This window comes from Mauremys mutica, chromosome 11 (genome assembly GCF_020497125.1).
Source record: "Mauremys mutica isolate MM-2020 ecotype Southern chromosome 11, ASM2049712v1, whole genome shotgun sequence".
In the NCBI taxonomy this organism is placed as follows: Eukaryota; Metazoa; Chordata; order Testudines; family Geoemydidae; genus Mauremys; species Mauremys mutica.
In genome coordinates, this window is record NC_059082.1 from 27,521,164 (window position 1) to 27,665,342 (window position 144,179).

General features: G+C 42.9%; 1 protein-coding gene across 4 annotated transcripts; it reads left to right on the forward strand.

The window, feature by feature from the left end:
• Window positions 1-12,010: 12,010 nt before the first annotated feature.
• CHRFAM7A (CHRNA7 (exons 5-10) and FAM7A (exons A-E) fusion) lies at window positions 12,011-100,740 on the forward strand. 4 transcript variants are annotated; one of them, XM_044980569.1, is made up of 12 exons: window positions 12,011-12,055; window positions 15,662-15,847; window positions 16,417-16,563; window positions 18,114-18,253; window positions 59,512-59,556; window positions 67,448-67,557; window positions 87,868-87,947; window positions 89,425-89,592; window positions 90,190-90,384; window positions 91,928-92,014; window positions 93,969-94,078; window positions 96,470-100,740. In XM_044980569.1, the coding sequence occupies exons 3-12, from the start codon at window positions 16,509-16,511 to the stop codon at window positions 96,986-96,988; spliced, it is 1,509 nt and encodes a 502-aa protein (XP_044836504.1). In that variant the 5' UTR covers window positions 12,011-12,055; window positions 15,662-15,847; window positions 16,417-16,508; the 3' UTR covers window positions 96,989-100,740. The 4 variants fall into 4 exon arrangements, with proteins under 4 accessions (XP_044836504.1, XP_044836508.1, XP_044836509.1 ...); XM_044980572.1 differs by lacking the exons at window positions 12,011-12,055; window positions 15,662-15,847; window positions 16,417-16,563; window positions 18,114-18,253 and adding exons at window positions 42,429-42,530; window positions 44,698-44,787 and having other exon boundaries at window positions 96,470-100,739; XM_044980573.1 differs by lacking the exons at window positions 12,011-12,055; window positions 15,662-15,847; window positions 16,417-16,563; window positions 18,114-18,253 and adding an exon at window positions 42,099-42,377 and having other exon boundaries at window positions 96,470-100,739.
• Window positions 100,741-144,179: the final 43,439 nt, after the last annotated feature.

Genomic DNA, 144,179 nt, shown 5'->3' on the forward strand with positions numbered 1-144,179 from the left:
TTTTCCCTTCAGGTTCTTAAGACCAGCAACCCAAAAGTCCTTCATGTGCCTGACCCTTCTCTGCACCCCACTCACAGTTGTTGTTCTTGGTCAGTGCAGACCCAGAGTTCAGAGGTGCACCTGCAGAGTTCACCTCCCACCCTGGGTTGGATAAAGAAGTACCTTACTCGCTCATCGCCACTCATGCCAGCTGCCTGCTCACTGCTTTCGCCGGCCACCTGCTCAACATTCTCATTGTGCCTCTCCACCAGCCACCCTGCTAGCCGCTCATCACGCCTCTCCGCCGCTGCCCTGCTGTCTGCCTGCTCACTGTGCTTCTCCACCAGCCGCCCGCTCATCACGCCTCTCAGCCACCGCCCTGCTCTCTGCCTGCTCGCTGTGCCTCTTCGCCAGCCGCCCTGCTGCCCGCTCGCTGTGCCTCTTCGCCTGCTGCCCGCTCGCTGTGCCTCTTCGCCAGCCACCCTGCTGCCCGCCTATCACGCCTCTCCGCCGCCACCCTGCTGTCTACCCGCTCACCATGCCTCTCCACCAGCTGCCCGCTCACCGTGCCTCTCCACCAGCCACCTGTTCATCACGCCTCTCCGCTGCCGCCCTGCTGGCTGCCCGCTCACCATGCCTCTCCACCAGCTGCCCGCTCACCGTGTCTCTGCACCAGCCACCTGCTCACCGTGACTCTCTGCTGCCGCCCTGCTGCCTGCCCGCTCACCGTGCCTCTCCACCAGCCGCCCTGCTGGCTGCCCACTCACCGTGCCTCTCTGCTGCCGCCCTGCTGGCTGCCTGCTCACCGTGCTTCTCCACTAGCTGCCCTGTTGGCCACTCATTGCGCCTCTCCACCGCACCAGCCACTGGTTCACCAGCTGACTGTCAGTCACCTTCTTCTGCCACCTGCCTCCCTGCTGTAACCTCTGTACATCAGTCTCTTACACTGCCCCACCTCAGGTGATTTCAGCTCTCAGTGATTTTTAGCTCTTAGCAGGCAGTGCAGAAACACAGTCCTACCGCAACTGATTTCAGCTCTGATTGGGCTTTTATCATAACAAAGAGGCTCCTAATGAAGCCTATTTAGCACTATTCTTTGAACAGTGGGGAGGAACAAGTTAAACCAGTCTAGGGAGGACCCTTGAGGGCATACAGCTTCCTAGCTGGGGATATCTGTTTCCACCCCTCTTACTTTCACAGGGCTCTGACATTCGAGCCCCTTAGGAGGTTCTTTCAACTGAGGGTGACAGGTTAAGCTGAGTCACCTGGGACAGGTTAAGCACAATCCTGCTTTCCTGTATTCCTATAACAATTACAACATTGGTAATCATATTTCACTACCCCTGCATTCAGTACTAAGGTGATTTGTAACCAACACCAGCCAAAGTTGATCACTTTTTGCTGAATATATAAGCAAAGCAGGAAAACTGTATTTACATAATGTGACAGACCCAGACCAGTGGAGTACAGGAGTCTGGTAGAAGGCAAATATACTGGCTACTGGATGAATAGTTTCCTATTCCTTGAGTGACCAGAGATAGGGCTGCCCTAGAGCAATCCAGAACCTGCTAGAACCAATTAAGACAGGTGAGCTAATTAAGACACCTGGAGCCAATTAAGAACTTACTAGAATCAATTATGGCAGGCTAATCAGGACACCTGGTTTAAAAAGGACCTCCCATCAGTTAGCGAGGGGGCACGCAAAGAGGAGGGAGTGAGAAGGTGCTGCTGGAGGACTGAAGAGTACAAGCGTGATCAGGCTCCAGGAGGAAGATCCTGCAGTGAGGATAAGGAAGGTGCTAGGGGAAGGCCATGGGGAAGTAGCCCAGGGAGTTGTTGCTGTCACGCAGCTGATACAGAGGACATTGTAGACAGCTGCTATCCACAGGGCCCTGGGAGGGAACCCGGTGTAGAGGGTGGGCCCGGGTTCCCTCCATCCCGCCAACTCCTGATCGGACACAGGAGGAGTTGACCTGGTCTGTGAGAAACACCAGAAGAGGAAGTCTAATTTGGAAAGGGATCTGGCCTGTCCCCAACCCACTAGGTGGGACACAGAGACTGCAGTGATTGTTCTCCGTTTCCCCCATGCTGGCCAGTGATGAGGTTAGCTGAGTGAACGGCAGGTTTGAGCCTCTATCAGGAGCGGCCAAACTGAGGGCTGCCGTGAACCTCTGAGGTGAGCAATTCCACCAAAAAGCGCAGGACCCACCAAGCCAGAGGAGGAACTTTGTCACAATAAACACACCCAAGTCACCCCCAACTGCTGAGGAAAAACTTACAATTTCACTAAGTATTAATTTAAGGTCTGATTGTAATATCCTTACTCCTGTTGAGTGCACCTTACTTCACTAGTGGTTCCATTGACTTCAGTGGGACTACTTGTGCAGTGAAATCCCAGTTCAGCAAAGCATTTAGGCACATACATAATTTTAAGTGTCTGCTTGCATCCCTAAAAGTCAGTGACTTAAGTACATAAATGTTTTCAGGAAAAGGGATGCTTTGCTGAATTGAAACCTGAAGTATTACTCATTTTAAGTAAGAGGAATAGGATTAGGCCTATATGTAAATTAGTCTTTTGCATATGGAAAAGAGAGAAGATAGTAGAACAGGGAAAAGTGAAATATTGTTGAACTGTGCAGTAGAACTTTCCTCTTTCTTTCCTGGATCCTAAGATGGGGGTAGGGGATGTGGGAGGAGCAAAAGAGTTCCAGTTTCAGATACACTTGAAGTTTACTGAACCAGCTCATCCAAGAACTAGTGACTACAAAGTACATATACAAGCCTCTCGCTAGCTCAGAAGGTATTAACTCTTGGTACTTGCATTTAATCACTGTGCATACACTGCTACATGTAGTTATTTCTCAGGAATCAATACCTCAGAGCATATCCTGATTTGGTTTTCCTCCGGAATGTTAACAAACAGTATTTACTGCCTGTGAGTCAAAACCTCAGCAACACTTCCTGTAAAGGGAGCCACACATGGCTCTTTTCCCTAGGAAAGGAAATGATAAACTAAAATATGAATAGTTTTATTGGGAGTGGACATATGTTGCCTTATATTTTTTTGCTTTACCATAGTTAGCAGAGCTAGTGTGCACTTTTCTGCTTCATGATTCATGCAATTGACACCTGCCACAGGCAACCTCACACGTTGGCTAGCTCAGTCAAGGTCAAGCACAGCCTGACTATTTTTACTAAGAAGGACCAGGGTAAAGTCAAATCTTTGTCACTTCAACACACGTAGCAATATCAGAAGTTGAGTTGGGAGAGGATCACCTCTTCCTAATACGGTTGGACATTTCTGGAAGGCGCTCGGAGACAGTGATGCTTTCTATTGGCTACATTTGACATTGTTTTTCGAGTGTCAAAGTAAAATCTCACTAATTTAATCCATGTAGAGAAATCTATCCTTCCTTGCAAGAGTAAAAAGAGTGGGCTAAATCTTGCTCTCATCACTCCTACAACCAACAGCAGACGTTGCCTCAATACGTACACGATAGCTGCTTTTTATTTTACTATCTAATTAACTACGTGTGGTCAAAAAGGTGCAAAGAAATGAATGCGTGGGGAGCAAGAATGAGAGACACAAGCTGAATCAACTAACTGGACAGGATAAGAAAGGATTCCATCCACCAGCTGAGACAGAACTGCAGGTGTTGATATCCTCGGTTTTGGCTTTTTGACTAAAACAAACTGCTTAAACACCAATAGTTTACCTCTAACATCAAAGGACCTTTGAATCTACTTTTGAAAATTAAAAATTCCAAATACAGAATTCATTATAAAATACCAGTGGGCCTAGACAGCTTTGATATATGAGCCACAGGTCACCTGACAGTGTTGTTATGATTTAAAACTAAAGTACTTGCATTCATTACCAACAACAGACTGACCACAGGTTAATTTTTTCTACTGCATTTTGTAATATTGTATTTTAATGACTGCCGAACCTGTATTTCTTGTATGTATGTATGTAACATTTTATTGCTGCAGTAGCTCTGGGTTTGGTTTTCCAAGACCAAAACCAGATGTGATTAACCACCAATTCCTGTTTTAATAGTAAACTAAATGTCTGTTTCAAATCAGTAGTTTCATTATGGCCCATCACTACCATGCTGAATTGCAGATACTATCATACTGGAATGCTATGAGCTGGGGGGCCTGATCCTGTTTCCACTGAAGTCAAGGGGAATGTTGCTATATTAGTCAATGGAAACTGGATCAGGCCTATCATGTTTTATATCTGCACTTTTTACTAAGTATCATCTATCCCTGTAACTTTGGAGAAAATTTGCTTTAAAATATGCATATTTTGCATATTAAGTTAATTAGGGGAGTTTTATTTCATTGTCAGGGACCCTAGTTTGAACATACCATGGAAAACACCTCTATCACAAATTTATTATTTTTAGGAAAGAATTTTCTGTCTGAAAACTTAAGGTGACAGGAGAAAACAGCTTGCGAGCTAGAATCCTCTTATAGGTATTTTGACAGCTAAAACATTCTGACAACTAGCTAAAATGTTAAATAGTTAAAAGTGCTTTTGTATTTCAAATGCTCCAAGAGACAGTCTGCTAGTCAAAACTTACTATAACCACTTTTGATACTTAAAAGGCTGTAATTGCTTAGACTCCAGTGGTTGCTTGGATAAACGGAACATGCCAAGATGTTTCACTAGCCACTTTTATAGGTGCAAGTCTGTAAGTGTTTATCAAAGAGACAATCTCATAGCTGCTTTGAGAGTTCCTTTAATGTGACATGCTATTGGGGAATCTCCTTTTCAAAGTTTTCTCCTTTCTGAAGGACCCATGGTCTTTGAAGAGGATGTATTCCCATGACAAAAATGACTCAGGTTTGTTCTTCATTTCTCTAAAGCAATGCTCACAGTTGGTGAGACATCCCTTGAAGAAGTTATCGCCAACATGCTTGGAGACAATCAGCAAGAAAACAGTTGTTTCATTGAGACATAACTGGTATCTATTCTAAAATACTGACGGGGATGAATCCCTTATTCTATCTTCATAGTAACGCCACAACATTTGCTCTTTCTTGTAGTGAGAGCGATTCAGGATGGTGGTAGGAAGGAGATAATTATACATACATCATTTTAAAAGCAGCAGATGATGCACAGTATTTGAGTTAGTTCCAAATGCTTGAAATATCCATCACTTCTGGATTAATTAAAAATATCACACGCAGACTTGCCTGACTTTCTGTCCTTGCATAATTGATGGAAGTTGGAAATGAAACAGAGAACATGGGAGTGAGAGGTTGGGAGGGGAGGCCGTGCAGTGTAACAATGTGTTGCTTACATCCAAGATGGAAAATATCCCTGTAAGTTTTCAAACGCCTGCATCTCAAGACCAAATAGACACCTTTAACATTTAAAACCCTTTGTTTTCATATAATCCTTATGGCAGATGTACTTAATTGAGGAAATTAAACTTAATCATAAAAATGCCACATGGACCAAAAATATGGTGCTCCTTAAGATGTGGAGAAGATCAAAACCAGGGTGCTTTTGTGTTTGCTAAACCTCATCACTCAATGCTTGGCTTTGCAAAACTGGGATATTTCAAATCTGGGTCCTACTTTGTTTGGATTGCCAAAGTTTTAGTGAATTTGGATAAATAGTTCCCGTTTTAACCCACCTTTATGAATGGCTGCCAGTGAAAGGATTGTTTGAAATTTGGTCTTTCTTTGAAAGGATTAGAGTTAAGCTTCATTTTCAGAGGCCTTATTAACATTAGCCTCTGTGCACAAAATTGTCATTTTGGGCAGGAATTCATTTAGCTATTTAAAATGTAGCGGATGGTAAAAGAGGAGACCTTCTAGTGTTTTGCTGCAGCGGGAAAAAAATGTTGATTTTCAGATTCTTATAGATCAGGATCTGTTAGAGCTGCAGGCCTAATATGCAGATTTTGTGTCAAACTTAATTGTCTTTTAAGGCACCAAAATTTATTTGTTAATTGTCTTTTAAGGCACCAGTAAATTAACTGGGGTAAAGAAAAGAATTTTGTCAAGTTTCTAGATTGATACAGTGAAATGGCAAAGTGACAGTGTGATGCTGTGATTGCAGTGTCAGAAGCGATGGCAGTGCCCTGCAACCACAAAATGCCTCACCAGGACATGACACAGGCTGAAATGACAGCACCAAGTAATTACTTCTCTAGAAGTCAAAATGGAAATGTTCCAGGTGTGATATGACAGAAAAATTCAGGACAGCTTTCAACACGGGAAAGCACCTGTGGGGTATTTGTTGGGGAATCTCTGTAACTTACTTGTGTGTCACCCAGTGACTAGGCTCCAGCTGTCAGAAGCAGGGAGACCCACTTTTATTTAATTGGACCTACCATTATAAGAGATACAAAAGTTTATCTCTGACATAATTGTTCGGTGGAGACAATATATATAAATGCCAAAAGGATGAAACTTTAAAAGATATAGTTATGTTGGGATTGACCAGATGGCATTGTTACCCATGATTTTACAAGTTTTTATTCTTAGCATGTGAGCACTGTTAAGTCTTAAGAAATATGGCATTGTTGTTTGATTATGCTTTTTTAAGAAAGTTGTAGCAAACAGCAAAATAATTTACTCTCTGCCTTAATCTCTCTAGCTAGAGTCAATTTTAGGGGGCAGAGTTGCTTTCTGGGAATTAGTTCTGGGTCCGGTGTTTAACATAGAATCATGGAATATCAGGGTTGGAAGGGACCTCTTTATTAACGACCTGGATTTAGGAATAGAGAGCATACTGAACAAATCTGCATATGACTCAAAGCTGGGGGCGGGGGCAGGAGAGGTTGCCAACACTTTGGAAGATAGAGCCTTCTGAATTCTAGCTCTTGATAAATCGTAGAACTGGGCTATAGCCAACAAAATGAAATTCAACAAAGACAAATGTAAGGTGCTACACTAAGGGTGGGGGGAAACAAATGCACAAATACAGAATGGGGGATAACTGGCTTGGCAGCAGCACTGCTGAAAAGGATGTGGGAGTTGTGGTGCATCACAACCTCACCATGAGTCAACAACATGATGCTGTAGCAAAAAAAGCAAATGCAATTATAGGTTGAATTACACAATAGTGTGTCCAATTCTGGTCACTAATGTATAGAAAGGATGTAGAGAAACTGGAAAAGATCCAGAAGCGAGTGACAAAGATGATCAATGGGGTGCAATGCAAGCCATATGAGCAAAAGCTGAAGGAACTGAGTATGTTTTGTTTGGAAAAGAGGAGATTAAGAGGGGACATGATATTGGTCTTCACATACTTGAAAGACTGCCATAAAAAGATGGAGAAAAGTTGTTCTCTCTTGCCACAGAGGGCAGGACAAGAGGCAATAGGTTCAAACTACAGTATAGCAGATTTAGATTAAATCTCAGGAAAATTTTTCTAACTGTAGAACAATAGGACAATGGAACAGACTGCCTAGGGAGGTTGTGGAAGCTCCTTCACTGAAGGTTTTCAAAAGAAGGCTGGATAGCCATCTGACTTGGATGGTTTAGACACAACAAATCCTGCATCTTGGCAGATGGTTAGACTAGATGACCCTTGTGATCCCTTGTAGCCCTATGATTCTCTGACATTGGTGTTGAAGCTGAGATTTCTAAAAGGACAGATTGCCTGTGCACTGTTTGTGTCCACCTCCTTTCAAGAACTGGTGTATATATATTATAGAATCATAGGACTGGAAGACATCTCAAGAGGTCTCCTAGCACTCAAAGCAGAACTGAGTATTAGCTAGACCATCCCTGACAAGTGTTCTAAATGTTGGAAATAAGTTTCACTAAGGAAATACCTAGACTTCAACTCACTGACTTCTTCTCCAGTCGGAACCTGAACTGCAAGGCTCCAAGATCTGCAACTTCTTGGCAAAGGGGTGACAATACATTTATAATGTCAGAGTAGCCCAGAAAGAAAAAGAAAGTCCAAGAAGTACAGTACACAGTTACATTTTCAGAGGGCTGATGCCACTGTTTGAACAAATTAGACTACTGTAAATACAACACCAAGAACATGGAAAGTGCTTGCTAGGACTCACCTTAAAATATGAATATATGGGAAGTAACTAAACAGTTACATAAAATATTTTTATTTGAATAATTAGAAAACTTTAAATATATTCAGGAATGAGTCCTCTTTTGTAGGGCAAGCAACTGAACTGCTCACATATATTGTAATTTATTTTTTTAACTGAAAGGCATACTCTTCTAGCCTATTCTACATCTATTGTATCTGCTCTACACGACTTGCAAAATCAGATCTTCTATGACATTGCAAGTTCTGGGTCACTGCAGTCATACAATAATTAGATCAAAGTCAGAAACCATTACAGTCCCTTTCTAGTTGCATCTAAATCATAGTCACTTTTGCAATGATATAATCTCAGGACTGTCATATCATTTTTCTGTCATGTTAATTGCTTTGCATGTCCTAGGTCTTTGCAAAGAAAAAAAGATCTTCACTCACAGATATGAACCAGTCACTGAACCAGTGCAGCATATTGCAATCACTGCACAATTCTAATAATTTTGCAGTCAACTAGCAAATCACTTTGAATTGTCTTCAATCTTTGTCCCCTGTGCATTGACAACTATTCTAAACTTCCTTATACTGTATATGAAACTAGAAGAGCTCTCAGGTATAAATGAGCTCTGGTTTATGTAACAATTTGTGGGGAGTGGGGTTTCATGTAAGGTTTAGTGCAGGATTTTGAAGGTTTTTTAACTGTAGTTTTCTGTGCTATTTGGGTGGAATTTACCCCTGTGCAGAGGGCCAATAGAGACCTTTGCACCATTAAAATTTCATGTAAGCTCTCAAAATAGTGTTTAAGTGGGATCTATGCAATGTGTAAATGATGTGCTGCACAGGGATCCATTTCTCTTTTTGCATGAGAGAGAGAGAGAGCGAGCGAGAGAAACAGGCCATTTTCAAGTTAGACAAATACATTTGTGCACAGATATTTGATTGCGCCCAATCTTACTCTCCAAATGCAGTTTGAGTCTCAGTAAAATTAGGCAATCACAAACGTGTATGGATACAACTGTATTTTCTAATTTTGAAAAACTGGATCAATATGTTGGAAAAACAAAATAATTTATATTCAGTAGTGTTTTTTTGGTATGTTAATAGTTCTGCATTCTACATGCTACTCAGACGTGGGTGCACAAGATTTTCTACAGATATTTGTTTGCATTTTTAAATGAGTTTTGACCATTGTGACAAGGTGAAGCAGCTCCCTGGGAAGGGCTAAAGGATCCCTGTCTACCACATGGCCAGGATGACATCTGTAAGAAAGAGGAAGTTGGACCTACAGCGTGGACTAGAACTGAGTGGATTTTTCTCATTTGGTCTTGGAGGCAAGGGAAAAACCTTGGGGGACTGAGATAGCACTTGTCAGCAGAGTTGTTTTCTTTTGTGTTATTTATGTCCTTTGTTTACAAATTATAAATGGAGCCCTGAGTCAAAGGCCTTTAAAGGATCTGGATGTGATGTTTGCTTATCTGCCCAGGCTGCTGAAACAGCCCAGCAATGTACAACCATGCTTGCACCCTTTTCTGTTTGCTTCATATGTCTTTTCACTCTCTGTGAATATTCACAATAATATTTTAAACTTGAGCCACTTCCTGTGAGCATTCACATCAGACATCTCATAACAGTTGAACTCCAGCGAGGGAATAGAAATAATACCACAAGATTTATGTGCCCACTCACAGCTAAGTATCAGAGTTCACATTATGGATTTTGAATTTAATAGCAAACTATGGAGTATATAAAATGGATTTAATAACTTCAAATAACAAATGTGAGCTATTCCACAAACAGAAAAATAAGATTTATCAAGGAAATTATTTGTTATGAATTATTCTCTCAGCGCTGATACTCCTGGAGGTTGGGCTTCTATACTAACCATGAAGAACAGACGTTTCTTTTTAACCTTTCCTAATAAACAATTAAGTTGCTTATTTATCCTGCATTTCTACAGGTAATTGTTAGTTAATTTTTACTGCAAGTTTATTCTTTATTAATGTTAATGAGCTCATTGTTGGAAACAGAGCAGATTTTTTATAACAGAGTTTGCTTTTAATTACTAAGAAGGAAAGATATTGAGGACCCAAATGGTTCTAAATAACGTGGTTGTTTTTGTTTTCAACTGGCATGTGTGGTGATGGGATGATTTGAGCACTGCTTTAGCGGGAAACTCAGCCTAGACTGCATAGGGCAAGAGTCACAAAGGGATCTTAGGGGTTGCAACACCTAACGGTGCCCTGTCACTTAGTGGAATTCGTAGCTCTGAGTTAGGTGCCCAGGCACCCCACGCATTGTAGGGATTCACAGAGCCAGCAAGCTGAGCAGGGAACTGCCTGAGTTAGTCAGGAGTGAAATACTGAAAGGGGAGCACTTAGGGCCTCTACAAAAGGCCTTAGGTGCCTCTTTGTTAAGCATTCATGGCTGTGAACCCTCTTCTGGAGTTAAGTGGCGTGCGCCCATATAGCCAGTAGTCCTGTGGGTAGGGCACTCACCTGGGATGTAGGAGATCTACTTTTAAATTTCTTCCTTCTGATTTGCAATAGAGACTTGAAGGTGTTGGAAAATCATAGTGCTAATGAAGCCTTTTTGCATTAGGCCTGAGTGAACCAAAGTTATGCTATGCTTGCCCAAACCGTGTTGGAAAGCTTACAGAACTCATTAGACTGAAGGCCGTGTATCTACCTAAGTCAGCTATTTCGCTTATCAGTTTTGTTTGGCTCCCCAAGTATATGTTGGCTCCCCAAGTGTATGCAGCTGCGTTCACATGTATGCATCCAAAGTATCTAGTACAAAGGGTCAACGGATGTATCTTGTGTCCCCTTCAGAATGACAAATGTATCCTCAACAGCTGTATGTCTCTTGTAGCCCCCACAAAATGATATATGTATCCTGCGTACCCAATTATCCCCTAATAGATACATGTACAGGGTCTATAGGTCAACCAAATGACGTAGACAAACGTAGGCTAAGTTGTTTGTTACCGGCTATAAAGGTAGGCCGCTTTACCTTTGGCCATGAAAGGTGTGTCTCTTTCTCTGGCACTAGCCGAGAGGAACACCCGCTCAGCTGACCGATCAATAAAGGGTGTGGTACTTGTCTTCCTGTCTCCGTGCCTCCTTGGTGTAATTAGGTAAGCTCCGGGGGGAAAACGAGCCCTTTTGGCTAACAAAGGTAAGTCTCCCCATTCCCAGGAGATCACCCAAACTGCTGGGCTGTAATCCTGCACCTTGGTGGGGGTTAGACTAGGTGACCCGTGCCCATGGTGTCCCTCTCAGTGGTTCTGTGAGTCTATAAAGGGCGCGGCATGAGACACTTGATTGCTGCTGTGACAAAGCTGCTCTTAGCTCCTTCCTGTGTGTGCTGACACGGGGTGGGGTGAAGGGACCTTCGGGTGCACCCAGGCCTTGATGTAATTGCCCTGCTCCCCACTTCAGACTGTGGGGAACAGCCTGGGTCTCCCGCGTCCGGCCCCCACTTGCAGGGCAGCCTGAGGCTACTGCCCCGAGTCGCGCAGCGCAGGGGGCCCAGGACCTGCTCTGGACGGCCCGGTGCGCAGGCACGTGGAAAGCTGCAGCGCAGCCTCTGCCCCCGGGCTGCTGAGCCGCTCCCATGGCGGGCCGGGAACGCGCCCTCAGGCGGCTGCGCTGGGCCGATGGGGTCCGGCTACTCCAGCTGCCGCGCGGGTGGGGCAGAGCCGGGGAGTGGGTGGGGGTGGGACGGGGCGCGGCAGGGCGGCCGGCTTGGCGGGCGGGGGTGGCGCCGCTCCGAGACAGGCCAGGGCCCCGCTGACTCGCATTCCGCGGCCAGGTTGCCGAGGCGAGGAAAGGGTCAGCGCGGCGGGATCGTAGCCCGCCAGCAGGGGGCAGCGCTGAGCTGCGGACGCGGCCCCGGAGCGGTGCGCAGGAGGCTCCCTCAGGCGGCCTGTGGCAGAACCAGAGCGGGCGCGGGCAGCCTCTGGAGCCGGGCGCTGCGAGGGCGGATTGCAAAGGGAGGAGAAATGCTACCGAGCTCTGGCTGGAGCGAAGCCGCGGGCAGCCGCAGGTTTGTCCCTGGGTCCCAGCTCCCCAGTGCGGCCGAGATCTGATTCCAGCCCCAAATCAGTCCCAGCCCCAGGCAGCGTATTTAAAAGGAAGCCACTGAGGCGTTACCCTGTCAGAAAAGTAGATTGGGGGGTTGGTCTTGATGACCGGACGCGCCTTGGGTAGTGTGTGAGCTCAAACGAGCACGGCTCTTCCATTGCCTCGGCTTGCATCTCCCTGGCCAGTGTCCCAAAGAGGCTGCAGGAAATACACCACCTTGTACGTGAAAAAGCAGAAATGGTCTGCCCTGCTCAGGCCGTGCACACTGAGCTGTTGCTTTTAGTTCCTGGTCCTGAGTGCAGGCACCTAGGTACCAAGTGACAGGCCCTTTAGAGATAACTAACAGATGATATGATGAGTAACTTAGGTGAGTATCTTAGATAATTAGGGCTTGGGGTAAGTGGCCCTTCAGAGTTCAAAACTAACAGAAAACGGCTGCTTTCTATATTATTTGATGACCACTCCCTGTGTTCTATCACAGATAAGCAAAACGATAGCAAATATCTGCTCAGATGCAGTTACCCAGGACATTAAACTATTGTAGCAAAAGCACCGACTCTGAGGTCAGGGATTTGGACGGAAAGTAGTAACCCACTTGTTGACTTAAAATACTTTTAAAATTGTAAATGGGAAACACAGTCAAATATTTTAAAATACGTTGTTTTTATCATGATTATTTTCCAAATGTTGTATATTAGAACTGCATCAGGATCTTTTCTATTCAGTCATGTGTTTGTCATGAAATCAACCTTGATGTTTTTCAGAAATACAGTGTGACAGCTATTTATGGGGTGGTTAAACTTACCTAAAGCCATTTTAGCAACAAAAATTAATCCGAAATGGATTGTACACTCCAACCAGTCACCAGCTCAGTCACTGACACCTCCCTCCCCCACCCCCGGCTCTGCTGTTTAATTTGCATCTGACATTGCACAGTATAACCCATGTCATAGAGTTCCTGACCACAGAAAGTCTGCATGGAGAAGCATTGTTTTACACTATTAAATCTTGCAGTGTGGTGTTGGAGAGGGGAGTATGCAGCAAGCTAGCACAATCTAGAATGTGGCCAGGGATAGCCAGTGGGAGTGGTGATTCACATGCAATGCCTGCTGGTGGAGATCCAGTGGAGTCTCAACTACAAGGTAGTACACATCATGAGCAAGGGTAGTGCAAACATTGTCACCTTCCCTGAGACTGACTCCTTGGTCTGAAATGCACTGGTATCTGCTCGTGCAGGGAGCTGCAGTTTGTACTTTACTGCCCTAGCAGGATTCAGTCAATCCTTAGGAGTGAAATTCACTGGCTCCCTTAATGTGGCTACAGAAAGGCTCAAGTGCAACTGAAGGACCCTGGCTGTGCTGTGTGGAAGGTGGCTGGGAAGAGAAGAGGCTACGCATGAGACACTCTGCATATTTTACCTACTGTGGGACTGAGGACTTGGCTACGCACACATTGCACCACATATAGTTAGTGATACAGCCCCTCTACTGCACATGTAGTTAAATTAGTATAGTTTTTTCTTATAAGGTAAGGGGAATAAAGTGTAACACTATAGCTACATCCACTGGAGGGATTGTACAGAGTTCATTATTTCAATAGGAATACAAGTCCCTAACTGAAATAATTGAATTGGTACAAAACAGTATGTAGACCAGACCTAAACATCATGGAGGCACTCCTCCACATCAGTATCTGTGTTTGTGTAGGGACTAGGGATGTGTGCTTAAGCTGAGAGAGAGTGAGAGCTTGAGGAGGTAGAGGCAGAATCAGTATATCCGTGAACTTCAGGGATCCACTGTGTATTCTGCTGCTAGGAGAAAAAAATCATCTACATATGCCCAAGCTCCCCCCACTCCCACCCATTTACTTAGGTTCTGCACATGGGCTGTGGATTTCAGGATAAGTGAAAGTTTTTGGCAAAATAGGTACATTAGAAAGCCCTATTAATAAATTTGTATTTTGACTATTTCTAGCCAGTTCCAATCAAAAGTACAGAGTTGTGGCAAATGCACATTTTTTTTCTCCTAAGCACTGATTACTTAAGATTTATGGTTTTAAGGCAGTAGCCTGAATGTTTGCTTCCCTGGAAATTTGTGTTTACTATAAGTTACGGTTTAGTGAACTGTAAAATGCCCCACAGATGCTGATCTACGAATTAGCGATTCGTAAAGCTCTCCAGCAAAATGAAGATGTCTCTTTGCAAATCTGAGCTTCACAGAAGGTTTAAGCAAGGGTGTGTATGGTGGGGGGAGGGGGAGAAAGGTGGCTGTTGACCACTGGCTAATCAGAGTTATGATTACATTTCACTGGTTGATGAAGTGATCCCTGTATGGGGTTTGTGTATAAATGTAGGTTTGTTAAAGTGCTTCGGTATCCTTTGGTTGAAAGACAAGAAAGTATAGAAACACTACTGGGTATAAAGTAATCTGATATTTTAATACACTCCTGATCTTGCTGAGTGGTTTCAATGTCTGTTAAAGTCTATGGATGTGAAGGATGCTGAACATCCAGTATTTGGCACCCAGGAGGACTGAAACCCTTAAGGAAAAACATAAAAATATTAATTGCATGTAAAGACATTTTTTTTTTGGAAGGAAAGGAAACCAGGCCTCAGAAGACTAATATTTTTGTTGCTTCAGTGTAAGAGCAAACAGACCTGAATCTCATTGGGTGAGTCGCATGGCGAGGGTTTGAGGCTGTGGGCTCTGTCCCAGATCATTGGATATGACTGACTTTCTGGTGTCCTTTAAAAAATGTGTTTAGCATAATCAATAAATCAGGGGCCATGGATTTCTCCTGCAACTCTTTTTAAATCATGCGTAACCTCTGGTATTCTAGACACTGGAAGAATAACCATCTCACACCTGAGCTCCCAGCTCTGTGCATCAGCTGGGATCTAAAGATCACAAAATGGTTCATGCATATACAATGTTATTTGATTCCACCTGCCCCCAAAAACAAATGTGACTGGGGTCAGATTCCTGGCTATGGCTGCAGTGCACACAGTGCAAGTCAGGGTTGGGGAGGTGGGCAAAGGTGACTTATAGCTCTCCTCTGCAGTCTTTTATCCTGCTGCAGCTCTGGATAGACCAGTACCCTTCTTTGTCACCTTAGAGCAGCAAGTTCATGTCACAGCCAGTCTGCAATGGCCCCTGGAGCTGAAGGCACTGGTGAGGAGCAGCATGGCATAGGGGATCCCAGCCACACTCTCTTTTTCCTTGCTACCCCAGCAGCCTGGAGTGAGAGAGGCATAAAGCCACCTCTGCACCAGCAGAGGTTATCCTTCCTGGAGCCAGTTAAGTGGGTTTAGGACTAATTCATGCTGGCTGCTGCACCACACTAGGGAATCAGGTGCTATGTTGCTGAAGACCAGGGTGCAGGGGGTTAAGTGAGGTAGGAGTGGGGGCTCATATTCTCAGTTTTCCAATGATTGGACCTTTAATTGCACTTAAAGCTAATCAGGTTCCAATAAGGTGCTCTCACTTGAGGCACCACCAGAATGTATATTCCTGCCTTATAAATAAGTGCAAGTTTGACACAAGTTTTGGTTTTCCCTTATTTGTCCCAGGAGAGGCGCCTCCATACTGCTGAGTCAGCTCCATTTACTAGGAATTGCTGGATTTGTAGCTGTCCCAGCGTCTGGCTGCTGTGCAGAGAGAAGGCTCTCAGTAGGCAGGGGTGAATCAGAGCTCCTGCCTCCCCTGTGCTTCGCACCCCAAAGGAGAAGTCTCCAGCTCAGCTTGGCTGTTAAAACGTGAGCAAGAGTAGGTGGATCCTGCGGTAGTGAAGTGCCCCTCTTGGAGTGAACTGCAGAGACGGGCAGTGGAATGGGGCCAGAGGGGAGTTGTGCCTGAGTGACTGTCACAGGGCTGAGTAGCCATGGAGGGAGGGAAGGGGTGGAGAGAGAGATCCGCTCTTAGCTCACACGCACAGCCCTATAAAGCTAGGGCTGCTCTGTTGAACGGGCTGCATTTCTCCTGCTGCAGCAGCCGCAGCAACTGTCTCTGCCTCCCCTCTGCCCTGCCTGAGGGTCTAGAGGGATTAAGGAAAGTAGGGAAATCCATCACGTGGAGGAGGAGGTGGAGGGAGGGGGGCGGTCATTAGCATTCGTGTGCTGTGCCTGAGCTGGCAGCATCTCAAGGAGAGATCCGGGGCCAGCCCAGGAAGGGAGCTGGCACCAGGAAGAGGAGCTGGAGCCCTGTTCCTGACACCCGGTTCCCCAGGCCCCCTCAGCCTTGTGTGCCCCCAAGCACTCGCCTTCCAGTCTCTGCTCTGCGTCTCTTTCCCTTTCTTTATCTTACTCCAAGTGCCTGGTCTCGGCAGCTGCCTGGCTGATTTGGGGCTCGAGCTGAACTTTGCTTCTGGGTTTGGGGCTCTGCAGCTGCTGCACTTCCCCAGCGAGGCTGGCTCTTGGGATGGGACTCCGGGAGCTGACTGTCTGGCTGGTCGTGGCTATGGGGCTCGTACATGGTGAGTGGACTTCTGTGCTCCTCTTTCCCTTTCTGCTCCTTGTGGCTGTGTATCTTTGCTAAGCCCCTTCTCTCTACAGGGCTCGGGCTGGACTTTACTGTCCTGGTTCTTAGTCAATCAGGTGTAGCCTTGGTGATGAGGCCACTGTGCAGATGCTCTGCAAATGCCCCTAGCCCAACAGGTAGCCATGGGCAATGTTTGGCAAGCTGAGAGGAGGGGATGTATGTGATCCCTAATGTGCTGGCATGTAAGGGGGATGCCCATGTGGGTTAGGAAGAAAGACAATTGCCTTTAAATCCTTTTAAGAGTCTTCTGCAGGACTCTTCTGCAGTGGTGGGTGGACTGATGCCTACCCCCATATTGTCCTCTCTCCCCACATCCTGCTGTTGCATTGGTGCTCAGACCACTGTTCCCTAGCCCAGATCATTGTCTGGGATCAGCCTCAATAGTTTTTACCCCCTTGGCAGGGTAGGGGCTAAAAGATGAGGGGGAGGGGAAACATACCTCTGGCTTGTAGACAGTAAGCTTCTCAGGGTAGGGACCCTGGCTTCCTTTGTGTGGGGAACACAGGGTTGGTGATTAGGAAATAAGCAGGGGGTGTTCAGGGGGATGACAGATGACATTGCTTTGGGATGGGGACAGACACACAGGTCAAACACAAAAAGACTGATTCCTACAGTGATGTGGATTTCCACTTGTACACAGTCCTCTAATTCTCTCCTGTATTCACTCTTCCATACCTCCATCCCAGGGGTATAATTTCTCTCTCACCAAAAGTAAATGACAGAATCACTGCCCTCCCTGGAATGATATGGAGCTTTGAGGTGCACAAAGATGATAAAATTTCCCCAGTGGTGTTATTTAGTATTTGTATTACTGTAACGCCTCGGAATCCTAGTCATGGACCAGGACTCCATTGTGCGAGGTGCTGTTCAAGCAGACTATCCCTGCCCCAGAGAGTTTACAATCCAATGATATGGGTACTTTGGTTGTCCTTGTCCAATTATTCTGTCATTGTCTTGTCCTTTTCAGGTATATCACATTCTTCTGGTTTTCTAGTTACAGCTATGCTACAGCAAGTATCAAATTATGAGCACTGTAGTTCATCCATTTAAAAACTGCTACATCTCACTAGTTCTCATCCCTGATCCAAAGGATGCAAATGTTGACACATTGATCTTAATATTTGGAAATTGCTCTCCCTCGCTAAAGAGGGGAACTGGCCAGAGTGGCAGATTCTGAAAGGTGAGACATATCAATCAGAAGTTCTACCTACTGAGTCAGGGAAGAGAAGAGGTGAGTGGTAGCAGTTTTGGGATAAGAGTTTGCTATGGTAATTAATGGAACAGATGTAATACATGAATTATGGTAGCATTTTTTGGAAGACGGATGTAGAAAATAAAAGGTAATATAATAGCTGATTTGGCTAGTGGGAGCAGATTCTGAGTGGAAAGCATTTCTGAGCATTGCGTTCATTTACATCATGATGCTGGCAGTAGATTCCTAAGTATTTATCAGTTTACTTATTCAAACAATTTACTTGTTCAAAGTGTCCCTGCAAGGAGAGTTCCAGAGGAAGCTCTATAAGGAGTTGCTGAAGAATTACAATCCTCTGGAGAGGCCTGTGGCCAATGATTCCCAGCCGCTCACTGTCTACTTCACTCTTAGCCTCATGCAGATTATGGATGTGGTAAGTCTTTAACATTACAGGATGCTACTTTCTTTAAAAGGCAAAGTATTACTGCACCCAATTGACTTAGCCATGGAAATATGATGGTGATGGGTGGATGGTAGAGCTTCTTTGGGAAAGCACGGGTAAATCAGACAGTCCAAAGCCAAGTTTTGACTGATTCATTTTTTAAAAAATAAATCAAGATTTTAGCTATGTCAAATTTAAGTCTCTTTCTGAGATCTATTCAACCTTCTAGATACTCACAAACCTATCAATTCTCCGAACAGATCGCTTTCAAAGAAAGAGTCAAGGTTTCTTCTTTGCTTTATTCTAATCCTTAATTATACTTTGATCCAATGTGAAAGTGCTGTCTTTTGAAAGAGATGTAAAACAAAGATCCTGATTACAGTGGCTGTTAAAGAACTCATGGCACTTTTTGGTGGTGGGTATCCGGCCAAATCTCACCTTGGATCATTGCATTTTACATTGCTCCTGTATCTTAATTTAGATAAGCTATTCTTCATGTCCTATCCTAAACTTTTATGTAGCTGTGTGCTGTTAATTAGCTGCTATGTTCCACGCCACAACTGGCTGCATATCCATGGTGAATGAAGTGATTCCTGTACAGAGTTTGTTATATTTGCATTTGTGAAATGACAAAACTGCTGGGAAAAATCCCATGAATAGGTAGAATGTACCACATAAGGTCATTGATATGTGATATTGGGGTGGTTATACTTTACTGTTCACCACATCATTCATTTTTATTAGATTTAAAGTAATTTATAAAGAGGTTAGTTATTTAAAAACTAATAGTTAACCTCCAGATGCCATAATGTCTCAGCAGATGTTCAAAGTAAAAAACATAAGGAGCAGCAGAATAAATAAACCGATGGGATTATACATGACAGATAGCTTATTTTTTTATTTCCTTACAAGCTGCCGATTGGCAAAAGCTGGTCATTGTTGATTTACTATCAAAAGGTCAGTACACTGAGAGCTGTGCAGGCTTAAATGTTCATAGTCTCTAGTAAACATCACTTTTAGGGTGCAAGTTTTAGATTTCCAAGATCTAAATGGGAATCATATAGGCATTTCCAGTGTGAGATTTATTGTTCACTGACATGAGTGTAGCTAGTAGTAGGCATATTTTTGTGGTCTGTGCAATTAAAGCCAACAAGTAAACCTATCACTTACTGTATATTCTAGTTGTGGCTGTTGTCATACATGTAATACATGGCACATCAGAACATAACAATGACCATACTGGGTCAGACCAATGGTCCTTCTAGCCCAGTATCCAGTGTCCCAACAGTAGCTGGTGCCAGGTGCTTCAGAAGGAATTAACAGAATAGGGCAATTTATCTAGTGATGCATACTCCTCCAGTCCCAGCTTCTAGTAGTCAAGTTAGGGACAGACAGAGTGTAAGGTTGCATCCCAGACCATCTTGGCTAAGAGCCATTGATGGACCGATTCTCCATGAACTTATCTAATTCTTTTTTTAACCCATTTATACTTTTGGCCTTCACAACATCCCCTGGCAATAAGTTCTGTGGGTTGATGGTGCATCAGCCTGTGGAACTGGTGGGACACTGGATAGGAGGACAGAAATTACAGGCAGCATGTCTCTAGGCGCATCAGGGAGGGAAGGATGGGTGTTTTATGTAGGCTGGAATAGGCAATTTGAAGAGGCACTGGCAGGTTACATTTGCTGCATAATTTAATCACAGACTGTGGCTGCACCTGCATGGGCACATAGTATTGGGAGAGGTCAACTATGATGTGGGTCAGAAGCACAGGCACAGCAGTAGACCATGCTGTAGATGGTACTGCCTTCCCTGTTGGAGGGTATACAGGGCGATGGTATTAGTAGTAACTGTTTGTTATGGTAGTGCCTAAGAACCAACCAAGAATGGGGGCCCATTGTGCTAGGAGCTGTACAAATCCAGACTTACAGACTGTTCCTGCCTCAAAGAGCTTACAGTCTAAATGAACAAGACAAGCACCAGATGGGGAAAGGGGTGTTAAACAGAAGCATAATGAACAATGTGATGACAGCAAACATGTTAGTTCCACATTTTTGGGGGGAGTGGGGTGGGCTTAATTAGGAGGGGATCAACTAAATGGAAAGAAAAATGAAGGAAGAGAGCTCCCTGAGGAAAGAGGGACAGGGCAGGGGACAAGAGGGTAATAGGGGCTGATGTAGATGGAAGCTGAGTTGAAGGGAGTGGGAAGGAGAGAGTTGGAGCAAACAGCCAGTCAGTGCAGGCAGAGGAAGTCCACTCCACTGTAGAAAGTTCCCTGACTGTCCGAAGCCCCCTGCTTTGGCTGCTTCTGCAGCTGTTCCTACCAGCTGGATACTCTGGCTCTCCGTGTGTGCTGTCTGCACCTACTTACTTATTTAGATTTCATCTCTTTGTGCCTTCCTGCCTTGATAGTGCCAGAATTATCAGAAGAGCTCAGCACTCCTTATTGGGGCCTGACTTTCAAAAGAGTTCAGCACTCTGGATGATGAGCACTTGAAAAGTTGGCTGCCACCTCTTCTGGTGTAATATGTAATTATGTACAGTTACAAATGCAAACTTCAACATGGTGCAAAGTACCTTAGCTGAACCCCAAATAGACTTCAAAAAAGCCTTCCACACCATTGATCTCATTTCCAACATGGCCTCTAGCTGCAGAGTTCCTGCTTGAGTATGTGCGTTTCCTTGCAGGAATTCGGACAGTGCAGCACGGTCCCCTCCATATGCTGTGCTTCTTGTACAAATAAGTTTGTATAAAACCTAAGACCAACCAGAGTGTTTCCATATTTTTTTAATTCGAAAAGTAAGTTTTGTTAAAAAAAGAAAAAATCAGTGCCCCTTTGCAGTGCATTTAACCCATTTCAGCATTATGCTGATACCTGAGAAGCTGAAAGTGAAATTGACAGGGAACTGGTCAGCTAGACAATAAGAAAACTGATTAGTCTATATTTGTTTGAGCTGAAATACAGAAAGCAAACAAATAGCATGAAAAGATGAAAGAAGTTTACAAATTATTTATTTTAATAATTAAAGGTGCTGTTATTAACAAAATTAATTACATTTAAGGGCTTAAAAAATATAGACATATGTGATGTAGCCTTACTGAAAGCAATGCAATTACACCTGGAATTAATTTGGACCATATGTGTTAATCTGTGTCTACACTAGAAAGGGTTTGTCAGTATAGCTGTATTGGCAAATCCTCCTAGTAGGGATGTAATTTATATCAACAAAAGAGTTCCTTTACTGCTATACTTATACCAGTTCTCTGAATGAAATAAGCTATCCTGGGAGGCTTTGTCACTGATATAACTGCATATAGGCTGGAGATTTTGCTATGATGATGACGTGCAATATTCCCCCCCCAACACTCCTAACTGACATAGCAATGCAGGCAACACTGTTAAGTGTAGACCGAGCCCAAATGAACACTAACCAGAGTGAAAATAGTTGGATACTCAAATGGCTAAAGGCCAACAGCCAGTGAACTTTACAGAGTTGTCATTTCTTCGGGAGTTGTTGAGTATAATAAAAAATAATAGAAGGAAAAGGCAAATATCCATTTATCGTTAGATTGAAAACTCCTTTCTGTACATTTTTTTTAATTCAAACAACAACAAGCCAGTGATACAGTAGTTATGGTAAAATTGATTGTGTCTCTCCCTTGAAGTGTTGGGATTGACAGGCATGGGGAGAAACCAACTAGGCTTCACAGTATAAAATAAATGAGTATTCTGCATTTTCAACAAGAATCAGATACTGAAGGGAATGATGAGTACTCATCACAACAATTACTTAATGAGCTAGTAACAAAATGTGCCACCAACATATTTCCTGGTGACAGATGCATTTACTTTACTTGACTCACTTAGTGGTAGATTAAGGGTGCATTTCTAGTGCACCAGACTGGACACCACCTCTACAGGAGGCCCTTTAATTTCCCCTGGTGAATAGAATGTGCCAGCCCACAGCCCAGCTTATTCATCTCACTTCTGTTTTCTCCTACACAGGGGAAAGAGGCAGAAAGTACTTCCAGCCCCTCTGCCACAGTGGGGGTTACCGCCTCACAGTTTTTAATGGTCCCTGAAAGACCCAGTGAATGCTTCCCCCTGCCCCCCGAGGGTACTGAGCCTACTGAGTCCTCTTTACTGCTGTGCTTATCACTATAGAGGCTGACATCAGCATTAGGTAGAGAGGAAGCTACTTAGATCTTGTGGTGGTGGTGGATTGAGAGATGGCATGAGACATAATGTGAAAATTCTAATCAATGAATGCAAAATCAGCATAAGTCCCCACTGTAGACATCTCCAGAGAGTCATGGAGAAAAAGTCGGAACATTTAAGATGTTATACTGTTCAAGTACTGTCTTTTATGGTTGTTTTTTTTTCATCTGTAGAGGTTGCAGAAACAACATTAAAAAACCCTTGTCCCATTAAACCCATTCAGATCCCTTTTGCCCTCTCCAACAGGACTGTCTGATACAAGAAAAAATACTTCAAATGAAGTTTAACAGAATTATTGTCTAAAAAAATAAATAATTGGAGGTATACCTATCTCCTAGAAGTGGAAGGGACCTTGAAAGGTCATTGAGTCCAGCCCCCTGCCTTCACTAGCAGGACTAAGTACTGATTTTGCCCTAGATCCCTAAGTGGCCCCCTCAAGGAGGGAACTCACGATGCTGGGTTTAAGCAGGCCAATACTCAAACCACTGAGCTATCCCTCCCCTCCTGAAGTCTATTTGTTTCAAAGCATTTCCTTTTCCACGCTGTACTTGTCTCCTTTTTTTCCAGCTCAAACAGAATGAAGAGTTGAACTCATTTAATTGAATGTTTTTGCTTGTGCTGTTTTCTTTCAAAAATAACATTTTGTGTCTGGGAGCTTGTTGCTTCAAGGCATTAGCGGTCTCCTTCCTTGTTGGTGTAAATATATCCTAATGACATCCATTGATATACTTTTAGGTCCCAGATCAGCAAAGTATTAGAGAAGTGTTTGTTGTCATTGGGACTTAATCTGGTACTTAAGTGCTTTTCTGAATTGGAGATATAATAAGGTTTTGTCAATATTTTCATTTTAAACCGTGAAGTGGGAGCATTTGGAGTCTATGTAAGGGGGCAGGATATCTTGTCTCTGTCCTTTTACATTGGACTGGAATTTTGTATACAAGTTATCCCTGTCCATGCAGACTTTTGTTAACCAGGTGAGACATTTGAAACTTAGGAGTACAAGAATTGCTGTACTGGACCAGACCCTGGCTTATAAAGCTAGATATATGCTTTTTGGTAGGGTCCAGTAATAAGAGCTTCAGTAAAAACTGGGGCGTTTTAGTTTGTGTGTATACTTCATTCTCTTTTGAGACATGGGTTTAAACCCCTTATGTTTTACTTTACATCTAGAGTTTGTACACACTATCTCAATGTAAAACTCAAGAGTTTCTCTTGATTTCACATAAAATTCATGTGCCTCTTATAATTTCCAAGCAAAACCAAATCAACTTAGGTGCTTAAAACTGAGCCAGATTCATAACCTTGGAGAGTCTCTAGACAAAAATGGTCTATGTTTTCGATTCTCTAGCAAAATCCTCAACCAAATGAGCTGTGTAGTTTTTGATTTTAATTGCAACCATTTCACACAAACATAGTATTGCTGTTTGGCACAAACATCAATATTTTGAAAATTTGTTTGATTTTTTCCCCTTTTTTTGATGGATTATTTTCAAGGTCTCGCTTCTTTTGATATGAAAGCAACCATTTTGTGTGGAGTATTTTCATGATTTTTTCCTCACAACTATTAAATAGCCTGTTAACAAGGTACTGTTGAACTGTTCTGATTAACCTGAGAGATGGCTCAAACTTTTGGCAATATTTGCACCAAAGTGAAGTAAACCTCCCCATCTGCCAAATATTTCAGATAAATGTTTCACCCCATTATTTTTCATGTTCTCCTGCTTCTGGTCTATTTCATTTCTACTTGGGACTGAAAGAAAAATGCTGAAATATTATTTGTGAATAGTATCCCATGCAAATGTGTTCTTGTTGGCTTTTCAGTTCAGTTTTGCAGACAAAATATATAAAACGATCCAGACTTCTGGCAGCTTATCTCCGCTGAATTGAAGATTGCTCATCATGCTTTCACATCTGGAAACATGGCTATACAAAGCAAAGGCCCTGGTCATGCAAAGGCTTGCACATGCTAAGTTTTACACACTGTGAGTAACACCATTCATTTCAATAGGGATACACACCATCTTAGTTAAACCTGCATATATTTCTCTGCAAGATCAGGGCCTAAGTTAGATTACAAATCACTTGGATCCAACAAACAAATATCAGTGTGAAATATTATGAAATGTTTAAAAGAAAATCACACTCTTATTCAGAGAGAACAATGAGTTCTGTAAAACCAATCACCCATCAAAGAAAAGAGGAAAGAAACATAAATCTGGAAGAAATTAATAAAATGGAGCTGAATCAACAGGAACATTGAAAATGAATGCTAAGGACATGCATAAGCTGCTTATCAAGTCTCAACAGCTTCTTTCGCAAACAGTAGCTCTGGGAGAAGCTCATCAAATCTGCATTGTTCTTTGTAATTGTTAACATTCATTTGTGGACTTTAGAAAAAGTCTTTCTGAGTCTCTCTGCTCTCTTTCCCGGCTCTGTCTTCCTCTCTCCATCCTGCAGAGAAAATGTGCAACCCTTTAATCTCCTTGAAGACAATTCTAAACTATTATGAGTTTTCCTTGGATTGTAGAAAATTGGAACAGTCCTGGAATATATTTTCCAATAGTTTTAAATGAATTTGGTTCTCTTGAAAGTTACTGGATTGACAGAGACTATGTCTACACTGCAATTAAAAACCTGCAGCTGGCCCATGTCAGCTACTCGGGCTTGTGGGGCTCAGGCTAAGAGCCAAGGAGCTGTTGAATTACAGTGTAGACATGTAGGCTCAGGCTGGAGCCTGGGCTCTAGGAGCCTGTGAGATGGAAGGGCCTATATGTGATTCTTAATTATTTTACTTTCTAATTTACGGCTTAGCTAATAATTTTGCCTCTGTTAGTTTCCTGTTCCCAGCCACTCTTCTCAAGCTATGCTGTCTCTTGAAAGAGGCCTTCAATAAATTCAGGGTATGTCCATACTACCCGCCGGGTCGGCGGGTAGCAATCGACTTCTCGGAGTTCGATATATCGCGTCTCATCTAGACGCGATATATCGAACTCTGAACGCGCTCCCGTCGACTCCGGAACTCCACCACCGCGAACGGCGGTGGCGGAGTCGACGGGGGAGCCGCGGACTTCGATCCCGCGCCGTGAGGACGGGTAAGTAGTTCGAACTAAGGTAGTTCGACTTCAGCTACGCTATTCGCGTAGCTGAAGTTGCGTACCTTAGTTCGACCCCCCCCCAGTGTAGACTAGGCCTTAGTATGCTATAGGATGCACAATGGTGAAGAACAAAGGACTAGTTTAAAGTACTTGCATAAAGAAAAATAAAAGTCACAATGTTTCTTCTTTTGTAAAACTGTTTCTATATTCATTGTACTTTGAATCAGGCCCTTGTCTATGAACATCAGGACTCATGAACTCTCCTCTCAATGTCCAGGAGAGTGGCTATTTTGCAACAGGTAATGTCTGTAGAAAATTGTCTCAGAATAACTGTACCAAGAAGAAAAATATTTTCATTAGTTATCAGCAAAGCAATTCATATATCTAACATTTTTCTTATATCTTTGTAAGGCCATGCTGTTATTACAAATAGAGGGGTCACACGATTTCCTATGTCATAAAAATATTTATTGAATACTTATTATTACAGTAGGGCAAAAGGTCTGCTCTGTTCAGTAGCTTGAGATCATCTGCAGAACTTCCTGTTAACAGGACAATAGGTTCATGATTGACATGACTGTTCAGTTCTTAAAGAAACAGTACTAATGTATATATTAACTATTTTACCTAGAGCAATAAATCCTCATGAGATACAACATCCAGATTTTGAGGGGCCTAGGGAACATCATGTGCATATTCAACCACTGTATTAAACCATAACCGTATCACCATAACACATTAGCTCTTTGAAGCAAGGGCCATCTCTTTATGTGTTGTAAACACAATGGGGCCCTGCCCTCTAGCTGCTACCACAACAGAAATAATAATAATGAACACAATAAACAAGAAAATAAGAGGCGTTCCTAAGATTTTGTGCAGGACTTTAGTCACGTAATCAATAATAATGAGAGTTACCCAATTAAATCTCTTCATTCTACTTTGAAAATGTGGAGCTAATGCATTGTGGGCCAGACTCTGCAACCCCCTTGCATTGAGCAGCACTTACTCACACCACCCAGTCCCAGTGCCTTTATTGGGACTATTGGTGTCCATTCAGCATGAGTAAGGGTTGTAGAATCTGGCCCTAAAAAGTTGGTAGTACCACGATGTTACATTGATGCAATTCACTGATGAGCTCTTTTTTCAAGATAAGTGCCTGCTTTTTAAAATTCTTCAATGTTAATTATTTTGTTTTACTTTTTTTTTGGTGTCCAGTAAACAAAGGCAAATAACACGAATTCGGATATAATGCGGTAAAGCAGCACTTGGGGGCGGGGGGAGGCTGCACACTCTGCTGGATCAAAGCAAGTTCGATATAACGTGGTTTCACCTATGACGTCGTAAGATTTTTTGGCTCCCGAAGACAGCATTATATCGGGGTAGAGGTGTATTAAAGACACTTCCTAGCTTCCTCTAGCCCTTCTAAAACTACAAAATGAAAACTCGCTTCCTGTATTCTCTAACCTAGGATATCAGTATTTGAGGTTCCAAGGAAATCAGGTTATGATTATGATTGGTAAATGAGACTTTCAATGCTCTGAGGGCATTATATTCTTCTGTATATTAAAAAATGAAACAGTGGTTTGTAACCTATCATCTTTCATACGATAGCTCAAAATACATTATCAGTAAATGTAAGTCAAATAATTATATATAACTATATAAATTACAGAAAAGTGGATCAAATTTCTCCAGCACTCATCATAAAGCCATAAAAACATTTTGTGATTAATAATGGGGGTGGTGGAACTCTGTATTATTTTCCAGTAGTATAATTAAAATACTTAGTCTTATCTAATACATATAGTCTCTGTTCAACTCCGATTGTTATATGTAGACAATATTCAGAGACATCATTAGAAAAAAAACTAGAAAAGCGGTCTCAAGGCCTTTTGATTTTAATCACTTAATTCACCTGGTTGCCAATCTCTGGACAAATCATTCTGGCCAATTTTTCTAAATAATAGTTAACAATTTACCAGGAAAGCTTTGTTCTTGCTAGAAAGGTTATTCCAGGCCCCTGGTTGATTGCATTCTCTTGCATTAATGTGGCAGTGCTGATAGAAATTTCACTCAAGTCAGATTGTATAGATGTTCAGCGTATGAAAATTCAAAAGTTCAGAAATTTGAAAGTGCAGAAAGCTTCCTAGTATATATTTAAGAATGAAAGTGAGTTGGTCCATATTTGAAACATAAAACTCCTGGTCAATTCCTGTTAGCCTGAAAATCTGTAAAGCCAACAGTATTCCATAATCTATATTTAATTGTGGCTTATTCCTGCATCTCAGAATTGACACCTAGGTCACCTAAATAAAATGTAAGCTCATTTGTGAAACATATTTTCTTAGAGAAGCAAACTCTTTAAGCTTTGAGAGAGCATTTTCTTGAACTATTAGAAGATCAATCATCCGCTCTGATTTGTAGTTTGGAGTTGGCCATTGGACAGTTGCTGTAGTATCATCTCCTAGCACATTTTCTGGGAATAACTTCAAGAACATTAAACTATAATCATCACAATGGTATCTTTTCCCTCAGTGATACCTTAGGAACCCTGCTGCTGTTAGCAATGGTGTCGGTCCCAAGCCTGGATAAAAGAGGAAGGTGCCGCAAGTGGGTTTGTGACTCACTCGTGTAAAACCTTATTGTGAGAAAACAGTTCAGTTAAATCCAAATTTGAGGATGGTAGGTGCAGTTGGCGCGCAAAACCCAAGCATGACAGATCTCAGTGAAAGCCGAAAGAAAGCTGAGATTGTGAATTATCGAATCCCGATGGCAAAATCTGTAACAAGAGTAGACATATGGAATGGGCCTACTTTGTATAGTATTGGAAAGCTGGCACAAGTTACATGAGAAATTAAAAAATACCCTTTGAACATGCTTGGCATCAGTGAGACAAGATGGACAGGGAGTGGCAAGATGGTGTCTGATGGTTCTGTTGTCTTATACTGAGAAAAAGAAACACACACGACAGGTGTAGGAGCTATGCTGGATAACATCACAGCGAAGACTGCTGGCTTCGGAGTCAGTGACTGACAGATTAATAACAGCCAGGCTATAAACAAGACATGTCAAGTGTACAATAATCCAAGTATATGCACTGACAGATGCAGCAGGCAAGGGTGAAAAAGATACATTCCATGAACAGGTGCCGTCAGTATTGCCTAGCTATGATATCACGTTGATTATAGGCCACTGCAACCCACAAACTGGCAACAACTTTATTGGCTGGGAAGAAGTCATGAGTGGGACAATGGAAGGCATCCAAAGTGATAATGGCAGACAGGTCTGTGGCACAAAGATTAGGAGACAATCTCTTCCAGCACAAGAGTCTTCACTAGCTGACATGGAGATCACCAGACAATGCAGCTGTCAACCAGATATCTCTGGTTTGTATATCTAAGAGATGAGTGTGACGGTTCCCCCCCCGGGTGCCACCTGGAACTGGGGTACCACCGAGCCCTTGCTGTGTCATAGTAGCCATTACTTACAGGCTGGCTAAAATGTTTACAGGAAGGCTGAGATTTTCCACAGATCATTGTCTTTGTTGATGAGCCATTAGCACCATCTAGCTTCATCATTGTTGTACCTGAAAGGCGGGCTGTGGATGTTTTTCCAGAGTAAACACATTTGAATATTCATAACTTCAGCTACAAAAATGATACATGCATACAAATAGGATAATCATATTCTGCAAATCATAACTTTTCCAATGATATCTTACATGATCCATCTTGTATAAAATGCATAATACTTATGCCATAATCATATTATAATTATAATCATACCCCCATGATGAATATGGGGTGTAGTGTCACAATGAGCATCTTCTTTGGGGGATGTCAGAGTCAGCACAGGAGCTGATGTTGGCTCAGATAATTATCTTTTAGCAGCTACATTAGAACTTAAACTCCAAAAGATCACAAAGGTGTACAAAATGTGTGTTTATAGCAATAGAGCAGTTCAGGGATAAAGAAATGGAGATCAGACTTCACGTTTCATTTAGGAACCATTACAGTGTTTTACAGGACCAGGCTGATGAAAGTCTGGAAGAAGGTGGTAGTCAAGACAGCAGAGGGAAGTAGTGGGCTTCCAAAGAGGGTGGAAGAAAGATGGACGGTTTACATCTGGAACATGGGCAGTGATTGACAATTGGAAAGCTCTGAAGGCAAAAAAGGAACAGCGCAAGGCACAGGTAGAAATCTTAGAGGCGTATGAAAGATACAGAGGAAAAGATAAAGAGATGCAGGAAAGATAGAAACAACAACAAGTCCAGTGGCACCTTAAAGACTAACAGGTTTCTTTGGGCATAAGCTTCCATAGGTAAAACTCCTTCAGATGCATGGAGTGAAAGTTACAGATGCAGGCATTATATAAGGACACAAGAAGAGAAGAGAGTACCTCACAAGTGGAGAACCAGTGTTGATAGGGCCAATTCGATCAGGGTGGATGTAGTCCACTCCCAATAATAGAAGAGGAGGTGTCAATTCCAGGAGAGGCAAAGCTGCTTTGTAATGAGCCAGCCACTCCCAGGCCCTATTCAAGCCCAAATTAATGGTGTTAAATTTCAAATGAATTTTAGTTCTGCTGTTTCTCTTTGAAGTCTGTTTCTGAATTTTTTTTGTTCAAGAATAGTTACTTTTAAATCTGTTATAGAATGTCCAGGGAGATTGAAGTGTTCACCTACTGGCTTTTGTATGTTACCATTCCTGATGTCCAATTTGTGTCCATTTATTCATTTACGTAGGGACTGTCTGATTTGGCCAATGTACATGGCAGAGGGGCATTGCTGGCTCATGATAGCATATATAACATTAGTAGACATGCAGGTGAATGAGCCCTTGATGGTGTGGCTGATGTGGTTGGGTCTTCAGATGGTGTTGCTAGAGTAGATATGGGGGCTGAGTAGGCAACGAGGTTTGCTACAGGGATTGGTTGGTGTTTCTGTGGTTTGGTGTGTAGTACTCAAATGGGAAATCTCCTGGAGTTGACAAAATTCAAGCAGAGGCACTAAAGGTGGAAAGTGAACATCTGATTGAGTACCTAACAAAACTCTAACAAAATGCAGGTGAAAGAACAAGTGCCACAAGATTGGAAAGATGATATCATTGTGGCATTGTCAAAAAAGTGATGATCTTATTCGGTGCATGAACTGGAGATATATTATACTGTATCAATCCTGTATAAAGTATTGTCTACTATTATGCTGAACAGAATGAAGAAGGCAGTGGATGAAATGTTATGAGAGGAACAGGTGCACCATGTGGTGAACTGATATTCACCCTTTGACAGATCATTGAAAAAGCTACTCTTTGGCAAAGACTTATCTTAATCAATTTTATCGACTTTAAGAAAGCATTCAGTAGTGTCCACAGAGATCTGCTGTGGGATACAAAACAAGCTGATCAATGTAAGCAGTAGCCTTGGTGATAAAACAGACAACACAAGGCATTTTGGATAGTATAAAATCGATTAGTGGAGATGAGTTACATGAGGTTGACTTTGCTGACAACATTCCTTTTCTAAGTATGATGAAGAATGGAATGACTGCCCTTACATCAGAGGTTGAACAGGAAGCAGCAAAAATTAGACTGAAAGTAAATGCAGAGAAAACTCAAACTATAATAGTAGGAAACTGGAAAACTGATGCAAAGGTGTACATGGATGGAAAAGAAATCGAACAGGTAGAAGAATTCTCCTTCCTGGGGAGTGTGGTGACATTTGAAGGTGGCTGCAGTAAAGATATTCATATTAGATAGGGAAAAGCAAACACAAATTTTGGAAAAATAAACGTCTAGTCAGAGATCTCCATACCCAATTAAAGGTTACATTATACTGTGTGATTGTACTGAGCATGCTACTGTGTGTAGCATAGACTTGGCTGATGATAAGGACTAACAAAAAAGGAGGCTGCCCATCACAGATGGTTGAGGAAGATATTCCACATTTCATGGAAAGGCAAAATAACAAATGTGAGAGTAAGGGAGCTGACAGCAGGACATGTTAGAAAATATCCCAGAAAGAAGGCTTGTGGTTGGGACATGTGCACCATATTGTAGATAGGAAACATGTTAAGTAAACAGTGAATTAGGTACATGAGGGAGGAAAGAGAAAGTGAGGAAGGCCAAAGAAGAATTGACAAGGGAAAGTGACAGAGAGCTTGAGTGATCTTAAATCAGCTGGGAAGAAGTACCACAACTAGCGAGTGACCGTAATCAGTGGAGGAACTGGACTGCCCATTGTGTCAATGGTTCAGGAGGATCTAAGGATGCATTGGGGATTTTTCAGGTGTCCTTTCGGTAGTTTTTATTTTATTTTTTCCTCTGGGAGTTTATCAGTGTTTATTACCACAACAACAAAAACAGGTGCAAATCAGTGCAAAAACCTATTAATAATTTTTCTGGGTAAACATTGGGGTTTATTTGAAAAGTTTTCAGTAGATTAATGCTTCAAATTCTGTTCATCAATACGATTAGCTGCAGAACTCAAAACACAATACCACCTCTGAGTTTAAGAAAACAATATATCTCTGATCCCCAAATACAACTTTTCATTTCAATAAACAGTTTACTGTTTTACACTTAGAACTATTAGCCTATAAATATTTACACTGAATGTGCCACACCATTTGCAGCGCATCCACTCAACTTCATCCTTTTCTCCTGTTTTTGTTTTCTTAAAACTTTCGAATACCTGTACTTTCTTGTGTTCTGAAACGTATTCTGATACAGATTTTCCTCCCATTTTAGTGTATCATATTTAAAGTGTTATCTGCTAACAGCTTGAAATGTGTATGTGGCGAGCGTGAAATTCATCAATATGTTCAGATGCACACGCACTTCAGAGCTTGCATGCGTGCCTGTTTATGTATTAGTCTAGAAGATGCACAGAATAGCCTTACTTCAACAGGCAGCTTTGCAAATACACACAGACTAATGTATAATCGTAATACATATATCTCATGCAATGTATTGTATTTTCATAATAAAACAAGTTATTTTTTATATATTTGAATGATAGAAAAGTAGGGTGAAAATCTGAAAAAAACTGAATAATACTTTTTGTAAAGCCTGTGAATTTTTCAGTAAAAATCAGTTTAAACTGAAAACAAAGGGGTTTAATGTTAGGACTCCATGAACCATGAATGCAGAGCCCCCCATCCTCTGTCAGGAGATGAGGCACAAAGGATGAAATATTGACTCTTGATAGTACTAGGGTATTAGGGCTTGTCTGGGTTTCAAGACCAATAAGTGTAAAAAAAGAATGTATACAGTGTCTTGGATATTACCTCAGTGTGGTGGAAATGATGCATTTTCAGAATTCTAGTTGCACTGTGCATGTTCAGAAGGAAAGCACATAGATGATTCTAATATGTACTATAAATAGCATAATTTGAATTGCTCATATAAATAGAGGCTAATTTCTCATTAAACCCATCAATCTCATAAATAAGGTTTCCTATACTATAATAAATTCATGCAAAACATATGTGTAAATAAGGTTAAGGCTGGGACACACATCTGCAAAATAAAAGACCTTTGCATTGGACATTGTTGGCTTTTGTTAGTTCTTTCACTTTGGGTCTGTGTGCACCCCAAGGAATGCTCGAGACCATAGTAAAGGTGGGTGAAAAGGAAAAAGAGTGAAAATATATCCTGAGTGTGACAGCAAATCAGCAGACCGAATGATTGTGTTAAATAAATAAATAAATAAAATAAAATAAACAACATTTTTTTGTCAAATACTTTGCCTAAATTCTTTCTTTGGTTTTCAGAATTCCAGCACTGTGGTTAGGGACGTGAGGTTAAGGTCAATAATTAAGCTAGGTTTTAGCTGTGCTTTGGCAGTGATTAAAGTAGAATGGAATGAGCCAAGCACAGCTGTCATCTACCAAAAGGGTCTAGGTTGTCTATCTGCTGGAACCTCAGGGAGTGCAAAGCTACCATTGAGTAGTCATCATTTTCAAAAGTGACAAGTGACTTTTTGGGTGCCTCATTTTTCAGTGTCCAACTTGAGGCACTTAAAGGGGCCTCATTTTTCAGAGTCCTGTTCTCAACACTTGCCTCTAGTTGGGTAAACAAAATGGAGCCACTTCAAATTACTAGTTAGCCTCTGAAAATTTAGGCCATGGTGACTGGATAATGCAACATCAACAGTAGGGTATAAATTAGGATAGAATTTGCCTAATCTGGATAAATCTTGCCTAACCAGAGAAATTAAAATATCATAGACATGTAGGGCTGGAAGGGACTTTGAGAAATCATCAAGTCCAGTGCCCTGTGCTGAGGCAGGACCAAGTAAACTTAGACCAGCCTTGGGGTCAGCAGGGGCTTTTCTTGCAGCCATAGCCTCTTGAGTGGTGATTGGGGGAGAGGAGCAAAACAGCGGCCACTCCTCTAGGGCTGCCAAGAGGGATTGGTCCCTGCCCTCCTCTGGAGCCACAAATACCAGAGAAGGAGACAGCCGGTGTGTTCCCCACCTTCCCAGGGGCAGTAGGGCTCAGGCTTCTGGCCTCAGTCCTGGGGTAACGGGCGACAGGCTCCAGCTGCACGGCAGTGGGCTCCTGCCACGGGCTCTGACCATGGGACTTTGGGCTCTGGGCTTTGGCCCCTGTTTTGGTCCCTGCTGCCTCCCTACCCACCTCCCCATTCAAGGCTTAACTTGTCCCCCAGCTTGCCAGGGCTGAGTCAGTCTGCTGTGAAAAGTGGTATTTGTTAATATCATTTTTCATTGCCTCCCCGCTAGCTAAGTGTTGTGGGTGGTGCTGGGTACATGTCAGGCCCCCTCTCCCTCCCTCTGTGAAAGCAACGGCAGACAATCATTTCACGCCTTTTTTCCTGGGTTACCTGAGCAGATGCCATACCATGGCAAGCATGGAGCCTGCTCAGCTCACCGTCACCGTACGTCTCCTGGGTGCTGGCAGACGTGGGACTACATTGCTACACAGCAGAAGCTCATTGCTTTTTGGCAGCAGACCGTGCATTACGATTGGTAGCCATCGTCATCATATTCCTGGGTGCTCTTTTAGCTGACCTCAGTGAGATTGGTCAGGGGTGCCTGGGCAGACATGGGAGTGACTCAGCCAGGTCATTACCATCTGAGCACCCAGGAGATGACGATGACTAGCAGTCCTACTGCACCGTCTTCTGGTGAGCAGCCAGGAGATGATGATGGCTAGCAATCATAATGCAGCATCTTCCAAGCACCCAGGAGATGACGATGGCTTGCAGTTGTACTGCACCGTCTGCTGCCAGCCTAAGATGTAAAAGATAGATGGATCAAAACAAGAAACTGACCCAATTTGTTTTGTGAAATCAACGGCCTGCTAAACCCAGGGTTTTGAGTTCAATCCTTGAGGGGGCCATTCTGTGTGACAGTTGTTTGTGTTTCTCCTTGATGCAAAGCCACCCCTTTTGTTGATTTTAATTCCATGTCATCAGTTGTCCTTCCCTCCGTCAGAGCAACGGCAAACAATTATTTCGCGCAAAACTAGGTGAGGAGGCGATGGCAGCGCGGTGACGAGAGGGACATGGTCATAGACTTCTCACAAAGCATGGGCTGGGCAATGTAACCTGGCAATGTGCACATCAGGCTGATGAGCTCTGCAAACATGCTGGCCAAACAGGAAATGAAATTCAAAAGTTTGCAGGCCTTTTTCTGTCTACCTGGCCAGTGCATCTGAGTTGAGAGCGCTGTCCAGAGCGGTCACAAGGAGCACTCTGGGATAGCTCCCGGAGGCCAACACCATCGAATTGCATCCACACTAACCCAAATTTGACCCGGCAAGGCCAATTTCAGCACTATTCCCCTTGTCGGAGGTGGACTAAAGAAATCGATTTAAGTCGGTTTAAGCCCTTTAAGTCAAAAAAAGGGCTTCATTGTGTGGATGGGTCCAGGGTTAAATCGAGGTAATGCGGCTAAATTCGACCTAAAGTCGTAGTGTAGACCAGTCTTTTTTTTCTCAAGACTACGTTTATGCACTTTTGTTAACCTTTCCTCATGCGGGGCTCTCCAGTTCCTTCTCTACCGTTGTGGCCTGAGCTGGAGCTCAGCCGACTCGCTCAATTTTTTTTTTCACTTTAGCTAGTTTAGTTAGTTTTTACACAGTTTTACTGAATATTTAGTTTCAATTGTCCTTTTCCCGTTCTCTCCAACAAAAAAAAAAAGTTTTTTCCCCTTCCTGTTTTCCTGTCAGTTCATAATATGCCTGGCTCAGCAGGTTTTAAGAGGTGCACTACATCCAGAGATGCCATTCCCATCTCGGATGGCCACTCTCAATGTGTTCGCTGTTTGGGGGAGTCCCACGTTCCCCAAAAGTATGCCCAGTGCAGTAAATTAAAGGCAAGGGCATGAAAAGACAGAGACCTGAGGCTCAAATTAATCTCAAAGGAGAAGTCCCTCAGACCTGCCTCTGACACAGGTGCGGAGTCCTCTTCAAGACAAAATCCACCTGGGTCAGTAAAGGATAAAAAAAATGGCCACCTTTCTCGCCTCACAGAGATCAACTGCTGTCCAAATGATCTTGGTGCCGACTGCTCCGCGGCTCAGCACGTACAATGCTCTGGGCACCTCCGGCACTGCCCGTATCCTGGCTGCTGCCAATACGCACCGCTCCAGCGCCGATGCTTCACGCTTAAAGTCGCCTGTCTCTTCTCATACGGCACCGATCAGTGCTGCAAAAGACCCGGTGCCAACTCAGCAAAGCCTGCCCGTGCCACAGCCAAGTACGATTGCTGTCGCGGCACCAACATCTCAACCACCCATGCCTGCCCATACAGCACAGCAGCACTTGGCATTGGCCGACCCCACGGCTCCACTGTCACCTCCAACACAATGTACTATGGCTGCAACTACCTCAGTACTGCAGTTCATTTATTCAAGGGATTTGCCAGTAACACTGACCCCAGAATCCCTGCTGCTCGGTACTGATCTCTCACCAGAACCGTCAGCATGGCTCCGAAAGCTAACCGCTATTCCCTCTCACTTCTCTAGTGATGAGGATGATGATGTTCAGGGAGTTTTTTCACCATACCATTCCTCCCCTCTTCACACTCTTACTAGCATGGGACCAAGGAGACCAAGGTCCTCATATTCCCAGGATCTACCACCCTGGTATAGACACCCATGAATGGGACCACCCATGCCATGCCCCAGACAGTGGCATTATAGGAGCCTGTGGGGATCATACAGGAGACACTGTAGTGACTGACACAGCCCCAGAAGAGGTGACAACAGATCTCCTCCTGAACCTGTGCATACTTCTACGACTGAAGGACAGGAACAATCTGCAACCCTGCACATGGAAGAGGGGGCACCTGACACCTCTCCAACCAATAGTAACTCATCGCCCTCACCAGACAATGCTGTTATGCCCCTACCTCCAACAACAGCGGATGATTTTACTCATTTTCAGGACCTCTTCAAAAGATTGGCTAACAAACTCAAGATTACTATGGAAGAGGTGTCAGAAAATCATCATGAGCTGACCAACGTATTACAACCTTCCAGTGCATCCAGGATTGCCCTCCCTATTAATGCAGCCATTATGGACCCTGCCAAGAATATCTGGAAAACACCAGCAACTCTAACCCCTACCTGCAAATGCCCAAACCGGAGATACTATGTCCTATTCAAGGGCTCAGAATTCCTTTTCACCCACCCAGCACCAAATTCGGTCCACCATGACGGCTGTCGTTATGCATCGGGCTTCATGATTTACATCTTCTTTCCCACGTGAGATTCAAAATACCATGGAGGATCTCCCCTTTGATGGAGAGAAGTTATTCGCTACAAAGATCAACGAAGTATTGCACACCATGAAGGACTCCAGAGCGACGCTCAGATCCCTAGGTATCCGCACACCATCGACTAGAATGAGACAATATAGGTATCAGCCTTATCAGTGCCCATGTTATCCAGCCTACACTCAACAACGCCAGAGACCGTATGATCAATAAAATCAACAACGCCAGAGACCTAGGCACTAATGATGACGCCCCACACCGTTGACACCGAATACGGACAGACAGTGCCAGGGTCATACTAATAGCCCCTATGTGGCCCAGACAGGCATGGTATCCATTTCTAATGAAGATGTCTGTTTGCCTGCCGATTTCGCTTCCCCTCCTTCCGAACCTATTATTACAGTGCAGCGGTCAACTATACCACCCCAACATAACCATGCTACACCTGAAAGCATGGCTTCTCAATGGTTCTTTAATGAGGAACTAGACTGCTCTGAACAGGTACAAAGGGTACTGTTACATAGAACACAATCCACACGTACCAACTATCTTCATAAGTGGACGAGATTCACCCACTGGTGAGCAGCCAAACAAACCGCGCCTCTTCTGCTACTACTCGACTATCTCTTAGAACTTAAACTATCGGGGCTCTCCCTCAGCTCCATAAAAGTGCATCTAGCTGCAATTGTGACATTTCACCACAAGACTGGAGACAAAGCGGTTCCTCAAGGGCCTCCAGTCCCTATACCTGGACATTAAACCACCCACTCCACCTTGGGACCTTCACTTAGTCCTCACATGTGTGATGCACCAACCATTTGAACTGCTGGCAACATGCTCTCTCCTGCATCTCTCCATGAAAACTGCGTTTTTAGTTGTAATTACATCTGCCAGATGTGCCGGAGAAATTGGAGCGCTCCTGGCTGACTCACCGTACATTATATTTTTTTAAGGACTGAGTCACCCTCTGAATGCACCCCGAATTTCTTCCCAAGATGCACTCGTCTTTTTACATCAACGAACCTATCAATTTGCCTACCTTTTTGAGTCAATGATGCACACGCTAGACATGTGCAGCGCATTATCCTTTTATTTGGACAGGACTACACCTTTTAGGACTTCCCTGAAACTCTTTGTTTCCATCGTGGAGCGATCCAGAGGTACATCCATCTCTAACCAGAGACTTTCTAATTGGACAATGGGCTGCATCCGCCTTTGTTATCATCTGAAGAACATAACTTCTCCAACTTCTGTTAGGGCACATTTCACCCACAAGGACATCTCTTGAAGAAGAAGAGGAAGTTACTCACCTGTGCAGTAACTGACATTCTTCGAGATGGGTGTCCCTGTGGGTGCTCCACTACCCACCCTTTCTGCTCTACTTTGAAGTTGGAGCGGTCTCCATTGTAGAGACGGAACTGAGGAGCCCAGCCGTGCAAATTGAGACATGGTTGGCGCATGAGGCCTGTGCGAGTACTGCCGTAAAAATCTCCAAGCGAAGGCGCAGAGCACACCGACACCTGGAGTGGACACCCCACAGGGACACCCATCTCGAAGAACATCAGTTACTGCACTGGTGAGTAACCTCCTCTTCTTCCATTTTCCTTTTGGGGTACAATTGTAGGCAAATAATTAGCAATGAATTAACTAATTAGCAGTATTCATAGAAGCAAACTACTTCACTTCTTTACATTTCCCAACTATGTAGGTATGGATTCTCCATTAATGCAAAAAGTATAGCAGTTAAAGCATCATCTTTATAAGTGGGCATTTAATAATATGCCACCTGTGATTGAGGTTTGGAGCCTTACTGTGAAAATGATTAAGGTCCTAGAAAAGAGATTCTGTAATGATGGATTGCTGTAGAGTACAGGGATGAGAACATAAAGCTTTCACATTTTACATAGTACCTTTTACTAAAATAACAGAATCAGCAAATTCACGTCTTACAGTAATTATTAATAGTCACTATAAAGCAGCTAATAAAATAAAATTACAGTACTGGATGTAGTTTCTGTGCTCTGAGCCTGGGTAGCTTAAGTAGTCTTCTACATAACTGGTAAGTCAAGAAAGTTTTGGGACTGAAATAAATACATTCTATGCAATTTTCACAATCAAAAAGAAAGTTCAGAGTTATTGTTCTTCAGTTGTTTTTTAAAAAAGAGAACAATGGAGACTAAGTACTGTTTTATGTTGCAGCCATTGAACAGTAAATCAAATTATTACTTAATACACGCTGCATACAGAAAACAAAAACTTTTCTCTTTACATATATGGACCAAATTCTACAATGTTACATCCCTATGGAAGTTAATGGGAAATAGACGAGTATGTGAGGGCTGAATTTTGTCCATGTTTGATTTTAGAACATTCCCGTCTTCAACTGGTGTAAGTCTGTTGGGGACAATGGAGCTACATTGATTTACATCAGCTGTGGATCTGCTCCTACATACTACTATGGTCCAAAAGTAGTAAATAAAATGTTACATACTCTCCTTTTAATTTAAACTCATATGAAGTCTTGCAGAAAAGAATATACCATAATAAGTTATTACCATGCAACTTATTGATATAAAAAGTGATGGTGGAATGTGAACAAACTCCTTTCAATATAATGTAAATAGAATGAAAGAAAACCCTTTTCCAAATTATAGACTACTTCTCCAATAGAAGAATTCAAATCTTAAATATTATAACCAAACATGGTACTTATTTGAATTAATATTGTGTCTTCTGAATAGAACTTGTTTGCCTGTCAGTCTTCAAACCAATGCTTCTAGCTTTTAGCTTTTAGCTTAGATATACCTGGAATGAGACAGTGACAATGTACGCTACATATAAAAGCACTTGCATATGGAGTAGCAAAAAACAGCCTCTTTATATTGTTGAAAATTAAACATGATTGCTCCCTAAGAATAACCACAAAGAGGAAGAGTTAGACTCTCCCTTCACTTACATCTGTGTCACCCCATTGATTTACATACTATTAACTGAAGGCAAAATTTAGCCTAAAATGGGAGGCACCAAGAGCAAAGCACTTTATTTGCAGAAATATAAAATTAGGGAAATTTAGACAGGTAATTATCTGAAGTGCTCAGGAAGTGGTATGAAGCCCATAACTGCATGTCTGCTTACCTCTTATTTAACCTTGTTAATGGAACCACCTGCAGGGAAATCAACCAATAAACATCCCTGGTGTCCTGAAGTAGTGTGCAGATTTACTTCTAAAACAGCTCCGTGTGGTGTTTTAGTGGCTGCTTGTTTGTTCAGTTGTTATAACTAAGGCTAAGCTTTTGTCATGGATATTTTTAGTAAAAGGCACAGACGAGTCATGGTCAATAAAGAAAAATTAATGGAAACCCTTGACTTGTCCTTGACTTTTACTAAAATTATCCATGATAAAACGGGAAGGGTCTGGGCAACTGTGGGGTGGCTGGGAGGTCCAGGTGGGCTCAGAGCTCCAGGGTCCCCTGCCCCCTCTCCCGCGGAACCCGGGGAGCTGTGGAGATCCCCCTGCCCCCTCCTCACAGTGGCTGGGGAGCTGCTGGGTACCCTTACTGTCCATGGCGGCTGGGGGTACCTTACAGCTCCCTGCCACTGCAGGAGGCGGTGGGACCCTGCAGCTCTCAGCCACTGGGGCTTCAGTCACGGAGTTCTTTGGAAGTCACGGATTCCGTGACTTCTGCGACCTCCATAACAAACTTTAATAAAATCAGTATAACTTTCTTTAATTATACAACAGATGTAAATAGTTTTACATTTGAACCCTTTTCTATCTATGGTATTTATCTTGCTTTTTATACTACCACCCATCAACATAATATCTAAGCACCTCACATGTAAAATCAATAGAAATAATGAAGTCCCTAGTGGTCTTCATGGAGTCTCTGGCACATCTCCCTTTGGGGGTCAAAATTCTGCTTGTGGTAGGGTTTCTTGGGGGTGCTTGGGTTGGGGAGGATGTTGTATTGGGACAGTGCCGCTTACTGTGGAAAAGGCTTTCTCAAAGAGGAAGGTTTTATAACATTTCCTAAAGATGACCAGGCTCTGACATTGTAGTAGTGGGGGTGGTTGCATCTTTTGAGAATGAGCTATAAAGTTGAGTGTCATCAGCGTACCGTTGGCAGTTAAGCCCCTAGTGTCTCACTACATCTCTGAGTGGTCTCATGTAGATTTTGAAGAAAAGAGGGGATTGTATTGATCACTGTGAGACCCTACAGGTGAGGGCTTTTGGGAGGGAGGAGCAGTTACCCATTACTGCTCTGGACTCTGCTGGAGAGGAGCCATTGGATCTGTTACAGTGCTGGACCATATACTCCAGCTGTGTCACATGAGCAGTACATTGTCTACTGTGTCAAAGGCTTCAGAGAGGTCCGGTAGTGTGAGCCTGGCGATCTTATCTTCATCCCTGGCAGGGCTGGCTCTAACTTTTTTGCTGCCCCAAGCAAAAAAAAAGATCACTGCCCTGCTGTAACACCCCCCTCAGCGCCGTGCCGTCGAAACCCGCGCTCCCTGAGCGCTGCGCCACCCGAAGCCCCGCCCCCAGAGCGCCACGCTGCCCGAAGCCCCACCCCCGAGCATCGTGCTGCCCAAAGCCCCGCCCCCCTGAGCGCTGCGCCGCCAAAGCCCCCCCAGCACCGCGCTGCCCGAAGCTCCGCCCCCCTGAGCGCTACGCTGCCAAAGCCCCCCCAGCACCACGCCGCGCAAGCCCCCGTCCCCCAGAGCTCCATACTGCCCAAAGCCCCACCCCTCCCGAACACCGCGCCGCCTAAGCCCCCGCCCCTCCTGAGCGCCACACCGCCGAAACACGCCCCCTCTCCGAGCGCCGCTTGGCGGAAACAAAAACAAACAAACAAAACCCTCCAGCGCTGCCCCGCTGAACCAAAACAAAACAAAAAAAACCCCCTGAGCGCCGCCCCACCCCAAGGTGCTGCCCCAAGCACGTGCTTGGTCGGCTGGTGCCTAGAGCCGGCCCTGATCCCTGGACACGAAGAGGTCATCTTTTAGTGTCACCAGAGCTGTCTCTGTGCTGTGGCCTGGTCTGAACTTTGATTGTGAGGTATCCAGGATGCTCGCTGATGGGTTACTACTTTCACATTTATTTTGCCTAGCAATGAGAAGCTGGAGATGGGACAGTAGTTGAAGAGAGCTTTGTGGCTGAGTGTTGGCTTTGTGAGGATTGGGTGAGCTACTACATTTTTCAAGGAGTCTGGTAGGTGTGTTTCTCTGAAAGAGTCATTAACCATTTCCCTTAGTAGAAAGGGCATGGATCTGTTTCACAGGTTGTGGCTTTAATATGGCTTTGGTGTCTATGATAAGACCAAACTCAGTCAGGGTGGTGAGGTGAATAAAAGTTTGGGAGTGGAATTTTCTTTCCTCATCAGCTCCATACATATTTGATTGATCTTATCAGTGAAGTATGTTGGCGGCTTTTCATGGGGGTTGATGCTTGGGTCTGGTGCATTTCTAGACCTCCAGCCACCCTAGGAAAGAAGGGTCTTCTGGTTGAGGCACTAGAATGGGACTTGGAGCTAGGGTCAATCCATGGCTTTGCCATGGACTTTCTGTATAACCTTGGACAACTTGCCTGATCTTTATGCCTCAGTTCTTCATTTGTTAATGGGGATAATACAGTGGTTCTCAAACTTTTGTACTGGTGACCCCTTTCACACAGCAAGCCTCTGACTGCAACCGCCCTTATAAATTAAAAACACGTTTAAAAATATTTAACACTATTATAAATGCTGGAAGCAAAGCAGGGTTTGGGTGGAGGCTGACAGTTTGCGACCCCCCCCATGTAATATCCTCATGACCTCCTGAGGGGTAATGACCCCCAGTTTGAGAACCCCTGGGATAATACTTCTGTACCTTGTATGGTTATGGCAAGGATACATACTTGAGTGCTCAGATCTGATATATATGTAGATAAATAAGAGTAAACATAGAGTAAATCAAAAAGTCATAAAACTCTAATTAGAAGCTTCCCTGGCCCTTTGATTTATACATTGTGCATTGGCTGGCTGTTCAGGTTCTATATGGAAAGTTTTTTTAAAAATCCTCAAACTGTAATAAACTAAAATATAAAGTGAGAGAGCTGGATCCCTTCTTGTGCCTAAGCTCTGCCCAGCACAGGGGGGTTGGGGGTCATTTACAGCTCCCTGATCCTGTGGGCCATTCTGTGCTATTCTGGTTCCAGCATGAGTTAGAGCAGCTTGTAGATAGACTACGCTAACTTACACCAGTGGTGTGTGGTCTCTAAGGGAACACATACCAGCTGAGAACTGGTAAAGCCAACTTCCTCCCTCCTTGCTTTCCTCCCCACCATCCCCTAGTAGGACTCCTGTGTGATCTGGGGTGTGTGTGGGGAAGTTAGCACAGGAGCACACTGCCAGCCTTCTGCCAGTTAAGAGCTTCCGTACCCATGGTGAGATTATCAGTTTTCTGATGCCAGTTAGAGTCTAGCTCCTCTGCATTGTCTGAGTGTCAATGTGAATCTGGCCCTAAATCTAGTATTTAACTCTAATTCAGGGTTAAATCCTGGTCTGATTGAAGTCACTGGGAGTTTGGCGAGTGAATTCAATGGAATCGGGATTTATCCCTAAAATAAATGTACAGAACACAGTTATTACAGTGCATGCTTGCGGTCCATGTAACTACAGTTTTAAGTCTTCAGATATATTTTATAATTGAGCTGAATAGAAATGTGTGCAGTAAGTCATGGGAATTCATAAATCAAGTAGATCAAGTGTGGTCTCTCTCTGTGACATAACTTTGGTTAAGTTTTTTCCTCGTTATTTTAAAAATATATTTTATATCTACAAAGAGGGGAAAAACAAACAAAGAAGACCCTTTCTATCAGCCCCCCACAAAGAAGCAGAAACAGTGAATCCAAAAATGAGGCTAGAAAATGATAACTTTAGAACCTCTAAAGCTTTTCTGTTCCAACATATAAAGTGACTGCAGTATATCCTACATTGGATGCACATGCATAACTATCAGTGGTAGTGAGTGACACACATTAGCAGTGTAGTGGAACAGTTCAGATTCAGAGCTTTGGTGTTTGATGACTCCGTAGCCCATACACTAAAAATATTTTGCTTTTCCATAGGCTGCTAATGGCCCAGTCAACCAAACACTAAGCAGAATGTGGATTGCTACTTTGAATAGTTTGATAGCAAGCCTGGTATTAAGTAATTGCAGGATCAGGCTTTTACACAGTGGCTGGGGGGAAAGCAAAACCTTTCTGGTGGATGGACTGCACAGAAATTAAAGATTGAAGCCCTGGATCCAAACTGTCCCCAGGCTTTCTTTTTTCTTCTTTTTTTTATATTTGTGCCCTTTTGGGGTGACACTTTGTGTTACTCTGCTTAGTTTCCCAGCCTTTCTCTTCGCCTTGTCCCTATTAACGTAGGCAAACCTCTGGAATTGGTGAAAGCACATGTGGTACTGATACTCTCAGCTGCAACAAGGTGAGCTATACCCAGTGATGAGCTGCCAAAATCATAACAACCGGTTCCCTCCTCACCCCAGGAGGGATCATGCCCCTCCCCCCGGGACTCCTACCCCATCCAACCCCCCGCGTTCCTTGATGCTCCCCCCCACCCCAGGGACCCCTGCCCCATCCACCCCCTTCCCTGTACCCTGAGTGCCCTCCGCCACCCCATCCAACCCCTCCTCTCATTCCTGATGGCCCCCCAGGATCCTTGCCCCATCCAACCACCCCTTCTCTCTGTCCCCTGACTGCCCCCGGAACCCTTGCTCCTGACTGCATCCCAACGCCCCATCCAACCCCTGATCCTTTCTGACTGCCCCACCAGGACCCTTGCCCCTATTCAATCCCCCTGTTCCCTGCCCTCTGACCCCCCCCACCCCCAAACTCCCCTACCTTCTCTCCAACACCCCCTCCCTGCCCCCTTACTGCGCTGCCTGGACGTGGCTGGCGGCTACAGTCCGGCCGCTGCTGGAACCGGGAGCCCGGGGACGCGGGGCCGGGACAGGAGTGGTGCGGCCGGAGCCGGAGGATGTGGCGGGAGCCCGGCGGCCAGAGCCAGGCGGCTGGCCCGGCGGAGCCAGGGAGGGCCGCAGCTAGAGCTGGAACCGGGCAGCCGGAGCCGCCGCCACGCCCAGACCCGCGCCGGAGCCCGGCCCCGTGGCAAAACAGCAGGAGCCGGGCGGCTGGAGCCACGGGGCCAGGCCGGGCCGGAGCTGGGGGGCCGTGTCCGGAGCCGGGCATCCGGGTAGGTGGGGTTGCGGCCCCCGCCATGCCCAGACCCGCACTACCGGAGCCGGGCGGCCGGGGAGGGTCGCGGCTGGGGACGCGGGGCCGGGGAGGGCCGCGGCCGCAGACGGGGAGGGTCGCGGCCAGGGACGCGGGGCTGGGTGGCCGGGGACGACTGTGGCCGGAGCCAGGCTGCCGGGGACACGGGGCCAGGGCGGGTCAGGGATGCGGGGCCGGGCGGCTGGGGACGGGGAGGGTCGCGGCTGGGGACGCGGGGCGGGGGTGGGCCGCGGCCGTGGCCGGGGAGGGTCGAGGACGCGGGGCCGGGGTGGGCCACGGCTGTGGCCGGGGAGGGTCGGGGACGCGGGGCCGGGTGGCCGGGGACGCGGGGCGGGGAGGGTCGCGGCCGGAGACGCGGGGCCGGGGAGGGTCGCGGCCGGAGTCGGGTGGCCGGGGACGCGGGGCCGGAGCTGGGTGGCCAGGGACGCGGGGCCGGGGAGGGTCGCGGCCGGGGACGCGGGGCCGGGCGGCTAGGGAGGGTCGCGGCCGGAGCCGGGTGGCCGGGGACGCGGGGCCGGAGAGGGTCGCGGCCGGAGCCGGGTGGCCGGGGACGCGGGGCCGGGGAGGGTCGCGGCTGGGGACGCGGGGCCGGGGAGGGTCGGGGTCGGGGGGCCGGGCGGCCGGGGACGGGGAGGGTTGCGGCCGGGGACGGGGAGGGTCGTGGCCGTGGCCGGGGAGGGCCGGGGACGCGGGGCCGGGGAGCTGGGGACGCGGGGCCGGGCGGCCGGGGACGGGACCTGGCTGGAGACCGGCCGGGGCACACGGCCCCCCTAGTTCCCTACCTCAGCGTCATCTTCCTGTGCCTGAGCGGGAAACCTGCTTGCTTCTCAGCCCTCCCAGGCTTCCCGCGCGAACAGCTGATTCGCGGGAAGCAGGGCGGGAGAAGAAGCAGGGAGGAGCATTCATGGCAGGAGGTGGAGGCAGAGCTGAGGTGAGCTGGGGCCGCAGCCGGGAGCGCTTGTTAAATTTAAATGCCCTTTTAGAACCAGTTTGTCCTACGGGGAATAACCGGTTCTAAAAGGGCTTCTAAATTTAACAACCGGTTCCCGCGAACTGGTGCGAACCGGCTGCAGCTCACCACTGGCTATACCTGCAGTGCAAAAGATTACACTTGTAGTGCTGAGTATTGTGATTGGCTGTAGTAGCAGTTTTGCGAAGCTAGCCTTTTGCTAGCCCTTTAACTCGTAAAGAAGATGGACACTTTTATTCCTTATCTTTCATTGTTTTTAGCATGACAGCATGCTCTTCAGGATAGGAGATGGTGCTGATGGCTTGTACATTGAGATCATAAGCACTCAAGATAAAACTCTTCACAGAAAGAGTTAAAGATGTCATACCATAAGTGCACACTGAGAATGGTGTAGGGTATTTTATGGGTTAAAGCAATCTTCTTCTGCATGGCATAAAGGGCATCAGTAATAATAAGTGTTCTTTCATGCATGTTTAACTGAAAACTGTCATTTTAAAAGACAATTTGGAAGTTATTTTGTGTGTGTGCGTGCGTGTAAACCACACCTGTGCACCCACCTTCTATATGTATAATTTTATATATTATAATTTCTATGCATACATTAACAACTTTTGTTCTCAGGAAGAAAATAACTGAGTTACTTCATTTACTAGAGTAGTTGCTGCTCACACATGCTAATTTCCTATTTTACAAAGATCTTGTGTCGAGAATGAGCTGGAGGCAGCTGTACACGCGTCATAGACTATAATTGAATTAAGCCCAAGGGCCTTCACACTTTAATGGAAAGGTTTTTCTTTTTAGACTTAGTTTTTTAAAAAGTTTCATTGTTTTTTAACATTTCTTTCAATACGTCAATAAAATGTGCAACTAAATTGAACTACAGAACAACCATCAAGTATTGTTAACAATAATGGAGACATTTTCAGGCTAGATTGTATGGATTTTCTAGTAAGACTCCCATTAATGTTACAGGAGGCACATGGCTCAATCCTGAGCACTGCTGTAATACTTTATCCCTAATGGTCTGATTAAAGCCAGAGAGATTCAGAGTTGAAAGGATGTGAGAGTCACTGAGTCCAGTAGAACTCTACCAGGAAAGTTGCTCCATGGCTGAATTTGGACTTGTATGTAGAAGAGGAAAAAAGGTGATGTCTTGGATGCCTTCAGCTTCCACTCGGCGCTTGGAGTGGTTGGGTTTAGAGTGGCCTGTGGCTTTCAGGAAGCATTCAGCACTTTACAGGATCAGGTCCAAAATGAGCAGCTTGGCCGTCTGGTCCAGCACTGCCAGATGCATCAGGTATATCTAGCATTCAGTTGGTTTAAGAGGAAACTCCTTTTACATCCGAAACCTAGGATGCCAAGGTTGGGGGAGTAACCATGAAAGAGGTGAAATATACTGCAGGGTGGGCTATATAGTAGCTCACCTGCTTAATTTCCATTTGTGATAGGTTGTGTCTTTTGCTATCATTGTTAGAGCTTAAGACAGTGATGGATTGTCAAAACTATTGCTGCTGCACCGTAGTTAAGGCTGTGTTACAGAATTCCCTTTTAACAGAGCTTTAAACCTATGTTTGCAAAAATATCTTATTGGAATTACAAAACCCAGACTATAGAATCAAAACTTTGAGTATGATTTGAATTTTTCTTTGTGGTTTGATGAAAAATGAATCGATACAGAAAGGGGTGATTTTTAAACTATTAGTCTTTCGGCAGTTTTTTCACTAGATTGTCTCATTTTTATTTATACCCCTTTTGCAAGAAATCTAAAGTACTCCTTTGTCTATACCATTCCTCCTCATGCACTGTTTCCTAGTATATTAATTACATTGATAGTGTTTGTCTACAGAAAATTTTAGACATAATGGTAAATATGTGCTCCAAACCAAACCCCCAAATTGAGTGTTGACAACACATTAGTTTATTAATGTTTTAGGTAGATATGCTGGAGGGTAGGGATAGGGTCCAGAGTGACCTAGACAAATTGGAGTATTTTTTTTTTTAAAAAAATAGGAGATATACCAATCTCCTAGAACTGGAAGGGACCTTGAAAGGTCATTGAGTCCAGCCCCCTGCCTTCACTAGTAGGACCAATTTTTGCCCCAGATCTGTAGGTGACCCCCTCAAGGATTGAACTCACAACCCTGAGTTTAGTATGCTAATGCTCAAGCCACTGAGCTATCCCTCCCCCCTAAGCAGGGTGGAAGAATCCCATGCACCGCTACAGGCTGGGGAATCGACTGGCTAAGCAGCAGTTCTGCAGAAAAGGACTGGGGGATTACAGAGGATGGGAAGCTGGATATGAGTCAGCAGTGTGCCCTTGTTGCCAAGAAGGCTAATGGCATATTGGGCTGTGTTACTAAGAGTATTGCCAGCAGATCAAGGGAAGTGATTATTCTCCTCTATTCGGCACTGGTGAGGCCACATCTGGAGTATTGTGTCCAGGATGTAGAAAAATTGGAGAGAATCCAGTGGAGGGCAAAGAAAAAGATCAGGGAACATGACTTGTGAGGAGAGGCTGAGGGAACTGGGCTTCAGAAGAGAAGAGTGAGGGGGATTTGATAGCAGCCTTCAACTACCTGGAGGGGGGTTCCAAAGAGGATGGAGCTCGGCTGTTCTCAGTGGTGGTGGATGACAGAACAAGGAGCAATGGTCTCAAGTTGCAGTGGGAAGGTTTAAGTTGGATATATAGAACACTATTTCACTAGGAGGGTGGTGAAGCACTGGAATGGGTTACCTAGGGAGGAGGTGGAATCTCCATTCTTAGAGGTTTTTAAGACCTGGCTTGACAAAGCCCTGGCTGGGATGATTTAGTTGGGGATTGGTCCTGCTTTGACCAGGGGGTTGGACTAGATGACCTCCTGAAGTCTCTTCCAACCCTAATCTTCTATGATTGTATTTATTTATTATTTTTTGGTTTGTATGTATAACCAACATCCCAGTGACTCCTCTATCTAACCATGTTTGTTGGCTATGTCCTGTACTTCAGCAGTTGTCAATCTGATTAGACATAACTTTAATTAAAACAAATACTTTGGTAGGCTCTGTTTAATTAACGAAGGGGGAGGTGTAGTTGTTGTCGGGGTGTGTGTGTGAGGTTAAACATCCCCTATCTCTGAGTGACAGAGAAATTTCTAGCACTCCGCTCCATATAGGCTTCTAACAAGAATAAACCATTTCTTCCCAGGGGGAGAGACGAGACCAACCCTATCCAGTCCACTCACTCATCCACCCACCCACCCCACTGTAGCCCAGGGAAAAGTTCCCTGAGCTGGGAAAGAGGAAACCAGAAATTTACATCTCACCTCTTCTAACAAATCTTACCCACTGCATTCTTTCAATTTTCATGTTGCCTGGAGTGTTATCAGTTATACACTCCATAAGGTGCTCACCTTCAGATAACAAAAAGTAAGCGTATCCTAACTTCATCAAACTTTGACTCTAATGCAAAACCTTAACAGCTACCTCAGCAGCATTAATTTCCTAACTGCACGGAATGTGCGACAATCAAATGTGCTGACTTACTGTTATAAAAGCATCTGAGGTCACTGTTAAGTTTCATGTTAGAATGCAAGTGTGATGAGGATGGGATTACATATTTCTTTTGGGTATCTCTTGGAGATGGAAGTGCTGGAGTGCATTATTGATAGTGCAGGAATGTGAAAGTAGAGAGGAATGCACAGTATTTCCCCTTAATCCTCATATTTCCATTTGGATGGATGGTGTTTGTCCTGCCACAGCCTTAAGTACCATTATATCTATGGCACCAATATAATCCCCATCACAGCACAATCTGAGCACCTCACTGTTTAATGGATTTATCCATACAACACATCTGTGAGGTAGGAAGTGCTATTCTCCCCATTTTACAGATGGGCAATTCAGGCACAGAGAAGCTCACTGATTTGCCCAAGGTCACACAGGAAGTCTGTGGCAGAGCATGGTGTGGGCTAGTTCCCTGGCCACTGAACCTTTCTTCCTTTCCAAACAGGTTTTGTTTGCTAATTTTAAGAGGGGCTCTTATAAAAGTTGAAATGTTATGAATGAGTTGGGTTCACACATCCTCTGAATACTGCTTTCAGGAGCAGGGAAATCATCCTAACCTGTTTAGTTTTGTGGCAGAACTGTAGCAAAGGGCTTTTAGCAGCCACCTCCAGTACATCACTACTGAAATAAATTTATCTGCTTATGTCTCATATGGCCTGAAAGCTTCAGTGAACCTCAGCTTCCTCTTGGCAATAGCTTGGTATGACATTGTCACAAAACTATCAATTAGAAGCCAAGGAGCAGCACGGTGTGTAGAGAGGATTTTTAGTGTCTTTTTGCCAATTGCAATTGATTTTTAGGTGGGTCTAAATCACCCTCCAGCCTTATCTATGAACAGTAAAGCTGTGGAGGCTGAAGGGATCAGACATTAATTCTGGCTCTTTCACTCTGCTGAGGTACAGTATAGTGAGCTCAGTATGTGACCCTAAAAAGGGAGGAAAACCTCAGTCTATTAAGTGGTAAATTCATTAACTAGAGACCATTGTTAGGGTTTCAAAAAAGCAGGAAAAAGCATCATTAGGTACCAATTATTTAACCTAGTGGATCAAAAGATGCTTCAAATATTTAATTAGGAAGTGCTGAGACAATGAGATAAGAGAGAATGAAGTAAATAACCTAGTTGAATGTTATCCTGCTAAAACCTGTAAATAAGTGACAGTATAGAATGAGAAATTGATAGTTGTGTTGTTGGTGGCCAGCATCTGGCTGAAACAGTCCTGTCGCATTATGATTAGCTGCTCTGGAGCTCAGCATTTTTCTATAATGAGGTATACCTTACAATATTTTTTAAAAAAATCCTTTAAGATACAGTGAAATTGATCCAGTACAAGGAGGCCTTTCTTAGCGTAGTCTGGAAGCAAACTGTGTCATTAAAAGAAGGAAGAAACCTTTTAGAGGATCATCTTTGCAACTTTTAGTCACATGAAAAATTAGCATTTAAGAGGCTTGATGTGGTCAGCCAGCGAACACTGAACAGACTTCCTTCTCAAAATCGTTGGTTGAAATCCTGGCCTTGTTGAAATCACTGGGAGTTTTGCTATTGACTTCAGCATGGCCAGTATTTCACTCATTTACTTACATAAAAATAATGTTTGGAGTGCAAGTGAAAACTAGTATGCTAGGTAATTCACAGTTAAGGTTCCAATGTCCACTCTAACTTACTAGCCACGTATATAAGCATTATAATGGTCTGTCTTTCCAATATGGGGTCCAAGAATGGCGGGGCTAAGATTTTTCTAAGTGATTAGTGATCTTGGGTGCCAACATTTTTGGGTGTTCAACTTGAGCAACCTTAAAAGTGATTCTTGAAATCAGGCTCCTTTATAGCTTATCAAGTTAGAGACCCATAAATGGAGTCACCCCAAAATGTAGTCAGGCCCCCCTCTCCGTCCCTCTGTGAACGTAATGGCAGACAATGGTTTTGGGCCTTTTTTCCTGGGTTACCCGTGCAGACGCTATACCACGGCAAGCATGGAGCCCGCTCAGCTCACCGTACGTCTCCTGGGTTCTGCTGGCAGACGTGGTACTGCATTGTTACACAGCAGCAGCTCATTGCCTTTTGTCAGCCGACGGTGCACTGGTAGCCGTTGTCGTCGTCTCCTGGGTGCTCTTTTAGCCGACCTCGGTGAGGTCGGTCAGGGTGCCTGGGCAGACATGGGTGCTCCTGGCAGACCTCAGTGAGGGTCAGGGGTTCCTGGAAATTAATGGGAGTGACTCCAGGTCATTCTCTTTTTAAGTTTCATCTCATGGAGATTCAGTCCTGCCTGCAGTTGTACTGCACCGTCTTCTGGCGAGCAGCCAGGAGAGGACGATGGCTGGCAGTCGTACTGCACCGTCTGCTGCCAGCCTAAGATATATAAGAGAGATGGAGTGGATCAAAACAAGAAAGAGACCAGATTTGTTTTGTATTCATTTTTATTCATTTGCTCCCCCCTGCCCTCTCTCTGTGAATAGTGGAGGGAAGGATAGCTCAATGGTTTGAGCATTAGCCTGCTGAATCTAGGATTTTGAGTTCAATCCTTGAGGGGGCCATTTTGTGTGACAGTTGTGTGTGCTTCTCCTTGATGCAAACCCACCCACTTTGTTGATTTTAATTCCCTGTGAGTCATATCGTCAGTCACCTCTCCCTCCATCACGCATTTTTTCAGTGCAGACACCATAGCACGGCAAGCATGGAGCCCGCTCAGATCACCGTGGCAATTATGAGCACTGTAAACACCATGCGCATTATCCTGCAGTATATGCAGAACCAGAACCTGCAAAAGCAAAACCAGATGAGGAGGCGATGGCGGTGACACTTAGGCCTTTTCCTGTCTACCTGATCAGTTCATCTGAGTTGAGAGCTCTGTCCAGAGTGGTCACAATGGAGCACTCTGGGATAGCTCCCGGAGGCCAATACCGTTGAACTGCGACCACACTATCCCAAATTCGACTCAGCAAGGTCCCCTCGTCAGGGGAGGATTACAGAAATCGATTTTAAGAGCCCTTTAAGTGGAAAAAAAGGGCTTTGTCGTGTGCACGGGTGCAGGGTTAAATCAATTTAACGCTGCTAAATTTGACCTAAACTCGTAGTGAAGACCAGGGCTTAGAGAGACTGAAATAGTCCAAAGAGTTAACACAAGTGTTTGTTTTTTTTAATAGAGAAATTGTAAAAGGGATAACAAATAAATGTATTGAGAAGAACTGGTTGGAAAGGTACCCAAGAAGTGTGATTGGTCCTCAATAGCTTCACTTCTTAAAGTAAACTTAAAAGCTTACTGGTTTTATAAAATGTTTGAATGGCATTACAGCACAGTTCAGGGGAGCATTCAGCCTTTTTAATTATATGGCTTGTGGAATTGCAAATTATTGATTGCTTATGTTTTGTTCCACCATATAGTCAAGCAGGAATAAGAACCAAGCAGTAAATTATTATTAAATAGTATTAATGGTCACTATTCGGATATTAGTGGAGCTACAGTTTGGTTTATATAAGAGTTACATTTATTCATATATTTAGTACATGTTTTCTGTAAGTAAGAAATACATTGTGCTTCATTATATCACTAAACGTTGCATATAGCCTTCATATTCTGATAGTTTGAATAGAGTTAGTGATGCATTCCAAAACAGCCCATCAGCAAGTGCTGAAAATGTTCTGAATGTCTGAATAGCTCCCTGTTCAAACCAAGTACACATCTACTTTATGCAATTGCTAAGAAAAACGGATGGGAACTCTTATGACTAGATTGACACCAACCCTGCCCAGGAGAAGAAGGCTCTTGCCCATCCTCAGTGCAGCTGCATTAGGACTACATGGATTATAGTAGGGGTTGTGCAGCCAGTGTTCTCCCAGGGCATAGGTGGAAGTGGGTGAGCCATGCCATCTCTCTCTCTCACCTGTACCTCATACATCGGTCTGAAGAGTGGGCTGAGTGGAGTAAGCTGAACCCTGAAGAAGGATGAAATAAATTACTTTCCTAGTAGACCAATAGGAGAGCTGGAGAGGAATTCTTCCTCTGTGAGGCACAGTGCCTCCTGCAGCTCCTTTGACAGTGGTGCAGCTGCATGCTGCCCCTTAACTCATGGCTAAGTGAGAAAAGCACCGTGTAGCAGCCCTTAATTCTGTTTTGGAGTGCATGGGCAGGTGGATTGCCAGACACTGTCGTTAGGGAGAGTTATTCCTTTAGCATTTATCACACAATTGCGGGTGGGTTCACTGCACATCCTTCGATGTGCTTAAGACATAAATACTAGCTGGGCTCATGCCCACTTGAAGGCTGGCTGGGTTAAAGCCCCTTATAAGGATGCTTGTTACATTTCCCTATATCTTCTCTAAGCATGTTTTATTGAAGGTGACGGTTTTGGGAAGAGTAGGGGGAGGATCTGATACTGGGTTTCCCAAAGAAAGTTAGCCTGAGAGATCATTGAATGTTAAGAATAACAACAAAGGAAAGGGGGAGAGAAAGCATTGTTAGAAGCTATTACTGTTAGACGCTTACACAGAGAAATTTCCAGCTTTCAGTTCCATCCCCATCCACTTAGGGATAGAGAATATATAACCTCCGTAGCCTCACTGATCACAGTTACCTCCCCTTCATTACTTCCATAGACCCAGCCTACTATCATACTTAGCTTGGCAACAATTTACCCTGTACAGTATTGAATCGTTACTATAGCCATGAGTTTGGTAGCCAAAGGATTAGTCAGACCACTAAATGAATAAAGTAACGTTCCCTGGTGAGCTGAGCTGTTTGACAGATACTTTCTCAATAGTCACCACGAATCACACTGTTATTCTTGTGCAGTTTCTCAGACTTTTGCATTGGTGACACCTTTCACACGGCAAGCCTCTGAGTGTGAACCCCCTTATAAATTAAACACTTTTATATTTAGCACTATTATAAATGCTGGAGGCAAAGTGGGGTTTGGGAGTTGAGGCTGACAGCTCGCGACCTCCCCATGTAATAACCTCACGACCCCCAGTTTGAGAACCCCTGTTCTTGTGTGATTTAAGGCCTGCATTAACTAAAGTAGCTAACATGGTACCCCCCGCCCCAAAGTGAGTCATTTTGTTACTGGCCTTGTTTTCTGTGTGGTGGTGTTGTTTATGACACCTCCAGGTGCAATGTGAAGTCCTCCTTTCCTTTTCATATTAAAAACAATATTTGTAAGAGAAGCTCTAGAAATGGTGTGCCTCACTGGGTGCGACACTCTTTCCCCCCCAAATAGTTGCTGCTAAAATACTGCAAAAACATGACAAATTTGAAATGTGATGGAATGTGAGCAAAATTTCATGATCCATTTTAGTGTCTAAACCTTTTGTTAAGAGGTTGCACACAGCTGTGATGGAAAACAGTGTAAATGTATTTTGCTGAGAAGCTGTTTTTTCAGAATTTATCCATCATATTCAAAAGCATTGTTCAGTATGAGACACACACACACAAAAACCTGAAGAATGTTCCCTCCCACCCCAATTGAAGTTGTTTGTGAGATTGCAGAGTGCAATGCAAAGCTTCTGAAACTGGAGAACTGCCAGTCTGCCCCTCTTTTTGATGAAAACCAGCCAAACCAATTTTAACTAAAGTGTGTGAAATAATTTTCTCCAGGACAGGAATATTATAAACCAAGCTTCAGCCTGCAGTGAAGTTTTTACAGCTGAGTTAGAATGCCCTAGAAGTTGGGGGTTTATGATTAAAACACTAATGGGACCTTAAATATAGTGATCCAAATGGGTGCCATTATGTTCAAATCCCGCTTTCAGGTGCTAAACTTTTAAAATAACAAAATACACAACAGGAGGGAAGCATGTTGCTTAATGATGCACATTCACTAGGCTAACAGTTCTGCAACAAGATTTCAACCAGCTACCTACTTCTCTACTGCCTTGCACCTTGAGCAGGCATTTACACTGAGGAAAGTGCATGTAAAATGTTCCCAATTTGAATTCACACGTTGGTAGTGTCCTGCATATGCTTTTGCATGGCTGTTACAGACTAGACAAGGTGTATTTGGGATTTGTCTGCCCACCTGTGTTTAAAACGCATAGCCTTGAGAAAAGTGCTATGAGATCTTTAATTTATTTAGCATGTGTATAGTCATCGAGCCAAGTGATGGCATCTTCAGTGGCATGATGCAGTTCTTCTAGGCCCCCGCTGAATCTAGTCAGCAGGCATTCATCAACAATGTGCGTCATCATCTGTGTTGCATCACAGCTGCACAAAGGGCTATCACCAAGGCCCCAGCGATACTGGTTGGCTGCACAGAGAACTTGCCTGGTCCGGAACCTGTTCAACAGGGACCATTGGCGATGGGACAGGTCAAAACCAGGCTGGCAAATTGTAGGGTGGGGATTATAACAGATATCCATTCCTCTCGCCAGAGTGTTTCTGCCCTAACATCCTGGCGTGGCGGATGAGACCATAATGGGCGATGTGACAGCAAATGTGCAGCTGGTGGATTAAAAAGCTCATTGTGCAGTGGCAGGCTTGAGTTGGCGCATACTTTTTCCAGTAACAATCTCTCGTCTGATATGAGGAAGAGCAATATTGCTCAGAACTGGGAGCCGTGGGAGTGGAGTCGGATGCAAGGTGCTGGAGATGATACTGATCACAAGTTGTCAGGATCTTGATTTTACACCTCACCCAAAAGATGGATAACACCAGTGACTAGAAAAGTATTGAAACCTTTTGATTGCAATATAGTGAATGAGCCAGTGGACATCATTTCTTCATTAATTAATGAGTTAATGTCCACTGGAAGCTAGTCCTGTTATGCTACTGGGACCGGCAAACTCTCTAATAACACTGATAGGTACTTGAGTGATGCATCACACAAATGTTACAGAGTAATAGCAGTTAATATCGATCAAGGACTGCTGTGAATCTCTACAGAAAAAGCAATGCCTTTACTCAACCATCAGCTATATCTTTTGGCAACCATAATAGCTTTAATTACTGTTTTAATCTCATGAGACATACCTTTAGCCTGCAGCAAGTTCTGTACTTCTAGTATTGAAGGGTAGATGAGACAATTCCCCCCTGCCCGAAGACTCATAAATGTTTGCCTGTTGGAGGGAGTCTTGGATGAAAGGCAGGATTCGCTGTATGAATGCGACAGAATATAAAGAGAAAGTTTTAAATTCTGCCACTGGCTGTGGGCACAGATCCCATTGACTTTTATGGGGGCTAGGTAGACTCATCTAGCGGGAGAATGGAGCCATGCAGAATACTAATTAAGGGGGTATTTTTATCTGAATTCTTTCATTTGCCTTTATGCTGTACATTCAGTTGTTGGGATCCCATGCGATTCAGTAACAATTTCACACCTTTATTGATGTTCCTCTTTAAATGTCTCCATTTGCTATTAAAATGTCATCTTCTCTGGCAGCTATAGCTGGTTTTATATGCTGTATAACTATTACTGCACTGCCCTGATACTGCTACAGTTAAAGGTCTTTCAGCCCTTCCATTCATTCAAAAGTCTGCAAACAAATGGATTACAGATTAAATTGCATATATACATTTTCAGTTGAAGACGACTCGTGTATTGTATGTAAAATTTGAATACAGTTGTGTTTGGACGTTTATTATTTGGTGAAGAATAAAACATAGATTACTTTTGCTTTAAAATTGTAGAGGTTGTAGATGTATCATCTGGTTTGAGAGTCCTTCCACACTGTACAGGTGACTCTGGGATATGCTGTGGAATTTCCAAAGAGTTCCCATGTACTTTCTTTGGTAGAGCTCAGGGGTGGGGGTGGGGGTAAAATTTATGGAGAGAGAGCTTCAGTTTGATTCAAGACAGAAAAGGCTGGTGTTTTACATTCAGCTCAGAAAACAAATTCTAGTGATGGGAATTGGAGTGCAGTGTATCCCATTACCTTGATAGAATCCCACTGAGGCAGAAATACCCTAAGGAAGGTCTGGTTGAGGGCTGAGTAATTGCTGATAGATCCAGGGTCTTGAGGTTACAAATATTTATCCATGTCTGAGAACTGAGGAAATTATCTGCTTAGTTGACTCTAAAGTTAAGGTGTTAGTTCTGCCACCCTTACTTGCATTGAGTAATAACTTTTTCTTGACCTATTATGTTGTGTGTGTCCATGTAGGTAAGTTAGGGGCTATTCAGAGCTGCTACTCCCCATCCCATACTGGTGAGTGGCCAGCCAAGCAACAGCTCCACCCCATAATACGTGAGGCAATTTTTCTGTGCCAGTATACTGAGGACCTATTCAGTGATAGGGCTGGTACAAAGTACATCTACCTGGAGTGTGTTTGTGTGGAACCCTGAGACAAATTGAGATTTTTTTTGAGTCACAGTCTGGTTTCCAGGATGCTCTTGGGGCATTGTATCAATGCACTTCCCCATACACAGGGTTAAAACCATGATACACTGAAATCAATGGGACTTTGTACAGTAAGATGCTACTCCGCATGGTTAAGAGTAGCAGAAACAGGCTCTAAACTTGCATACGTTTTGCAATTATCCAGGTATTTGCAATTATCCGGGTTTTGTTGTTCATATTGTTTCTATAATGCTGGTGTAACTCCATTTCTGATGTGTTAAGTTAAGTAGTAGATGAGCTGCTTGTAAGCGAAGTTGAAATGAGCAACGTCTAGTGCAAGTAGTTCTGCCTTTGCAACATGCTACATTAAAGAAAAAGGCTCAGGGACAAACCAAGAAGAAACACTTCAGAGATGCCAGCAGTACAGGGCTGTAGTAGCATAAAAACAATTTTAAAAAACCCCTCAAAAACTGTGTTACAGTGGGGTACCGAGAGTCATAACTGGTTTCACATAGGCTAACAGGACATACTACTCAGGATCACTTTTATTGAAAGATACATTAACATAACTGTCTGACTATGTGATTCACTAAAACTTCTTGAACGATGTTACCACAGTCCAGGAGTGGCCAACCTGAGCCTGAGAAGGAGCCAGAATTTACCAATGAACATTGCCAAAGAGCCATAGTAATATGTCAGTAGCCCACCATCTGCTACCCCCCTCCAGTGCTTCCTGCCCACCAGCAGCCCTGCCAATCAGCGCCTGCCCCTCCTTCCTTATACCTCCTACCCGCTGCAATCAGCTGTTTTGCAGTGTGCAGGAGGCTCTGGTGGGGAGGAGGGAGGAACGAGGGCATGGCAGGCTCGGGGGAAGGGGCAGGGTCCTTGGGGGAAGGGGTGGAGTGGTGTCAGGACCTGGGGCAGAGCAGGGGGTTGAGCTGTGAGCACCCCACAGCACACTGGAAAGTTAGCATCTGTAGCTCCAGCTTTGGAGTCAGTGCCTATGCAAGGAGCCGCATATTAACCTCTGAAGAGCTGCATGCAGCTCCGGAGCCATAGGTTGGCCACCCCTGCCACAGTCCTTTCCATGAACAGATGTTGAGTTGTTTATTTTTATTTTTTTCTCTTCTCCCCAGGATGAAAAGAATCAAGTGTTAACAACCAACATTTGGTTACAAATGGTAAGTTGTGAAACATAAAATCTCTCTTCAAATGCAGCTTTAAATGTGCTTTTCATTTCCAACAAATATAAAACCCACATTCATGTTGCTTGCAAGTTTTTGTTCTTTGTTCTGAGACATACGGGATAGCTCTGAGGTGATACATCCTGTAGAATAGATGATTCTGGGTTTAAGGTTTTGGACTGTCAGGAGAAGGACTTCACATTATCTCATAGATACTTATAAAATTGTATGAGTTGTATTGTTGTACCATATATGAAGGATTTATAAACTCAATACATTGCATTTGTTTCAGTCACTCTAAACACTAGATCACTGCAAGATATTGCAGTCCTAAGGGGTCCTGGGTAATGATACTTATGGTATTGTACAAAATGCACCGATTGCAACAAATCTGGCACCTTTTCTTAAATCATATTTGATAGTGAAAGAGAACATGAAATACAATTTCACACATTTATATAAATATTTTGCCAACCTTGTTGATAGAGTGACTATTCTGAGACTCTCTAGATGTTTCTTCTTATGGAGGATGGACTTATCCCAAAGGAGTTATTTATTCCTGTGGTTTGCTGCCATTCTCCTAAGGATATCAATCTTTCCATGTCTGCTACATCTGCTGTCTGTCTTAAGAAACTGCAAGAGGATTTTAATCAAATGCCTATGATTGCAAGTGATACCTAAAAGAAATTATTTATACATGGTACTGTGTCAAAAATAACTGTGAAAAGAAAAGAATTATTTGGGTTAAATGTCCATAATTCTGAGACTTAGTTGCATGCAAAACACGGTAATGGCAGACATCGTCTCCAGTTGCCTAATGTTCAGTTATGGGCACATTCATGCATTTTCCTTGTGCTCCTGTTTTGTGCATGTATGGTAGGGTGCACATTTTCTAAAATTTAGCCCTATCTTTAATTATGCTGCAATGACAAATTCTTGACACAGAACTCTTACCCTGCAGTTACCATTCAATACCAAATTCTCTACTGGTATAGATTGGTGGACGTTAAATGATCGTAGTGAAGCTATGCTAATTTACACCATGGGAAAATCTGCCCCTATACAATCTAATTCTTGACGTTATGGTAACAGATGGCAAATCCGTTTCACTCATGTTTTGACAATTGGAAGATATAATGGAATTTTAAAAGGTAGCACCTTGTGAGGGTTTTTTTTTTAATTTCACTAATGCCCATGCTTGTTTACTTTGATTTGACTTGTAATATTTTCCCACAAGCTTGGCATTAACGTAGGCTTTGGATTGACTCATTCCAAGTTGGAGCCCATTGCAGTTTAATGGACATGGCTGACATTGAAAGAGCAAATGTAGGAGGATGAATGAAAACAAGGAGAATTATTCACATGCTTTGGCACTTTCCTTTGTGCTTACGTCACATCTCTGACATTTACAATTTTTTATGGAAACAACAACACATAATTCCTTTCCTACCACAAAGCTTGTGGGAACACCTCCGCTCACCATGTACTATATCTGTGTGCTCAGTCCTTAATTGGGCAATGGATAACAAAAGAAGGTCAGCTAGGAAAGGGAGATTGCAGTGTCTGGTTTTTAGCAGGGGAGACTATGAGCACCAATAGAGTACTTTGCTCCTGCTCACACATGCAGATCAGGATGCTTACCTCAGGGCCGGCTTTAGGATGTGTGGGGCCCAATTTGAAAGAGCTGCTGCCGAAATGCCGCCAAAGACAGAGGCAGCCATTGGACTGCCGCCGAAGATAGTGGCGGCAATTCGGTGGCAGCTCAATCAGTTGCTGCTGTTTCTGACGGCACTTCGGCGGAGGTTGCGGGGCCCCTCTTCTGAATGCTGCGGGGCCCTCTGAGGTGCGGGGCCCAATTCCCGGGAATTGGGGGAAATCGTCCTAAAGCCGGCCCTGGCATACCTCCCTGGGCAGTACCTCCAATGGGAGAGAGCCCTCATGATTATTGTTTCTTGCTCTCCTGCCTGATGAGGCAGGGTCCTCATACCACTAGCTGGAGAGGCTGCCATAGGTTGTCGGTGCTTCCTGAGGTTGGGTCAGGGGAGGAGATGGGGAGTGCTACCTCCACTTTCAGCAGAGGGGATAGGAACTTTCTTTTCCTTTAACCGCTGCTTGTAACAGAGAACCTGAACTCGTTGTGTTAAGTGGTAGTTTACACAACAATTTTATTGTTCAGAACAACTGTGTTGTGTCAGCAGAAATTTGATCTCTCTTGTTTTAATTAAAATGATAAACTCACTCAATTTAATTCTTTCTCTGTGAGTCCATCTTTTTCTTTTTACTATAACTTTTATAGAGTGCTTCGCTCATGCTGGCAAATCTTAAGATACAAAGGAAAGACAATTTTGGTAAGCTACTGAGGATAGTGTGGTTGTTACATCCGTTCACAAAGAGAAGCTGATGTGTAGGGAGCAGTCAGCTCATGCTGTTTACACAGTAATTTTACAATAAGATCAAAACTGTCAAATATACCGTAATCTGTTTTCGGCTCCGAGTTACACTGACATCAGTCACTGTGATTTCTAAGCACTGGATAAGAAACAACAGTTCATTCTCCAAAGACTATAATTTACTTATTTTGTCTTTTATGTTTCTTTTCTTCCTGGTTTCTTATTTTTTGTGTTTTTTTTTCCTCTAAGGGAATTCTTAATTCTTTTACACTGTCACATTAAGTTTCTTTTCAGTATTTGTCTTTGTATTCTATACGGAGCAGGGAAGACACTAGTTGCCAGATCAGCTATTTACTATCAATACTGCAACTGCTGCTTGTGGCCAATATGTAGACTAAGTTTATATGAACAGTAAAAGAATCAATGACGTAAGTGTTTTTGTATGGCTAGTCTGGTAACAAATAACAATAAAATTCATAGATTGGCCTGATTCAAAACCATTGAATTCGGTGGTCATCTTTCTATTATGTTGTCTTGTTTGGATTCAGAAGAATGACTTTCACTGCATATGTGTGATTAGACAATAAACTGTGGTTATATCTCTGATTACAATTACTGATACCAGTAATTTATCTATCCATTATCCAAGTGCATAAATGCTAAGTTTATCTCTTGAGGTGAAAAATATAAACCTGTTGATATCCCGTTCCTACATGGAGATAGTCAGGAGTAACCCTGAATTTCCTCTAGGTTAAAGCAGGACCCAAGAGGGACTTCAGCTTGTCCCAGAGCTGCTCCCTATTTTCAGGTGCACCAAGAGAATCTAGCCTAAAGTGTTTAAAAGTGTGTGCAATTTGGGTGTGCAAATGCCCTAGTGCACATGCTTAAGGTGAATGCTCACAAAAGGGCACGTTAGTTTGAAGATTTGACCCAGTTAGACTAAGTAAGAGGTTTCCAAACTCTCTTCCTAGTGTGGACTACATTTTAATGCATAGATTGTTTTCTTTCATGGACCATCTCCTGCCCATTCACCATCACATCATGTCCATATGGCAACTATATAAATTGCTTACTTGGAAAGTACTAATAGGAAAATATTTCATGTCTAACTATCGTTTAATGCAATTTAGTAGAAGGAGAGCCAGCACCATGTAACCAGCCAGTTGCCTGGATAGCCACCAAGTGCTCTGTGTACCACAGTCTGGGAACCTCTGATCAAAATGAAATACAGACTGGATAGTACTTCCTATCAAAAAGCTTAAAATTAATTCCCTGAAGCCACCAAGTACACATTGTTTTGAAAGGAATGTGGCAGCAACAAGGGCCGGGTTCAGTATCTAGGGGTTCCTTTTCAACAATACAACACAAAACCATCTCGAGCCCCCACCCAGTGCCCTGGGACAATTATCCAATTAGACACCATCCCCTGGTGCCTAAGGGTGCCTCTAAGAGGCAATACTTCCCCTCTCACAAGCACACTGTCTGAGTGTAGCAAAAACTTTTAATAAAAGGAGGGAAGTAACTCAGCATTAATTTGGAAAAACAGCACAACTAGGGCTCATAAACATAAACCATGAGCAAAAGACCCACCCCCAAGTAAGTTAGGCAGTGTCCTTTTCCCCTCAGGTTCTTAAGTCCAGCAACTTAAAAGTCCTTTTAACATGTCTGTCCTTTCTCTGCACCCCGCTCACAGTTGCAGTCGTTGGCCTGTAGCCCCAGAGTTCACCTCCCACTGTGGGGTGGTAATGAGTCATCTTCCATGCTCTGCTGCTTGCGCACTTGCTTGTCGGCCTGCTGGCCAAGCCTCTCTATGGGGTTCTGCTCTGGCCCTGTACGTCAGCCACCCTGCTGGCTGCTTGCCACACCTTTCCACCAGCCACGTGGCCAGGCAGTCATCAAAATGTCTTCAGGGCCCACCACTTTACACAGCTCTCACTGATTTCAGCTGCTAGGGGAAACCTCACTGCTGGTGCACACTGGGCAATGTCTTGCAATAGAGACACTGCCTCAAAGTAGATCTAATGCTTAGACCTAGATATCAGTGATTTCAGCTCTGCAGGGTGCAACAAGATTCTCAATTAGCTCTTTTATTACTTGTGGAGAGAGGAAGGGTCAAATGGTGTTTAGGTCCCTTAAAGAGGGCCCACACCACCAAGCACAAATACTTAGCCACACCCTCTCTCAACTCATTGGGCTTAGGAACCCATGTCCCCTGCCTAGCAAGTGCTGTTCAGTTGAGGGTCAGTCCCTCCATTGGGGTATGCCTGGTACAGTTCTGCTGCCCTCGGTTCACACAACAAGGATAACAACGCTTTATTACTCCTGCCCCAATAACAAGGAGACTGGGGATCCAACACCAGCCACAAGTGATCCTTTGGGCAAGCAATACCATCTTGCTGAGCACCTGGGCAAGGTGGGTGTGTCCATGCAAACGAGATCAGCTCCTGAAGTCCTTTTCCATAGCTCGCCACTAGATGTCAGGGGAGAGCTCATTCAGACTCTGCTTACACATGTAAAATATTTGTCCATGCTAGTAGACTCAATCAAAAATCCAGCTGCAGGGAGAGACTCAACATTGCTACACACTGCAAGAAGGGGAGGGACAAAAAATCATATTCATTTTTATAGGGATCTGGAAGTTGACAAGTTAAAAATGACAAAATAATTAAAAGGTTTCAGGTATAATGCAGTTGTTATAAAACTGGCATAGGTAAGGTTCTTTAGCAGAAATTGGAAGACAGGCAATAATTGTTCAGCTTATAGAAAATATGGAACTTGAGCAATTTAGACTGATTAAAAATAATTGTTAGTGGAATAAGCAGGGCCGGGGGGACCCCCAAAGGTACTTAGATAGCCCAATTTAAGTCTACGCCAAGCAACTGACATCTGTAGAGCTAAAGGACTAAACAACATACTGCTCGGATCATTCGTCAGGCTGACAGTGTTGTAAACAAATTAGACAAAGGGTGAAAAGCACATATTTCAGCAAACTCTATAGCAACAACTATAGAAAAGGCAAAAGTGTCCAGTACGTGGTGTCACATGTACAGCATGCAGAAAAATGAATCACTTTGAAACTGTGTTACTCTAACAACACAGTTTTGTTAAGGCAAAAATGTTTAAAAAAATAAAATAAAACTTGAATGTGAGTAATAGGACTCTGATTGGGACAACAGACTGATGAGGGTGGTAAACTCAAGTAGAATTTGGATTTGTCTATCTCCTAAAGATTTAAACAAAGCAATTGGATGTGAATGCTACCCCATGAGAATAATAGATAACATTGTTTCCAGAATGCCCAAGGTAAATCTTTTTCTGTTCTAAATGCCTGTCAAAGATTTTTGGCAAGTGCCACTGGATGATTAAAATTTCATATTGTGTGCATTTAATGCCCTGTTTGGAAAGTTTATGTTTAAAAGCCTGCCATTTGGCTTTGGAGCAGCCCTGCAAGTACTGAAGTATTATATGGAGGATAGCTGATGGCTAGTTTGGGTGGAAGTTAATGCAGGGGAACAGACGATGCATAGCGTAATGAAAGGGTATGTAAAATGTCATTGAAATTATGAGAGAAATCAAATCAAGTTAAAGCAAAATGCCAATATGAGCTAAAAAGGAAATTGTCCACATGTTCAGTGAATACAATGTTAAATCTTACCCAAAAATGTAGAAGCTCTTTGTGCGATGGAACTGCCGTGAGGGAAAGATGCACTTCAAAGATTCGTGGTATGAGCATGTATCATACTATAATCACCCCTGCCCATTGCATATAAGTGTACTGCCTCTGCTTCCTGACAAAAATGCCAATTGATATGGGGTAAAGTCAAGCTCAGTGTCAAGAAAATAAAACACTTCAAAAGCCACTTGCATGCCCTATTTTGATTTAATCAACCTGTAAAGCTCTCAATGTATGCAATTTCATGTGGCTTGGCAGACGCACTCTTGGGAACAGGTCACGAATAAGCCATTGCAGGCCTTCTTGTAATGATAGTCTTTGATATCAGATGGTAATCAGGAAAAGAACTTCTGTTGAGGCACCAATTCAGCCATACCTCTAAGCATGTGCTTAGGTGACTTAGGGCTACAAGGACCTGCTAAGCCTAAAAGGTCTTCTGTACTGGATAATATTGATGAAGCCTTTGAGGTTACTGTGACACAGGTCATAATTCTGGCCACAAAAGCATATGACAGACTAAAGCCTGAAACCCTTTCAAATATAGCTTTTCAGCAGCTGGAGGAGAAAATTGTGCAAGAGTGGGCAGAAGAGAAGTCAATACTTCTAGCTGGTGCTAGACCTTTTGGGGTTTATCATGATGAGCTAAGTGTATGAGAGATCATTACACAGGAAATGCTAGAAATGCTCCATAGTGAACATACTCATTTAAAAACCAAGGAAAGAGCCAGATGCACATTCTAGATTCTTGTCTACAGCTGAGAAGCATTCAGCCCAACTTGAAGACACCTTTCTGCTCCCCCAAATTTTAGGCTGTCTGAATTTTGGTCTGGATGTTTCCATGTGATGTATCTGGGCCCAATATTGTGAGAACAACCTTCCTCGTGACACAAAACCAGGACAGCAGCTGTGCACACACAATTTTTAAAAACAAAGTGAATTGAACTTTTGCAAATCTCTGGAAAGATTTGTGTGATGTTTCTGGCCAGTTATTTTATCCAATTTTGACTCATTTTCTAAAAAATAGTCACTAAAATATATTGCAGTCAAAGTGTGATACAGTTGATGGTGGGAGATGAGATCCCTGACATTAATACATTTTACATTCATTGCTTAAAGAGTGACAGATCCAGACCTGCTAGCAACACAGGATTAACTAACTCTGAACTAAAAGTCATGTCTTGACCATTGTTGCTTGCACTGGGCTGAGCAGCTATCTATGGGAGTTGTGTTCAGCACCTCTCAGCATAGGGCCCATAGTTTTCAAAACCACAGCAATTAACATTCTTTTTTGAGAGTGAAAAACATGGACTGAAACTCTTTGATTGCAGATGTTCTCTCCTGTAGTAGATTTGCATTGTTCCCTTCAGAGGCTGGAAATTCAGTAGTGTAACCCTTATCAGTAGAGACTCTTGGCTGCTATACCCAAAATGCCTCTGAATGGTTACATAATCCAATCATTTTTAACAAAAGGAACTATCCAAGTTATGTCTCAGAAGCAAAATGTAATTGGAATTAGTATTAGTATTAAAAAAAATCTGTTCTGTTCCAATTTTGTGCTCAAGACAGCATGGACAATAAAATACAAGCATATTGAACCTGCTTTTGTAGGCTGTTGTATGCAATCTCTGTGAACTAAAAATGGAATTTTTGTGCTTTGCAGTGTTATTTTCAAGGTGGCTAAAGTCATTCTTTCTAAACATTTCATTGTCTGAAGCTAAATAATACTTTAAAAATAAAAATAAACTTTGTTTGGTTGGGGATAGGTAATCCCTAGAGAAAGGCAGCGAGTGGAAAAAAGTGTCACTAACACATTTCTTTGTGTCAGTATTGGACAGATTACTATTTACAATGGAACATGTCTGACTACCCCGGAGTGAAGAATGTTCGTTTTCCTGATGGTCAGATTTGGAAGCCAGATATTCTTCTGTACAACAGGTAGGCACATCTTCATGAAAAGAAAGCATAACTATTCCTTTAGAATGTCTAGGTGTTGGGTATTAGCATTCAGTATATGGAAAACAACTATTATGGAATTTACAAGAAGAAAGATGATGATTCAAGTGCTTACCAAAAAACTTAGTTTAAGTTTCAGATACAGTGTGATTATAGAATCATAGAATATCAGGGTTGGAAGGGACCTCGGGACGTCATCTAATCCAACCCCCTGCTCAAAGCAGGACCAATTCCCAACTAAATCATCCCAGCCAGGGCTTTGTCAAGCCTGACCTTAAAAACCTCTAGGGAAGGAGATTCCACCACCTCCCTAGGTAACCCATTCCAGTGCTTCACCACCCTCCCAGTGAAAAAGTTTTTCCTAATATCCAACCTAAAACTCCCCCACTGCAACTTGAGACCATTACTCCTTGTTCTGTCATCTGGTACCACTGAGAACAGTCTAGATCCATCCTCGCTGGTAGTTGAAAGCAGCTATCATGTCCCCCCTTATTCTTCTCTTCTGCAGACTAAACAATCCCAGTTCCCTCAGCCTCTCCTCATAAGTCAAGTGCTCCAGCCCCCTAATAATTTTTGTTGCCCTCCGCTGGACTTTCCAATTTTTCCACATTCTTCTTGTAGTGTGGGGCCCAAAACTGGACACGTACTCCAGATGAGGCCTTAACAAGTGTCAAATAAAGGGGAATGATCATTAGATTATTAGAATATGATTATTAGAAAACTAAACTTTACTTGCACTGTTCATGTTGATGGGGACAATTTTCCCCTGCTCCTGGCTGAAATGTCACTGTTTTTGAGGTAGAAGAGCTCGATTGCCTGTAGGCGCCTGCTCTGACTCTTTTTCCGGTTATGCCGGAAGAAGGCCAGGAGACTCTGGATGTGCTTTAATTAATCCGCAGCTTTATTCCTAAATGTCTGGGAGTACCGGGCAGATAAAAGTGTGCAGTGCAGGTATGCCATAGTCATTTCCATATGCCCGATGGTATAATTTACACATACCCCTCCCCCCTTTACCCATCCTGGTCCCCAGCCAACCTGCTGCTGGGACCTTGCAAAACTCCCCCAAATGAGGGCTAAGGGGGGCTATGGAGGGTGTGAGGGGTTTGGCTCCCTCCACTCATAGGAGCCCCAACCTCCTCCCGTTTCTGCTTCTTTAAAGAATACTTCCTCTAAATTCTTTACCAATCCGTTTCGTCTGATCGTTGTATTCCTTCCCTACAGAGTACCTGCACTTGGCATCCTCCCCATGCCTACATAATGAGTTGCAACGTCACAGCCTGTCCCCGCCCCATTTCATGTTCACCCCAACTAAGCCTCCAACCTGCTGTGGGAAGGAAAAAAGTCCCCAAGTCACCTTGGCCCATCTGGCATTGAGGAAAAAAGTCCTTCCCAGCCCACTGAGAGAGACCAACTAGCATAATTCACAGAGCACATCATGACAAACCCTGGTATTTAACTAGTCCAAGGGATGGGAGGGTGGGTGCTGCTCCACTTGGTCCTGGTAAAAGAGGGCTTTTCCTGCCCTAGTGTGGACCTAAATAGACCCCCTCCCGCCTTCTGGTCACTTGGTGGGGAGCGGTGTCAGTGTCCCCACCCTGACCTAGGCTAAAGTTGCCGCAGCAAGTCACTGGCTTTCTAGCCCTCAAAGGGGCCACACACCTTTTCCTGTTTAATGTGCAGCAAGATCATTCTCCTGTCCAGTGCTGCTGTCTGTGCTCCCCCAAGCTATAGAAAATGTTAGCACACTATTAAAGGAACTGCTGCTGTCTTCTCTAAACAGTTGACTCTTTAGTTCTTTCAAGGTATCTATTGGGTTTCCGGGAAACGGGGCGGGCGGAAGCCTGCCCCATGCTAACGGACCCCCCCCCAGCCTAAGGGGAGGTTCCACAGGGCCTCAGAAACCCACTAATTGTGGGGGACAACTAATAAAAGAACAGGGACAGGAGTGCGGTCAAAGGGTCATAAGAAGGGAGCCTGACGGGGACACTGAGCAGAGAACCCTGGACAGCGCCCACTGCTCCTCGAAGGCATCAAGGGAGCCAGCGGACGCCGCCCAGAGGAACTCCGCTCGGAGACATGAACGGACTAAGGATCGGAAACAAGCCCCACAGTCGCAGGCAGGTAGATAGCAGCAGAAATTACCAATTGCTCAATGAAGGGAGTCTGGGCGGCATTGATAAATCCTCCTCTTGCATCTTTATCTGCCAGCTTCATTTGTGGGATTTGTTTAATAACAAACATGGTACATTACTACTCTTTGTAAAACCACTGAGTTTTTAAAACATATTTTATGCTTGTATGTACACAAAGCTATACAAGTGCCAGTTTGTGTGTTTAAAGTGTATTCTGTGCTGAAGAAACAGGCTGAAAAATTATGATGCTGCAGCAAAATTAGTACAGGGTAATTTTGTATGAACTCTTGTGAAAACTATGAAACTTTAAAAATATTACATAAAATATTTCCAACAAATCACTTAGTTAATTTTAGATGGGTTCACCATAAGGCCATAATGAAACTTTCAAAGCAATCTTAACTATGGAATCCCTTTACTTTATGGTGTTCCGGTAGTAAGTCTGAGGTGAGTATACATGCGAGTACATTCAGGATTTAATACCAGGAGTGTCACCTATTAATAAATACACTGCAAAACCAAAAGCCATATAAACTTCTTATTTAATAATAAAAAAGCTATATCCTATCCTCATTCATCCATCAAGTAGAAGCCTCATTAACTTTAATAGGAGTTTTGTGTGAAAATTGGGTGTACAATAAGGTCTTTAATCTTCAATATTTTGTTAAGACAAGATCCATAGTCTATTGATTAAATACTGGTGCTACTGCTTTGATTACTAAAAATACTTGACGTAGTAGGAGATGAAATGTGGGTTTGTTTTGCGCATGAAATATAATTTGGTGAGTAGGCATCACCACAGTGTAACAAACCCCAAAGTATTCTTTTATCATTTGCTCTGACACCGGTGAGTATATCTAGCCTTTGACAGCATGTAGTCAGTTTTTCTGCAGGTTTCAGAATCAGTGAGAACTGCCTGTTAAAGCATGATGACAGGTTTCAGAGGAGCAGCTGTGTTAGTCTGTATCCGCAAAAAGAACAGGAATACTTGTGGCACCTTAGAGACTAACAAATTTATTTGAGCATAAGCTTTTGTGGGCTACTATGCATCCAAAGAAGTGGCCTGTAGCCCACGAAAGCTTATGCGCAAATAAATTTGTTAGTCTCTAAGGTGCCACAAGAATTCCTGTTAAAGCATGTCATTTATTTGAAAGGCAAGACTTTTCTTCACCATATAACATTAGTCCGAGGTACTCTTTCAATAATCTATATATTATGCATGGATTCAAGATGCACATCTAAGAGAAGTTATGAGAACTATAAAGACTGTTTGGAATTGCAGAAGTAAATCTGCGGATATATTGTGTCCTGATTATACCCTATACAACCCCAATGTAATCCATAGGATTGCATGGGATACACCTGGGGCAGAATTTAACCCCATGGGACCCAGTGCTACTCTTTTGAATTCAAATTTCTCTTCAGTGTTATGAAAATAAATTATTTCACTTCACTAATATTAACACCTTTGAGAATTACCTTGATTACACTAATTGCCTCATATAGTCCAAGGCTCTATGATACTGTAAAAGTGAGACCATCGGTCTGAACAGGGATACGAATCATATCAGGAGAAGCAAGAGCAGATTCTAACAGTAATTTCAGTGCTACTGTCACCAAAGTTCTATCAGAAGCTCAGATATGTTACTTTTACAGCAAAGTTGACTGAGTTGTAAACAGATTTTTTTAAAGCTTCTACTCAAAATGTATAAAGTGGAAAAGATAGCCTTCAGCTAGCAAATCTCCTCTGTTGTACATTTGTATTGTCACAGATCTTGATGGCTTTTGGATTTAGTAGACTTTAGTAGACTTTGCTAGTTGAGCACCATTCCTGCTAATGTTGGATCAATATCATGTATAGTGTAGGTTTCTGTTATGAAACAAGAGGAGCTTTATTGTAGTTCCTTTGTGAAGTAAGTGGGCTCTCCATCCTTTCGTCTAAATGAAACATGTCAGATTCTGCGCTTAGTTATGCCCATACAGCAGCCTCTTCGTACAGCTTTTATCTCACTCATTTTTAAGAAAAAGTTCCATAAACAAGCTGGGAACAGACTTTGGCACCAAACTGAGTCTGTAATACATGCATCTGTGCACCCCAACTACAATCATCACAAATACCTGTTTGTGTACAGTCACTTATTTTGTATGTGCAGATTTTGTGTGCACAACTCAGATGGCATATTTGAAAATTTGTCTCCAAAAATTCAATTTGATACTCAGAATAACTATTCTGTAGCAGAATTACAATTTCCAATGATGAAGTGTGTGTGTGTGTGTGTGTGTGTGTGTGTGTAATAAGTGCCATATGTTATCAGCTAGTTCTCTTATCCCATACAGTCATAAATGTCACATGACCATACAATCATAAATAGGTATAATACACAGTTTTTTTAATGTTACATAGTATCCATCCATACTGATTTGTGTGTTAAACATTTCTTTGCTGGATCAGTTTGCCTCCCTGTTGAATAATGAATAGGTTAAAAAGTTTTAATGGAAGTTGCAGGACTGATATTTGCCATAAAGGATGGGTGCGAGCATGACGAAAAACAGCTTCTATTATTTAAAAATCTCCATCTGTAGACTCTGAACATCTTTAATTTAGTGCCTCCAACTAGAGCATTCCTCTTTGTGTCAAAATCTGCTGAATGCTAACAAAAATTACCAATGCATTGTCAATATTGTTTTCTGCAGGGCAAAATAATTAAAGAACCTATCAAACAAAACTTACCTTAAAAACCTCTCTCCTCCTGTTTTGGTGTTGAATAACTATAGCATTTTCAGTCTATATATTCATTTCACTTGTGGTGTCGATGAAATTGCATATATGTGCATGTGCGGCTCCACGTGTCTTGTAGAATCAGATACATGGCCTGCATATTCAGGGACCATAACTGATTCTACAGCAGTGCTTGCCAGCGTACAGTATCTGAGAGCAGGATTAAACCAAACACTTGCTTTAATATTGCCAGGTTGTTGACATTTGTTTTCACTCTTTTGATTACCGGTGTTGCTCATCTGAAGTAACACTGGTCTCATTTCACTCCAGGTGTGGTCTTTACACACTTTGCAAATACATTCCTCAACATATAATGGGAAAATAACAAATATTCAGATTAATTATGTATGCTGAATACTCTTTTTTTTTCCTGCATGGTACCTCAGAACAAAGGACATGGGGCTAGAGTTTCAAAATGTTTGCCTTGAATAGCACAAAAACTAGAAATGGAGTGAGGGAAGCACTCAAGCATGTACTTAAGTGCATCTCTGTTCAGACCAGCTTGCTTCACTGTAAGCCCATGCTTAAGTGTTGAACTGAATAGGACTGCCTCTCTGAACTGGAGCCTAACTGATGAGTTTGGAAGAGTGAAATGAAATCAAATCAAACAGAAAAATGCTTGACAATGTGGGACTGATTGCAGGCACAAGCATTCTACCCTCCCTCCACCCCACTTTGCAACAAGAATCAGCAACTGGGGAGCGGCCGGGCGGGGGGGGGGGGGCGGGAGAAGGAGGGGCCTCTGTACCATTACAGCAGCAACCATGTGTACTGGATGTTGAAAGGGCAATAAGAGCAAGGCCATAGCCCAGTCCTTCTCCTCAGCGGCTAGCAGAGCAGAGTAGTTGGCATGCTGCACCTCTCCAAGGATAGCTGCTGCACTGCTATGTACTGCCTGGGAGACCACACAAAGGATACAGCCTGGGGCTTTTGGCTGCAGTGCTGCCCATTTGCCACAGCAGGGGACACCACTGGTAGCTACAGTAGATTAGCACATTTGTATTTGGCATGATATAGTATCTCTGTGTGTTGGGTGAGTATAATTTTTTATCTTCTAGTGTTTAGTGTGGCTATAGAATTATCCCTTAAATTGTATGATTTTGTTTTTCAGTCTAGAGACTGTTCAGGACTCATGTGTACATTGTGCCATAAGATTGAGAAATGTCTCCACTTTGTTTTGAAATGCAGCTTGCCAGTACTTTGAAGATGGCAGATCGCACCAAATTCTTATGTGGTTGTCACAGTCTCCTTAGAAGTGAAACAAGCAGAACTTCTCATTAACTGAGACCCAACAATGGACAATGTTACAAGCATCTATTGCAAACCATTTCTGAAGCGGTGGATGTTTAGTAGCAACTCCAGAGTGTGTACTGTTACCAGCAGCAGTAGCCGTATTGTCATGGGTTTTTCCTCTACTAGCAGAAGCACTCGCAGTGGGAAAGACTGAATGGGAGGTGATAGTTTAATACAGCTGTTTTTCCCCATATCCTTGCTCTGTGTCTGTATTTGAGAGAGCACCTTTATGACGGCCCCAAGTTGAACAGGAATGGTGTATGTATTATAGTGGCATGGTAATGCCGCATTAGTTGAGTTGTCACAACTTCTGTTTAAAGGTTGACCTTTTAAAGTCCTCTAACATAGACATGTTCAATGTTAACATTAACATTAGTCATGTGCCTTTAAAATACGGTGTGCCTCAGCAGGGTGCAGGATAGGGTTGGTGAGCCAAATCTGGGGTCATTTGAGCCAGGTGTTGCAGAGATACAAGGCCCCCCCCCCCAATTTTCTCCAAAACAGCCATTTTCCAAAAAGTTTTTAGGTGGTTTTTTTTGTTTGCTTGTTTTTTTTTTTTTTTTTTGCGAAGAGCTAGCGATCACTGTTGAATCAATGTGGTCAAAATGGTCTTAATCTGTTGAGTTTTACCGAAGCGAGTGCATGGCACCCACTAAATCTTTGAGGGACCCAACCCAAGAACAGTATTTAAGAACATGTTCTTTGTTTGCATAGATATGTAGTGTGGAATTATTACATTCCATATGCACCAAAAAAAGTGTGAGGGTTTCTATGCAGCCACTTTATGCTTATCTGGGCAGTTAGTGGAAATATACCGACACCATTGCCCTGGTGAACACACAACCCCTGACATTTCTAGTTCAAACCCTTGTGCTCCTGAGCAATAACAATTTAATAACTCATGTTTCTTGCTTCAGGTTGTCTCTGTTATAATGTGTGTTTAATTTACAAGGAGGTTTACTGTGAACACAGCAGAATAGTTACCAACCGGTCTAACCAACATTTTTGTTCTATTGGGTGAAAAGGAGTTGGGGACAGTGAGCTTTGTGTGTAGGAGGGTGGGAATGGGGGGCCAGGGATAGGGTTGCAGTGATGGAGGGAGTGGGAAATGAGGACAGGTGATAAGCAGGCCTTTGATTGGTTGTTTGAGAAGATCTGTATTTTGGCTAGTACTTGATCTGGGAGCAGATTAACATTGTCTTTCCAAGGAAAGACAGCATGGAGATTTGGAACTGACAGCAAAGGTCCTTGACCCTGAGGGAAAAGAAATATGTGTGCTGTCAGGGTTGCCACTGTGTGGATTCTGGACAACTTCTGGACCATAAGGTTGCAGAAATTTGTGGGAGAGCACGGAGTACACCATGACATGGGGATTGTTGCCTACAGGCTGACTGGTTGAAAAGAAGTGGGCTGCATTGGCCATCATTGTTTTGCCTGGCTGGTAGCATCCAACTTGTGCCTTAAGAGGTTGTGGTATACTGGACATTATGATGATTCACTTGGGAGGAAATGATCTGGGCCTTATTCCTGGTACGCACCTCATACAATATATGAGAGCAGATTTGGACTACATTGGACTTCGTCCACATGCTGAGAGAGTTTTTGCTGATTTGGCTGTATAATTTGCTATAGTGACAACATGAAAGTTATAAATAACTGTTGGAAAAACATTAATTGGGAAAGTGGAAGGTTAATGGCTGACCAAAAATGTGTATTGTATGACATAGAAACATTACAAGTTCTGACACTACACTGGTCTTCAGAGATGGGGAATGTCTATTGGACAGAGGCCAGAGATCTTTCTTTCAAACATTAGGATTTTGGAACAGAAACCCTGTCTGTGATTTCTCTCACTGGCTGAGCCACAAACGACACCCTCCAACCATTCTAAAACACGACCAGGAGCACTCTTCTATTGTAACATGGTTGTCCTTTGCTCCAGGCTCTGTCTGTCAGTTAGGTTATATGGTGGGGGAAGTAATGGCAACAGAAACATTTGTATACCAGGGAGGGAGGACTTCAGGGAGCTGTGATCCCTGCTGGCAGTGGGGGGTGCTGGGTACAGGTTGAAGGGGTGCACACACTGAATGGGTCAGAGGTGTGGCGAGGAAGGTGTGCCAAAGCAGGGCTGATGGGGTCCAGCTGACGTGTGTGTGTGGGAAGGTCTGGTTGTCTCGGTATGCAAATTGAGAGACATGATATGTTCAGCTGCCTAAATTACTACTAGCTCCTACCAAAATAGAGCTTTTCCTGTTCAAAAAACTTGGAAATTCAATGGCAAAAATATACAGTAACACAGAGTTGAAGTTGCTTGGTGGCCTGTCATCCCCATGCAGAACTTTGAGTTGAACAAAACTCAAACTTCTGAAAAACCAGGAAATGCACAGTTAAGGGTTGCCCATGCAGTTCGGTTGCTGAAATGAACAAGCCCTTCATCCTCTGTTACAACCTATTTAGTGCTCCAAAGTGAGAGTTTGGATGCACCAGTGGAAGCTGTGGGTGAGGCTGGTCTAAAAATTAGGTCCATAATTCTATTTCTTTCAATGAATTTCTAATCTGATCTCTCTTCTTACCTAACAGACCAAAACCTATGTATCTTCTATGACTCACATTCCAAGAAACATTTCATATTAAAAAAAAAAACACAATACAAATAACAGTTATGGGAAGGCAGATAAATAGTCAGCTTCTGCTGATAGTTCATATTGTGTCTTGAACTGTTAGTTGCAGAAGATTCAGCAAACATTCTGTCCCATAACACAAGAATATGTTCCACTAAATTAAAAAGAAGTAATTTCAGAACTGATTAAGAAGGGAATACTTTTTCTTGTAACACATAATTAGGACTCTCAGCCACGGGAAATTAAGACCAAGAATTTAGTATGATTTAGAAAGGGATTAGACATTTTATGGATAACAAGACTATCCAGCATTATTAAGCTAAATAACATTTTTGGAAGGGTGTTAAGTCTCCTGCTTCAGGGTTTAAGCCAGTATCTCAGTATTAGTGATCAGGATGGGAACTATGTGAGGAGGCAGATTGTCCCACACCTGCCATCGGTGCAGGACAGAAGGCGGGAAGAAGAGAGTGCCTTACACCAATACATCTGGTGCTGGCCACAATCCGAGACAGGATTCTGGACTAGCTGGACCTGGAGGCTGATCTGGGCGAGCAATTCCTATGTTCCTGAATATTTTTATTAAAAGTGTTTTAAAGAGTAGCAGACTCTCACTTTAGTTTAAAGGAGTCTTCTGGCCTCTTTAGCCCCCTTCCCGTCCCAAAGATACATCAAAATTGCGTCTGACGAAGTGGGTATTCACTCCAATACGTCTGTTAGTCTATAAGGTGCCACAGGAGTCTTTGTCGCTTGTATCGAACATTACTGTAGCAAATTAGCAGCATGGGCTAGGCCATAAGACCATATTTTGATCTTGGATATGCCATTGTAACTATGGAGGAACCTTAAGGAAGTCAATGGCATTGCTTAGTTACACCGATGTAAATACCACAACCTGCCCCATTGACTACATACTTTTTTTTTAAATCAGGGGAGGGGCCCAATCAGATTGATTGTAGTGTGGCTATACTGGGCCAAATTCTAGCCTGAGTAGTGTTCCTGCAGTCCCACTGAAATCAGCAGATCATCAGAGGTGTAACAAAGAGCAGAATTTAGCCTGTGATACCTTTTTAAATTATGGTTAACGCAGTCACACCTGAGACTATTGCTAAATTGCCTGTAGGGCCAAATTACGGCTCTGGAGGGACAGGGGCGTACAAAGAGTTTGGGGCATGCAGTGCCAGCAGTCAGGTGATACGAAGGGACAATGGGTGCTGGATGCTCAGTGGAGCAGCAGTTTAGCAGCGTATAGCTTCCTCCAGCACAGACTGGCTTTGACTTCAGTGTGCTTTTGGGCAGGGCACAAGTGATTCACAGGTTGGGATGGCCATAGCCAATCCGCTTCCTAGTCCCTACGTATACGCCCTCTAGGATATGCAATGCCATTTAGCACCGCTAGCTAGCCACCCTTTCTACCAAAGCAGCCATATTAAAGCTTTGAAAGATGGCTGCTCTTTAGTCTCTAACTTCCTGTCTTTTTCTGCAGTCAGCTGCAGGTGTAGGTATATAATTCCCCAGCTCAGGGAAAGACAATGTATCTGTTTTGTACATCTGTTTTCCTGGTTCTTATGTGCTAGATAAGAGGCTTTTCTATCATTTTTTGTAAATGGAGATGACATGACCCCTTTGTTTTTCTGATGGCTGCTAGTGATTTTGTTTCCTGTCTTTGCCATATGTTTTCTGATTAAACACACCCCTGCTGTGGGTAACAACCAGATTTCCCTTCGCCCTTTCAGAAGCTGCATTGTTTGTTTCATTAGTTTTGTATACAGTATCCAATATGTCAGTTGCAGTTACATTGCCCCCGTACCCCCCCATCTACTTGATAATCATCTAGATGATTAATGTCACTGTCACAGGTGTTGTTGACTCACAATATTGTTATAGCAGCACATAGTGACTAGGTTTTACTGTCAACCACGTGAGTTCATCTCTCTAGGGCCCACATTGCTGCCCTGCTTCTGGCATGCTTGTGTGCATTTGCATTCAGCGTTAAATGAGTGAGGAAACTGAGGATTAATTCTGCTACAGAGTTCCCAATACCTAGCATAACTGCCATCAGGATTAGGTGGTTGTTTCTAATTTAAGCATTGTAATTAGTACTGCACTTGTCCACACATCAGCCTAAAAAAAAAAATCCTTGAAACGTTCCATTCACAAGATGGAACATCATGTGACCTGAACAGGTGTGTTTTCACAACACTGATTTTGCTTAATGTATCTTTTGCTGCAAATTCGTTTTCTCTTGAGTGTCATTTCCAGTCCCTGATCCTGGCTACATTTCTCTCGCTCTCTCATGCATGACTAGCAGTGAAATGGCAACTCAAAAAGTGTCCAGACTACCAGTGACTACGATGTTTAAGTGCATGCCTTAAAATCTGTACTTTTGGAAGAGGGTGTACTGATGTATACAATGAGGTATGACAATCATATCTAACATACTAACAAACAGATATATAGATTTTTTTCTCTATTCAGTTATGCAAACTAAAGTTATTTTAAGCCTGATTTTGAAATGTTACCCATAATTTTTGATACCTCTACTTTGTTGTCCAATGCCGGGCACGCAAAATGCTTATTTACAGAGATGCTGAGCTCTCTCAAAACCAACAGCACTCAATAGGCAAGGCGGATGTTAACACTTCCTGAAAATCAGTACCTAGGTATTAGGGTGCCCAAAATTAGAAGCCACTTTTGAATACTTACACTGTTTATGATAACGATATGTACCACTAATTCATATAACTGGAAGTTTAATGTAATTTGTTCATGTTGTTTTTATAATCCTGGTACATTAACTTTTACACCACTATTATTGAAAACTAATACTATTTGGTACACATATTTATTACAAAAAATCCTACAGGCAGAAATTTAATTACATGACCGAAGTGACTATATTTTAAAAGAAATCCTTATTCATGTGTAATTTTTCCATTGTGAATAGCGTAGCATAATTGTCTTCTCACAACTGTCTCATATAATTGCATGGTATTTTGAAACAGGTACTTTCATTTCCTGTTGACTTATATATGGACTTGTAGCTGTAACTGCAAATTGAAAGCCATAGATATTAGACTACTTCTTTACTTTGATTGATGCTTATAGTTAACCATTTCCCCAAGCTTTATTTATGTTGACTGGTAGCTGTATCCTAATGGAGGGAAGCTCACTGCAGCTACAGTACATTTTACTATCAGCCCACTGTGCCTTTGTATATAATCTTTGCCAGTTTATTATTATTAGTACCTGCAAGCCTTCATGTCTCTTTAAAACTTCTACAGTAGAACCTGAAAATTATGAATACCTTGGGACTGGAGGGTGTTCATAGCTCTGAAATGTTCGAAAGTCTGAACAAAAACGGTATGGTTGTTCTTTCACAAGTATACAACTGAATATTGACCTAATACAGCTTTGAAACTTTACTATGCAGAAGAAAAATGCCGCTTTCCTTTAATTTTTTAGTAGTTTTACATTTAACACAGTACTATAGTTGCCATTTTTGGGTCTCTGCTGTGTGATTGTGTACTTCTGGTTCCAAATGAGGTGTATGGTTGACTGGTCAGTTTGTAACTCTGAGGTTCTACTGTACATCAACCCAAGGCAGACTGTGCAAATTTATCATAGTACAGTATTGCAAAAATAGTGAACATGATGGTATAGACTGTAACTCCCATTTTAGTGAGGTGTGCGTATTAGGGATATTATCATTTTCCTGCTACAATGTTCTGACTTCGAAGTCTCATAACCACAATTTAGTTTTTTTTACTCTGTGATAATTTTTTATTCTGTAGACTTTCACCATCTGCTTTCAGGATACAAAAGACATTTTAATATGTAGTCAACTATGTGAGGAGGTAGAGGAGCGAAAATCCAAATCACCTCAGTGTCACGCTATTGGCAGCTTCACCACGACTGCTACTGCAGACCTTGGTTCATGCATGTCTCCTTTGTGAGTTTGAGTACAGGTCCTGTCTCCTCCTTTAGGATACTACCAACTTCCCCTCGTCCCCCTGTCTCCTGGGCAGAGCTGGTATGGAGTCAAGCTCCCTTGCATGCAGCAAGAGTGTTTCTCCTTCACCCTTAGTCCAAGGATGGCCATCTGTGGGGCAGGCCTACCACACGGAGTATGTGTTGCAGTCCCAATATGGAGGGGGTGAATGTAGTAATTACATTGGCATACTTCCTTCCTTTTGCAATGACAAATAGCATATTCATTGTTAAGTCCAACTCTGTCTGCTGCACAAATAGGAGGCCTGTGTTTGAGCAGTGGTAGATCTCGAGTCCTGGTGTTCTATTTTAGCTGCACATACATGCAAACTGAAGCCACCTGGAAAGTTCCTTTCCTTGCTCCTCAGTGGCTGCCAGTGAATGCAGCTGATAATTTACATAGTACTTAAAAGTCAGTGGCATGTGGGTAAGCTCGTTAGCCATTTGCCTGCTGCCTAGGAGCCCATCACTGGAATGTGCACCACAGTTTTACATTAAATTTATTCATTTTCTGAGTAGATGCCTCCATGTCAGAACTGCCCTTGTGTTTAAGCAAGAGCTGTTTCATCTCAATTTATACCAATCAGTATCTGCACCTCTTAAAAAACTGACAGATTCTTCCACACCCCAATATGTGAACATATTATTATATCCATAACATGATGATACCTGTGATGAAGTTCTGAAGCTTCATTAGGAAAAACACGGTAGCTAACTATCTCAATTTGAAGCATTGCCCTTCAAAAAGCAATTACAAATCTAGACTATGGGTAGAATTTTGAAATGTGCCTTAGTCCCATTTCTAAAAAGCAGTAAGAGGTCTAAATCCCACTGATGATTTTCAGTCAGAATTCTGCACTCAAGTCGCTTTTGAAAATGGGATTAAGCGCCTAAGTCACTTTGATGCTTTGGAAAATTTTACTGTATGCAAAATTCCCAGAAATCGGGGGGAGAGGGGCAGGCTAAGATCCTCAGGAATAACTGTGTGGTGCATGGTTCAGCCTCTAGGGGGAGATGGGGGGGGGCAGAGAGGACTAGAATCTAGTAAGTTAATATTCCTTTATGTACCTCAATGTCCCCACTCATGTTACACAGCGTTCTGTTTGTTTTTAACGCTAATTAGTTTGGGCCTCAGCCAGCACCCCTTACTGATGTCAGTGCATTTACTTGCATGAGTAAGTATTTAATGTAAGTAGGGGGTGCAGAACTGGTCCTTTGTTCTTTTAAAGTGAATGAGTTACATCTTCTGCTATCATTTCTCTGAAAACACATTCTCTAACCCAGTGTTTCCCAAAGCGTGGTACGTGTACCCCTGGTGGTACGTGAAAGGGTTTCAAGGGGTTCACCCAGGGCAGCAGCGGGCTGAGTGGGGCCGGTGGCCAGGACTCTGGGTGGCAAGGGGCTGGCAGTGGGCTGAGCGGGGCCGGGGGCCAGGACCCCAGACCAGCAGCGGGCTGAGCCGCTCAGTGTTGCAAACCATGAGCCGCTCAGCCCGCTGCTGGCCCAGGGTCCCGGCTGCCAGCCCCACTCAGCCCGCTGCCAGCCAGGGGTCCTGTTCACCCAGGCCGACAATGGGCTGAGCCAGGCCAGCAGCCAGGACCCCAGACCAGGGGTTCCGTCCGACGGCTCAGCCTGCTGCCGGCTGGGGGGTCCTGTTCACACAGGCCGGCAGCCGGGACCCAGCTGGCAGCAGCATGCCAGTAAAAATCGGCTCGTGTGCTGACACACAGCACGTGTGCGCGTTACTGCAGCTCTGGCAATACACTTGCCTTTGCGGCATGTGCAGAAGTCATACTGACGGATAAAAGATAAAAGTGAATAACTACTCGTAGTAATCTAAAGATCGTAGCAAGTACATACTTGGTGTGTATTAATATACAAAATTTCTCCTTTTGTTTTTGTTAAACCCATTTACAATGGATCGCTGGCTAAAAACAGGAAGTTTGAAATGTACAAAAGAAAATTATGCTGAAAAATGCAGTGATATGGCTACATCAGACAATTGTGATAAACTTACAGATGGTTCACATGGTTCAAAATTAGTGAACCATGTGAACCATCTGTAAGTTTATTGAATGTATCAGCTGCAAAGAAAATTTAAAAAAGCCCGCAAATATGTTGAAGAATATCTTAAACTGGAATTTTCGTGGACTGGTGATGAGGTGGAGCCTGTTCCACTAGGTGTGATTTGTTACAAGACTCTCACAAATGAAAGTATGAAACCATCCAACCTAAAACACCATTTCGATAGCAAACAAAGAATACGAGAGAAAACCTGTAGAATTCTTCGAAAATAGGCGCAAAGATCTCCAAAAGTCCCAGAAAACAATTCATAATGTGACAGAAGGTGAAAATATGAAAGCTTTGGAAGCTTCATAGAGTGTGGCATATTTAACTGCAAAGTCCAGAGCTGCTGAAGTCATTGGTGAGACATTAGTAAAACCTGCAGCCAAAGTAATGTGATGATTGGAGACCAGGCTAGCAAAGCTATAGATCGTGTCCCCCTCTCAAATAACACTGTTCATCGTGGAATCACAGATATGGCCAAAAATGTAAAGCAGCAATTATTGTCAAGAGTACAAAAGAGTCGCTACTATGCACTGCAAGCGGATGAATCCACTGATGTTGTGAATTTAGCTAATCTTTTGTTGTTTGTCAGATATGAGCTGAATAATGACGTCCACAATGATATTTTGTTCTGCCAGCCTATGCCAACACATACAACTGGAGAAGCTATTTTTAAAGTTATTGATGACTTTATAAAAAACAGTGACTTGGATTGGGGTCGTTGTGTTGGAATAAGCATGGATGGCACCAGAGTCATGATTGGTTCAAAGCATGTATTCAAGCTGTTGTGCCAGAAGCAAAATTGACTCATTGCATTCACAGGGAAGCACTCGCCACCCATAACATGCTGGCAGATCTAAAGCAAGTACTGGATGAAGCTGTGAAAATAATTTTGTGAAAGGCCGCCTCTGAACCCCCCGGCTGTTTTCTCAGCTTTGTGATGAGATGGGTAGTGATTACACCCAAGTCCTATTTCACACTGAAGTGCATTGGCTTTCATGTGGAAAAGTTCTGAATCGCCTGTTTGAGCTGCGAGAAGAATTGCAAGGTTTTTTTAGATGAAACCTTTAACCTGCGAGACCGTATACACGACTGGAAATGGCTGTGCAAACTAGCATATATTGCAGATATATTTGCTCATTTAAACAATCTCAATCTATCCTTGCAAGGAAAACTCATATCCATAGTCCAGACAAAGTGAGCGCCATGGTTGCAAAATTGAAACTGTGGCATAAATGTCTTAGGTGTCGTGAACTGGATTCCTTTCCATCTCTTCATGACTTAGTAATAAACTCAACTAACAAACTTGATAGTGATGTGTTGCAAACCGTGAAGCAGCATTTGGAAAGCTTGCAGAAAGATCTTCGTAAGTATTTCCCTGAACCAAACGGCACCTTTGAATGGATAAGGAACCCTTTTATCATCAATGTTCAAACATTGCCAAATAGCCTCTCTGCTTCAGAAGAAGAACAGCTCTTGGAGTTGGCTTCAGATAGCTTCCTGAAAACAAAATTTGAGCAAAATACACTGATGTCATTTTGGTTGGAGGTTAGCTCTGAATATCCAGCGCTATCAGACAAAGCTGACAAATATCTTCTGCCTTTTCCCACCTTGTATTTGTGCGAGATCGGATTCTCTGCGCTGGTTGGCATCAAAACAAAAAAATGAAATCGTCTTATTGACGTGGAGCCCCATCTTCGTCTTAAGATCACAAACAGTGAGCCAGATATCCCTGCGATAGTGTCCGGTCAAAAGCAGTTCCATCCCTCGCACTGAATAGTTTGCTTTGTACTGAAAATTTTTCAGTACCGAAATAGTAAGTATTAAAACTAGTGCTTTCTTCACTAGCCTATTTTAATTTCAAAATGATACGAATTCACCATATATTCACTGTTGATTCGCTTCTATTATTTTAATTATTATTAGTACTATTTCTATATGTAACTATTATTTCTATTAAAAGTTTTGTTTCAACTGTATGTAATATAATTTTGTATTTATTTCTAATAAACATTTAATCCAGAATGAAACGAATTAGGAGGGTGTTATAATTTCTTCACCAGAGAAGGGGTACGCCGATAAGACAAATGTCTCAAAAGGGGTATGCAAGTGTTGTAAGTTTGGGAAACACTGCTCTAATCAATATCCATACACATCACAGTTGCAAAATTTAGCTCTGTTCCTGTCTTCAGACTTCACGTTAATTTGTTTCAAAGACACTGACAACTACATTGCTTAATATGTAAACTTTCTGTTCGTAATTTGAAACAATGTAACTACAGTTGGTCAAATTATTCTTGCAGATCTGGCTCTTTTTTCTGTTTTGCAAATTATTCAGAATTAGTTTTTTAAAATATATTAATTACTGGGAAGCATACAGTGGTTTGAGAATATCTAATCAAACACTTCTTGCCTTGTTCCATGAGTGCACTGAGTTACGGTATTCAAAAATATATCAATGCAATTACCAATCCTCACTAGAATATCTGACCTAAATTGCAGTACTATCTACAAAATCAATGCTTCGATCTATGGTATATACAAAATAATTCTGTTTTGCCTTTTAGCAGACAGATTGGTTAAAAACAATGCATGCAATAAAAATAGCTTCTTAGTATTGATTGGTGGGTCTGTGCAAGAAGGGCGCACAGCTTCCTCTCACCCTCAGTTTCAATTATGGAGAATTTGCCGTGTTGGAGTCCTTTAGACTCAAACCCTTTCCTAATACTCCCTATCCACCTTAGTCCTCCTTAACACCCCTCAATCCACAGCCCTCCCTAATTCTGCATCTGAACTCACTGACAATGCCTCTTATCCTTCCGGCTCATGAATATTGTACCTTCACCCTAGCTCAGATCCAAAGCCTACTTTGCTGATTCTGTTTTTGAAGTTGTGAAGAATCTAAACTGCTAATAGGCAGGGAGAGCAGAGCCTTATCAAGTTCAAACCATCCTGTAGATAACGTGGGTTTCTTGATCAGCTAAAGGAAAGACTGTGCCATGGAGACAGATGACTGAGGGTGCTGTCACCTATTTTCAGGGTCTCGAGAGGGGCTGGCAGCATTTCCTTGTGGCCCAGGCTAATTTCACCTGTATTTTCTGGGATTTTCTCAGGTGCAGGTCCACAGCTAGGAAACCCTGTACCCAAGCCGTTTACACCAAGCTTCTGGTTTGTAATTGATAGTGGCAAAAATTCTTACCCAAATGGGGTGATTTTGGTTTAAATGAGCAGTGAATGTTACTTAGGCTTAGGGTTACTTACCAGCATAGTACTATGGTACTGCACATATATAGAACAAAAGAATCCCTTGTGGGACACTGGTAATAGGAAAGTCTCACCCCAAACCCTTGTAAGATGTTCCATTCAGGTGGTACTTTTACAGACCTTGTCACTGGAGCGTCCCAAAATTTGGAAATATCATGAGCTGAGAACTGCCTCAGAATCTGGATTGTACAGTAGGTTCCTCACTTCATGATTTTTAAAATGTACCAGTTACATACACATACATAATTTACAAACAAAAAGACATGGCACAAACCAAATACCCATCAGTCCACTCACCCCAAATTCATTTAGTAGCCTGAAAAAAGGAGGCGGCCTGGAACCAGCCCGAACAGTCAACAATACGTAGCTATTTCCTGTTATGACTATCTTAAAAATCTTTGTTGATAACAGAAATAGAATTAAGGCAGTTAATCCATTAAACTTTTGTCTCAGGAACAAAGAGTGGGGTTTTTTGGTTTTGGTTCATTTTAATATATGTTACATATAGCAGCTTCTAGCTTGTGTATTTCCTAAGAAAATCATTAGCGACAGAGTTGAAGGCCAAAAGGGAACACTGTGACCATGTAGAGCGACCTTATGTATAAAACAAGCTGCAGAACTTCCTCATACTAGGGCAAACGTATTTGAGATATCACTTGGCAATCATTTTTTTTGTACACACACAAATATGCAATTAGGCAACACTTTAAAACAAATGAAAGAAGCTAATTCATTCCTAATCTTAATAACAGTTGCATCTGTACTGATAATCTAAGGCAGTGGGCTCCTACCTTTTTATGCACAAGATCACTTTTTGAATTTAAGTGCAACCCACTCTCACTTTCACTGGGCTGGGGCAGGGGGTTGGGGTGTGGACTCTGGGATGGGGGTGAGGGGGGTCAGCATGTGGGAGGGAGTTTGGGTGCAGGAGGGGGCTCCAGGCTGGGACAGAGTGTTGGGGTGGAGGCTCTGGGAGGGGGTTCACGGCTGGAGGTTGGGATGTGGCCTCCTGCTGGGAGGCACGTTCCTCGGGTGGCTCCTTGTCAGCAGCGCAGCAGGGCTAAGGCAGGCTTCCTGCCTGCCCCGGCCCCACGCCGCTCCCAGCAGCGGCCATCATGCCCCTGCAGCTGCCCCTCTCTGCAGGCATTGTCCCCTGCAGCTCCCATTGGCCGCAGTTCCCCATTCCTGACCAATGGGAGCTGTGGGGAGTGGTGCTTGCAGGCAGGAGCAGCATGCAGAGGGAGACCCCTGCCTCCCCACTTCCCTGGGGCCTCAGGGGTGTGCTGGCCGCTTCTGGGAGTGGCGCATGCCCAAGGCAGGCAGGGAGCCTGCCTTAGCCCCACTGTGCCACAAGACTTTTAGCAGCAGGAGATTGCAATCAACTGGCAGAAGCTCCAGGATCGACCAGTCAATCGCGATCAAGCGGTTGTAATGCCTTAGATCAGAGGTCATCAAACAGCACTAATAGTAAGATTATTTCACAGCACTACTAGATTAAAAGCTGAAACAATAATAAGGACTGATTTTAGTTTACCAGCCTCCTGATTTGTCAATTCTGAGTTAATTACTCAGAGTTTGATCTGGTGTCCACAGAGGTGAATGGAAGACGCCTGTTGATGTCAGTGGGGATTGACCAGGCTTTCAGCTATATTAAATAGTCTTTTCACTGAGCAAAAGTAATCTGTGGCCGTATTGGGGGCAGGCAAGGAGGAGAAATTATTCATAAATTCTCTCAATGTTCATTAATTCCTCTTAGTGCTAATGAAAGTTATATGCTGCTGGCAACAAGAGGAGACCAGCTCTCTTTGTAGAGTTCCTCTAGGATTTTTGGGAAGGGCTTATTTCACAAATTGAAACCAATCACATGATGCCATTGTAATTAATCTAATCTTAGATTATAGACGAGGTGATCAGAGAGCAAGTGAATGAGACCATTAACTGCTGATTTATAGCTGTGTTTATCAGGAGTAACTCCACCGAAGTCAGGTACAGGACATTGGGATAAAGTTGGAGTTAGAGGAGAAGACAATCAAGAGGTTTTTGGTTTTGGGGGGTGCGGAAATCCACATTTTGTAAGAATACTGCAATTCTGTAAGACCTCATTGATTCCATCAGAGTGTAATTCAGCTCTTCTTCCCTCCCATTCTAGTGCTGATGAGCGATTTGATGCGACATTTCATACCAATGTTTTAGTCAATTCTTCAGGACACTGCCAATACCTGCCCCCAGGTAAGAAATAGATTGTTTTCATGTAAAAGTTCTTGCCTACTCATATATGAAGTCATCTCATAGTTTGGATATAAATGCATTCATACTACATATAAATCCAGATTGTACCTGTTTGCTAGATTTAAAACTATATAAACTACATATATGTACCTATAGTTATGCATGCATCATTTAAGAACACATTCTTACATGGATACCACCATACAAAAATAAATTATCAATTGCAATGATGTAAATCCTCTGTCGTATCACTGGTTTTGCCCCATTTCCTATTATCAATTTATGGTTTCAGAAGTCTGGAATTATGAATAGAAATAAAAATGATATGATCTTTTAACATACAAAGAATATTTTTTCCTAAAGCTGAGAGAGTAATTAAACATGAATAATTTATTCCATGAATTTGGCCCCTCTATTCATGAATTCTTTCTTATAGTAAGTAGTTTATTAATTTCTTGGATGGATTTGCTATTTGAAATGATGCACCAAACACTTTCTCGGACCAGCTTTTGGTCTGTAGCTCATTCCTAAGAATACTTGTATTTCATATTTGAAATTTTGAAATATAGTGATCAGTGTTTGATTGGCTACCTGGTGGTGTTTCTGTTCCCTAGAGTATTATTCTTAGAATCAGGTTTCTTTTGTCTAGCTTAGGGTCTTATAGAGCAACCATCACTGTAGTATCCAAGTGCTTCCCAGGTAAATTAAATCTACTGCGGTCCTTAGTATGGTCCATGAAGTCTCCATCCCTTTTGCTCATAGGAAGCTCCAATTGGTGTTTATGGACTTGATCTTGCAAGGTGCTGAGTGATGGGTCCTTGATCTGTCATGCTTAACTTTGCCCACCGTTTTATACAATAAACCCAACAAACAACAAATAGAGGTTAGCCTTCCTGAAATGAATGAGCCAATGTTATGTAAATCTTAAAAGACCGTAAATCATCTTATAGGGCTTCTCATTATATTTAGTAACAGAAATCCCAGCCCAGGCACATCATGAAGAGAATAGTAACACCAGGAAAAGGTATTAGAGAAGTGGCCTATGCAATTAAATGAAAGGAGGATATATAGTTAATATATAGATTCTGCAAATCTATTACTATAGTAAGTTTGAATGCTCTTCCTTTTCACTTCTTGAGGTGTACCGTACGTGTATTAAGTGTGCTTTTACGGTGTGTCTACACAGCAAAGAAAAACCCACGGCTGGTCCATGGCAGCTGATTCACGCTTACATGGCTCAGACTATGGGGCTGTTTCATTGCTGTGTATGCTTCTGGGCTTGGGCTGCAGTCCTGCAAGCCCAAGTTGGCTGGCACAGGCCAGCTGCAGGTTTTTCTTTGCTGTGTAGCCATACCCGCAGAGTAAGTACTGGACAGCTGCAGTGTGTAACAGGGATCAGTTACAAAAACAGATGAAACAGTACGTGAAGAAAGAATTTCTATTGATTTTTTTTTGTTCTTTTTAACCTCTACTTTAGGCATATTCAAGAGCTCATGCTACATAGATGTGCGCTGGTTTCCGTTTGATGTTCAGAAGTGTAATCTGAAGTTTGGATCCTGGACCTATGGTGGATGGTCCTTGGACTTACAAATGCAAGAAGCAGATATATCTGGATACATTTCAAATGGAGAGTGGGATCTAGTAGGTAAGCTCCTTGGACCTGATTTTCATTTACACTCTGTACTTTGGGAGTGTAAAGGGGCTTTAAAGTGGATGGAAAGGTAGATCAGTATAAAAGGATTTTTGTGTAAATGATGATCAGGCCCCCTGTCTTTTTTTTCAGATAGTAAAAATGTACACAGCTCAGTTAGCAAGTACCAGTACAAATGCATGCTGATCCATCAGTCCATTTACCTAACAGATCCTTGGCAGACATATGAACCAGCATTCTTTGTAGATATCAGAAAAAAGAAGCTGTGTGTTAGGGTCGCCTAGCAGTGGATTGGTATATGCTATGAAGGTCTGAGGCAGTGGCATTTGAAATGTGGTGGAAAAAAAGATAATAGGTGAAGAACGTATGGAGAAGGTGGAGGCATTGAGAGAACTCTGATCATTGCAAGTTCATTGAAAACCTTTTTGACTCAGAGAGAAAAATTGGAATTAAAGAGGAACATTTTACCTGCTTTGGGACTTCAGAGATGATACTTGGAGACTTTTGTCTAAATGTAACTTCTACATTAACATAGGTTATATGCAGATTAGCTTCTGCTTTTCTCCCTGTTTTGTTTTTTTTTCTATGCAGGAGTTCCCGGAAAGAGGAGTGAGAGTTTTTATGAATGTTGTAAAGAACCTTACCCAGATGTGACATTCACAGTGACTATGAGACGTAGGACTCTGTATTATGGACTCAATCTTCTCATTCCTTGCGTGCTGATATCGGCACTTGCCCTGTTAGTTTTTCTGCTTCCGGCTGACTCAGGAGAGAAGATCTCACTAGGTAAACACATTACCAAGTATTTTAAAAGTTGGCTCTATAAAAGGCTTCTGATTTCAGTGTAGCTAGATAGCCTCAGCATGCTTAGGGGAAAAGTTTGTCTGTCTTGCTGCATTTCTATCTAACAAATGTATGAAGGTGTTTTTAAAGCATATCTTACGGTGGTGTCTTAGCAAAGATATGAAAGAAAAGGTCATACTACTAGTTAGGGTGGAGCTAGGAGTTACATAAACAACAAAAACGCACGAGCAGCATTACAATGTTGAGCTATATAATTCTGTATTACAAATAGGGCTCCTGTTTGACACTTACGTGTTGGAGGGGAAAAAATAATTTCACTGAATAAAGGTTATGTTGTAAAGAAAATGGATATTGGCATTTTAGTCTGGCATTATTTTCAGTTTATATTCCTCTTACTAGTAAGTGATACATTAAGAGCCTTTGCATCCTTTTGAGAAAGTTGGGCTCCTTCCATTTAAATATTTTAGAGGTAAGGCTATCTTCTTTTTGTAAATCTATGGCTAAATGTTGGATTGTGTGGAGTGGATAAACTGGAATCTTCTTAATACATGATAGTTAAGGTATGACGTAACAAATATATTCATTTCTATTTAATGAAAATGGTTGTTCAAAAGACAGAATATAAACTGGGCATCTCTGCACAAGTGCAGTTTTAATGTTTAGTGTATGTTTCTCTTGGATTTCAGAGCAGCTTCCATAGCCCTTGACTTCTGACTATCCTCTGTATTTTTAGGATGTGCTCTCCTGTTCTGCAGTCCCTTTCCAACTGACAGTGGTTCCCTCTGTGCAAATCTAGTCCTGAGATCCCATCAGGACAACAGCTGAGTCATATTCAGAGGGGCAGATCAGTGAGCAACAAAAATCAAAATCCAGAAATCAGTATCAGAACTGCTTAGAGCAAGCAACTCTCAGAGATCAACAGCTAATTTCAGAGAGAACATCCGTCTCTCTCCCAGGGCAATTTCTGTTTTCTGGGATTAACTACTGTACTTTTTAGCTTCATGTCTTCCAAACTTATTGATCAACACATCACATACTGTATCAAGTTATTGAAAGCTCAAAACAAAAGACTCCCTCGTGAACTTTTCAAAAGGGGTGATGGAACATAAAACAAGGAGTACTTTAATTTGTCATATTTTATCAGATCCCTTGGACAGTGATGCAAAGTGAACAGTGCTGTATTAGTATAGCAAGGTTTAACAAGGCCAAAAATAAATTATTAGATCCTACATTTGTACAAGTGCACAAAAATTGGAACCTAATCATGAAGGGTTTTGTATTAGATTTATTAAAAGCACAGATTTAGAAAAAATTAAACTAGTTTGGCAAGATTTCTACCCTCTAAAATGGGAATTTTTAAAGTAGTATCAAAAGAGAACAGGATTGAGTACAATCAGTACATCAGCGTAAAGGTAGGATTGTGAGAATAAATTTCACACAGCATTTCTTCAAATCTGTTCTTTAGTGGATAGCAATTACCCGATAAGCTGCTGTCCTAATTCTGTACTTCATATTTATCTTTCAGGTATAACAGTTTTATTGTCTCTTACTGTCTTTATGCTACTTGTGGCAGAAATTATGCCAGCAACATCAGATTCTGTGCCGTTAATAGGTAACCTTAACTTATTCTCGCGCGCTCTCTCTCTCTCTTTTTTTTAATCAGACAAGTTGGAATTAAATCACTTCATGGCCAAAACCAAGGCACATTTAGAAAGTGTATGATTTGTGTGCTTACAGCAGTTGAATCAGAGATGTTTAGGTCTGATCCTGCATGGTGCAGAGCAATGATTTCAGTGGGAATTGAGGCTGCTCAGCACCTCCTTCTGGGGCAGGGGTGGGCAAACTACGGCCCGCGGATCTGGCCCCTCAGGGCTATGGATTCAGCCCGCAGCGCCGCTGGCACCACATCCCTGCGGCCCCCAGGTGGGGGGGGAGGGGGCAGAGGCCTCCATGCGTTGTCCTTGCCTCCAGGCACTGCCCCCCTGCAGCTCCCATTGGCCAAGAATGGGGAACCGTGGCCAATGGAAGCTTTTGGGGGAGGTACCTGGAGACGTGGCAAGGGCAGTGCATGCAGAGCCCTCCACATCTTCCCACCCCCGCCCCCAGGGCTGCAGTGCTTCCGGGAGTGGCACGGGGCCGGGGACAGGGCAGGCATGCAGGGAGCCCCACCCCCCAACTCCCTGCCCTGAGCCCCCTGCCGCACCTCGCACCCCAGCCCTCTGCCCTGAGCCCCCTCATATACCCCGCACCACACTCTGCCCCAATCCCTTGCCCTGAACCCCTTCCTGCACACCACACCCCCTCCCACACCCCAACCCCCTGCCCTGGCCCTGCATACAATTTCCCCACCCAGATGTGGCCCTCGGCCCAAAAAGTTTGCCCACCCCTGTTCTGGGGGAACGTATATTGGGAGGAAGATAGGGAGCACACTATGGGGACAATGGGAATGGTTGTGGAACATGTGCTGGGATACACTGTGGGAGGACAAAGGCACAGTGGGGGTCACATAGGGACATTTGGGTAAGAAAACACTCACTTGGGCATAGGAGACATTGCAGAGTGGGCAGGGTGCCCACAGGGGCTCGCTGAAGTGTTTGGTCACTGCAGGCCTCCCACCCACTCAAGCCTCATAGTAGTTCTCTCTCTTACTACCTTGGCATCCAGTGAAGTTTGTCATAAGCAGGGTCCTCTTGTGGGGGGTTGTCTCTGGTCTGCTGGAAGATCTGGAGCATAATAAAGAAAACAAATGGGATGTCGCTGGGGATAATGCCAAAGACTTTCCTTTGGAGTATGCAGTTGTTGCATCTTGGAACACAGTAAGTGAGGGCTCTATAAAACAGCAGATTGAAATTATACTCTGGAAGGGGGAGGGATTTTTCCATTACAATTCCTCCACATGGCAATTGATATACAAGCAGAAAACCCCAACCACTCTCTCTGATATTAACCAACTAACAAATAATGATAACAATAATGAAAGGGGAGATTTTCAAAGGCACTAAAACAAGTCAGGTGCTTATGTTGTATTAAAAACAGTGTTAAAATTACACATTATCACTTTAAATATGTATGGGGTTTCCTGGTCCTGTTTGCAGGGTAGGGGGCTCTGTAAGGAAGAGTCTGATATGTGTCTTATGCTGTCAGTGGGCTAAATTCTGCCTCTCTTAGGGAGCAGACTGTTTTGTCGCTCTCTGGTTTTGGTTCTTGGGTGTTAAGTTCTGGATGCCAAGAAATAAAGCAGTGTTATGTTGCAACTTTACAGGAAGAATATTTAATTCTTTTATCTATTTTCCCTATGTATATGCTGTGAACATAACAGTTGCCAACTCCCATTGAAAAATCAGTGAGAGACGGGATACTGACTACTCATTCTGCTTTTGAAAATATCTCTCCCAAATGCATTAAAAAGTAGCTTGTGTAGAATCAGATTTGTTTTCCATTTTAATTATGTTCCTTCAGATTAGTACCTGTTTATGTAGGTGTATGCAGTCACACAATAATAGATGTGTGAAGCACTGTATAGCACTATAATTTTACATATCTTGATTATGTGTTTATTTTTGCAGCTCAGTATTTTGCCAGCACCATGATTATTGTTGGCCTTTCTGTTGTTGTCACTGTTATTGTTCTGCAATATCACCATCATGACCCAGATGGGGGGAAAATGCCAAAGTGGGTAAGGTCTGATTCCAGTTCATTTACATCTACTTATTCACTATATACATTTTCAGATTAGAGATGTGTCCTAGTGGCAGGTGACCCATTACTTCTTGATGTCCTTCCCCCATGAAGCTTCACAGCTGAGCAAAAATATCCACATACATTTCCTCTTGTGGGCCTCTCATTTTTCAGTAAGAGGGAAACACTTGCAAGAAGTAAGATAGTCATCTTGTTTCTATCTTAAGAATTTCCTGTGATACAACTAAAACACCTAGATCATGAAGTACTGTGTCAAATAAGAACACATTAATTTCATTACAGCAGCTGCTATAGATTTAAGTGTTCTTTACTTGTGAACAGCTGCAGCTGTGACCATCTTTTAGAGAGATATGTTAAGGTAGAAGCGAAAATTTTTGAGCTTTCTATGAATTATATACTGACTTTACCATCAAGCCAGGGGACTATGTCAAGTACAAATGAAAAGTTAGTATCTCTGTCATATTCCACTCTCCCCAAAGTATAATGCCATCTTCATGAACTAGTACTATGAATTATTGTTTTTATGTAAAGCACTATCATAGCATGGCTGAGAACTAGAATCTTGCATAGTAACTGAATCTTGATGAGATAATGCTAAGGGTATGTCTAAACCCCAGAGTCCAGGATCTAGCTCGAGCCCGAATGTCTACACCCCAATTTTATGAACGCCAGTCAGCTGACACGGGTCAGCTGTGGGTGTTTAACTGCTGTGTGGACATACCCTATGAGTCCCGCATAGGTTGGTATTGCAAAGGGTAAGGTGCATTCTCAATTCCCATATATTTTACCTTGCATCCTGCAGCATCAGGTCAATAGTGAAGGTGGAAAGTACTCTCCTTAGTGATCACTACTTCATACAGTCCCATACCCACAGTCCCATGCCCCAGTGCTTTACAGACATTAGATATTCCCTGCCCCAAAGAGATTACACTATAGACAGTTAGGTGGTGGCACTGGAAGATTGAAAGAGAACTGGTTAAGTATCAGTCAATGCAGAAATAGAACTGATTATATATAGACCAATGCAGCATGAGTTAGAAAACCAAACCTTGATGACTGCATTTGCATAAATATTCCTACTGGAATCAGTTGGAATACTCATGTAAAATAAGCAAGACTTGGCACTGAAGACCTGATCAAAAGCCCATTTAAACTCAGTAGGAGTCAATAAGATTTTGGATTAGGCCTTGGGTTAATAAAGGTGGTCTATATTTTTACCTGAATTACATTAGTGGGGGGGGGGGGGGAAATATGAAGACAAGGACATTTACCCTCAAAATGTCATCAGGAGTATATCTACTCTAAGTGGCATTCTAAAATCATAACAAATGGACTAAATCCAATATAAATTACATTGCAAGAGTTACATGTGGTTTGAAACAATGAAATGACATTATGACTAGGAAAAAGAAACACTGGAATTACTTGTTGAAATCCTGATTGAACTGAATTTTGGAAGCCTGAATTTGAACTGGAGCATTCTTTGACTCACCTGTCCTTTTTGTTTTGCTGCTAGAGAACAGCAATGCAAAAAACAATAAAATGAAACCTAGTGATTTGATTTGCAACTGGAATGAAACTAATCTTTTTTTACCAAGGACTTTTCTTTTCCATCTGTGCTCTGTGTATTTGCAGATCTGTTTTATACAGTTTGCAATCAGCTGTCATAAAAGGGTTGAGTGCGAGTAAAGTAAAAACACTGTAAAATATAGCAATCCAATCCAATTAGTATGGCATATTTTTAGCAACTGCCTCCAAAAAGCACTGAAGTATTAGACTGAAATTCTTTCACTCTTATTTCTGTTTGTAACATTTATTTTATTTATTACCTCAAGTATAAAGCAAAACTATTTTGAGTTTCATTGAAAATAATTGTTTTCTAATAAAAGGAAAATCCACAGTTTCAATTTAAAAACAGCAAAGTTTGTCATGTCACTGCTTTGACATGAATGTGATAAAAAATCAACATTACTGAGATACCTGTCAGACCAGCCCACAGCAGTAATAATTTGACAGTTGTATATGGCCATTAGCAGCACTGCTGGGAGTGGGACAGTGGACTCAATGGCTGAGAGTGACTGTAGGACAATGATGACATCACCACTAGGCTACCAGGCAAGATCAGCAAATAGAGACCAGGGAGCACAGGGGCGCTGGAACAGTTTTTATAGTGGAAGTGCTGAGAGCCATTTAGCCAAATTGCAATAAACCCTGTGTATAATGGAAACCACTTCAAGCCAGGGCATGTGGCAGCCCCCACTGCACCTATGGGGAGCAGAGAGCACCAGGGATCTACAATACAAATAAGTATTGATGACAATCAGTCTTTCTGTTTACAAATATGTTTTACTTCTCAATCTTCTTCCAGACAAGAATCATCCTTTTGAACTGGTGTGCCTGGTTCCTGAGGATGAAGAGACCAGGGGAGGATAAAGTACGCCCTGCCTGTCAGCATAAGCCGCGTAGATGTAGCTTGTCAAGTGTGGATATGAACACTGTGAGTGGACAACAAGCCAGTAATGGGAATATGCTCTATATTGGGTTCCGGGGGCTGGAAGGGGTCCATTGCACTCCGACCACTGATTCTGGGGTAATTTGTGGGAGGATGACCTGCTCGCCAACAGAAGAAGAGACTCTCCTGCACAGTGGACACCCCTCTGAAGGTGACCCAGATTTAGCTAAGATCTTGGAGGAGGTCCGATATATTGCAAACCGATTCAGAGACCAGGACGAGGAGGAAGCCATTTGCAATGAATGGAAGTTTGCAGCCTCCGTGGTAGACCGTCTCTGCTTGATGGCTTTTTCTGTCTTCACAATCATTTGTACGATCGGCATTTTAATGTCCGCACCAAACTTTGTAGAGGCTGTGTCTAAAGATTTTGCTTAATTCTGCAAAATGTCTGTGATCCTCCAAGGTATGCTATGTAGCAAATAGATGAGTACATGGTCTTTTTTTTAAAAAACATGCCTTATCATGAATATACTCTTACTCAGTGACCCATTTAAAAACAGTAAAATGTCTGTGGGGCTCACTCCAGCCTGTGGGATGTTGAGGGACCTTAACTCCCACTGAAGTGTGTAAATAGGACATTCAGTTTGTAGGGTTGAGTCCACAGTTCGTGATCTATTGCTAAAGTATCTTATGGACCAGTCTAAGGCCACTGGCATTAATGGAAAGATTCCCATTAACTGCAATGAGCTTTGGATCAGGCCCTTAGCCAATAAATGACACAAACGCTATAATGAGGGAAAACTCCCACCAGCTTACGTTGTCAGAAGCAACTAGTGAATGTGGAGCCCACGTTGACACCTGATTTTCAGAGGGCAGGTACTCAGCAATACTGAAAATCAGGCCCCTGAAAAGTGTGTCAAGTTGGGCTCCTAAAAACTGAGTCTGCCAAAATGGACACTACCAATTTTAACGGGAGCCGGCTCTGAAGCATAGATTCTAATTTTAACAGCACTAAAAGTGTGGGCTGAATTTTTAAAACACACTTCAAATGATTTGTCAAGGAATTTAATTTTGGGGCTTATACCCACTGCCTTCTCAAGCAAAGGCATTCTTTGAACTGCTAAGTTTTGTTGAACCCATTTTGCTATATTGATGTCTGTCTTTTTTTTTTAAGGAAAATGCAGGATTCAAGATATCTACATCTTCATTTGTTAAAGAGAGACTCAGGTCTTTTTAGTGATTGCTTTCCAATGTGGGAAAGATAACAATCTCTATACAAACTCAAAAATAAATGGCAAATCTAAAGCAAAATGAGTCATTTCTATGTTCAAAATTAATGTTTTGTCTGCTGCATGCACAGTATTTTAGATGCAGCATCATCTTTCTGTTGACTTACCAATACATATTATGGAAAGAAAACTGTTTAGCTTTTTTGCTCAGTGCATTGGTTAAAGCTGAAAACTCTTCTTGCTGTGCATAAGCTGTAAATATTCACCAGGAAACTTTAAATAGGAATTCCTTTTTAGAAAATCATTCTATGGGCAAAGTTTTAAGTGCACAAATAAGTAATTAGGTGTCTAACATTTAAAATTTGTACCTTTAAAATCTCCCCGTGGAATGTTAAACTTTTCAAGTGAATGTGGTGCTCAAGGAAAGTGCTGAGCTGACAGTGCTAGAGACTGAAGTCCTGTGTCTACAAAATAGGTGCTGAAAAGTATCCCTACTCTGTCCTGCCAATGTGCCTGAACTGTGATCTCAGAGGATGGAGCTCTCTTTAGGCAGCAGAAGCTAGTTCAGTTCTGAGATTGCCAAGAAGGCTGCAAATTGATGCCATTTGTGACAGGTTTTTATTGAAGTGGATATTAGACTGAGAATCCAACTAACTTCTCAGACAGCTGTAAGAGCAATGGGATAGGAGCCACTTTTGGTTATTACGGATTTTAGCTGATTTGAATTACAGATATACAGTTAAAAGGCTTTGGGTGAGAGCGTCATCCCCACTTTGGTCACTTGCTGCCAAATAAAAACCCTGGAGTGGTGAAAGGGGCCCCTAAAAAGTCCTCTATATAGCTGGGGGAGTATTCTTCTGGCATAGGCGGCATGCTGGCAGTGGGAGGGGTGTTGAGCCACAATACACAGCACTGTGGAGATTCCTGGCAGTGCTGTTTCCCATAGGGCAGTCCAGGGAGGTTGCTGTAATTTAGACAGGCCTGTGCATGTTGTACCTGGGGGGTTTTGCAGGCCAGGATCAGGAGGCGCAAGGTGAGGCTTAAAGATATGTTAGCTCCCCTCCCCTGGTGCTGTGCCTCGAAGTGCAGCACAGACTCCCACCTATAATATCTAGAGCCGAGCAAATAATTTATACTGATTAGTTAATGTAGTCTCTTTGGTTTTGATTTGCCCATGAGGAAATCAGTTTCTCAGATGTATTTATTCAAAATTATTCACTGAATAATTCTTGCTTTGTAGATTGCTCATCAGCAGTTCACTATGAGTATCTGAGTTTGAGTGGAAACCCAGGCCACATGGTATAATTCCCCGATTCTAGGAGCTATGCTCTGCCAGTCTACTTTCTTGTGCAAATACTAGTCTTCAAGTTGAAAATGCCTTTAGAGATATTTATTAAACAGGCTCTTAAAATGTGCTGAGTCAGCAAAAATTCCCAGTAGCCAATTCACCTGTTATCATATTCACAGAAAGTGAGTGCAAGTACAGGATGAAGCAAATTCAATTGTTTAGTTGAGGGAATATCGATGGAATATATCCTTGAGATTTGCTCACCTACTTGTAGTTCTCAAAGATCTTTACCAATACTCTGAGCTATCCATTCCCTTGAAAAAAAATTATTTCTAAAAATGTTGGCTTAGAAATTGTTGTTAATGTGACCATCTGGCTGGATATTTTTGGTACTATGTAACATGGTGGTAGAAATGTTTTGTCAGACTACACTGCTCCCCATCCAATGGAATTTAGTGTTAAACAAACTGTTTCCTATTTACACTCTAAAGTTCATTGTTGAAGTAGTTGTGTAGCCAGATGGAAAGGGGATTACAATTTGACGTTGAGCTCTCATGTTACCATTCTGTGTCTACACTTGGAAAAGTGGGACCTATAGTTCTCCTATGGGGCAGCTCTGCCAGAGGTAGCAACGGTGGAGGCCATAGTATATCTAAACCTCAGGTGTTTTACCACTGATGTTTCACACTATTAAGAATAAGGCTTGACAACTTGATGGTAAGTCGCCAGCATCCTGTCTACACTACAGCCTCCATCATTGCCAATACAGAAATACACCAATGATGAATTATGAGTCCTAATTTTCCTAGCGTGGAGACAGCCTTTTAGACAAATATTGCCATTTTATAGCAAGATGCCAGCTGCCAGCAATTACAACCGTGAATTTTTATTTTGTTATGTGAAGATACTGCTTAAAGTTGTAAATTTTCGGACTGCTGGGCTGAGCAAAATAGATAAAATTTTCTTTCCAAACTGTAGGTATTGTATGTATGTGTGCTAAAAGATAGTCTCTTCTAAATGCTGGGGGAAGTACACTTAAAACCCTACGCATCAAGTTGGAAATTAAATACTATATACTCTATGTGTATATAATATATAGAAGATACATGTTGATAGTGATCTGTTATGATCTTACACTGTGGTGAGTGAGTTCTCTCAAGTGACTTGTCTGGCAGACACATTAAAAAGCTCACTCTAGAGCGCTGATATCATGTACAATATTATTGGACAATGGACATTACTTTGTCTGTTTTATATATTGAATATGAAGCTTTTTAATATTTAAAAAATAAATTGTCATTATGCCAAAAATAAATTCCAACAATAAATTAAATAGTTTTAAAGAAAGATAAAATATTTAAACAATATTTAAAATAGTAAATTATTTTATATGGGATTTAACAATATTGTGTAAAAGTTTTTTTAAAGGATTCTTGAAATTTATGTTGCGTATAGCTGTGGGGTTTAATCTCAGATCAGTTGTGACTGCTCCACTTTTTACTTCGTATTGAAAAAAAGAAGTAAACCAAAGCCCTGAGTTAGTTTCTTTTTGCTACATTATTTTTAATAAGAAACAATGTACAGCTTGCATTAGAAAGAGACGATGCATCCATTAAATATTGTTATAAAAGTAATGCGACACCTTTTTGGTCCAGTACAAATAAATATTTTAGATCAAAAGGTCTTTGATCTGTTTCTTCTTTGTATTTTCTTGATCAATACAGTTACAAACCCCAAATAACTGAAATAAAGTTTCTCAGGATGATTGCAGAAGTTCAGTGGAAATTTCCTGATCTCTGTAGTCACACTCTGCTTAGCACACCAATTAAGTGATGCATGAACTTTGTGCTGGCCTTCTGTATGGAAGTAAATATCACCATGTGTTTCTTATAAGTCCCTCAAAGGTAGATGAAGTGGCGCATATGCTTTGGGCTGGGGTGAAGTTAATCATTTGTGTGCTCTACATCAAGGGTTAACAGGAGAAAAAGCTATCAACTGAATACATAAACAGCCACATTCTTGCAGTTGTAAGGTTTCTGTGTGGGCTACACAGGAAGAATATTGTACTGAGCAGATCAAGGAGCATGTAATTTATGTAGAAAATTGAATCAGTGGCACATCCATGGGGAAGAAGTCTACTGAGAGCTACAGCATGGAAGAGATTCTGTTTATATCATTCCCGTCCTCCCTGGTTCTTACTCTCTGGCATTAGGCTCAGACTTTCGATGTCATTTCAAAAAGGGATGCACTAATTTTATATGTGGTCATTAATGGCAACTCATGAAAAATTCGTGCTTTTGTAGAATGCAGGTACCAGAAGGTTACAGGTTCCAAAACTCAAGTGCATTCAACTATGTATGGCAATAAGCATTCAAACAAACACTTGCACAGGTATTACATTCCATACAGTGGAAACCCAGACACACACTAATTTATTATGTACTATAGCTGAGAGGAGTTAATCATGAGAGAAAGTATATTGACCCTAACAGGTGTAGGGAGTCTTAGGGAGGTCAAGAAGGCCTAGGGCAGTGGTTCTCAAACTTTTGCATTGGTGACCCCTTTCACACAACAAGCCTCTGAGTGCGACCCCCCCTTATACATTAAAACCACTTTTTTATATATTTAACACCATTATAAATGCTGGAGGCAAAGCGGGGTCTGGGGTGGAGGCAGACCGTTCGCAACCCTCTGAGGGGTCCCAACACCCAGTTTGAGAACCCCTGGCCTAGGGGATATTTGCAAAAGTTCTCCAGACCCATACCAATCAATTACTTGTTCTTTAATTATGATGATCAATATAGCGTAGCAAGGCTCCAGCACTTGATATTACAGCAGGTCTAATGTGGTGATCTGGCATGTCTACATTCACTAGAGCAGTGATTCTCAAAGCTGGTCTGCCGCTTGTTCAGGGAAAGCCCCTGGCAGGTCGGGCCGGTTTGTTTACCTGCCGTGTCCACAGGTCCAGCCGATCATGGCTCCCATTGGCCACGGTTCGCCGCTCCAGGCCAATGGAGGCTGCGGGAAGGGCGGCCAGCACATCCCTCAGCCCGCACCACTTCCTGCAGCCCCCAATGGCCTGGGACGGCGAACTGCAGCCAGTGGGAGCCGCAATCGGCCGAACCTGCGGACGTGGCAGGTAAACAAACCGGGCCGGCCTGCCAGGGGCTTTCCCTGCACAAGTGGCGGACCAGCTTTGAGAACCACTGCACTAGAGAATACCTTCTGCTGTTACTTCACCTTTAACGTAGCTGCTGATATTTACATAAATTACATATTAAAAACACAATGAAAGGAATTAGGAATCCATCCCTTATTTGCATAAGATGCCATATACAGAGACTAAATCTCACATGAGTCAAGCCATCTCTTTTCTGACCTAGAAAAGCACACACTTCCTTTCTAAGGGTACATCAACACTGCAAAACCAAACCATGGCAGGAGTCTCAGAGCCAAGACCAACTGAGGCTGGCTGCTGCTACAGGGCTTAAAATAGCAGCATGGATGTTCCCACTCAGGCTGGGGCCCAGGTTCTGGATGCCAGTGAGGAGGGTGGGCCTAGGAGCCTGGGCTCTTGCCCCAGTGGCAATGTTTACTCTGATATTTTTAGCCCTATTTTAGCACGAGTCAGTTGCTCCAAGCTCTGAAACATGGTGCTGTGGGTTATATTTTTCTCCAGTGTAGACATACCCTCAAGGGCAACCTTTTCATAACAGAATTGCAGTCATCAATGTTATTAGAGTTAAATGCAACAAAAACTGAACTGTCTTAGAACTTTCATTTGGCCCATCAAAGGGGAAAAGTACAAAGCTTTTCAATCAACTTCTGGTCATGTTAAGTCAATTGCATCTTTGTCACCTGTAACTTATTGGATTCTCAGAAATGCACTGATTTGCCTCTGTAAAAAACCCAAGAAGGGTTGTTGAACATTTATGCTCCAAAGCTGTAGTAGGCAAATAATTACTAACCTTTTAAAAAATAACACGGCACCTTTTCATGTCACATTGGACCATGTACATCTCGTTGATAACTGAGGTTTTTTCATCAAACCTAGACAAGAAAAGATTGTAATAAAAGCAACCTAGTCGGGCAAATTAGTCGAAACAATAGTTAAAAATAAAATTGTCAGACACATAGAAAAACACAAACTGTTGAGCAATAGTCAACATGGTTTCTGTAAAGGGAAATCGTGTCTTACTAATCTATTAGAGTTCTTTGAAGGGGTCAACAAACAGGTGGACAAGGGGGATCCAGTGGACATAGTGTACTTAGATTTCCAGAAAGCCTTTGACAAGGTCCCTCACCAAAGGCTCTCACGTAAATTAAGCTGTCATGGGATAAAAGGGAAGGTCCTTTCATGGATTGAGAACTGGTTAAAAGACAGGGAACAAAGGGTAGGAATAAATGGTAAATTCTCAGAATGGAGAGGGGTAACTAGTGGTGTTCCCCAAGGGTCAGTCCTAGGACCAATCCTATTCAATTTATTCATAAATGATCTGGAGAAAGGGGTGAACAGTGAGGTGGCAAAGTTTGCAGATGATACTAAACTGCTCAAGATAGTTAAGACCAAAGCAGATTGTGAAGAACTTCAAAAAGATCTCACAAAACTAAGTGGGCAACAAAATGGCAAATGAAATTTAATGTGGATAAATGTAAAGTAATGCACATAGGAAAAAATAACCCCAACTATACATACAACATGATGGGGGTTAATTTAGCTACAACGAGTAAGGAAAAAGATCTTGGAGTCATCATGGATAGTTTTCTGAAGATGTCCACACAGTGTGCAGAGGCGGTCAAAAAAGCAAACAGGATGTTAGGAATCATTAAAAAGGGGATAGAGAATAAGACTGAGAATATATTATTGCCCTTATATAAATCCATGGTATGCCCACATCTTGAATACTGTGTACAGATGTGGTCTCCTCACCTCAAAAAAGATATTCTAGCACTAGAAAAGGTTCAGAAAAGGGCAACTAAAATGATTAGGGGTTTGGAGAGGGTCCCATATGAGGAAAGATTAAAGAGGCAAGGACTCTTCAGCTTGGAAACGAGGAGCCTAAGGGGGGGATATGATAGAGGTATATAAAATCATGAGTGATGTTGAGAAAGTGGATAAGGAAAAATTATTTACTTAGTCCCATAATACAAGAACTAGGGGTCACCAAATGAAAAAGACGGTTACTCACCGTAGTAACTGGTGTTCTTCGAGATGTGTTGCTCCTATCCATTCCATGTAGGTGTGCGCGCCGCGCGTGCACGGCTCTCCGGAACTTTTTTACCCCAGCAACTCCGGCGGGCTGGCTGGGCGCCCCCTGGAGTGGCGCCGCTATGGCGTCTGTCATATACCCCAGCCGGCCCGTCCGCTCCTCAGTTCCTTCTTGCCGGCTACTCCGACAGTGGGGAAGGAGGGCGGGTCTGGAATGGATAGGAGCAACACATCTCGAAGAACACCAGTTACTACGGTGAGTAACCGTCTTTTCTTCTTCGAGTGATTGCTCCTATGCATTCCATGTAGGTGATTCCCAAGCCTTACCTAGGCGGTGGGGTCGGAGTGAGACGTGGCAGAGTGCAAGACTGCTGAGCCGAAGGCTGCATCGTCTCGTGATTGCTGCACCAACGCGTAGTGGGAAGCGAAGGTGTGGACGGAGGACCAGGTGGCCGCTCTACAGATGTCCTGGATTGGAACATGAGCCAGGAAGGCAGCAGACGAGGCTTGTGCTCTTGTAGAGTGGGCCGTCAGGCGACTAGGTGGTACACGAGCAAGCTCATAGCATGTTCGAATACACGCCGTCACCCAAGAGGAAATCCTTTGTGAGGAGACCGGCTCGCCCCTCATACGCTCCGCGATCGCGACGAAGAGCTGGGTCGAACGCTGGAAGGGCTTCGTGCGCTCTATATAAAAGGCGAGGGCCCTGCGGACGTCCAGGGTGTGAAGCTGCTGCTCCCGAGGCGAGGCGTGCGGCCTTGGGTAGAAGACCGGGAGGAAGATGTCCTGGTTAATATGGAAGGCCGAAACGACCTTCGGGAGGAAGGCCGGGTGCGGTCGAAGCTGAACCTTGTCTGCGTGGAAGACAGTATACGGGGGGCCAACCGTTAAGGCACTGAGTTCGGAAACTCGTCTCGCAGATGTTATAGCGACGAGGAAGGCCGTCTTCCACGATAGGTGAAGCAGGGAGCAAGTCGCTAGAGGCTCAAACGGCGGTCCCATAAGCCTGGCTAGAACCAGGTTCAAATCCCAGACCGGTGTAGGGCGCCGTACGGGCGGGTACAAACGGTCCAGGCCCTTGAGGAAGCGAGAGACCATGTGGGTGGAGAAGATGGAGCGGCCTGCAACCGGTGGACGAAACGCAGAGACGGCTGCTAGGTGCACCCTCAAGGAGGAGACCGTGAGGCCTTGCTCCTTAAGGGACCAGAGGTAATCCAGGATAACCGGAATAGGGACGAGAAAGGGGTTCAGGCCTTTCTGGTCGCACCAGATAGCGAAACGCTTCCATTTCGCGAGGTAGGTGGAGCGCGTTGAAGGCTTCCTGCTTTCAGTTAGGACACGCTGCACCGCCTGCGAACAGTCACGCTCCGCGTGAGTTAACCAATCAGGTACCAGGCTGTAAGATGCAGGGAGCGGAGGTCCGGGTGGCGAAGCCGGCCGAAGTCCTGCGTGATAAGGTCCGGCCACAAGGGAAGAGGAATGGGTTCTCGGACGGAGAGCTCGAGCAGCAGGGTGTACCAATGCTGCCTCGGCCAGGCCGGAGCGATCAGTATGAGTCGAGCCTTGTCCCTCCGAAGCTTGAGGAGCACCCGATGAACGAGGGGGAACGGAGGGAAGGCGTATAGGAGGTGATCTTTCCATGAGCAGAGGAACGCGTCCGACAGGGAGCCGCGGGAGCGTCCCTGGTAGGAGCAGAACCGGTTGCACTTCCTGTTGTCCTCGGAAGCAAATAGGTCTAGTTGGGGAAACCCCCACCTCCGGAAGATCGTATGCACCACGTCTGGGCGAAGGGACCACTCGTGGGTAAGGAAGGACCTGCTGAGGCGGTCGGCTAGCGTGTTCTGTATGCCCGGAAGAAACGACGCTGCGAGGTGAATTGAGCAGGCTACACAAAAGTCCCACAGGCGTAGCGCTTCCGTGCAAAGCAGGGAGGAGCAGGCTCCGCCCAGCTTGTTGACGTAGAACATCGCCGTCGTGTTGTCCGTCAGCACTGTGACACAGTGCCCGCGGAGATGGGCCTGAAAAGCTTGGCATGCTAACCGTATCGCCCGGAGCTCCCGGACGTTGATGTGTAAGGAGAACTCCGGAGGCGACCAGAGGCCTTGCGTGTGAAGGTCGCCAAGGTGTGCCCCCCATCCCATGTCCGAGGCATCCGTGGTCAAGGTGACGGAGGGACACGGCGGGCGGAATGGTACTCCCGCACAGACGACCTGAGGGGCTAGCCACCAACTGAGAGTATTGAGGGTAGTGAGAATCCAGGACTGCTCCGATGAACTCCACCCTTTGAGCTGGAGTTAAAATGGACTTCTCGAAGTTTACGAGAAGGCCCAGTTCCCGAAAAAGGGCCAAGATATCGGTCACTTGGTCCGCTACCAGTTGACGTGAGGGGCCGCGAATCAACCAGTCATCGAGGTACGGATATACGTGCACCCGACGACGACGGAGGGCCGCGGCAACAACCGCCATACATTTGGTGAAGACCCTCGGGGCGGTGGAGAGGCCGAAGGGAAGCACCGCAAACTGGTAGTGTCTGTCGTTTACCATGAAGCGGAGGTATCGACGATGGGGAGGATAGATCGCGACATGGAAATATGCGTCCCTCATGTCGAGGGCGGCAAACCAGTCTCCAGGATCCAAGGAGGGAATGATGGTCCCCAGGGTTACCATGCGGAACTTGAGTTTTAGCAGGTACCGGTTGAGCTTCCGGAGGTCCAGGATTAGACGGAGACCTCCTTTTGCTTTGGGGATGAGGAAATATCGGGAATAAAAACCCCTGCCCCGCCGGTCGGGCGGTACCTCCTCTATGGCACCCAAACTCAACAGAGTCTCGACCTCTTGTAAGAGGACTTGCTCGTGAGAGGGGTCCCTGAAGAGGGACAGGGAGGGTGGATGGGAAGGAGGGGGCGAAATAAACTGGAGGCGGTACCCGGATTGGACCGTATGCAGGACCCAGCTGTCCGATGTTATGCGGGACCAAGCCGGGAGGAAATGGGAAAGGCGGTTGGAAAACAACGGGGAAGGATCCATTGGAGAGACTGATGGGCCGTCCTCGGGCATCCCATCAAAACGCCTGCTTAGCCCTTGGGGGGCCTTAGCGGGCGCCTGGGACTGGTTGCGCCTGCTGCCTGATGGTCGGCGGTGAGTCAGATTGTTCCGGCGGCTGTTATAGGGCCGGGACCTGGCCTGAGTAAACGGCCGGGAAGGCTGTCTGCGGAACGACTGTCTCTGGGTCGCCGGCGTGTGCATTCCCAGGGTTCGGATAGCCACGCGACCGTCCTTAAGGGTCTGTATCCGGGAGTCAGTCTTTTCGGAAAACAGCCCTTGTGTTTCAAACGGCAGATCCTGGAGGGTGTACTGCACTTCCGGGGCCAAGTTGGAAGACTGCAGCCAGGAAATGCGGCGCATAGTCACCCCGGAGGCGAGGGTGCGGGCTCCAGAGTCCGCCGAGTCCAGCGCGGCCTGGATGGAGGAGCGCGCGGACTTCTTACCGTCCTCGAGGAGGGCGCTGTACTCCTGGCGGGAGGCCGCAGGAACGAGTTCAGTGAATTTGGAGAGCGAGAGCAGCATCTCGTAGGTGTACCTGGCAAGCAATGCCGACTGATTGGCAATGCGCAGTTGCAGGCCCCCCGCCGAATAGACCTTGCGGCCCAAGAGGTCCATGCGCTTTGCATCTTTGGACTTGGGAGCTGCTGCCGGTTGACCGTGGCGCTCTCGGTCGTTCACTGACTGGACGACTAGGGAGTCCGGGGTCGGATGGGTATACAAGTACTCGGACCCCGTGGGGGGAACCGAGTACTTGCGCTCTACGCCTCGGGCAGTGGGCGGGATGGACGCCGGCGTTTGCCAGATGGTGGTGGCGTTACGCTGGATCGTGCGAATAAACGGGAGGGCCACTCGCACGGGGGCCTCAGACCCGATGACATTGGTGACAGGTCATCATTTTCCACGACTTCTGCCACCGGGAGGTCTATGGACTGCGCGACCCGACGAAGCAGGTCCTGATGCGCTCTCAAGTCTATCGGCGGGGGGTCCACCGTCGACGACCCTGCGACAGCCTCGTCAGGCGACGAGGATGAAGATAGACCCGGGCCCGTCGGTTCCAGTGGCGGCTCGTCTAGTGGTGGAGCAGGCGCGTTAGAGTCCGGCTGTACCGCAGCTAGCGGTACAGAAGTCCCAGGCGTTGGCGATGGCGGGGGTCTACTGACAGTTGCTTCTGGCACGCGACGCTCAGAACCCGGTGGCCACCAGGGCAAGGGCGGGCCCTGTGCCTCGTGCTGCCCCCAGGGAACCCAGAATCCCCACTGTTGTGGACCATAGGGTTGTCCCGGGGTGTCCGTCCTGAGACCCGCTCCGCTGCCAACCTGGGACGCGACGGAGGGCTGGCGTGACCACTGGGGGGCAGAAGCGCTTAAAGAGTGCCCCGTCGATGGCCGACGCATGTCTGCTGGTGGTGCCGTGGTTCGGTGCTTGTCCTCGTGGTACCGGGAACACGACCGGGACCATCGATCGCATCGGTGCCGGGGCGGCGACCGGCTGTGGCTTCGGTGCCGGGAAGGGCTGCGGTCGTGGCGCCTGGAGTGGCTGCGGTCACGGCGCCTGGAGCGGCTGCGGTCACGGCGCCTGGAGCGGCTGCGGTCACGGTGCCGAGAGGCGCTACGGTCACGGTGCCGGGAAAGACTGCGGTCGCCACGGTGCCGTGATTGGTCTCGAGAGACGGACCTTCGCCGGTACCGGCGACTGGGGCTTCGAGATCGGTACCTCGACGCCGAGCGGTACCGTGAGTGAGACCGGTGCCGAGACGGTGAACGGTCCCGAGGCGTTGATCGGCGTCGGGACCTAGGTCGGCGGGACGGTGACCGGCTGCGAGAGCGGGACCGACTGAAGTCCCTTGCTCGATGATCCTCGGCGCCTGGGCATCTCATCATGGCCGGCTTGCCCGCCGAGGCTACAGCCCGCACCGGCGGTGCCGGGGGCCGGAGGCTCGGCGCCTCTGTCAAAGCGATAAGCTCCCTCGCCTGCGAGTATGTCTCGGGCGTACTCGGGAGTCCAAGCTCGACCTCGGGCGGTGCTGGGGAGCGGGGGGGGCCGGGCTCAACGGCTCTTCCGGTGCCGGAGCTGCCGGACCCGTGCACTGCGAGTGCACCACCATAGCCGGTGCCGCAGGTGTTGGCGGTGGCTGGGTGATCGGTCCCGAAGCTGAAACCTTCGCCGTCGCCGGCGCCTTCTTCTTGCGCACCGGAGACGGGGAGCGGTGCCGGGACGCTGGTGCCGGTTTCGGCGGACGGGACGCCTCCGAGCTGTGTCAGCTCGGTGCCACCGGTGCGCTGCGGACCGAGGACGATTTCGGCGCCGCTGGGATCGGTGCCGGTGGGCGCAGCGCCGACTCCATCAGGAGCTGTTTAAGCCTAGAGTCCCACTCCTTCCTAGTCCGCGGCTTAAAGGCTGCACAAATGGGGCACTTATCCGTGCGATGAGATTCCCCCAAACAGCGAAGGCAGGAATCGTGAGCGTCCCCAATGGGCATCAGCCGCTGACAAGCCGAGCACAGCTTGAATCCCGGTGTCTGGGGCATGAGCCCACACCAGGTGAGGAAAAAGGAGGGGAAACCCCCTTAATTCCTTAAAAACTACTTTTAACTAACTAAACTATGACTAAACTGACTAACTATGTACAAAAAAACAGAGAAACTGCTAGGGTGTGGAGGACTAAAGGAGCACTCCACAGTTCCAACTGGCCGTCACGGGCGGGAAGAAGGAACTGAGGAGCGGACGGGCCGGCTGGGGTATATGACAGACGCCATAGCGGCGCCACTCCAGGGGGCGCCCAGCCGGCCCGCCGGAGTTGCTGGGGTAAAAAAGTTCCGGAGAGCCGTGCACGCACGGCGCGCACACCTACATGGAATGCATAGGAGCAATCACTCGAAGAAGAATTAATAGGCAGCAGGTTTAAAACAAATAAAAGGAAGTTCTTCTTCATGTAGCGCACAGTTAACTTGTGGAACTCCTTACCTGAGGAGGTTGTGAAGGCTAGGACTATAACAATGTTTAAAAGGGAACTGGATAAATTCATGGTGGCTAAGTCCATAAATGGCTATTAGTCAGGATGGGTAAAGAATGGTGTCCCTAGCCTCTGTTCGGCAGAGGATGGAGATGGATGGCAGGAGAGAGATCACTTGATCATTGCCTATTAGGTTCACTCCCTCTGGGGCACCTGGCATTGGCCACTGTCGGTAGACAGATACTGGGCTAGATGGACCTTTGGTCTGACCCGGTATGGCCATTCTTATGTTTTTATGTTATTATGTTCTAACCTCTTGACTATGTAACACTTACCTCTTAACCTTTAGGTGTTAAAAGATCTGGACCCATTAAAGTCAATGAGCATCTATCTATCCCCATGGGACAGGACCATAGTTAGTACAACAATTCCAATAGTTATCACTTACCCACTATTCTGGCTTATTGTAAACATGGGAAAGGAGGAGGAAATAGCAATACATTGAAAGTAGCACATCTATTTGGTGTTACTTCAGGCTCAGAAACTAAAAATCTGGGATAATCTGACCCCAAACTGTGATACATACATGACAGCCACAGGGCAGTATTAATTTAGTCATCACATGCTGAGAAATTACATGCCGCTGTTAAACAATTTAATGATACACAGTTATTATATCAATGCAACTTTGTTGTACACACACAGTTCCTGCTCTCTCACTGATCAAGTGATATTTTTTGCTTTTGTAAAATAATTTTTAAACAGAAAAATGAAACCATTGCAAGAATAAATACTGGGCCAAGTATTTCAGAACTTGCCTTGCCTTCCATAACCCTTAGATCGGGGAGATGGCAAACATGTACCGTGGCATCACCTTACCATCAAATTGCAACCATAGGGCAAAATTCTCCTCTCAAAGCTGCATGATGGAATCTTTCAGTGAGGTTCCATTGAGGCTAATGGAATACTTGTAGGCAGAACAGAATGGGAGCTGTTTCGTGCTTTAAACCAAATGTTGCCCCAAGACCCTCATATCCGAATTCTGACTTTCCCAGTGCAGGTGCAATGGCAATGCACCGATTTCAGTGGGCACAGAGTCAGGCTCCAGGGCTAAGTTTGGTTTTAAGGTTTTGCTTTGTAGCAATTTATTGTTTAAAAGCAAAAGAAACTTGAAAGTGGTGGGCAGTTGTGTATATCTAGTCAGGAAGAGGTCATTGCTATATCAGCTGGAGGATTCACTGGATAAGCACAGACCCTTCCATCCCTCTCCTCCACTGTATAGGAAGAACTGTACAGGAAGGATGGGCCTCACCTAAACCAAAATGAAACCACACTGTTGGTATGAAAAATTAAAAAGTGTGTAGAGGCGTTTTTAAACTGAGGGCTGGACGAAAACTGACAAGCATGGAGGAGCAGATAGTTAGGACAGAGATGTCCCTGAGGGGAGGACTTATTAAAGGGGTCTCTATATATTCTAGTAAAGAGGAGAGGAAAGGAGTTGATAAAGTACAGGTAGGAACTGAAGAGAAACAGTCAAATGACAAAAAGAGATCCATTCAATTACATCACATGAAGGCAGACAACTAAATATTGACAAATTTTATAAGTGGTTGTCTGCAAACTCTAGAAGTGTAAACAATAAGATAGGTGAATCTGAGTGCCTGGTATTAAATGAGAATATTGATATAACAGGCATCATAGAAGCTTGGGAACAATGATAATCAATGGGGCACACCAATACCAGGGTACAAAATATCTAGGGCATGACAGAGTAGGTTGTGCTGGTGCATGAGTGGCGCCATATGTGAAAGAAAGCATAGAGTCAAATATAGTACAAATCTTAAATGAATCAAACTGTGCCATAGAATCTCTCTGATAGACATTCCATCCTTGAGTAATAAGAATGTAGCAGTAGGAATATACTACCAACCACCTGACCAGGATGGTGATTATGAAATACTCAGGGAGGCTAAAGAGGCTACAAAAAACAGAAAAGCTAATAATAAGTGATTTCAACTATCCCCTTATTGACCGGCACCTCAGGAAGGGATGCAGAGATAAGTTTTCAAAACAGACTGCTTCTTGGAGCAGTTCATCCTGGAACCCACAAGGAGAGAGGCAATTCTTGAGGATCTGATCCAAGAGGTGAATATAGATTAACCACTTGGTAATAGCAACCCTAATGTCATTACATATAACATTGTTGGAAGGAGGAAACCCACCACAGTCGGTCAAAAAGGGGAACTGCACAAAAATGAGGACGATAGTTAAATGGGACAGTCACAAGAGTGAAAAGCTTGCAAGCTGCATGGAAACTTTAAAAAAACCACCACAATAGAGGCTCAAACTAAATGTATACCCCAAATAAAAAAAACAGTAAGAGGACTAAACGAATGCCACCATGGCTAAACAGAGCAAAACAGAGGGTTAAAGGCAAAAACAAACAAACGAACAAAAAAAAACAAACCAAAGGCATCCTTTCAGAAGGAAGTCAAATCCTACTGAGGAAAATAGAAAGGAGCATAAACTCTGGCAAGTTAAGTGTAAACATATAATTAGGCAGGCCAAAAAAAAATTTGAAGATCAACTAGCAAAGGCCACAAAAACTAACAGCAATTTTTTTAGTAGCTCAAAAGCAGGAAGCCTGCCAAAACAATCAATGGGTTATTGATTGAACAATTGATTGAATCATTGAACAAATGAGTTGCTGAAGAAACATGCAAGTAAGACAAGCCCATTGTGGAGAAGTTAAATGAATTCTCTGCATTGGTTTTCAAGGCAGAGCCCACACCCGAGACATTCTTTTTAGGTGACAAATCTGAGGAACTGTTCTAGACTGAGGTGTCAGTAGAGGAGGCTTTGGAACAAATTGATAAATTAAACAGTACTAAGTCACCAAGACCAGATGGTAGTCACCCAAGAGTTCTGAAAGAACCATCACTTATTGCAGTTTGATCCTTGATTTACATATTCGGAGTCCTTGATCTGTGGTAGAACTGCCATTGATTTCAATGCGATTTCTATGCAAGGTTCAAGGGCAGTATGTAGCATAAAGAATGGATGAACTTATTTTTGGGGGTTTGGCACTTAAATCTCAGAGAGATACCCAGAGCAACACACTATATAGCTGCATATACAAGGTAACTCTTAATAAATTATAATATATTTTGGTTCTACTAAACAAAACATATTTAAAGGTTTAAACAGCTGCTTGGGTTTTACTCAGCAAAATGTAAACAGCAAAAAAAGGTGGCTAACATATGTTTTGCATTTGCTTAAGCATAATATGACATGCAATGCCAACAGGCCGACATAGCTTACAAGGCTAAATAAATATCATTACATTTTCTACAAAATTATAGCAACTGACAGTAGCTTCCCTAATAGGTTTTCTGTTACAGTAATTATGCCTGGCCCGTTATCATGCCATTTTGTACATGAGGGTGAAAAACCCTCCTGAGATTTTTGCAGTAATTTTTGACTGCAGGTTGAATGGATTAGGATGTGCAAGCTCCCTAAGAGCATCACAATTATTTTCAGCTCCTGGTCTGTCTTTTTAGACAGCTCCTTGTCCATTTGAAATCACTGAGCAGATGGCACTGTGAACCCAATGGCGCGCACCCTGTAATGAATTTCACTGCAGAGATGTAAGGCTTCCAAACTCCCATTCTTAGAGCCAGAATTCACACCCACTAAGTATTGGAATAAAGTGCATTTATTTTGTAATGCAGTGGACAAACACAATGCAAAATACAGAGGTTGTTTCATCCCCTCACCTGCATGGGTGTAAAATCAAGAATAACCGCACTGAATTCTATGGAGGTACATAGTATAAACACATGAAGTGAGAGGAGAATCAGGCCCATATTTCACATCTTCCCATATGTGTGTCTGTATAGTTAATCTCTTCTTGTACCTTCCCATTCTGACTCCTGACAGCACACAAACCAGTGGAAATTGTGCTACTTCCTAGCATGAGGCCATGGCTGTAACAGACACTCACTGCCATTTTATCAGTACAAAAGGAGGTTAGAATTCAGCACTGTGTGTGTAAAATGAAAGCACTGGATGAGCTACAGGCTTATTTTTGTAAGTCTAACTTTAAACAACCAAGTTTGAGTATTGTGGCTGAAGTCTCGAGATCAACTTAAATATTTCACTTTTTACCTTCTCCATTCTATGAGTTTCTGGGGCTTTTCATCCTGTCTCAGTTTCCTTTTGCTCAGTACGGTGTGCGGTGTGTTTGCTCAGCCAATTTTCATTACCACCAGCAGAAGTTATGCTGCTATATATCTCCGCACCAGACTGGATATTTTCTCCTTTGCATTCCAGTCATTTGTGATGAGTTGGTTTCAAGAACCTTCAGTATTCTTTCTGCAACGCCGCAAACTGCATAATTAATTTGGAAAATGATCTATGTCAGGGAGCAGCATGAGTTTACAGGTAATCCATAGCCTTTTCCTGCAGACTATAGCAACATTGATTTCTCATTCTCTTGAGAAAAACATTGGGCATTCCTTTAAGGACATTTTAAGAAAGCTTCTCTTCGTGTTAATTAAAGTATATGCCTCTGCCCCAAATAAATTTTTCTTGCTAAATTTAGGCATAATGAGTGAAAGAAATGGATACTGTTTTGCAAATTACACCAAAGTGCAACTATTACTACAGGATTTCTACATTTTTTTGCTTTCCTCAATCCTTGGGAATAAAATTCCATGGAGTCCAATACCTGTGATAGCAGACCAAAGCCAGAAACAAAGAAAAAGATTCCTTTAAAGAAGCTGGTGAACACAGATATATTTGTCATCATAACACTAATTCAAAGGAACCTGTGAGGTTATAAATGTTCAGTTACCACACTGCAGAGGGTTCACTTGGTCTGCTATTGTGTGATGGCAGATACAGCAAGCTATGCTGAGTTACAACACTTCTGGAAACGAGTGAGTGTGGAAAGGAAGGTCTGTTGGGAGACAGTGTGATTGATATTGCCACTTAACATAAGGTAAGGATCTACAAGAAAAGGAGAAGGGGGTGGTGGAGGGGGAGGTGGAACTTCATTGAGGGCAAAGCTTTCCAGGGAAGTACTTCTGTTTATCTCCTTTGTCAAGCGACTTTGCCTGTTACCTATGTAGCTATAATAGGACTGTTAACAAGGGACTCAGAATCAGCAGCTGTGGTGGGTGTGGCAAACTCTATACAAAATTGAAAACTTTTGTAATAAAAGAGAATGCTTTTATACAAGCATGTGGCTGTGCTTGCAAAATGGATCTCCTTGGTAAGTTGTGAGCCTTTAATTTTAATGTGGATGCAGATCTTATTTGTATGACGTACGCTGGTTTATTGACTTATAGAGAGACAGAGGACACAATCCTCAGCTGGCGTAAATTAGCACCAGTCCATTGACTTCCCTGATTTACACCAGCATTTTTTTTAATTGAAAAAGCTCTAAATCATACAAAATCCAGAAAAGCCTTGGTAAACTTTTCAAAAATGACCTGTGACTTAATAGTCTAAGCTCCATTTTCAAAAGTGACAGGCCCAGATTTTAAAAGATATTTAGGCACCTAACTCCCAGTGAGTTTTTGAACCATTGACCTTTTCTACACCAGGAAAATTAGACACAAAAATCACCACTAATGCACATCCACTGGTGGAAGCTGTAGTTTGGTGAGAGAAAAGATTTTTTACAGCTGTGTTGTCTGATGAACAAGGACAGTCATCATAAGGTAAAAAAACCGTACATGCTTCCTCTATGCTATAGATTCCACCACTGCTACCACAGGGAAGTTGCACCAAGGGAAAATGATTTGGATTTGTGAGGGTAAATGGTGCATGCTTTGCCTTTGGAACATCTGTGAACTGTTCCACTGAATTTAATAGGGCTGCAGCTAGTGCTAACTGCACATACATAAGAGGATGGGAATTTATATTGGGTTCCATTATTTTTTTCCACCTTCAGTCTTTTACCTGTTATAAGGAACTGAGGTCTAATAGATTAGGGAGACAAAGTGGAAGGGAAACCTTGTTATTCTAGTTTATTTGTTTCAGGGAGCAACAACAATGTACTAGACATCTAGACATCCCAAGTGACTAGGTGCCTTATGCACATACCATTTGGGTTGTCAGAGCATGATAGCAGTAGGGCTGTGGCTGTTGCTATACAAACTAGTTTACCAAGTAGGATTCCTGTCAGCACACTGAGCAGTCACAACATGTAGCCTCTGGAGTTCCAGAAGATCACATACATTTTAAGGGAGGGGCCCTATCTTGGAAGCTTCCACAGCTTCATTTAAAAAAAGACTTTCAGATCCAGGGCTACTTTTCATGTGTTCCATAATTTTGTTCCTGTGCTGTTTGCTATTTATCCAAGACATCTGACTTTATGCCTTAATTTTCCCTTTTCGACATCATCTTTGTTTCCTGCTTGATCCTGCAGCAATGTCACTGAATAAGACACTGACGTCCAGGATAATGGGGACTTCTCTACAATATCAAGCCGGAAAAGAGTGTGGTTAGCAGAGAGCTTTTATTTAAACACCCCCCCCTGAAATAATTATAGAGACAAGCCAGGAAGTTATAAGCAAAGGCAGCTGCTTTCTGTTTGAATGGCTGCTCCTCCCCGAGGCCCCAGTCCTGAAAGCAGCTCTGTGATGTCACATCCCTACATCTGGGCAGAATCCCTTTTGGGCCACACCAGGGAGCAGGGCCCTGCCTAGGGACCCAAGTTTGCTCCACTGAGCAGGTCTGTCTTGAAAATTTAATTAAGTCCCAGCTCTCATGAATGTTATAAATTGTCCTGTAGAACTGAGACCCTGTGAATTTGATAATTAAAAGTCAGCATTTTATTTTGAAGAAAAAACAATGAGTAGCCAACAGGCGGAGGCCAGCGAATTTTCAGAGATCATTGAATCATGGTGTAAATTGGCCAAATGTGAGTGGTGGTCAGAGAGAGGATCTTAGGAAACCCACAAGTTGTACCTGGGAGTATTTATTGCTTCCTTATGTGTGTTACAGACAGCAATAATTAAAAGGCCAGTTGTTAGACTATTAAACTTTTTCCTACTTTCTATCAAAAACATTTGGAGTCACTGATGAGATTTAGCCCAATAAAATGTACTGTGTTTAGTGCTGAAAACAGGACATTTGTACCACAATAAAACAGAAACTTATGATACTCAAATCAGCACAATGCTCCTTTTACTTACTGCACACTGCCAAAGGGAATGGTCTATGAAGTTTAAATGAGCAGGAGTGGCATTATTTACTGGAAAGAATGACACAATACAGCAAAGTGGGGCCGGGACTATCATTTGTGCAGTGCCTAGCACAATAGAGTCCTGGTCCATGGCCCCAGGTGCTACCACAATACAAATAAGTAAAAAAATTAATGAATGCAGGACAAACTGAGAAACTTCTGAACTCTGGCCTTACAATATCGTAGCAACCAATGAGGAACAGAGTTTCAAATGAGGAAAGATTCAGAACTCATAGCCATGGGTTGTTGTGAAGGACAAAAGTATAACTAGGTTCAAAAAAAGAATCAGATAAGTTCTTGAAGGATAGATCCACTGATGACTATTAGCCAGGTTAGTCAGGGATGCAAACCGCAAGCTTCAGGTGGCCCTAAACCTCTGACTGCCAGAATCTTGGACTGGATAACAGGGGATGGGTCATTCGAAATTGCTCTGTTCTGTCCATTCTTGCTGAAGAATCTGGCACTGGCCGGCCATTGTCAGGATAGTGATGTAGATGAACCACTGGTCTGACCCAGTATGGATGTTATGTTCTTCAGATTTCAAATTGAAGAAAGTCTTGGAAGCCACTGAAATACCTTGAAATAATCATATGCAGCTATGTGCTGAAAATGATACAACTGTGACTGTTTAATACACTACATGCATTGTACAAAACCATGAGCAAAACCCTAGATAAGTAAGGAACAAGTAGAGGGTTATTAACTTGAGAACGCCTGTGGGCTAAGTCCATGAAACATTAGCATCAAAAAGACATCTAAAATATGAGGAACTGGTTTACATCAGAACGTGAATTATTTATGTGTTAGATGAACTTTCTTTATTGCACATATGTGAATTAAATGGGTTTTAAGTGTTATTTAACTAGTCTGCTTAAAATCTGCCTACACCTACACTCGTATTATCCATCTTTTTTATGATTCATAGATGTCAGCAGTCCTTATTCAAGCACTACACCTAGTGCAGAAGCTGCTAAAAATGACAGATTCAACCCTTGTGAATCTCATAACTAAATAGATGAAATACAATGAAAAAATGGATGCCATGGATTGTAATCCAGTGCCGGAAAAGAAAGTCTGGGAAAGAAGTAACATTCTTACTAATTAAACTGCTGAATCAGCACTATGCTAATTGAAGAACAACAACACACTGAAGGTGCTACTATAAGAACTTCCATTTCTTTTTATGTTTGCTGCAGGAATTTTCTGTTTAACTTAGTTGAGTCTTGTATTATTTTTAGCCTTGTACCTTCAGGAGGAACTTTCAGAGTCCCATCCTTCACTGCACTGCAGTTAACAGCAAAACTCCTATTGACTTCAATGAGAGCAGGATTGGCCTCCTGATGTAAATCTTTTTTGAAAACTGACCTCAGATAGATACAGCAGCAAAACAGGATTAGATACAGCAGCAGAAGGGGGAGACCAGGAAATTATGGTAAATTACTAGGTATACAATGAAAACACAAATCATCTCCAGCTGTTACTGTCTTTTGAAAAGTACACTATCAAATTTAGGGTCTACATTATTTCATACTGTACTTTAGAAAATCCAGAAATTCTTCCGGATTTCAATATCTATTACTGTAGTGTCTAGAACTCCTTCTTTCATTCCAGCATTATTGGCTCTTAAAGATAGGTCGTCACACTGGTCAGTTTATTCTTTTAATGTTAAAAATGGTATTTGTGTGTTCTGTCTGTATTGGCAACTACAAAAGCCATCTTTGCATTGCTCCTTCATTAGCCCCGCACAGAGTGGAGTTTGGCTGGTGCAGCAGATTTGGCGCCCTTTGAGGATTTGCAGCACTGATTTGCATGTGGACATTGAGGGCGCAATCCTGGCTCCACTGAAGACAATTGGATCTACTTGTATAGCTCAGAAGTATGCTGGGTGTTTATGTTATCCTGTAAATTTCTGTATATTTTGTAAACTAGTAAGTTATTTCTATTCTATTTGAGTGTTTACCCCAGGTTATAGTCTTATAACCAGGTTCTCATGCCCAGGTTTTAATAATTTAATTCTGAAGTATGGGAAACATATTGTATTCATTATAAACATCTGCACTACTCTATTAAAGGGCACTTACATCTAAAAAGAGCTGTTTGAAATCCTGTCAGACATGTTCAGTTCAATGGCTTGGAATGTTGTTTAGACATAGTGGATTACATGCTTAATTTAAAACAGGGAAGTGGAAGGCATGAATGGGTTAGGGTGCATGAACATTCGTGTTCTAATAATGCTTTAGGGCCCGATTTTTAAACTGAGAGAAACCCGCAGTTACCCGTAAAGACACGTGCTATGATCTGCCGTAATGACTGCTATTGTATGTGCAAATTGGATAGTTGTGTACCTAAAAAGAAATACCAAATTGGTCATCGGCATATGCAAATCTCCTAGATGCAAATACAAAATTTGGAGTGAATGTGCACACACATTTGGTATGTGGCTGCACTCACATTACTGTATTTGTGTACCAACTCTGGTGTCTCAAGTTTTCAAAATCAAAATTTTTACATGATTTGTTAACAAAGATGAAAATGCCTTTTTATATCTTCATCATCAGAAATGTTCATTATTTTCCTCACTAGGGAATCAGGCCATTTCCTAGATACAATACTCCCCCTCGCCCCCCCCCCCCAATCCATTAATCCGTTTAGCTCCATCTCTATCTCAGGCCACCATGCTTTCCCAACACCCCCATCTACTAAAAGAATTTGGGGCCTGATCCAAAGCCTACTGAAGTCAGTGGGGTCATTCCATTGCCCATGTGGGGCCTAAAGCTCCAGGAAGGCAAAGGCAGCAATGTACAACTCGACCCTGTGTCAGAGGGTTCCCATGCAAGTTGGGAAGGGCTGGTGAATGCTTTTATTTTTAGTGAAGATTTCAGTTTAACAAAAACTGCCACAGACATGAACCTTTCAAGGCCTGTAATAGTCTGTGCTGAAAACAGCAAGAAACAAAGTAATGATTTGGGTTTTTATTGTAATTTTTTTTCCATGTGGGAATAATAGGCTGTATGGTAATGAGCTCACACGTGTTGAAGGAACCATTACAAACTGCCTTGTAAAGCTGCAAATACACTTGTTGAAAACGCATACAATTCTCAAGAGTCTGTATGCTGACTGTAGGTATATACATGCCCATTTTCCCACTGAACAATCTTGTGGTGAACTAGAAATAAGCATAATTTAATCAGAGTAGCTTTACAACAATCACAGCATCGCCACAGCAACATCCCATACAAAACAATTACCTTTATAAAAACACACAATAGGAGCTCTGAAAAGCGTGTTAAATAATATTCAGTAATTTTGTTCCCCCTCATGACGGTTTATGTTTAAAGTAGAGTGTATTCTTTAAGCCCACAATAATTCTTTTATCGCTAACCTCATTCTGTCTTCCAAAAAGGTATTTCCCTGGAAAACTGTTTAATCGTAAGTACCACAGAAAAAGCAAGCAGTGTAAAAATGATTGGAAGGATTCAGCTCTCACAAAAACACTGCGAGCTGCTTAAGGAAAATTAACAATAAATCTCAGATGATAGAGCTTTGGACAAGAGGGAACTTCAAAGCTGGGCAATTCAAAGGATAAAGGGAGTACAAGGCTTCACATATGGAACTTAAACCAGAGCAGGGTCACAAACTGACCTGCTATGGGCCTCAATGTATTTGGATTAAAGTCAATGGGAAAATTCCTATTGAGTTCAATGTGCTTTGGATCAGGCCCTAGAACCTCTTACTTTAACAGTTCTATTCCCAATAGGCCTTGGGCACAGGGCTCATGCAAAATCCTATGCACCACTTAAATCCTAAAAATGGATCTTAATTGGTGATTTAAATGTTGCATAGACTCTTCTGTGGAGTAAATCCCATTATATGTGTATTCAGGGTCACAGCAGCTTAGATTTTAGGTTTCAAGATGGCAGCATCAATACGAGCTGAGTTCTGTTCTTGCTCATGCATCAGCAGAATTGTTAACAAAGCTACGAACAGAAGGACAAATTCTGCCTGCAGTTACACACGTGGAATCTCATTTAAAATGAGAGGCCATACAGATTTAGAAGAGGAAAGAACTGGGCCTGTAGAATTTTTGTTTTTGAAGTAGCTGCAGTGATGACACATGAGCCAAAAAGAACCCAGCTTGACTTTCAGATCCCAGGTTGAGGTTTCAGGGCTGGCAGTTAGAAAAATCCACACCTATTTGTAAACAGACCACATTTCCACTGGAGTGAGTGTCAGAGAATAAACAGAATCCCATGAGGCCATTTTTATTAATTCACTTTTTAGTTTAAACACCCTTTTAATCCATCCATCAGAGAAACTTTGGAAAGTCCTATCAGCTTGCTATGTAAGTGCTACACAACAGTAAACAATAGCACCAAGTGTGCTCTAAATGGCAATATGCTCACGGCCTGCCTTGTACCCAGCATGCACATGTGTGGGGGAAGAGCAGACCCATTGCCATCTACTTCCTCCCCCACAACCTTCCCAAATGTGGGTTGATCCTGGGATGATGCCATTGCAGGGGAAGGTGTTATCAAAGAATCTTGCATTGGGTCTGGTATTTAGTCCTGAAATAGTCAAGATAAGACTCAGCTTGATTTCCACAGCTAGAGACCTGACATTCAAAACCTAAGAAGGGTGATTAAGAGTGATCTCTGTGACTGGTCTATACTTGTGAAAATAAAGTTGAAATTTACTCATTGAAGTAAACAGCAGAGGGACAAATCCAGCCATGTATTGAGTTCAATGGGAGTCTGGCAGATAGGATGCTTTCAGGGTCACACCCTTTATATTATTTTGTTTAAACTGGCATTTGTATGAAGAATATATTCTGCAGTTAAAAGGAGTTATGATAAAAATGGCAAGAACTATTAATCCACTGGAGTTAGGATTTACAATGATCCTCAGTGGAGCCAAGAAAAAAATGTCTCCCTTGAATAATATTGCATAGTTAAATGCATCCTGGCATTTTTAAGCTTTCCTCTGATGCATCTAGCATTGGCCATTGTAAGAGATAAGACAGGCTAGCTAGACGGTCACTTACACCTCCAACTCGCATCTCCAGCTTCGGGCCTTGGGCATCTTCATGTGCATCCACCATAGCCCTTTGTAACACACCTCCCATGGGAGAGGACATCCGTGTTTGATTGAGATTGAAAAGGGGGGAGTGGGACTTAGCCTCCAGAAACCCCTGGTGCCTTTGCTTAAGAATTGAAGGACTTTGCTCTCTTTGAAAGTGCTGTGTGTGAAAAATCCGCACAGCAGCACTTTTAAGATTAAAAGGAGATAGAAAACTAGACTAAAATAAAAGAAATGGTTGGCATCACATAGCTGACCTAGGACTTTGCAAAATCTCAGGCTTAGCTGGATTACAGATAAGCAAGGAAAATCTTCCTCATCAGAAAGCAAGGCCCTTCTCCATCCTCCCCTGGTCAGTGTAACAGCTTTGTGCTGCTGTGTGCACAAAGATCTCTCTCTTGTTCACCTATGGGCCTTCTTATTAGCCCCCTCAATCAAAGGCCGTATCCTCTGTTTTCCAAGACAGCTCTCTGAGGCTCAAACACACAACGGAGGTTAGTGCCTTCTCCAGGAGATTCTGTCTACTCGCGGCTGTGAAGTGAATGAATGGAACAGCAAGCTCACTCATGTACTACTTGTGGTACACATAACCACAGTTTGGGAACTCAGAAAAGATGAAGGTCCTTTGATGATGATTAATCTTTCAATACCTAACTGTCAAATGCAAAGTACAGTCTTTCCCAAACCCTTTGGCCTGGCTATATTCAGTTTACATGGGCCTCAACATTTTTTATAATCAACAAAGAATCCTGTGGCACCTTATAGACTAACAGATGTTTTTGCAGCATGAGCTTTCGTGGGTGAATACCCACTTCTTCGGATGCAAGAAAGCTCATGCTGCAAAAACACCCACGAAAGCTCATGCTGCAAAAACATCTGTTAGTCTATAAGGTGCCACAGGATTCTTTGCTGCTTCTACAGAACCAGACTAACACGGCTACCCCTCTGATACTTTTATAATCAATTATCCCTTGCCTTGAACTATACATTATTGACATACACCAGATGCTCATAGACCACTGGTGTGTTCTGGTACAATAAATGTATGTTCTAAAGTACCTTCGCCTATAGTTCCTGGAAATCCATTGTTTTCAAATTACTTTTCCTATGTATAGGTAGATCTCAGAGGATTTAGAGCTTTGCAATACTTTGTGTAAGCACAAGTGCTTCTCTGGTCTATTACTCTTGTGTCTCGGTGGTTAAATGCAACTGTGATTTTTTTTCCCAAGTATCTTAGCAAATATAAGATAATGGTCTCACTGAAATCTTCTCAAGCTCTTCAGTAAGTGAACGTATTTTTATTTTATTTTATTCAATAAATCAGACGAATGGTTGCATTTTGTTTCTCTCTAATGCTAGGAGATGAGCATGGTTTTTACTCCTCACATTTTTTCCTCCATCACTGATTTTCTCAAGTTAATTTCTCAGCTTACATGTAGCTATAACATGCTCTTCTTGTACATGAAAATGTTCAAAAAGCTACCTGCTTCTACTCCTGGATGACTGTCTGACCTACTATTGACCACTATCTGAATAGGTCAGAGTGGCAGAGGATGTTATGGATGATGTACTATATAAATCTGAGACAGAAAAATGTGCAAACACTCAGTAGAGTCTTTTGATGATTGACCTAAAATTCTCCGTTAATTTGTTATATATATTTCTGTTATTGCTACAACACAAATACAAAAAGCTGGAGTTTAACCCTTATGGAAGTCTTTCTATTGATTTCAGCAGGATCTGCATCTGGCACGCAGTACACTCCTGAGGTAACTAGTGACAGTAGGGGGCATACACATGTAACCTGTCATATTACATGTGCTAAAACAGTGGTTCTCAACCTTTCCAGACTACTGTACCCCTTTCAGGAGTGTCATTTGTCTTGAGCACCTCACTTAAAAACTACTTGATTACAAAATCCAACGTAAAAATACAAAAGTGTCATTGCACACTATTACTGACAAATTGCTTCCTTTCTCATTTTTGCCATATAATTATAAAATAAACAATTTGGAATAAAAATATTGTACTTACATTTCAGAGCATATTCATTCAGAGTCATTGAATGAAATTTTAGTTTGTACTGACTTTTCTTTTTATGTAGCCATTGTAAAACTAGGCAAACATCTAGGTGAGTTGATATACCCCCTGGAAGGCCTCTGCAAACCCCCAGAGGTACCTGTACCCCTGGCTGAGAACCACTGTGCTAAAAGAGGCCAATCCTGACCATTTAAGAGCCTGGAAGAGCTGGGGGCGATATCCTCTGAGTAAGTGGAGGGACAAGTAAATGTTCCAATGAGAAGCCTGGAGTTCTGAGCCTGAGACAGTTAGAACGCCCATGGGAGGCTGCTGAGTCTGGAGAAGGCCATGATTACAAAGGATAGTGAGGGGAGTAAGAGACGAAAACAGAATGGGGAAGAAGAGCAAGAAAGACTTGAGTTTTTTCTGCTTTCCACTGCTCCGGGAGCAGGTAAGATTTCTGGGAATTTCACTTTCCTCTTTTCTTGTGCTCACCATCATTCTGAGAACAGGCAGAATAACGTAATTTTAAAATCAGTCTAAATTTCATCTCTGTGGCCCATTGATCACATTGCTGCATAGGCTTTTTGGTCTATTTAATGCTTTTGTAATGTTTGCAAGATCAACAAATATATTGAAATAAACATTTTTTCCTGGTCAGAATTTATTTGCATAAGATAGGGTGACCAGATGTCCCGATTTTATAGGGACAGTCCCGATTTTTGGGTCTTTTTCTTATATAGGCTCCTATTACCCTCCACCCCCATCTCAATTTTTCACATGTGCTGTCTGGTCACCCTAGCATAAGAGTAGGAAACTACACTTTTGTTCAGTGTATTAAGTTGCAGATGCTGAATATTAATTTTTGACAACAGACTGCGACCAGCAGTCTGCTGACAGCCATCTGTTTGGATCTAACCTCTGCCTTCTGTTTAACTTAGTAGAAGGCAAACTGTTGACAGAAACCATTCTTGGCAGCTAAAATGAAAAACTAGCAATGAAAGGGTTTCTAGCAGCTTAGGCTTTGAAATTCCTATTTACTCCTTCAATTTATTTTTCTATTTAAAATGCTCTGAAATTAAATACCATTTACATCTCTTTTTAGATGTTGGAAAGGTCATATTCTAAATAGTTTTACACCTTATTTTAGAAGTAAATGCATTTTAAAAGGTGTTAGCTATTTTTTCGCTAAGGGCTCAAGCCAAAGCATATTTGAAGACCATGAGAATCTTTCCATTGACAGCAATTGGCTTTGGATGTGTGTGTATGAACACATGCATGTGCCTTATTATTATATTATGTTACAATAGAGAAATCAGTCAGTTTATTCATGAGAAATTATTTCTGCTCATACTCATCAGAACTGGCATCTAGGTCTAATTTTGCAATGTTTATAATTAGGGTTATTATGGTAGGTATCCATGATTTGCTATCTTAGTATCATTTTATTAATTGATCTATTTCTGTTTAAAGAAAAGAAACTGGGAAAATCAATACAATATCAGAAACCATCCAAGAAGGCAGGGTCTTGGTTAGAGCTGGTCAGAAAATGGTTTGCTTGTTTAAGAAAATTGACTTTTTGTTGAAAAAATGGATACCAAAATTTTGTTTTCTTTAAATAAAAGTAAAAAATTTCTTTAAAAATCAGACACTTTCCAGGAAAAGTTTTCATTTAGCGGCAAACACAATTTTCTGTCAAACAGTAGTTTTGATGGAAAATTTTCAACCAGCCCTAACGTTAGTTTTCCAAATTCCAAACCAGGGGTAATTCAGCTTCTATGTTACATTGACCACCACCATTTGGGAGGTTTTAGGTAATAGATTCTGATTCCAACTCATCTTTTTCTGAGATTTTATCTGAGTGAGACCGCATAGTAGCTATCATGATAGTATCAGACGAGTGTATTCTACAAAAAGTCAACACAAAAATATTTCTCTTCCAGCTACGTCAGCAAGTTCAAGCTTAATGTTGTCATTTGAATATAAAAAGAAGATGCTGATGTGTTTGAAAAGCTTCCCCTCCACCCCCAATAAAACTAAGTTGAAGAGATGGGTTTCCATTCAAAAGACACACAAAGAGTCAAGAATGTTATGGTTGCATGGCTAACGCTCAGGAAACACTGAAGATATGATTGCCTGCACAAGCTATGTATATTCTTTTGTGCATGCACATTAGGATGCAGTGCTATATGTCATGGTCAAATCCTATTTCTCAAACAAACACAATACAAGATCTTATAATAACAAGTGCTGCTACAATTGATCAAATGCTTGCAAATATCTGTGAGCAATATAAGAGGATAACTGAACTATTTTCTTGGCTCTGTAAGTACCCCTAGTATTCTGAGGCGCTCAGAGAGACAAATTGTTTATGGATCTAGAAGAATCATAATGATGGTTTATGGGCATGTGCTTAAGAAGGCCAGATTTGATTATCTGGCCTTTCCTCATTATGACTAACAGAGCAACATAAATCTCCCTGTAGCATTACAACCTCCACTCAGTCTTGTGTCATTCTATGTAAGTATTTTGATGATATGAGGGAGAGATGGCTGCTGTGCCCTTCAGTGGTCTCACTCAGATTCCTCTGGCTTTAATTACATTGTTCATGTTTCATTACTTTCACTTTAGATGAGTTTTCTGTGCAAACAATTGGGGGGATTGTCAATGTTATCAGGAGACTGTGCTCAACCATCTGCTCCTGGCATTCGTGGACTTTTTTTTGCTGTTGAAGAGCTGACATATCCGTAGTCCAGTCATTACTAATACCTACCTTATTCACTTCTTTCTTTTGAGTGCTAGGCTTCTTTTCATAGCTGTACAGAAGTTCTGAAATGGACTATAGAGAAAAATAACAACCTTTCCATAGACCATCAAAACTTTCATCAGAAATAAATCCTCTTTTTGTCCAAGGTCTCTGAGATGGTGATAACAATTCCAGCAACTTCCCTTGTTGCTGAAACTGTTTTAAAATTGGAGAGGGTTCAAAGAGCCATAAAAATGATTAGGGATTGGAAAATATGCTTTATAGTGACAGACTCAAGGAACTACCTCTGTTTAACTTAGCAAGGAGAAGCTTAAGGAGTGAATTGATTGCAGTCTATATTAGGGTGACCAGACGAGAGGGAGAAAATATTGGGACTCATCGGGGATGAGGGGTCCACCGGAAAAGAAAAAAAAGCCGAGTGCTGCCGGTGGAGCAAAAAAACCAAAAACCAAAAAACAGGCGAGTGCTGCCGGCGGAGTGAAATATCAGGACAAACACCTAAATATCGGGACGTCTGGTCACCCTAGTCTATATATACCCATATGGGGAACAAAATTTGATAATAGAAGGCTCTTCAATCTAGCAGACGAAGGTCTGATAAGATTTAATGGCTGGAAATTGAAACTAGACAGACTAAAATAAGGGGCAAATTTTTAATAATGAGTATAATTAATCATTGGATCAATTTACAAGGGTTGTGGTGGATTCTCCATCACTGGTAATTTTAAAATCAGGATTGAAAGATTTTAAAAAAGATCTGCTGTAGGTGAAAGAAGAATCAATTCAGGGATGTTTCTATGATTTGAGTTAAACAGAGATCAGATAAATGATCACTGTGGTCCTTTCTGGCCTTAAAGTTAAATTGTGGAGAAATAATACATTTTTCATGGATTGGTCATGGAATAAGCAGCAAATTTCACAAATGTGTTACACATCAGCAAAATATGCTGTTTATGCTGTGACCAACCTGCGAAAAATGTGGGATTTCTCCACAGAATTTCTCAAACTGGGGGCCTGGGCTCAAAAGGAGGTTGCAAGCTTATTAGGGGGTCACAGTATTGACACCCTTACTTCTGCTTTGCTGCGGGTAGTGGTGCTGACTGACTGGGTGGAAGGAGAGTGGCAGCTGCTGGCCACGTGCCCAGCTCTGAAGTCAGCACTGCCATGACCAGCAGCACAGAAGTAAGAGTAGCAATTCCATGCCACCCTTACTTCTCTGCTGCTGCTTGTGGTGACCCTGCCTTCAGAGCTGTGTGCCCGGCTAGCAGCTGCTACTCTCAGCTCTGCCTTCAAAGTTGGGCAGCCAAAGACCAAAGACCATATTTAAGGGGGGAAACCATATTTCACAGTCTGAGACATGATTTTCACAGCTGTGAATTTGGCAGACACCTAATCTATGACTATTAACTTTGTGAATGGTAGAGGCATTTCTTCATGCTGCAGTGAAGAGTGGATCGTGGAAGGTCACCTCTTCTCATTGCAGTTCTTTTATAGATGACCCTTTATCGATCACCAACCCCAGCCCATGAAACAAGCGTTGTGAATTAGCCAAGGCAGCCTCCATAATTAAGGAAGGTTGTCATTGGCTGGAAACCACCAGAGCCTACCCAAGGAAGTGACTCCCTCTCTCCACCTGGGTCCTGCCCCACACTATGGGCTGGCTGTGAAGGACCAGCTGTCAAACAAATGAAGGAAGGAGTTCACTAACTGAGTTACTGAGTATAGAAGAACACGTTAGGAAGGGACAATTACAATGGTAAATCTAATTCAGAAGACCTAAGAAAGTGATACTAGAAACAGTTGTTAACTGCAACTTTATTTTGTCTGGAATGACAAAGCAAAAGTTTGGATCTATATGGAGATGCTGTCTTACACTAGCAAACTGAGTTCTCCTACCAGTTAAGGGGCTATACTCCAGGCAATGGACTCCTAATAAACTTTAATGGAAAATATTAACATGCATTGACTGGAAAAGAGAAACTTTAGGTGTTTTACTGACAAATCTTTAAACCCCCTCTCTGTTACTACTATGTACTAAAAAGGTACTAGGTACTATTAAAAGGTGTGATACATTATTTACTAGCATTATAAACACTAGCCTGTGCTGTTGCTTTTTGGGGTTGTTTTTTTTGTTTCTTTTCGTTTTCTACAGAGATTGTTGTTTTATTCATAACTTTTCAAGGCTGTTTTTACATATTCAACTAGTTTTATAACTAGCTATTTTTTACACATCTTCCTCTCACAGACACTCAGGTTTACAGCTCAGTTTCATGAACTGACAGCCAGGGCCAGCTCAACCATTTTTGCCACCCCAAGCCAAAAAAAAAAAAAGCTGCTCGGACTGTGCCACCCCAAGAATGGTCAGAATGCCGCCCCTTAGCATGTGTGCCGCTCCAGGCACATGTTCCTCTGCTGGTGCCTGGAGCTGGCCCTGTTGATAGCAGCTTTCACATATTTCCCAATTATATATGCAAAATTTTTCTAAAACCCCAAAACTCTCCCTGATAAAATAGCCTGGAATAACCTTGCTGAAAAGAACGATTTTTCAGGATTATGGTCTAAAACCAACACATATTGTTCACTTTAATACATTTCATGACAAGTGAAATCCCTTTTGTAAGATATAGCTGAATGTTCCATTATGTTCCCCAGGCAAGACTGATTTTTGAGAATTTGATTGACTTTTTTCCAAGACAATTACGCATTGATCAGTTTGCATCAGTAGGTCCTAGTGACAAGGCACTAATGAAAAGAAGCTTCACTGTGGCTGTACTTGGATGAAGTCACATACCTAGAACACATGATTTTACATTTGGGCCATGAGCTGATGACCAGAATGGCTGAAAGAAGCACTATGTAGTTCTCATTCCCAACACTGCTGCACAAGGCTTGATCCACCATTGCCTCTCACCATTTATATTTGTGCAATATGAAGATGAAGTAGTTGGGTGATGCCACCAGATCAGAAAGGCAGCATTTTATAATCACTTTGCACAGGTGTAAATGACTAGGCAAGGCTCAAGGAAGTAGAGAATCTGGCTCACAGCACACAACTCATTTAATGCACTATAATCCACACACCCACATGCCAGGCATTCTGCCTACATCAAAATCCTTCTAAAAAAGAATAAATCTGTCACTCTCCTTTTCATGAGTTTTTGTAATGAACTAGTGCCCATTAATAATAGGCATTTTCCTTCTATCTCTGGGACAATAAGTAGAGTGGGAGAGAATCAAAGACTTAGGAGTTTGTTTATGTAATGTGTTGGTATCCTACGTGAAGAATAATCAGAGATCTGTATTTTCACTTTGCACGTGGGCTGATGAACAGTGAAAGGGAAAAATTATTGTGTGGTTTTCACACCTCGAATTATTCTTTACTGTAGTTAACACACAGCAGACTTCATTATGGACTCATCACTGCCACAGGAAACATGAATCCACAGACTTTGTAGCTCAGATTCTTGCCACCCCCAGTTTCTATTGGACAGATACCATTGTGCTGCTCAAAACTCCACGTGCTACATCAGTCTCCCTGGGACTGTCTCCCAACTAGGAATAGCCAGAGTACCTTCCCACTGCCACAGTGCAGAGAATGTGAGGGAAAGGCACAGAACTGGCTCTGAACTTATGGCTTGCTCTCCAACACCAGGCAGTACCTACAGGATCTGGTCCGATATGTAATCACATGAATCGCAGGTACCCATATTTCCCCATATTCCATGCCCGGCTGTGTTGGGTAAACAGGATAGCATAGCTTTCAGGGCAGAACACAAGGCTAGACTATTACAAAATGAAAGTAATGTTCTATTAATTTCATAAGAGAATCCTTAATCCTTTCGGATGTCCATTCCAAACAATAATTTAAAGCAAACATATGATTTTCAGATGAACACCTTATACACTCTAAGGAAAACAATTTTCACCTGTAATAGACAAGCTTAACTCTAGGTCTTCAGCTAATCAGATGGCTGCTCTTACTCTATTCCTTGCCTGGCTTGAATACCAAAGACCCTCAAATTTGTGGAGGCAGACAGTTCAATCAATTTAAGCCAGAGTTGAGTTCCTGTCAAGGTTTGCAACAGCAAAGGCCAACAGATTTTTGCGATTCTTAAATTCACATGCCGATTTTGTGTGCATGTGTGAGTGAAAGAGAGTGAGTGACTGCCCTACTTTCTCTCTCAATCAGCTAGTTATCTTAGGTGCCTATACACGAATACAAGAAGCCTGGGAAACAAGCAGGAAGAATTGGAAGTCCTGGCACAGTCAAGGAACTATGATGTGATTGGAGTAACAGAGACTTGGTGGGGTAACTCACATGACTGGAGCACTGTCATGGATGGGTATAAATTGTTCAGGAAGGACAGGCAGGGGAGAAAAGATTGTAGCCTGATTTGGGGTGAGTTAGTAGGGTTGGTGGAATTTATCCACTCAATTTAATTTTATTTGATAATTAATTTTCTAATTAATTAGCAATATTAATAATAAATAGATATTAATAATATGGGTATGGCTTGCCAATATGTGTGATCAGAAGATAAAGTTCGTCCTGAATCAGGCTTCACAGAATTTATACAAGGAGCTTCGGGGTATATGACAGGAACTTACACTGAGACAGAAATAGTCATAAAGACCTTTTATTAAAATCAATGAAACAATAAGTAAATGTAAAAATGTTAAAAACAGTTTGAGATTACAAAGTTACAAAATATCACAGTTCTTTAAGAGATATATTTATGATAATACACTGTTATAAACTCACTCTGTGCAATAGCACTTTGGGTGTTGTTCACACTTCTGATAGAGGAAGTGATAGAATGGGTATGACTTTAACCCTATATAAACTATGTGCTTTTAAAGGTAAAGCAGAAATTAGATTCCTTTATACTTACAGCTTACCACGGCCTATCAATAGTTAACAGCCTTGTCGTAAATGGGTAGCATCGATGCGGGTAGATAAGGTGAGATGATGGAAGACAGGAACAGATAGATGGGTGTATCGCCTGCCTAATGGTGATTTGTTTCACCTTTTATAGAGCATTATTCGGAAATCCTTCCTCCTATGCCCAAATTTTGTCTTTCCCCCACGGAAATGTTAGGGTACACCTGCCTCATAGGCTAACATATGTGTGCATATGAGTGACAGATATGTACGCATTTGTGGTGTACTTGTTAGATTTGTGGGCAAAAATCCCCATTTTCCACCCTTTACTGATATTGGCTTAGCTAAAGGTCTCCAGACATTTGCGTAGGTCATTTGTCTTATTATTACTTTTCTGAGTAAGGGTCCTCAAAGGTTACCTTTAACGTCACAGGATGTCTGACCTGGATGTCTGACCTGGATGTCTGTCTTGCATTTCAGCTATTGCAAATCTATAAATTATAATTATAATTTATAAGCCTATTACATACTTAAAAAAAGACATTTTATACAGACCAACAGATTAATCCTCAGGGCTACAAGATGGAGGAGTTGCACTGTATGTAAGAGAGCAGTATGATTGCTCAGAGCTCCAGTATGGAACTGGAGAAAAGCCTGTTGAGTATCTTTGGGTTAAGTTTAGAGGCGAGAGCAACAAGGGTGATGTGGTGGGCATCTGCTATAGACCACCAGACCAGGAGGAGGAGCTGGAGGGTAGGGATGGGGTCCAGAGTGACCTAGAGAAATTGGAGTATTGGGCCAAAAAAAATCTGATGAGGTTCAACAAGGACAAGTGCAGAGTCCTGCACTTAGGATGGAAGAATCCCATGCACTGCTACAGGCTGGGTACTGAAAGGTTAAGTGGCAGTTCTGTAAAAAAGAACCTGGGAATTACAGTGGATGAGAAGCTGGATATGAGTCAACAGTGTGACCTTGTTGCCAAGAAGGCTAACAGCATATTGGACTGCATTACTAGGAGCATTGCCAGCAGATTGAGGGAAGTGATTATTCCACTCTATTTGGCACTGGTGAGGCCACATCTGGAGTACTGCATACAGTTTCCCCCCCCCCCCCCAAAAGGATGTGCACAAATTGGAGAGAATCCAGTGGAGGGCAATGAAAATGATTAGGGGGCTGGGGAACATGACTTACGAGGAGAGGCTGAGGGAACTGGGCTTATTTAGTCTGCAGAAGAGAAGAGTGAGGCAGGATTTGATAGCAGCTTTAAACTACCTGAAGGGGGATTCCAAAGAGGATGGAGCTCGGCTGTTTTCAGTGGTGGCAGATGACAAAACTAGGAGCAATGTTCTCAAGTTGCAGTGGGGGAGGTCTAGGTTGGATATTAGGAAAAACTATTTAACTAGGGGGGTGATGAAGCACTGGAATGGGTTACCTAGGAAGGTGGTGGAATCTCCATCTTTAGAGGTTTTTAAGACCTGGCTTGACAAAGCACTGGCTGGGATGATTTAGTTGGGGTTGGTCCTGCTTTGAGCAAGGGTTGGACGAGGTGACCTCCTGAGGTCTCTTCCAACCCTAATCGTCTATAATTCTATGAGAGCGCGCGAGAGAGAAGGCCTGACATTCAGCAGCCCTTTTTTCATACAGGTTTTATTTATTACAATTCTGGAATTTACATTCATAAATGTACTTCCCATTTCTATTTCAGTTAGCAATACAGCATTACCTAGCAGCAATATGTATTATAGAATATATTAACCTTTCTGAATAATGCTATTTATATAACATCACAAATAATAAAAGAAAAAGAAAAAATACAACTCAATGCAATTAGACACTTAAACAGCCTTCAGTTCAATTCCACCAAGTATCATGTTAACGCATTGCAAAATATTCACTACAAAACAATTATAATCACCATAATATGATTCATATACTACCACATGTTGAAAAATAAGGGTCATGTTTTCACTGTCAGCTTCATGGGTGTAAAAGTTGGGGAGGGTGCAATGAGCCTTCCTCCTGCTTGCACCCCCACTCATGGTCATGGTGCATGTGCTCATCTGAATGCAAGATGCACTCTGGGATAATACTGTTAACATGGCTTGCCACCCCAAATGGGACAGGAGAGGGCCTGGTCAGGGTTCTAGCTCTCATTTTGTGCCATGCCAGCAGAGCTGACTGACTGCAGAGTGGAAAATATGTTGCATTCCTTGAGCCTCAGGCCCAAGCATCTTTACATTCCCTTCTGAGTTGAGGCCAAAGGGAATAAATGTTTGAGTCTCCCTCCATATATATGGACTCTGGGTCGGTCTACTTTGTGTTTTTCTGCACCATGTAGATACACTAATGTAGCAGGTAGGGGGCAAACCTCTAAGTGTAGACGCACTGGTATAAAATGTGTAAGCCAATGCAGATCATTTGCAGTAAGGGTTCCCAGAAGTGCAGGTACCTCAATTTGTATTGTACTGGTGCAGAAATCCCCAGCCTAGACAAGCTCTAAGACTCACTTAACATAGTCTAATAAAATTAATACTACTTTGGAGCTCTTTTATACAGATTTCTGTTATTCTTTTCATGTTGTCTAGAGTTAAGAAGACCTTAAAAAAAGGCAGAATCTGCTTATAGAAATAGTTACCAAGTTTTATTAACCTCATAACAGATCAAAGACTTTTATAACTAGAACAAATATTTTTGTATTAAAAGCTCAAGATAAATTTAACCAAGTCATGGATGAATTCATTGATTGGGCTAGGGGTTTTTTTTGGGATGGAAAATGAATGCAGTAGATTTTAACTGCGGCAAGGGTCATAAAACATCTTTAAAAAATCCCATTTATTTTATGGCATGGTGTTGAAGAGAAGAGTAATCAGATGCAAACTTTCAAGTAATGACAGCACACTGTTAATCTCCCCATGAATAATGCAACATTAGTTCTCCAATATACATGGAATTTCCTTCTCTAACCCTACCGCAGTTGTGCTTCAACTTTGAAATCTATGAATTTAATGCCCCTTATTAATTATCCCATCACTTAATTAAACTAATCATCTCTAAGTTCAAGAGTTATTGCCATTGTTTTTGTGGTCTAGAAGCAGATCACAGCATATTTTTAATAGTCTTCTGAACAAAGGAAATTGTAAACAGGCACATGTCAAGATTAAAAATGTTTGTAATAAAATTTTAAAAAAATTATGTTTTGATTAGCTTCTTAGAAATTTACTTTCATTATCCTTTTGCGCAGAGGAAGGTCTAAGACAATACAAAGGTCTAAGATAATAGGAGAACTGTATGGGCTATTGAAGACGAAACATGTTCCTAGATTCCCAGAGTGATTAGACACGTTATTATGGAGGTGTCAGTAGCATTGCCATATTGAAGATCATGTTAAGATATGCATTAACAGACCAAGATTTTCAAAATGGGTAGCCTAGTGTTAGGTTCCTAAAACCATATTTAAGCACTGTGACAAAGTTCCTCCTTTACCTTGGTGGGTCCTGCGCTTATTGGCGGATTTCCTAACCTCAGTGTTCTTCCCCTCTGGTGGAACCCACCGTCTGGGTCAACTCCTCCTATGTCTGATCAGGAGTAGCGAGGTTTGGGGGGGAACCCGGGCCCGCCCTCTACTCCGGGTTCCAGCCCAGGGCCCCGTGGATTGCAGCAGTCTATAGTGCCTCTAGTAACACCTGCATGACAGCTACAACTCCCTGGGCTACTTCCCCATGACCTCCTCCAAACACCTTCTTTATCCTCACCACAGGACCTTCCTCCTGGCATCTGATAATGCTTGATTGTATGATGATTCCTCAGTCCTCCAGTAGCACACCCTCTCAGTCTCAGCTCCTTGTGCCTCTTGCTCCCAGCTCCTTACATGCATTTCTCTCCTCTCACTCCTCCTCCCCTGACTGGAGTGAGCTTCTTTTTAAACCAGGTGCCCTGATTAGCCTGCCCTGATTGGCTGCAGGTGCTGCAATCAATGTAGCTATCTCCAGTGCCTTCTAGAAAGATCTTAATTGGCCCCAGGTGCCTTGATTAACCTGGAACAACTGCCATTTGGTTACCACGGTGCAAGGGATTTCTTTAGCCTGGGGCTAACATACCTGTTCCTCAATACTTTACTGTAGCCATCCGGCCTTGCCCCATCACAGCACTTAAGTCAATATTATTTACGCCCCTCCCTTATTTGGAACCTGATGGGATATAATATGTATACATGATATGTAAATTATAGATATGCCGTTATTTGTTGTGATAAATATACCTTTTTTAGTTCATGTATACCCATGGGAACCTCCCATCCGTTCTGCATACAAATTTAGTTAAAAGGTAGCGATGGGTGAGGTTATGAATCAAAATGTTTATAAATATAGGGCCAGAGTCTCATCGGATTTAAATCAGATTTCAGTGAAGCCATGTCACAATTTACATTAGTAGGGATCTGGCCCTTAAAATTTACTGTAAACAAAGAATGTAAAAATTAGATAGATACTGTTAACAGCTTTTGGCCATGATAAAAAAAAACACATTTCCTTTTTATAAGCTAGAAACAAATTTAGAAAACATGCAGGTTCCGATTCAGGACAACATTTAAGCAGGTGTTTGATTTTAAGAATGTATTTGAAGCCAATGAGTCTTAAGCACGTGCTTTGCTGAAAAAATCCATGTGGAAAGAGCCTGAGCTGGTGTCAATCAATGTTGCTTCGCTGACTTCAGTGTCCCTTAAAGTCACACCAACACATTTACATCAGATGAGGTTCATGCCTTCCTATTTTTTGTGTTGCTGATGAAGAACATGTTTGACTGGAGGAGAGACCAGCTCTGAAGTACCCTCTGACTTTGGTGCCAAGCCCTGCTCCCTCATCAGGCCAATGACATGTAGCTGATAACATGTTGTCCCCCAAGTTCACATGTTACTGCATATTGGCTCAGTGTTGAACAATTTCAACCTATGTCAGATTCCTATCCCATATTTGTATATGCTCATTTATTTATTTTGCTGTCTGACTACAGTGACTCTTCCTTGCTTCCAGCTCTGCAAAATCATGCTGCTGTATAAGCCACCAAATTAACTCATCAACACTTATTTTGTTTAGAATGTTTTCTTGAATTCATTCCTCAATTATGTTGCCAAGAGGCATAGAGCCACCACTGCCAATCACACAGTCAGACCAATAGAACAGTTAAGCTGAACCTAAATGTAATCAAATACAATATTCTAATACCTCACTTAAACACAGAGATGTGTGTTTTAAAACATACAGTAATGTAATAATTTAATGAATTACTACTTCTTATTAATATTGCAAAGGGTTTTGTGGTATTGCAATATCTCATTACTTTACTGTACTTAGTCCAGTAAAGTATGAACACAAATCCAGTCAGCCACTTAGGAACACAATAAGGATGGGATTCTACCATACTTATTCATAAAAGAGATACCAGGTACCACTGAAATTAATGGAACTACTCATGTGAGTTAGCATGGTAGGTGGAAGTCATTTACCTGCAGTGGGACCTGTGTCCCAGTGTTTTGAGGGCTTAGATGGGATTTATGTGGTGCATGATAAAAGCTGATGTAAAGATCTTAACAAAGGAAGCTATTTACAGCCATCTACTGGCACATTATGTATTAATTACCTACATGCATCTCTTCTGTAGAGCACTCTTGTTACAGTGAACAGGGCTTATATCCTCTTGCAGAGAGACAAGTTTTGCCCTATTTGTGTACTGCAGAATCAGTCCCTAAGTATCAACCCAATATACCTTAGTAATGATATAAAAAGGTAACGTAATGGCTCAGGGAGAATTTAAGTATATTTTTCTCTTTATCATGTCTTGTTTCTAAGTCCCAGTCTTGTTCTATAAGTGAAAAATAATAAGAGCTGGGATTAGTATACAGAACCACCCACACAAACCTATTTCTTGCCACATTAACACAAAAAGCAATGTCAGTTCAATGGAGTCAATATATCATTATGTTCTAATGGGTTTCTCAGACGCTTTCATGGAGTTTTTTTCTTCTTCATTCCATGTTCACCTGAAACAATCACAAAAGGCTTTTGCAAGGGCTTAAATAGGGTGAAAGCAATGTATAGACTGGCAGGCCCTCCTCACATGGGTGAATTTCACCTCAAATAATACATTAAAATAATATTTAATGGGTTGCTTCAGACTCACTGTAACAAGGGAAATTCACAGTCAAGTCTTCCACTCCATTCTTAACCTATCCTATTGCATCTAATTGCCTGCATAACTAGTTCTGTGTTATTCCTTCACTCTGTAATCAGCTTCTTACGCAGATAGATTTTAGGGGTCTAGTCTATGTTTGGTGTGTGCAGGATTCATACAAACAGACCCATTAAGGCTGTGTCTACAACATTATTTTTCTGAAAATCTCTCGTTGTTTCTGTAGCACCAGTGTTAGCAATGAGAGATATGCTGGTATAGCCTGGTTGCTGATATTACCAATAAGGCGATGTCTACACTATAGCCTATGTCGGCAAAATGTATGTCACTCAGGAGTGTGAATATTCCATCCCCCTGAGCAATGCAAGTTATACCGACGTAAGCGTTCGTGTGCACAGTGCTATGTCAGCGGGAGAGCTTCTGTTTCTCGCAGATGGTTTTTTTATGCCAACGAGATAGCACATCTCCTGTCAGCATAGCGCATCTTCATCAGACGTGCTACAGCGGCACCACTGCAATGCTGTATTTATAGACATATAGTCCTAATCTGAGCACAGTGAGATGAAACGCTGATAAAAGTACTGGTGAATGATCTACACTGGTACTCACAACTATTGCTTAAACCAATAGAGCTGCACTGGCGCACTTCAGTCACAGTGGGAGATTCTCAAGAAAAGCTCAGTGAAGACTCAGACTGATTTTAATGAATGTTATATATGGATATTCTTCAGGTACCACTGCTTAGGATCCTGAGAGCTGGAATGTAAGGGTCGGATTTTGATCTTAGCTGTGCACTGTCTCTAAAAATGAATGCTGTGCAAACGCTGGCTTGCTGGGGAGGAACTGATTGTTTCAAATTATTCACGTAGCTGGAGTAGCATAACTTAGGTTGACTTACCCCCATAGTGAAGACAAGCCCTCAGTGGTTTTGAGACTGTCATAAGTTCAAGATGGCATGAACTGACACCATGGAGCTTCATGAAATTCTACCAAACCTCACAGCTATACTCACATGGAATAAGGAACTTTTCAAAATACACATTGGTGCTTCCTGCACAACGATCATTAGAATATGGTCCTGAGTTAGCATGTAGCAGATCTAACAATAGATTCCTCCTACTTCCATCCATTTACATTTCAACAATCTGTGTGGCTAAAGTCTTGAATGCCCGTTGCTTGACTGATTGCCAGCAGTGATGGGAATACATTTCTCCCAAGGAAAGGGCCATATAGAATGCCAAAACTGAGCTGCTATGAAATACATGAAGGAGGGAGAATGTCAGGAATGTGTAGGAGTTGGCATGACTCATGTAGTATCTGTGGCCAACTTTAAGACAAATGATGGAGTGATACTAAGTTAGGAGACTAGAAGTTACTGTTTGAAAAACAACTTATTGATATGTCAAATGAACAACAGGACTCGGCAGCAGTTGAAACTTTTTTGGTTTTTTTGAGCAAGGTGCTAGACTGGTAGTGTTAGTCTACCCTTTTCCATGGAACAAGTACAACAGAGGTAGGAGCAGGCACATCTCATTTTCCATTCCAGCATTATTGTTGGCATTGGTGTACATGAAGTTTTATGTGCATGTTTGAAGCAAGCTCCCTGCCTATATCAGTTTTGTAATTTAGAGCCCCAATCCTGCATGGAAAAGCTTGGAGACTGGGGCCGATTCTTCCTGAGCTCAAATCTGGAAAGACAACCTATAGGCAGCAGAGGAGCATTCACTTTAAATTTGTTCCTTGACGTCCCTACTGAGACTAACAACCAGGGTGTCAATTAGCATGAGCTATGTTGGGGATTTCTATGATGTGGAACCAAAATCATATTGAAATCCTCTTGAAATAAATTCAAATCCACTTATAAAAGAATTGGTGAATAAAGTTAGCTGCTATCCATAGGAAAAGAGAGAGCTAAGGCTCTAAAAGTGCTCTGTTTTTCTTCTAAGTGTAGCCTTGTGGCACTTTATACTCCCCAGTAAAGCACTTGCACTGTAGCTGCATGTATTATCAAAAGAAAATAAAGGTAAGGGATTATTGCACCTTGACAGAGGAAAACGTGAGCTAAACTCTTCCAGGACTGTGTTCAATGCACTATTTATCAATTTGAAAAGTGTTTCTCTTTAAGTTATTTATAGTTTAGGCCTGCAAAGCATATGTGCGCAGGAAAAGTATCACCAATAATGGTATTATTAATCATGTCAGAGAGAATTCAGTGGAGGATGCTCTCAGTGTTTAATAACTTAACACCTTTTGACTGGTTTTCTATAACTTTTTAAAGGATGTGTTGGGAAATAAAGTCTTGCCACTAACTCACTGTGCAGGAGCTGTATGGAAGCAAACTGGGTTGGCTAAGATCACAGTTTCACAGGCTCTCCTCCAGCCCCCAACACAAAACAGCGTGGAGCAAAAATAATATGAATATTTAAATACACAGAGACATACGCATGTGTTAGAATTTGATTTTTCAAGCCTGCTTCCCTTGCTTACAAACTCCATAATCCTAGTAGCAGAGTTTGATTAATCCTTGAAAAGCTTGCAGTGACTTTCAATAGAAAAGGAACCTTTAAAAGTATATGCAATGCAAGACGGGATTGATCCGAGAACATAATATTGGAGTATTTGAATACTGTTTTCTTCAGCACCCCAGAGGTTAGTTACTAGGAATCTATGCCCGAAAGAAACTTTAATGGCACAGAGAGTCAGTTTTTTCCAGATGTGATGTAGTTTTAGCATTACATATATTTACACAGACAGCATATTTGGATCATATGTCCTTTCCCAAATACGTACTGCCCAGTGTAATGGGGATTATCCACCCTGGGCCACTAGAGGAAGGAGTTAATGATCTGTTCTGTAGTCAGAGACTTACATGAGACCCATCCTGGAACTCTGGCCAAAAATAATCAAACCAGAGGGGAGGGTCCTCCTCCTGTAGTTAATAACCAAGAGGGAATAGGCTATCCAAGGGGAAGAGGCAGGCTGAAGAGGTGGCAGCCTAGACACAGATTCCAACAGGGAGATGGGCTGCCTGGGGAAGAGACAGCTCGGTAAACAGACTAAGGAGGGCCCTATTGTGGTGGGCACTGAACAGTGAAAGACACTCCCTGCCCTGAAGAGCTTGCAGTCTACAAAGACAAGGCAGACAAAAGGTGTGAGGGGAATCTAAGGCACAAAGAGCTGAAATGACCTACCCAATGACAGGACTTTCTTCCTTTTGGCTCCCCCCCCCCTCCACAGCACCTCTCACATGCATGGTTGGGTGTTTTTTTGGTCCCAGGTGTGACCAATTCTACTGACGCAACACCATTCTTTTGACCATACCAATATACTGGTGAATACCATTGTTAAGGATCAAGAGTAGTGTCCCTTACTGATGGAACATTTCATGCTAGCACAGAGAAAGAGGCAATAGAAGATGACAAATCAGAAATTACGGTATAATATGTAACTGAATCCAAGCATCCTCTTGCCTATCCAATGCTGGAAATACAGCCAATATGTTTCTTTAGAAACCCACAATATACTGCTTCTACAGTTGAAATGAGATGTGGCTTACTGATGTTAATTGACTTCCCATTGCCAGTGACAGATAAAGGATAACTTGAGAATTAATTAAAAGAAGAAACATTGGAGATAGCAAATGTCTGGCTTAAAATTTGTTAGTTGCCTTTGTTGTTGACCTTTGGGAACAAATAAACTAATAATTGCCAAAAAAAATGCATTTGCAAATAATCAGAAGAGTCACCTTGAACTGCAGCATCTCAGGGCTGGTCTACATTACTGCTTAAGTCGATGTAACTTATGTCATTCAGGGGGGTGAAAATGACCCCCCCCCGAATGACATAAGTTACATTTACTTAAAGCGGTTAAAGTGGAGTAATTATGCTGATGGCAGAGCTCTCTTCCATCGGTGTAGCACATCTTCACCAGACGTGCTACGGGGCGCAGCTGCATTGGAGTAATTGCACTGATGTAGCCCAGTGCTGTAGACTTGCCTTCAGTTAACTTTAGTCACCTCTGCTGTTTATCTTTAAAATGAAGAAAAAACAATTAACTTTTTCACTAGTTAAATTATTTCATGAGATCTTTGTTGCAAATCAGCTATATGAAGTTGTTGACTCTTTCTTGTTGTTCTTCTGGACTTGTCCTGCACAAGCAGTAACTGAACAGAATACAGAAGCTAGTTGTGACCATAAGCAACTTCCTCCTAAATTTTATCTTAGACCAGTGTTTCCCAAACTTGGGACGCCACTTGTGTAGGGAAAGTCCCTGGTGGGCCGGGCTGGTTTGTTTACCTGCTGCATCTGCAGGTTCAGCCGATCGTGGCTCCCACTGGCCACAGTTCACTGCTCAAGGCCAATGGGAGCTGCTGGAAGAGGCGCGGGCCGAGGGACGTACTGGCTGCTGCTTCCAACAGCTCCCATTGGCCTGGAGCAGCGAACCACAGCCAGTGGGAGCCGCGATTGGCTAAACCTGCGGACACAGCAGGAAAACAAACCAGCCCGGCCAGACAGGGGCTTTCCCTACACAAGCAGCATACCAAGTTTGGGAACCACTGTCCTAGACTATATGTGATTCACTTAACACATACTTTTGTAAAAGGATGGTGGTTGTGATGAAAAAAATCTCATCTGGAAGTGAAGAAAAACTGAATCACAGATGCTTACTGTAGAGAAAAAGACCCACCACTTTCATTTTTAAATTATCAGTTAAAAAAGCGACCAATTTTCCAGTGGACAATTGACAGTCAAGCCATAATTTTGTTGTTTTGACCCATGCACATACAACTCTGAAAGGTGATTTGGCACCAATAATTTCTTGTTTTAAGTGCTGCAGAAACACTTACTGCTAATGTTGAAGGTGCCTTATTTCTCCTCCCTTTCTGTGGCATTTTCAGTTGACAAGTGTTTCTTTCTCACTTAAGGATTGATAGGCATTTCAAGAGTGCAACTGCATTTCCATTCCTACATCTCTGCAGAATGACCAACACATTCTACACCAGATATCCTGAATTTTTATCTCCATTGTACTTCCTGTTCCAGGAAGACTGTGCTGTAAACTGGTAATGCTACAGTAATTACAAAGTTTTGCCACAGCTTTTCAATGCACATACACATAGATAAAAACACGAAATCTGTCATGTAATTTCTTTTTACTGTGGAAACTTCTAGTACTCTGTTTCAGAGTAGCAGGTGCCACAAGTACTCCTGTTCTTTTTTCTAGTACTCTGGTAGTCCAAGTAATAAATAATCTTCAGTAGAAGACATTTTTCAGATGTTTAAACAATTAATTCATGGTGGCTTTTATCTGCAAGAATTATTCATTAAGCTGCACATTTTCTATAATTATGAAGCTAAGATATGTCTTAAATTCATCATATATTTCATCTTTACAAACAAATTTGGCAGCATTCATCTTTTAGAGATAAGGGGATACAAGTTCTCAAAATATTGCCATTTCATTTTTTAGAAGTGTATGATGATAATGTACATATCAAAGTTATATTGGAAACACAGTTTTTGGTTTCTAAGCCAATCTTTTTCTGTCATAATGACAGATTCAGAGCTTTGGATTCTAAGGTTAGAAGTACAAAGGAAGTGCAAGTGGAGGTAAAATGCTACTAAATCAGATTGGTAGCATTTCATTCTCACTTTACACTGAGGTAAGGCTGGGGTTTTCCACTCCCACTTAAATTTAATCGGTTTTAGGTTTTTAACTCCG

Coding starts and splice junctions, on each gene's coding strand:
- CHRFAM7A (XM_044980569.1), top strand. CDS start 16,509: ATGGGACTCCGGGAGCTGACTGTCTGGCTGGTCGTGGCTATGGGGCTC. Junction 59,557..67,447: donor CCAACATTTGGTTACAAATG/GTAAGTTGTGAA, acceptor TCTTTGTGTCAG/TATTGGACAGATTACTATTT. Junction 87,948..89,424: donor CTGCCAATACCTGCCCCCAG/GTAAGAAATAGA, acceptor CCTCTACTTTAG/GCATATTCAAGAGCTCATGC.